The 144,179-nt window shown below is 35.5% G+C and overlaps 6 protein-coding genes, 3 long non-coding RNA genes and 2 pseudogenes across 13 annotated transcripts; 2 read left to right on the top strand and 9 right to left on the bottom strand.

Moving 5' to 3' along the window:
* Positions 1 to 2,429: 2,429 nt before the first annotated feature.
* LOC121250598 (multiprotein-bridging factor 1c) lies at positions 2,430 to 3,286 on the top strand. Its single transcript, XM_041149749.1, has one exon. The coding sequence runs from the start codon at positions 2,528 to 2,530 to the stop codon at positions 3,056 to 3,058; it is 531 nt and encodes a 176-aa protein (XP_041005683.1). The 5' UTR covers positions 2,430 to 2,527; the 3' UTR covers positions 3,059 to 3,286.
* An 8,627-nt stretch (positions 3,287 to 11,913) lies between these two features.
* Positions 11,914 to 16,738, bottom strand: LOC121248767 (annotated as a pseudogene).
* A 21,244-nt stretch (positions 16,739 to 37,982) lies between these two features.
* Positions 37,983 to 44,311, bottom strand: LOC121250729 (aldehyde dehydrogenase family 2 member C4-like). Its single transcript, XM_041149927.1, has 10 exons — positions 44,163 to 44,311; positions 42,893 to 43,035; positions 40,047 to 40,430; positions 39,823 to 39,912; positions 39,506 to 39,679; positions 39,225 to 39,362; positions 38,875 to 39,012; positions 38,685 to 38,746; positions 38,152 to 38,433; positions 37,983 to 38,104 (listed from the first exon to the last, which is right to left on the bottom strand). The coding sequence occupies exons 1-9, from the start codon at positions 44,263 to 44,265 to the stop codon at positions 38,160 to 38,162; spliced, it is 1,506 nt and encodes a 501-aa protein (XP_041005861.1). The 5' UTR covers positions 44,266 to 44,311; the 3' UTR covers positions 37,983 to 38,104; positions 38,152 to 38,159.
* Positions 44,312 to 56,660: 12,349 nt separating this feature from the next.
* Positions 56,661 to 64,727, bottom strand: LOC121250048 (FRIGIDA-like protein 4a). Its single transcript, XM_041148960.1, has 3 exons — positions 63,764 to 64,727; positions 57,540 to 57,715; positions 56,661 to 57,436 (listed from the first exon to the last, which is right to left on the bottom strand). Exons 1-3 carry the CDS (start codon positions 64,602 to 64,604, stop codon positions 56,861 to 56,863), a joined length of 1,593 nt encoding a protein of 530 aa, XP_041004894.1. The 5' UTR covers positions 64,605 to 64,727; the 3' UTR covers positions 56,661 to 56,860.
* Positions 64,728 to 73,568: 8,841 nt separating this feature from the next.
* On the bottom strand, positions 73,569 to 73,889 carry LOC121249490. Its single transcript, XM_041148195.1, has one exon. It carries the CDS (start codon positions 73,887 to 73,889, stop codon positions 73,569 to 73,571), a length of 321 nt encoding a protein of 106 aa, XP_041004129.1.
* A 1,418-nt stretch (positions 73,890 to 75,307) lies between these two features.
* Positions 75,308 to 86,687, bottom strand: LOC121250037 (casein kinase 1-like protein HD16). Of its 4 annotated transcripts, none has more exons than XM_041148948.1 (20): positions 86,471 to 86,683; positions 85,422 to 85,731; positions 84,589 to 84,767; positions 84,294 to 84,508; positions 82,999 to 83,124; positions 82,820 to 82,893; positions 82,673 to 82,742; positions 82,519 to 82,574; positions 82,342 to 82,413; positions 82,165 to 82,259; positions 81,984 to 82,050; positions 81,500 to 81,629; positions 80,954 to 81,172; positions 80,754 to 80,884; positions 79,923 to 80,097; positions 79,740 to 79,830; positions 78,765 to 78,922; positions 78,491 to 78,679; positions 76,980 to 77,081; positions 75,308 to 75,718 (listed from the first exon to the last, which is right to left on the bottom strand). In XM_041148948.1, the coding sequence occupies exons 3-19, from the start codon at positions 84,689 to 84,691 to the stop codon at positions 77,022 to 77,024; spliced, it is 2,031 nt and encodes a 676-aa protein (XP_041004882.1). In that variant the 5' UTR covers positions 84,692 to 84,767; positions 85,422 to 85,731; positions 86,471 to 86,683; the 3' UTR covers positions 75,308 to 75,718; positions 76,980 to 77,021. The 4 variants fall into 4 exon arrangements, with proteins under 4 accessions (XP_041004882.1, XP_041004883.1, XP_041004881.1 ...); XM_041148949.1 differs by having other exon boundaries at positions 76,976 to 77,081; positions 84,589 to 84,762; XM_041148947.1 differs by having other exon boundaries at positions 84,589 to 84,762.
* A 4,951-nt stretch (positions 86,688 to 91,638) lies between these two features.
* Positions 91,639 to 113,462, bottom strand: LOC121251242. The gene is made up of 4 exons (XR_005937935.1): positions 113,452 to 113,462; positions 95,159 to 95,171; positions 93,492 to 93,496; positions 91,639 to 91,749 (listed from the first exon to the last, which is right to left on the bottom strand). It is a non-coding gene; the product is annotated as an uncharacterized LOC121251242 (long non-coding RNA).
* On the bottom strand, positions 102,285 to 103,824 carry LOC121251241. Of its 2 annotated transcripts, XR_005937934.1 has the most exons (3): positions 103,394 to 103,630; positions 103,088 to 103,274; positions 102,285 to 102,303 (listed from the first exon to the last, which is right to left on the bottom strand). It is a non-coding gene; the product is annotated as an uncharacterized LOC121251241 (long non-coding RNA). The 2 variants fall into 2 exon arrangements; XR_005937933.1 differs by lacking the exon at positions 102,285 to 102,303 and having other exon boundaries at positions 103,037 to 103,274; positions 103,394 to 103,824.
* A 14,482-nt stretch (positions 113,463 to 127,944) lies between the features above and the next one.
* LOC121249489 (protein SIEVE ELEMENT OCCLUSION B-like) lies at positions 127,945 to 131,693 on the bottom strand. The gene is made up of 5 exons (XM_041148194.1): positions 131,491 to 131,693; positions 131,139 to 131,233; positions 130,040 to 130,212; positions 128,698 to 129,210; positions 127,945 to 128,349 (listed from the first exon to the last, which is right to left on the bottom strand). The coding sequence occupies exons 1-5, from the start codon at positions 131,691 to 131,693 to the stop codon at positions 127,945 to 127,947; spliced, it is 1,389 nt and encodes a 462-aa protein (XP_041004128.1).
* A 4,436-nt stretch (positions 131,694 to 136,129) lies between these two features.
* LOC121250427 lies at positions 136,130 to 139,037 on the top strand. The gene is made up of 3 exons (XR_005937781.1): positions 136,130 to 136,175; positions 138,316 to 138,425; positions 138,899 to 139,037. It is a non-coding gene; the product is annotated as an uncharacterized LOC121250427 (long non-coding RNA).
* A 2,663-nt stretch (positions 139,038 to 141,700) lies between these two features.
* Positions 141,701 to 144,179, bottom strand: part of LOC121249488 — a 3,577-nt pseudogene continuing 1,098 nt past the window's right edge.

Below are 144,179 nucleotides of genomic sequence, written 5' to 3'. Positions count from 1 at the left end.
CTGGAACCGTTTCATGTTCTTCCAGGTACCTGATATGAGCCACTCCTGGTTCATTAACTTTGATTCAAGATTCAAATGAACTTTTCCTTTTTGATTTCTCCAATGGTGGAATCAATTTGGTTTAATTCTCCAGAATTTCTCTACGCAACTTTCCCAAGCTTTCAAATACTATACAATGATTGTCGGCACCAAGCTAGACTAGCACTCAGCTATGTTCTCTTATGAACTCCATTTTTATAAGAACTACAAACTTCTGTGGATCTTCAAATGGAGTTATGAGAGAAATGCCAATATTATATCCCGTGCTTATTTCACAAAATGGTGGGATAAGTTTAGATATATTGAAAAAACAATCAACCGGATGATCAAGGACTTTCCACAATCTGCACCTAATTTGCAGGATAAAAAGGAATTCCAGTCATCAAGACCGGATCACCTGCTCCTGGATATCCATTAATCCATGCCCCTGTTTCACCAACAACATCTCAGCAAGGAAAAGCCACTAGCTCAATCTCCAAGAAATTCTCAAAGTCTAAAAAGAATAATAATATTTTGGACAGACTTGATAAAAAGGATTTAATAAAAATTTTAGAAAAACAACTGTCAAAGTCCTTGAGTAATGAATTTGAAGAAGATAAAAATTCAGACGCATCATCAGAGGCTTCGTATATCAATGTATTTGGTCACGATTCAGAAGACACCCCAAGGTTATCTGATGACTGACTAATACTTGAGTTCAAAGAAAACGATACAACGACTTATTTGAAGAATTGTTGCCTTATGCAGAGACAACTGGAAGACATACAGACGACTAACAGACTATTTTGTCATCTTATGCCGAAAGCAGTAGTCCACAGAGACAGCTGGAAGACATAATGAGAATACTACCTATGCCCATGCTTAAACAGTTCCCACTGTTCACTCACGGATTTACTTTTACTGTTTTACTTTAATCATTATAAACAAGAACTCCTTATACTATAAAAGAAGAACCTTACATTGTGCTAAGGCAGAACTCATCTTCCGGAGAAATCCCTTCTATCCTTTTCTTCCTATATTGAGAACTCCTTATTTTGGAAGTGCAAATCTGCACTACCTTGTGCCTGTACATTTTAAGCTTTGTAATTTTAATAAAGCTTACATGTTTATTAATTTCTCAAGTTATTTTAGCATTGCATACATGCATTTGGCTGGTTCAACCGCCTACTAATTTTATGCTGTATAATTTAATTATTGTGCAATTATCCTACTCTGTTTCCTTCATTCTCTTCTTCTTCAGTCATTCTTCTCTGTTTTCTGCTGTTTTGGAATCAGAGATTAAAGAAGTATTTTCTAATATATATATATATATATATTTTTACTTTTTAATTAAGAAAGTGATTTTAATGATATTCTAAATTTATTTTATTTTTAAAAATATTAAAAAAATCTATATGAAAAATGAGTTAAAAAAACACATGAAAACACTAGAACTCCAACGGAAGCTGTAGTATTGTCTTAAAAATAAGAATAATGCTAGAGCTCTTGGTGGGCTTCCACTGGATCTCCAACATGTATTTTTATGTATTTTTTAAAGTTATTTTTATATAGATTTTTTTAATAATTTTAAATATTTTTAAAAAATAAAAAAAATTTACAATATTATTAAAAAACACTTCTTTAATCACGAAGTTAAATAAAAAATCATTTTTTAAGATTTTTTATTTAACTTCATAATTAAGGAAGTATTTTTTAATGATTTTTTTTTTTTTACTTTCTAATTAAGAAAATGTTTTTAATGATATTCTAAATTTATTTTATTTTTAAAAAATATTACAAAAATCTATATAAAAAATAATTAAAAAAATTACATGAAAATATATAAAAACAAATGTTATAACTCCAGTAGAGCTCCAGCGAGAGCTGTAACATTGTCTTAAAAATAAGGAAAATGCTTTATTTCCAGCTCCCGCTGGGTTTAGTATTATATTTGTATGTGTTTTTTAAGTTTTTTTTTTATATAAATTTTTTTAACAATTTTAAATATTTTAAAAAAATAAAAAATAATCATAATATTATTAAAAAATAATTTCTTAATCATGAAGTAAAATAAAAAATCATAAAAAATATTTTTTTATTTTACTTCATAATTAAAAAAGTATTTTTTAATATTTTTTTTTTTTTACTTTCTGATTAAGAAATTATATTTTTAATGATATTTTTAATTTATTTTATTTTTTTAAAATATTTAAAAATATTAAAAAATTTATATAAAAAATAACTTAAAAAAAATACATGTAAAACAGTATTACACCCCGGAGGTCCCAGCGGGAGCCAGCGGAAGCTGTAGCATTGTCTTAAAAATAATTATACGCCTGTCATTTTTCGTCAAAGAAATGAAAGCTGACGAACAACTAGTTACCACGTCAGCAATGAGGGCCAGAGACAAGGAAACCATACTGCCCAATAACTTTCCAGGGATAAATTTGATCAAGAAGGCCTGAGAACTTTCCAGATCTTCATCTCCAGTATAAAATCCCCCATCTCTATGCCCTCCAGTCTAATTTCTACGCAACAATTAAGTTCTCTGTTGTATCTCTCTCTCTCTCTCTCTCTCTCTCTCACATCGCTTGTGTTTGTTAAGATGCCGAGCCGATATCCAGGATCCATTACCCAGGACTGGGAACCCGTGGTACTCAACAAGTCGAGGGCCAAGGCCCAGGACCTCCGCAACCCGAAGGCGGTGAACCAGGCCCTGCGTTCCGGGGCTCCGATACAGACAGTCAGGAAGGCCGACGCTGGTTCCAACAAGAAGGCTGCTCCGGTCGTCAACGCGAGAAAACTGGACGAGGCGGCCGAGCCGGCGGCCCTGGATCGAGTGTCAACCGAGGTGAGGCAGGCGATTCAGAAGGCGCGGCTGCAGAAGAAGATGAGCCAGGCAGACCTGGCGAAGCAGATAAACGAGCGGACGCAGGTGGTCCAGGAGTACGAGAACGGGAAGGCCGTGCCGAACCAGGCGGTGTTGGGGAAGATGGAGAAGGTTCTCGGCGTGAAGCTCAGAGGAAAGGCTGTAAAGTGATCACGTTGCATGGCTGTGGAAGGGACGGTGTGTTTGGTGGTGTTAGTTTTGGACATATATGTGTTGGTTCTTGGGTCATGGGGTTGTTTAGCCCTTTCTTGTTTGTAATAGAACGGTAGCTAGGGTTTCCATTTTGCCTACAGAGAGGCTGGTGAAGACTGATAGTGGAAGAAGCTACAACGCCTGTACAAATATATGAAAATGAAATATGGAACTTCAAATTATCAATTGTTGATCTTCTCTCTCGGCTTTTAGATCATTCTAATTTCTTGAAGATGTGTGAACTGCGATGAAATCTTTTAGCCTTTGTATTCTATAAAAATAAATTCACATGGCTTGATATCATGGTGCGTTGAATTTACTTTTGTTAAAAATTAGATGTTTTGTGTTTGGATTTAAATTTCGAAAACTAAAGAATATGAAGATGAATTCTTCTGAAAATTTGGGAAAATTGTAGTGTCAGAGTCAGACTATCCTTGTTAATTTGTTGGAAATTATTTTTGTAAATGATGTAAAAAGATATGAAGGATGAGACTTTTTAAAAGCAATTGAGTAACATCATCAATTTGGTTTTTTGTTTCTTTTTAAAAAAAAGACTGGGCAATCTCAAGCAGAGGTGGCATAAAGATCGAAGGAAGAACACAATAAAAGTGGAAAATGTGAATCCATTAAAAAGCATAAAACGATAAAACATGGGAATCGTTTTAGTAGTAATCGTTTTAGACTTTAGTAATGAATGGAAAATATTTTATTACGCTAATTAGATTCAGTCAAGTAAATCTTGATTTATTTATTTATTTTTATCTTTTATTTTTAAGAAGAAGACGATAGTGGAAGAAAATTATGGTTACAACAAAACAAGATATATTATATTAAAAAAAGCAAACCCAAGCATTAAAATTACTAAGGCATCCGATTATATAACGAAGGTTCAATGAAAAACATGATAGACCAAACTAGACAAAACAATTAAAACCAGAGAAGTGCTCGCTCCTAGAAACCAATGAGAACTTTGCGTGTGGGGTTTCTGTGTTGTATCTCTTGTCTTCTATGTTTGAATAGTGATAAGTGTTGAGAAGAGTTGTGAATAATAATAATAAAATAATGAATAGTAATGAATAATAATAAAAAGTAGTTAAAAAGTAATAATAAAGTAATGAATAGTAGTGGAGTATTCTTGGTATCTAAGGCTCTGGCTAAGCTTCGAGTCAACAAAACTCAGCACCTAGGTCCAGAATCATAATTAGCTTTCGAAATGTACTAGAAGACTTCAACAACATCTTCTAGTTTTTTGAATATAGGGAAATCCCCCTTTGTCCAATCGAATGCTACCTCTAATGCTAGAAGGCAACTTAGATAAAGAATACCATAAGCCAGTTCGACCTTTAGCGCCCATTTTAGCAAAACCATCAACAACCGAATTACTTTCTCTATAGCAATGGACTAAATAAACATTAAGCCCAGCTAGTCGACTTTGTATTTCATCCCAATAATCTTTCATATACCAAAGGCCACATCTCTGAGATCTCAACCAGTTAATTACTAACATTGAATCTAGTTCAATCTCCACAAATAATAGTCCCAACATACAAATATGCCAAGCCCATGAAGTAAACAACCCATCAATTCTGCATAATTGTTAGAATTATGCCCTGTAGTTGCTGCAAAACCGCATACTAGGTCACATTTTTCATCTCTAATAATACCTTTCGCATCCGAAGGACTTGGATTACCAAGAGAACAACCATCCACATTCAACTTTACCCAATCTTGTTTCGGATGCTTTCACTTGACTGGAGTTGCAACCTCTTTCATTGTAACTTTTAATGGCAGATTAAAACATTGGAAAATAACTTCATCATGCCGAGTAAGTATATTTATATCCTCAAGTTTTAAAACAAGTCAAGACACCCAATATTTAATGGAAGACCAAACCAGTTGAATCGACTCCATCAAGCCTTCCATCCTAGCCTTGCAACGAAGCTCCCATAAGCGGCAAGTTATGATAGCAGGAAGGAGACCCAACAATTGACTAGGACGATTTGAATTTCTTGCCCGCCTATGCCAACAATCAACCCTTGGTCTCCATGAGCAACCTTCCATCCAAGGTACTTCAAGAACCAACAAACAAATTCTCCATATTTTTTCAGCAAATTCCCCTCTTGCTAGTACATGATCAAGATCTTCATAACCATAATTTGAGCAACAATCACATCGGGAAACAATAGGAATACTGATTTTTCAGACTTTGTCATCCAACGAAAGACATTCATGTATGACCTTCCACATAGTGATTGAAATTTTTTTGGAAGAGCTGGATGCCAATCCCATTTCGCCCAAGGGAAATCTGAACCTCTTGTACTTATACAATTCCATACGCTTCTTGTTGAGAATTCCTATAAGCATTCGGGAGCCATATCAACACATCATGCCTAGTTTTTATCCTACCCAGTTGCAATATTATTTCCTCAGCTTTTCGATGTCCCACCAACCGAATAAATAGCTCTATATTCCAACCCAAACCAGTTTTATATTCATCCAATTTTAGATTCGACACCTCAGAGATATGAATATTGTCACATAATGGTGCATTATCAGCCCAGTGATCACACCAAAAATAGAGATGTCCCTCCCGAACTTTCCATTTAGAATGAGCTTGCACTAAGGGAATACTCTTCAAAATCATTTTCCAACAACTAGACCCTTTCTTTGGATCCACCAAATAAATGTCTATCACCAACATATTTAGCATGGAAAAAGTTGGACCAAAGAGAGGTACATTGCAACAAATTCCAAGCTAGCTTCATGTGGAGAGATGACTGCACTTCCTGTAGACCACGGATACCCTACCCACCTTCCGAAACTGACTTACAAAGATCCTCTCAAGAGCGCCATTTTTTCTTTGCTTTACCATCTTTCACTCCCAAGAACAAAGTGCTTATGATTTTTCGAATTTTCTCAAGAACATCTATAGCCGTCCTTAAGATTGAAAGGCTATGCACAAGTATACTTTGAAGCACATGTTTAATGAGAAGCAGTCGCACCCCACTAGATAACAGTCTAGCTTGCCATCCCTCCAATCTGGACCGAACTTTTGCAATCAAGTTATCAAAATGAGCAATCTTCAATCTTCTTGAAATAATTGGTACTCCCAAATATTTGAAAGGAAAAGAATCTTCCATAAAACCAGTGAATTGAAGAAGTTCACAACGTCTAGACACTAAAACCTGCGAAGAAAAAAATATAGAGGATTTCCTTTTGCTTACAACTTGTCCTGAGCATTGTTCATAAGTTTTCAACACATCAGTAATAGCTTTCAAATATGCCTTTCTCCCATTACAAATTAACACCATATCATCAACGTAAAACAAGCGAGAAATAATAAAGGTTCCCCTCGGATGATAAAACGGAATGATCTTGCCTAGTTCAACTTGTTTTTTTGTCATCCTCGAAAATATTTCCTCTACTAAAATGAACAAATAAGGTGAAATAAGATCATCTTGCCGCAATTCTTTGCCACATTAGAAAAAACCTTTTGGGATGTCATTCATGACCACAGAGAACTAAAGATTAGTAATGTGCTGTCTAATCAGCATGCAAAAAAATTTTGAGAACCCGAAAGCTTTTAGAACATGCAAAAGAAATGATCAATCCACATGATTATAGGCCTTCGCCATGTCAATTTCCAAAGCCACATTTCTACCATAAGAAGGTTTATTAATAGCATGAATAATCTCTCGAGTCATGCTAATATTCTCAAAAATGCTGCGACCTGGGAGAAAGACTCTTTGTTCAGGCGAAATAATTTTAGCAAGCAATGGAGAGAGATGATTAACCATAATCTTTGAGCATATTTTGTAGAACACAATACATAGGCTTATTGGCCTAAACTTATCAAAGCTTACCGTATTTTCCACTTTCGGAATTAATATCAAGAAAGTTGTATTAAAAAATCGCGGAAGAGTCATACCTCAAAAAAAAACTCTGCCACAGCATCAACCACATCAATACCCACTATGTGCCAACAAGATCGATAGAAACCCGACCCAAACCAGTTAGGTCCCTAGCTACTACTTTCGGAATAGAGCAAAGTGCATCATAAACTCCCTGTGAAGTAGGAACACGAGATATCAACACGAAATTACCTGTTGGACCAATTCGTCTAAAATCGGCTCTTCACGTCGATTGTCAGCCTCCAAGAACTGTGAAAAATAAGTGATAACCCCATTGTGAATTTGCTCAGGTGAGGAAAGAATAGTGCCATCCTCAAGCTTCATCTCTTTCACCTCTTTGTGATTTCAGCGACTGACAACACGAAAAAATGCTGAATTTGCTTCACCCTTTTGTATTCAACCTTGTTTAGCTTGTTGAGCTAAACTCTTCTCTCCCTTATGCAACCAAACTGAGAGCTCCAGCTGGGAGGCAACTAAATCATCCTCCACATCTTCTAAAAATTCAGATTTCAAATTGCCCTCCAATCCCTTTATACATTCCTCAAGTGCTGTTATGTTAGTTTCAGTCCTTCCAAAGATTTGCTTGTTCCATGATCTCAGAACAATCTTTAATCTTCTAAGTTTTGTCACAAACATATACAACCTTGAGCCCGCAACTACTTCTCCATTCCAAGAGTTAGAAACACAATCAAAAAATTGAGGATGAGAAACCCACATTTGCTAAAATTTGAAGGAAGGATAGCCATAGAGTACTAATTGTTTCTCTAGTGATACCTACATCAGTGCATGATCAGAAGAAGCTCTCGCTAAATATTCCATATGAGCATCAAGAAATACATCAAAAGCCACCGTATTTAGAAAGCAACGATCAAATTGTGCCCAGTGTCTAGATAGTCTAGAATGACCATTACACCAAGAAAAATAATTCCCACTAAATTGCATATCAAGCAATCCACACGAATCCATCCAACCATTAAATTCCTCCATAACCAAAGTCAATCTAGGTCTACCCTCTCTTCACGGAGTCATTACTAATAATATTAAAATCACTTATCACCATTCATGGTAAATTATGAATATTAGCATCTATCAAAGCATCCTAAAGCCTTCTATGCTCCAAGTAGGAGCATTTCGCATAAACAAAGGTAAAAAGGAATTCTTTCAGTTTTTCATTGATCTGAACTGTCAAAAATTGATCTCCCATACACTCAACGACAAGCTTTTGAGCATTTCTTCTTGTATTCACATAGTTGAAGTTACAAGCTTAATTAACTTATAACAAATTTAACTAACCACTTCCACAAGGGGAGTTTAAAAAAAATGAGTCTTACATATGTTTAGGGGTACTGTAACCGGTCCATTTGGGTTTAGTTTTATACATTTTTTAGAACTAAACCGGTATATACCAGTTTTGAAAATTTAAGAACCGATATCGGACTGATTCACTATCAAAACATGAACTTCCCCTTTTTTTGGTTTCCATTCGGTCCGATCTGGTTTTTCTGGTTTTACAGATTATCTATGTTTGTAATAATATGATATTTATATATATATATATATTAAACTATTAGTCTATTTATATTATAGTATAAGTACATTATTTTATAATAATGAACACATACTAGTATAGTATTGAATTTAACTATAGTCTATATAAGTTTTAAACTTTTTGTATGAGTATATTATATATATGATCAAATATGTAAAAATATATTTACAAAAATAATATATATATTATAATTTATTATGCCAAAAATATATTTATCATTGATATATATATATATAATAAGTTTATGTTAATAACTTAATATTAATGTTTATACTTAAAACTAAAATTTATATGTTATGTCAAATGTAATATTAAAAATTATAAGATTTATTTTATGTTATATCACATGTTATATTAATTTTATGTTATAAGATTAATAGACTTGAATTATGAGATTATAGTTTCATATTATATCAATTAACAATTTAACATATAATATATAATATAATATAAAAAATTATAAATATATATACTGATCCGGTTTGGTTTAATCTGATTTTCAAAATATGAAAACCGGTGCCGCACCGGACCGCTTAAAAATGGGACCGAATCTAATAAATTCAACCTGTTTTCCTTTTTTTTTTTGTTACACCCCTACATATGTTTATGTGTGACAAAAGTAAGTGAACATACAAGTAAAGATCTCTAATCTATTTCTACAATTTGTTAGAGCAATCATCTTAATTCCCTGATCTTCAAGTGCAGAATTATTTTGAAAAATTCTAGTAGCCTCATAAGTGATAGATGTAGAAGTGCAATTACAATAATTTAACATAGGCTGTAAGGTGAACAAAAATCCAAACTTATAAAGATTTGCTTAAGATAATTCAATTAATTTTATTTAACAACCTCAAAAAAACTCTCTCATCTCTCAGGTGATTGTCCCTCCAAAAGCATTTTCAGCATTCGAGCCTCCCATGCTATCACAATTTAGTTTGGACATTGAGGCATTCTTAAATATTCTCATATATTTTATTTTTAAATATCATTTAAATATAAAATATTTTTCAATTTCAAATTTATAATTTTTTTTATCTAATCATTATAACTTTCTTAAACTTCCAAAAAAAATATAACTTTTTAAATTTAAAACAAAAATTATATTCAAATAATTTTTTAATTTTATAATATTTTTATTCCAGTTTTAACTCTCATTTTTCAAAAACCAATAAAATTTTTTAACTCAAACTATTTCACTCTATTTACAAATTATTTCATTACTATTCATAGATATTATGAGATATTTGGACTTATTTGGAGAGTGAGATGATATGAGAAATTATGAACCACTCATTGAGAAAGAGTTTGGCCCTGAAGGAGAGTGTTAAGATATAAATTAAATAATAAAATCTATTTCTTCTTATAAATTTAAACTTTTGAAATAAATGATGATTCCACGAGATGAGATCACTCCAGCCATCTTCAAATATGACAATATAGACTTCGCAATCTTTCTACAACCTTATGGAATAAATAGCGCACACTTTCTTGCGGTAGTATCTTACTATAGTAGACAAATTAAAGTAGTCGACAATATTTCGGACTATTTGAATAAGAGAAGTGCTACACTCATGGGTTCAAAGAAGCATTCCAAACAAATGTCTCAAGAGTTATAAAATAATTACATAAAAGTAATCTTATAGATTGGCGTGGCTTTATATGAGTTTTTGAATATGAATTACATCAAGATATATTAATTTATAAAATTATTTTAATGTAATGTGAGAATATTTCTCTTTCAACAAAGTACCAAGAAAATAGGACCATAGCAAATTATTCCAACTAGCTAGCTAGCTATAAAGAAAGAATAAAGTTAGCTTTTTAGAAAGGAGGATAATAACAGCTGATTGACAAACTAGAACCAGTTAGATGTGCAATCGGGTCCATAAAGAAATGAGTAATGATATATAATATATTGTATAATATATTATATAACAATATTATAAAATGAAGATATTTTTATAAAATTATGTTATTTTTATAAAATATTTTATAAAAATATTTTTTATTTAAAATATAGTTGTGTAAAATATTATAAAAAATATTGTACAAAAATATCAACTCACGCTGGCATAATACCTCAGGCGGAACTGAAGTTTTTTTGAAAGCGCCAACTTTTCTACGGTATAATAAATTTACGCAAAATAAAAAAAGATTAAAAAATTATAAAACTATAATTATATATAAAATTAGATTTTAATAATTTATTATATATAAAAAAATAAAATTATAAAAACATAACTTAATACATGTTTTAGATTTCTAACGATAATGTTTTATAGATCAATAATAATCATCTATTATTATTTTTGTAATGAAATATTTATAATTTATTTTCTTCATAATATCAAATAATGTTTTAGAAAGTCATCTTTTATTCTTTTAAGTTAGTTTATTAAGTTTTATGTTAAATCTAGATATTTTCGTATTGCATTAATTAAACATATAATGTTATAATTGAGATTTTAAATAAATTTTTTCTTGTTTAATGAAGTCTAAATGATAAAACATCTTAATTATTTTTTATATAGATCATTAACCTTAAATTTTTTTTTTATTTATTTTTTTTATTTTCACTTTCATGGATTCCATATTAAGGAGGTTAATATTGTATAACAAAATTTTTAGATTCATATTAATAAATTTATTATTTCTCCTAAACTTAGCTTTAATTTAACTTTGGTGAGGCACATTCTTAAAAATAGATAATATGTAGAAATTATATAAATTTTGAGACTATAGGCCCACAAAAATTGGAGAGACATTTTTTGGTATATATTGAAATTTTAAAAAGATTTAGAGAGCATATAAGGATTATAAATTTTTTAGAAGGTCATTTTCCATATTAATCCTCATTTTCTATACGAGGATTATAAATTTCAGAGGGCGCAATTGAGAGCTGGAAAAACTGACGATTTATAAAATTATGAATAAAATTTAGGTTTTGTTTATTTTCTAAACTCATCTTAACTCATTATTATAATTTTTTTAAATTTTAATATAAAATATAATAAATAATTCAACTTTTTTAAATTTTAAAATAATAATAATATTAAAATATAATATTTTAATAATATTTTATCGTCTCAATTCAGTTTAACTTAATTCAGTTTAATATTTGATCTGAACCGAACATAAGGGTGGTTTGAGTTTTCAAAAAATTTGCCCGGTAAGAACGTCGTGGGCCTGCCACTGATACTCCTGTACGTCTGTCCACATGACATGTGTACGTAAAATGAACCAATATGGCAATGCACAAACACGATAAAAAAAAAAAAAAAAAAACAAAGCCAACGATTTAAACAGTACTAATTGGCTGCTATTTATGCAAACACGTATATAATTAATAGCTCAGAGTTTATAATGGGGTCGATTTATTAAAAGAATACAGACCTTAAATAAGATACCTAGCAAAACAAATACACGCAAACACTTAATTCAAGCCCCAAAAATAAGAATAAGTACTTATTTGGTAAAACGTATGATATAGTTTCCATATCATGCATGTTTCAGGTGCAATTAGAAGTGGATCATGATCTTGATGATCAATTCGATTCTTCAAAGCCAGGGAGTATTATAAAGGGGAGTAACAACCGATTTAACTTGAAGATACTTGTGAAGGGCTTCCAATCCAAGATCTCTTCCAAATCCACTCATCTTATACCCTCCAAAAGGGCAGTCATTGTCGAAAGCGAAATAACAATTGATCCAAATGGTGCCGGCACGGATTGATCTTGAGACAGTGTTAGCCACGTTTATGTCCTTGGTTAAGATGCCCGCTGCTAGGCCATATCTAGTGCTATTGGCCCTCTCTATCGCCTCCTCGATTGTTCTGTAGTACTCGTTATTAATGTTCATGAGATATATAATATTTAGTAAAAATAGTGAGCATTTCTATCTATCTGCAAGTAGTAATAGAATATTGCACGTACGTGCTGCTAAACATGATCATGAGGCAAACCCTCAAAACTATTATGACCAATTAACAAAACTGATGGACTAATTTTTTTCATAGAATGTACAAAAAAGTGGTATTAGAGCTTTTGTACTCACTTGAACTTCGCAAGAGCCATTACAGGCCCAAATATTTCATCTTTTGCTATAAGCATTTCTTCCTGTGCATGTCATGGACCGAAGATCGATCAATAATATAACAGATGAAGGGAAAACGAGTACTTTAGCCTTTAATTCCACATGACTAATTACATATATATACATATATACAGACATGACTTACCTTGACTTCAGAGAAAATTGTTGGCTCAATGAAATATCCCTTCCCACCCAATGGCTTGCCCCCTGTTAAAAGGGTGGCTCCTTCTCTCTTTCCATGCTCAATGTATGAAAGAATTTTTTCAAACTGCTTCTTGTCGACCTGCACATGCAGCATGATACCAAAACGAAAAACTCAATCAAGTTTATAAATAAACCGGTTCATGTACTTTACAATAAATAATGCCATGCAATCATGTCTTTTTGTTGTTGTTTTGGACCATACGCAGCTTTAATGGGATTATGGGCCCAATACACTTCCTTGTTCATGAGTACTTATTGGATCATTTCCTTGATTAATTATTCCTCTTCTCCCAGACTGTTCGTGGCTGTTAGTTGCTTGGTACCCCACGTCGATCGCAGAGAAAAAAACATAGGAAATGATATATACACAATTATTTTTCAATTCTTATATGTACAACTTCTTAATAAAATATTTTTAGTTTTGAATTCAAATCGGTGAAAGTTAAATAAAATTCAAATAAGTTTTAAAAAATAGTATTTTTTTGAAAAATATTGTAAAAGTTGTAAACTATAAGAAAATTACTTTTTTGTGACTAGCTATTTCCTGTGAAAATGATTATTTCCTACTAAAATAAGTCTGTTTTCGTCGTAAATAATCATTATCGCTACAAATAATTTGTTATAAATGCTCGTTTTTCTTGTAGTGTATATATATATATATATATATTTATATATATATATCACCTTAGAAAACATATGTATAGATCATGAAAGCTAGCCTCAATTCATACCTGCGGTCCTTGTTGAACTTTAGGATCAAAAGGATCCCCAACTACCCAAGCTTTTGCCTTCTCAACTAATTTCTTCACAAGTTCGTCATATATCCCTTCTTGAACATAAACACGAGAACTTGCCACACATATTTCTCCCTGATATATAAAAGTACCAAAGAAAATTGTCATTTTAAGGTACAATTTTTTAGCTAAATTAGTTTTCTAAAATGCAACTTTATTTAAAAGAAAAAAAAAAAAAGAAGCAGCAAAGAAAACATGAAATTTACGTACCTTGTTATGTAGGATGCCGAAAATGGCTAGCTCAGCAGCCATATCTACATCGACATCGTCAAAGATTATGAGGGTGACTTGCCACCTAATTCAAGTGAAACCACTTTCAAATTACTTGCTGCTGCGGCCTGCATTACCTTGCGTCCAATTTCGGGAGAGCCAGTAAAACTAACCTGAAATTAAAGACCATCACTCTAGATTCAAGAGCACAGTACCCCAAAGCAATGAACTTATTCATGACCAAGACATTTTTGCAAAAGAACATAAACAAGGGATCGAAACACTCAATTAAAAGTCAGAAATTACAGCATCAACATCCATGTGAGAGCTAATTGCAGCACCAGCAGTTGGTCCAAATCCGGTTACAACATTGAGCACTCCATCAGGGATACCGGCCTTGAACAAGAAAAGATATTAAATGGGACAAATATCAGGAGGAACTCATGAGTATATATGAAAGCTAGAAAAGGCAACTATTGTATTGAATATGGATAAGGATATATAATGTATGGATGGAAAATGACTTCACTACTAATTAAGGACTGGATTTGAGCCAGTTGAGGAGTCACTCAACAAACCAGAAGAAGATGCATATGATCAGATTTTCACTTACTAGCTTAGCCAGATGAGCATAGTAAAGAGCCGATAGAGGAGTTTGTTCCGCGGGCTTGACAACCATAGTGCACCCTGCGGCTAAAGCGGGGCTAATCTTCAGTAAGAACATCGTCGTAGGGAAGTTCCAGGGGATGATGTGTCCCACGACACCAATAGGTTCGAGCAATGTGTATCCATGAAACTCACGTGACATCTTCAATACCTTCCCATGAATTTTGTCAGCTGCACCTGCATAGTATCGGAGAGTACTTGATGCATGAGGAATGTCTACGGCCTTCCCATAGTGAACAATTTCCCAGCATCAATTGTATCCAAGGAAGCCAATTCTTCTACATTTTCATCAATCAAGTCAGCGAATTTCATCATTATCCTTGCTCTCTCCTGCAGCGTACGTACAATTTCCCATTAGCCGTTGCAAATTAAATCTTGGTCCTTTACAATGAACTGCGCGCTTGCACTTAAGGGGGTTAATTGAGAATTAAAGCAATAATCTGATCATCAAATGGCACTTGTCATCCAATTCTGATCGTTGAGTTGGATAAAAATATGTACATGCATTGATACAATCTCGATAAAAAAACAAAAAACTCGTTATAACTTTTTTGAGTTTTCATGATCATATCCTACATAGATCTTTCCAGAATATATATGCAATAAGACTCATGTTCGATTATGGGATTGATATCATTTAATCTTAAATACTATAAGAAAACAATTATATATCTCTCAGTATCATGTGTAATGTAATTATCTCTATCATTTTTTCCTTCAATGAAGCCTCATTGACATAAGCGAGGCGAAGAGGCTGCCGCCCAGCACTCTATTAATTTATCACTCATAAATATAAATTTTAAATGGATCGGACCGGAGTCGCGTGAAATTGACTAAAATGTTTTCAGATCAGTTGAAATCAATTTTTTGACCTAGTCGCGAATTTGGGACCACTATTAAGTTAATTTTCTTTAATTTGTGTGAAAATACATTATTTATTTATTTATATAATGGCTTAAGTTTTAAAAGAGAAATACATACAGAGCCAGGCAAGCGAGGCCATGGACCATGGTCGAAAGCCTGTCGGGCAGCTTTCACCGCCAAATCGACATCTTCTTTGTCTCCTTCTGCAATTCTCGCTATAGTTTCCGTTGTTCTTGGATCTATGGTCTCGAACGTCTTTCCTGATTATTACCAAAGAACAAAATTAATGATACGAAAATTACATACAGCAAATTAAAAACTTTATTGTTGGACTCGGCCTGTGGATCAATGCAATAAAGTTGATAAGTGGCTTTCATGCATGCATTACCTCAGACGTCTCAGGAACCACACATAATGGCCGATTGAAATGCAGTTATAGATCATACACCATGCACCTCGTGACAACATGCTCAATTCCATGTACGAAAACTTGATAATTATAAGGTATTGTACTAGTTTTTGTAAACTACTACGTCGTACTTGATTTTAATTTACGATGGGCCGACTGACTTATTTGATCATGAATTAAGAAGAGGTTAGTCACTGGAACTTACTTATACGTACAGTTCTTTCGGTGCTTAATATTTTCGTACGTAATTAACAGCCAGAACCCTCCGCTGTTCTATATATGTACCTTGTTGGTCGGCTGCAATATATATATATATATATATATATATATATGCTTTAACTAAATTAAATTCATGAAATAAACAATCGGAGTAGCTAGTGGCATGCGTATAATGTATTTGTATGTAAATATAGATCATGAACAAACGATGATTAATTCTTCTTTTCTCTCAGCTTGTAGTTTGTTTAGATCCTTTCGGGCCTTCGGCCTTTTGGCTTTAGCATAAACTGCTTGTCATAATATATATATATATATATATATATATATATATATATATATATATCTCTCTCTCTCTCTCTCTCTCAAGTGATAAACTAACTAAAAAGTTGGGAAAACAAAGGGGAAGTCCTGAATATATAATCCGGAAAATTTACAAACGTACGTAGTAATTAGTTTGATAGAGAGAGATCTAGATCATGGGTAGTAATGAAAACCTGAAATGGAATCAATGAATTCTCCATTGATGAACAGCTTGGTGAACTTGATGGTCGGGTTCTTGACAAAAGAGGCTGGGCTATCATCAGTATCGCAATGACCCCCCATCTCTCTGATCTCTCTCTTTCTCACTTAATTTTCTCTTTCACGTTTGTGAAGGTTGATCTCTTCCAGTACTGATCTGGTGATCTTTGTTAAATTGCGACACATACGTCCACACACAAACACACAGACATATATATATATATATATATATATATAGTCTCTCTCTCTCTCCCTATATATATATATATATATATATAGAAGCAGTACTGGCTCGTTCCCCTCTTCCCCTGGCCGGCACGACTGGGGTCTGGTGCCAGCTTAATGCGCCCAACTGGGTCACAATATGAAAGTCTCGTGCACTAGTCTGGCTTTATTTTCAAAAACATTTACGCAAGTCTCGTACAACCGAAACCGTATATCAATGTGTCGGCGTTGTAGCTGTCATCTGGGTTACTGTGGGCTCTTTGAATCCGAGCAGATAATATAATATCTCTTGTTTCTCTCTTTGGGGTAATCGTGATGGACTGTATCAAAGATCATCAGTTCACACGCGAGTAAAGAATATATAATGTATAATATATATATATATATATATATATATATATATATATATATATATATATGCAAGTTAATTAATGCTGTCGTCAAGGATGACGATTTTATTTAATTAAATAAAATACCAATTTGCTTATGTATTAGAGACCAATATCGGATTCCTATAACGATTTAGAAAGTCATGAGCGATAAGTCATAATTGTTAAAAAAAACGATCTACTCGAGATTCTTCATTTATTTATATATCTATTCAAATACAAAAAAGAAGGTTACTGGCCTCTGAAATTAACAACAACAAGAAAATGATTAGGGCAAAAAAAAAAAAAAAAAAAAAAAACGGATTCATTGATATTAATTTTTTGGATATATAGAAAGAGGAGTTATATTATCATAATTAAAAGATATATATCATTATAGACTAAAAAACAAGCTAGAAAAATAATGCAATTATATATATCATGTATATATCTTTTTTCCTGGCCGCCGCCATCATAAATATCGCAATGAAAAACTTACTTTGTTTTCCTTTGTTGACTACATTGATAATCGGTCGAACGTTGATTATATATAATCCTAGAGATCCACGAAAACGGAGTTATTGACTTAATTGTGTGAGATGAGGACATGCATGATGCATATATATATGAATATGTGGGAATTTGGGAGGATTATATTATATATATAGATCAGGCCGACCGGAAAAAGAAAATAAATAAGATAAGAAAAATATGGTACCCTGGCCGTCTCCGGTACTGGTGCCAAAATTGGTGAGGATTAGCTCTGGCGAATGAGCTTTGTTGATTGGCTGCTTCGCTATAAATTAATATTAATTATTCATATAATATATGTTTATTATGATAAAATAACATTTTGTTGACTGATTAGCTTTGAATTCTTCGTTAACTTGTCAATTACCACGAAATGTAGCCAATTAGATCGATGGGACTAGCTACTAATTAATTTTATCCATATATATATATATATATATGTATGTATATATATTTTGAGGGTTGTTTGGAATATTTCCCGGGCCGGCCTGTTACGTACGTAATCTTTGAATATGTGAGAGATATATAATTATATATATATGGACATTTTATATATATACATATATAGGATTAGCGAACTAGTCAAATTAACCGATTGATTTAGATGTTATAAAGGAGGAAAAGTTAACATTTGACTAAATATTAAAAATTACCGTGTAAATGTCGCGTACATATATAAATAACACGTGACATTTCTAAGAGATTGAATTGGAGGAATTATATATCTTGATCTATCTATCCGGCCTATACATTTTAGGCCAATTACTTGAATAAAGATAGCCGGTAAAGTTAAGGTCGATAATAACAATTAAGATGAAGAAAATTATAGTTTCTCATATATATATATATATATATATAGGTTTGTTCTGGAGGTATTTTTCCTCTTTGGCTCTAGGGTTGCGTAGAGTGTTGTTTTTTCACTGTTTCGGGCAGTTTTCGTACTTGAGGATGGATGATCAGCTGGAGGATCTGTATCAAGGGTTATCGTTGACGTCTCATAAGAAAGAGGAAGTGATTGTGGATGCTGGATTTCTGGAAGATATCTCTTTATATGTAGGGAAGGGTTTGATTGCAACCTTACTAACTGAGAAACACTATAACATAGAGGTTTTTAAGGTGACTATGCGTCATGCATGGCATCCACTGCAAGCTATTTGTTTCCGCGATCTGAATTCTACTCTAACTTTAGTTGAATTTGATAATATGTGCAATAAGGAACGTGTGGTAAGAGAGGTACCATGGGCTTTTGATAAGCAACTGGTGTTGGTTCAGGAAGTGGATGGTAGTAAACAAGTTAATCAGATTCACTTTCATGAAGCCACTTTTTGGGTCATAATTCATGATTTTCCTTTGAGGGCCAGGAATGAATTTGTGGGGAATCTAGTAGGGAGAAAAATTGGGAGAGTTGAAAAGGTGGATTTAGAGAAGGGGGAGTTGGCTTTGGGGGAGTTCTTGAGGGTTCGGGTTACGTTCAACATTGATACTCCTCTATTACGAGGTACAATGTTTTGTATGGGCGATGGCAATGCTGTGTGGGTAAGGTTTTCTTACGAGAAATTGCCCAGCTTCTATTACTAGTGTGGGTGTTTGGGTCATGGGGATAAGGAGTGTAAACTGAAGAAGTAATCTGATTGTGTATATGAGGCAGAGGTGCTTCTGTATGGTAGCTAGTTGCGAACTACTAGTTACGGCGATTGTTTCAGAGATGCTCGTTCATGGGAAAGGAAAGAACTAACTAGAATGGCAACACGAGTGCCAAGGGGAAGGATATAGATCTGATGGTTGCTATGGTGCCTGTGGATGAGATAACTGCTCCTGATGTCACGGTGTCATCCAAGCGGAAAGCCGTAATGGATCACGAGAATTTAGCATCACTTTCTGTCGATCCTATGGAGGAAAACTCAGTTCAGTTAGTTGAGGGGGGCAAGAAGTCAGTATCAGTTATTGAGGAAGTTTAAATGCATGGAGATGACAACGCTTACGCGGGAATTAGGGAAATTAATACGGAGTCGTTTGATGAGCATATGCATAATGGGCCGAAGGGGTTTTCTTGGCCAACATAGAAAGAGAAGACAAGTTTTGAAAATGGGCTCAAGTATGGTGAACTCTCAATGGGCCAATCTGCTATGGGTAGGCCTGATGGGGTTAGTAGCCGTAGGTGGAAACGACTATCATTTCTCTCTTCTTCTACAACTTCTAATTCCAAAGTCACCCAATGGCTTTCCATTTCTAAAAAGAGAAATGGATTGATTCGGTAGATGATGGAGCTAGCAGGGTTGTCAGACCAAGGGTTTCATAGGAGATTGAGGTGCTTGATGTGTCTGAAACAAACAATGTTGAATCGATGGTGGTTGTTGATCAGCACTACCGAAACCCATGAAGATCATATCTTGGAACGCCTGTGGGCTTGGATACCCATGAGGCGTTCGTGCCCTCTGCGATTTGGTGAAGAGGGAAGCTCTCGACTTGTCTTGTTTCTCTGGGAGACAAGGCTTAAAGCTCGAGAATTCGAGGTATGCAAATTTAAATTAGGTTTTGTCAATTTTTTAGTTATAGACTAATGTGGTAGAAAGGAAGGTTTGGCTTTATTATGGAGAAATGATTTGAATCTGCCAGTTCTTAATTACTCAGCGAGTCATATTGATTTTGTTGTGGAGGAAGTGGGAGGAGGATGTTGGTATGTAACTGGGATTTATGGTTCCCCTGATGCCAGTACCAGGTTCAGAACCTGGGATTTGATACACTTTGTGTAGAAGAAATGAGGAAGCATGGATGGTTATGGGGGATTTTAACGAAATTCTCCATCACAATGAGAAGTGTGTTGGGGGGGGGGGGGTGGGTAGGCCACGACATGAGGGGCAAATTGATGCTTTTTAGGAAGTGGTGGATGCTTGTTCTCTACGGGATTTGGGGTTTAGAGGAAACAAATATACTTGGAGGAATCGTAGGCAGGGTTCTCTTTGCGCTTGTGAAAGACTTGACAGGGTGTTAGTAAATTCTCAATGGTGGGGTCAGTTTCCTAGTGCATCTGTTACTCATGGGTTAGTAGCTTACTCTGACCATGTACCCATTTGGGTTAAAACTGAGGGTGACGGTGGTTCTGGTAGAGTTAAAAAACAGTTCAGGTTTGAAGAAATGTAGGTAGAAGAGCAGGCTTGTAAGAACATTATCAAGTCTACATGGAGGATGAGGGAAGATGGTGAGGTTATTCAGAATGTTATGGACTCAATTAAAGAATGTGGTATTTAGTTTGATTGATGGAATGGGTCGTCTTTTGGTAATGTTCAAAAACAATTAAACTGGCTAGAAAACATATAGAACTATTGCATGAACAAGATCCTATTGGGGAATGCAGTGCTGATCATAGCAAGGCTCGAGATGAGGTGCAAAAATGGTTAGAGAGAGATGAGGTAATGTGGAGGCAAAGATCTAAAGTCTTGTGGTTAAAAGATGGGGATAAAAACTCAAAATACTTTCACATGAAAGCCCCTATGAGAAGAAAGAAGAATTAGTTGGTAAAAATACAGAATTCTCAAGGGGATTGGCAGTATGGCAATCAGATAGACATGATTATCTTGAATTATTTTGCAGATCTGTTTACCAGTTCAAACCCAAGGGGTTCCACTGATTTTATGGCTTCTATGTTTGGTCGAGTAACAAGTGATATGAATGAATCTTTATGTCAGGCTTATATTGAAGCTGAAGTTGAGAATGCACTGTCACTTATGAGCCCTTCCAAAGCACTTGGCCTTGATAGAATGTCACCCACATTTTATAAAAAATATTGGCATGTCATTGGGAAGTCATTTTCTGAAGTTGTGTTGAAAGCATTAAATACATGCGTGTTTTCTTCCAATCTTAACCATACTTATCTTACTCTAATTCCCAAGAAGAATGATCATGCTGTAGTTGCTGATTATAGGCCCATTAGTTTATTTAATGTAGCCTATAAGCTTATTGCTTAGGTAATTACTCATAAATTAAAATTAGTGCTGCCTAGCATTATTGGTGATTCTCAAAGTGCATTTGTACTTGGTCGGTTAATAACTAATAATGTTCTCATTGCTTATGAACTAGTGCACTTTTTAAAGCATAAGAAAAAAGAGAAAAAAAAAAGATTTATGTCTATTAAGTTAGATATGAATAAGGCTTATGATCGTATTGAATGAAATTTTCTTAGAACTGTGATGAGAGTTTTGGGCTTTAAGCAGTCCTTCATTCAGTTGGTTATGTATTGTGTGCAATCAGTTTCCTCTTTCTATTTTGATTAATGAGGATCCGAAATGGCCTATTTATCCTTCTAGAGGTTTGAGACAAGGGGACCCTCTGTCCCCTTATCTGTTTTTACTGTGTACTAAAAGACTTTCAACTTTGTTAAAACAAGCAGGGGGTCGAGGTGAGATCTCTGGATTAAAAATTTATAGGGGTGCTCCAAATATCAACCATCTGCTTTTTGCAGATGACAGTGTCATCTTTTGTAAGGCTGATGTGGAGAAAAATAAAAGAGTCCAACTTGTTTTAAAAGCTTATGAGAATGTTTCTGGGCAAAAGATTAATAAGGATAAAATAACTATAGTTTTTAGTACTAATGTAGAAAGGAGGTTGAAAGAGGAGATTAAACTATTATGGAGTAATAGTGAGATTCAACAATATGAAAAAATCTCGGGTTACGTCCTTTAGTTGGTAGATCTAAGTACAGAGCTTTCCAGTCTAGTAAACAAAGAGTGGAAAAAACTTCAAGATTGGAAAGAAAAATTACTATCTCAGGGTGGAAATGAAGTGTTATTGCAAGCAGTGGCTTTGTCTATCCCATCCTTTTCTATGAGTTGTTTCCTTCTACCATTAGATTTATGTTCTGATTTGGAGAGTTTAATGGCAAAATATTGGTGGGGGCAAAGGCATGATGAGAAAAGAATCAATTGGGTTAGTTGGGCTAAAATGTGTGAATAAAAAATAATAGGGGGTATGGGATTTAAGGATCTTAGAAATTTCAACCTTGCCTTTCTTGCAAAGCAAGGTTGGAGGTTATTGTAGGATGATGACTCACTTCTTCACAAATTGCTTAAAGCTAGGTACTTCTCAAAATCTAGCTGCTTTTTTTTTTTTTAATGCAAATTTGGGTTATTGTCTATCCTATACTTGGAGAAGTATATGAGAGGCTAAGAAGTGGGTGAAGGAAGGTTGCGGATGGCGCATTGTTATCTGTCCAGGTAATGTAGCAGACAAACGGATTTGGAGCTATGAGAGGTCTGGGCAGTTTTCAGTAAAGAGCTGCTATCTTTGTATTTGCTCTTGGGGAAGGGGTTGTAATGTTGAATCTTCAAGCATGAACATGCAAAAGAGATTGTGGAAAGTATTATGGAAGATGCAGGTCCCTAACAAGATTAAAGTCTAATTTGCTTGGCAAGTGTGTAGAGAAGGTTTGCCAACTAAGGAAAATTTGCTAAAGAAAAAGGTTTGAACTTGTGGCTTGGGTAGCCTTTGCGTATTGTCACAAGAAGATATGCATCATGCTCTGCTTATGCCTAGCAACACTAGCTTAAAAGTTTTTGACATAGCTTTGAAGCTAGTAGAAGATAACAAAGCTGATAAACTAGATTTATTTTTCAGTTTAGCTTTGGCCTTCTGGTATAGAAGAAATAAGGTGGAATTTGAAGAAGTGTGGCTGAGTCCAAAATCTGTGATTAATCACGCTATAGGCCGTTTTGAAGCAGTTAAGGTTAAAACTAATGTGCAGTTGAGATCTCACTTCAGTTGGCATCCACCTCCTGTTTCAGTGTTAAAGTTAAACACAGATGGGACTATGTTTGAAGATATGCAGAGAGCAGGGATGAGAGCTATTCTTAGAGATGCAAATGGTAAAGTGCTTATGGCTGCTTTTAGGGCAGAAAATGAAGTACGTGGAGCATCCAGAAGTGATTGAGTTATTGCCAATACTCTGAGGATTGCAGCTATGTTCTACTATGGGCATCTCACATATTATTGTTGAAAGTGATTGTCACTTCTTATTCAATCTCTTCAAAATGATAATATGGGTGATTCTTTGCTAGGTGCACTGTTTACTGAAGCTCAAAGGCTTAAGTATTGTTTTGTTTCTTGTTCATTTAATCATGTTTATAGAAAAGGAAATAAGGCTCATGCTCATCTACGTGCCCATAATGCTTGGAGAGTTGAGAATATTCAAATGTAGTGATATTGTATTCCAGACTTTATTTCTCAAGCCATTTAGCTTGATTAATGTCTGTAATCGTTTTCTCTAATGAAATGAATGGATGATTTCTTATATATATATATATATATATATATGTAATGAGTCCACGTTAAAAAACACTTTGCTCATCAACAAGATCAATAAGTTCCTAATTAAGATTAATTGAAGTTGTAAAGTGAGAACTCTGCATCATGTATACCTTGACTTCCATCACCTTTCCGATGAGAAGGGCATGTGTCGACGGAAGGTCGTCATGAGATTTTTGTTGGTAAAGCAAGCTAGCTAGCTAGGGTTAATTACCAAATATATGGATGGAGATTATTATTTTATAAAATTAAAACAATATTTAATCTAAATGTTTAATAAACTATTGATCGATCATCTAATTTCTATCTCAAGATGATCAGTTTGAGGCATCCATGCATGTGAATTCATTTAAATTACTCTTGATCTAAATTAATTTACAACATCACGAATATCTTTTTTTTCATTAATATGGTTTTGCCTACATGCGATCAATTGTACCACGACGTTATATATATATAAAAGCTAGTTTGATCCACATGCAAGTGTACTATTCTTGATCAGTGAGATGCAACTTTTTGGTCATCAGTACGTGCGTATAAGATGATCTAGGCATATATATAGTTTTGTCCAAATCATAAAAAGTATTATTAATGTATTTTATCATATGATCATGATGTCTGTTATAATTTTATCTTGTATTTGTTAAAAGAGAAATTATTTGTACAAGTCTTAAATAGATAAATCTCATACAATTTTTTGTAAAAAAGTGAACCCCATTTAAAAAAAGTATAAAAAAAATTATTTTTTATTAATAGAACCCACGTTTAAAAAATGTTTGTATAAAAATAGATAAGTATCATATAAATCATTGTAAAAAAGTGAACCTCATTTAAAAAAAATATATAAAAAAATTATTCTTTATTAGTAGAACTCACGTTTTTACAAAATATTTATATAAGACTTGTATATTTAAGACTTATACCTATCATTACTCCGTGAATATATAAATTCCGTCTGTTCTGTTCAAACAAATAAAGTTGAAGCCGTCTGATGCTAATTCCGTCTGATGCTAAATTCCGACCAAATGATTCCATTAAGTCAAACAAAATATGCCATTATAACAACAAATAATAATAATAATAATAATAATAATAACTAATTGATCAACAAGTAGCTGTTCTCCGATTAGGAAATAAAATGTAGTACTGCGTACCTCTTTATATATGTATCCATGATCGATCATGTGATCTTGATTGGAATAGCGTACGTGTCGTATGCGAAATGGAAATGTTCTCTTAAGAATTGTACTCATTAATATAATTATATATTTATTTATTTATTTGGTAATAACTCATGATATCTGGATTCTAATTTTTTTTTTTTAATCAAACCATATCTTTGTATTCATCAAGAATTAATCAATAAACAATTTGTCCTGTAAAACAGAACTAAAACAACCCCAGGGCCATCATCTATTAACACCAGTTCTTCATTGAAACTCCAAGGGGTTGACCAAGTGGACAAGGCCTTAGTTTTGGGGTATCATTTTCTTCAAGGTCCAAGGTTCAACACCTCATAAGTGTAAACAATCATATGGAGAAAGTCAGCAATTTAACTAGTTCCGTATAAGGGGAACTTTCTAGAATGCGGTGCACGAGACCGGGGTTTACTCTACAGGAGTGGGTCCGAAGGGTCCTACCTTAGAGAGGTTCCCCGACATATAAATAAAAAAAAGTTCTATATTATAAGCAAATTTTGATAGAAAATGAGCTACCCTATTCACTTGATCCCTCACTACAGCATAACTGGTTTTTTGGGATGAAAATATCAATTTTGTCCCAAAAAATATTTTTTAGAACAAAATTGAGTAAAACCATTCGATCACGTTTGAATGGAATTTTTTTTGGGATGCTTGAATTTCATTCTAGAATCACGTTTGAACAGTACAAAATTAACGTTCAAATGTATTGTAAGTTCGAACGCGTCCTTCATGAGTGGTTGATTGATGCCAGCCCATTTGACTAAATAGGCATGAGGAAGCGATCGAACAAACAATTTGATGGTTGAACAATAAAATATGTTTGAACGGATTGAGTAAGACGTTCGAACTGACCATGATAGGATCGATCGATTTCATATTAGTAGACGTTCGAACGTTTAATTCACATTTGATAATTCGTTCGAATGGTTTCATGTACTGTTCGAACGTTTAATTTGGATTACATTAGAATGTTCTGTATCAATGTCCAAATGATTTTACTCATCTTGTTCGAACGGTTTTTGCTTGTTTGAATGGTAACTATTTTATTTTACCCAATAATTAAAAACCAAATAGATATACAGAATATTTAAAAAAATACATTACAATTTGTTCAATACCCATAAAAACTAGTATAATAAGTGCAAACCAAATAAATAAAACAGTAGTAGTACTAGTGTTCTTTGTACAAAAATAGATTCCAAAATTTGTACACATAATGTAAATATGTTGCTTGGAGGCCTGAACTGTTGCATAAGCATATGCATTTGGAGTTGCACATCTCTCCTGAACTCTTGTTGTTGTTGTTCTTGTCGTTTCATGCGTATCTCCATATCTGCTTGTTTCGCCAATTGAGCCTCTAACTCATGTTGCCTTACAGTCAATTCGTCGATCTTGGAATTCGCTTTGTCTAACACTATAGAAGTATTATAGGCAAACCTGGACGATGAGGAAGAGCTAGAAGGTTTTATATAGCGACCCAAACCCCTCAAATATCCTAAACATTGACCTAGAACTTGTGTAAAATTTCAACATCACTTGTCGAAGAATTTTGATCTGACGCAAATTCAGCACGTAAGGCAACCATTTTATCCTACACACAAGAGAAATAATTAATATTGTCACAAATATTCAAATATGTTTAATAAAAACAGATTATAATACTTACATAATTTTCACGAACATAGGGATGAGTCCACTCTCCATTACGATCAGTATGTGATGCATCATATAATTTAGCAAATCAGAATTTGTATTTGACTTTTGCTACAAGAGACATTTGTTGAAATATAAAGTAATTAAAATACATCCAAATAACAAACTATATACAATAAGAAAAAATAAAATAACATTACCAATTTCTTAGAGAGGCGATGGAAAGATCTTGAGCCTATATGATGATGAATTTTCAATTTCAATCTATTTGTTTTATTTATAGAACTTCGCTCCTGCATAGAAGTTGTAAATATTAAGAAGCAAAAATTATAAATAGGACACGTAAAGAAATTCATGTAAATTATCTTATATGATAGAGCCTCAAACATGTCATAAAGTTTTTCCCAATCGGAAGGTCGGACATCTTGAAAATGATGCTGGCGTGCATCTTCCTTGTTCTCAAACTTATTGTAATGCTTATAACACTTCGCCTTATATTTGCATAATGTATTACACATAAGCTCATCAACAGTCTTACGCTCGGTCTCTCTTCAACCAAGATTTAGTTCGAAATCATCATTGAAAAATATATACACAAAGATATTATCACCCAGGATATTCTAAATTTTGCATATATATTAAATAATATTAATACAAATCAATTATTTAAACATTACCAAACAACGTTTTTTGATAAGCTCTTTCATATGTTTGGAAACTTTCTGCCATGAACTCGTAGCCAAAGGTATATAAGCTCATGTAAGAGCACCAATATGTGATACAAGCCAAACTGCTTGTTTTCCTTCGCATTCGGTATATTCGCCAGGAATGTTAAACCTTAATCTTACCCACTTTACGATATTTTTCTAACTTCATGCCTCTAGTAGTGCCTCGACCTTGACGAGATTATATTGTTAACTCTATAAAATATTTAGTTCGATGTAGAGACAAAGAAAATGATGGTTAGGAACAATATAATATGTATGAATGATCTTAATAGATACAAAATGACTATTAGATTTTTACATTGTTCTGTAGAGTCAATCTTTAATGGTGAGTCAGACGGAGAGCAATGAATAGGTGGAGATGAGATGCGAACTTCCTTCATCTTCGGTGACATAATTTTGAAATACTGATATATTTATTACATAAAAGATTTGTAATAATGTGTAATGTGAACACAAAACCGGTCAATCATCTGCATCAGTTTCATTTGTAGATTCGCTCTCATCATCTGTAGATACTTCAGATGACTCAACATTTTTCTCAACTGTCACATTAACAATTTCAGCCTCAATATCTTCCCTTTGTAATAGAATCATCTCATTCTTCCTCAAATCCACAAACAAGTTAAAGATGGGTTGACTTTCTTGATATGCTTCTTGAGTAGAAGGATCATATTCTTCTTCATTTCGTTCCTTCGCCTTAAGGATAACATCATATATATTTCTTGAAAAAAACTTTTGTATTACTCGCTATTGATTTTCTAACTCAGGATCATCTAAGTAGAATATTTAAGATGCTTGGGAGACCAAAATAAAATGATCATATTTATACCATTTTTTTGATGTATTAATACTCAAAAAATATTCATTATCGTGTTTTTCCCTTCGAGGATTGCTTAAATCCCACCAATCACACTTAAACAAATACACCACAAGCTCTCCTAAATATCTCATTCCAATTATATCGCCAATAACTCCATAGAAATCAGTATTTTCTCCGTCATGACTTTCTTTGACTAGGACACCACTATTTTGTGTTTTCTTCTAGCATTCTCGATCCATTGTGTGATACATACTTCCTCGAGAAATACATGCAGAATATCGAGCAGCACGTCTTGAGGGGCCACGTGCCAATGCATACAGTTCATCCGATATATCCTTTGGATTATTCGCATGCATTGGTATAACCTACATATTGAATAAAGGATAAACATACAAAAGTAAATAATCAATGTATTTTTTGGTAATTTAGACTCACATCTGTAATATCATTACTCGTTGTTCAAACCATTTCGGGGACTCATCTTCATGTTTCTAGTCTATATCATTTACTTTTGGTTCTTTGAGCATGTTCGTATGATCACTAAAATTAGATATTACAAATAGTTTATATTCTTATAATTTTTTAAGTAAATTACAATATTAATTAACAAATAATGACAACTTACTTCAAATGGCTCTCTATCTTAGAGCAATGTTTAGCATGTACCACTGAACTTTCTCGAACTCTGTTTTATACAAATCATAACCACGTGCTGCACCAAGTGGATATACTTGTTGGGAAAACACAGAAAACTCATTCCTTTGTCTTGCTTGGTTAACATCAAAGTTTCTTTCCGGCCGATCAAACCTCTTGTCAACTTCTTGGAAGTATTTGGAACATAATATATGCCATTCATTGTAAATTAATCCTTTTGGGCGGGCCTTGTTACCCACTGTGCATTTCAACTTTTCAAGAAATCGCTCAATGGGATACATCCATCTATATTGGATTGGTCTTGCAAGTCGAGCCTCACGTGGCAAATGAACAACTAGGTGAACCATGACGTCGAAACTAACAACTACTAGTTAAAAAGTCACAAGTTAAGAGTTGTGGTATTGCACAAGAGAAATTATACTTACAACCGTCTGAGAGAACCGTCGCGTAATCGGCATGCACGTGAAAAATGAAGCTGTGTGTTTCATATATACCAAACAACTGCGTTCCATCATTTTTGCCCTTCCTCTTGAAGAATTGCTCCCTTCGTCTTCCCATAGAAAAACACGAAGCCTTCCTCCCAAATAGACGAAGACATGGTCGCAGCTTCCTTGTTTGCAGGTTCTTCTTCTCATCTACTTCCTCAAGCTCCTAACAAGAATTATGTGTGTGTGATCTTGAATACCCAACACAAATTCTGTACCCAACATAGATGCAACCCGCCAGTTGGTTCACTAGATCACTACTATAGATCTGGTTCTCCTACCTACAACACACGACGTCACTCTCTCTCCTCCTCTCTCTCTCTCAGACGCTTTTTCTCCTATTTTGAACCAAAAGCTTTTGTGGCCGATGGATAATGATTTAGAGTAGATGTTCATGGTATAAACGGTTTTTCTCCTATTTCTTTTTCTTATTTTGTCTTTTTTTTTTTTTTTTTTTTTTTTTGTTCAATGTCTTCTTGCTTTCTCCGAAAGCAAAATAAACAAAGCTTTTAGAAGTTGCGTCGTGTGAGGGACATTAAAAAAAAAAAAAGAAACTTATTTCTAAACATCATTATAACCTTTTTGAACCTACTGCCAATCGATCTGGGTTCGAGAAAATCATATATTGTTTATTTGATGGAGAGAATTTCACCGGTGGGGATAAGTTGGTTATTAATTGGAGTGATATGTGACCCAAAAAGCAGGAGATTGTGGGAGAAGATGTCCCCACTTTTGTGGCCCCCAAATTCCAATAAGATGGCTTCAAAGTGGATTGTATCATTCTTGTACTCCTTTACTGAATCGTATCCAAGAACGACATCATCTAGTTTCCCATTTTTATCAGGGAGAATGACAGAGATCACAATTGCATCGTAGTTGGTAAGCTTCATAGAAAAATCTCCCATCTTCAAATCGTACACTCCAACTTCTTCATTCAACTTGGAATCATTAATAGTCTTAGCAAACAAAAAGAATAGCAGAAAGAAGACATGTGACAAGGATACAAGAGAATTGTACACTCCAACTTCGTCTGTTTGTTGTTTGTTTTTTTTTATTATTATTAAATGTCAACTGACGTAAGCAGATTACCCGGCAATTCCCCACCGCCAGTTGTACGTAGCAAAACTGATTTCACAAAGTGCCACTTCATGAATATAACCCACGAATATGATTAATTCTATTCTCTCATATTTTCAATTTATCTCATACACAATTTTGTAGAGAAACTTTGAAGGACAAACTTCATAATTGTTATTTGCAATTGGTGAATTTATTGTATCCTAGAAGTGAATTGCTTGTAACCCAGTAGCAAACTCTTTCAAGTGTAGACAATTATTACTTTAAAAATAGTATTCTACACGTCTCAAAGTAGCATTTATTTTTTCACTTGTCATCTTTATTCAACATTCTAGCCACCTCTGTTGCCATTAGAAGGTGGCCTAGGCCACCCCAAAAAACCAAAGGAATAATTGCACCACCTAGAAAGATTATACGGGATTGGTGCGGCCACTCCCTTGACTTTTAAAGGCAGTCTAGCCATTCATATAAACGGACGTGGAGCTGGTCTTATAAGTTTTTTTTTTTTTTTTTTTCCCGTAAGAAGTCTACTATTTTATAGATGAAACCAGAAAACTAATACATCATAAGTTGTTTGACCGAAACTTAATTATACAGAGGTGGATCTTTTTCACTATGAAAGGATAGCAGAGAAGGGGGAATTTGGATTAAAGGGATATTGCCATAGGCTTGCGTCGTCGCTGCCCATTGCGCCAAGTTATGCGCGCATCGATTCAATGAACGATGTATTTTCCTAACTTTCCATTCTTTGAAAGAAGTGAGATGATGTTTGATGTCGCCCGTGATTGGAATCATAGTCCAGTCTTGTACAATAACAGGGTTGGATATTGCCTTTATGGTGGTGCTTGAATCCCCTTCCAATATTATTTTTTGTAGACCCAATTTTTTTGCTTCAGTAACTGCCATCAAGGCTGCCTTGGCTTCTCCTAAATTTGGACTCACACTACATATGAAATCAGTAATTACAAAGATAGCTTCTCTTGAATCATTCCAACAAATAGCTGCTATGATAGAGCCTTGGCTCGAACTGCAACATCAAATCTGATAAGGAAATAGCCTACTGGATGATGCCTTAGGTCCATTTCTGGTGATTTATCTTTAATAATGACCCAAGCAGCTAAGTGCTGATTGAAAATGGAGGAAACAGACTCCATGAAGGAAAAAGGTGTTGGAGAGGAGGGAACTTGATTATGGATTTTTTTTATTTCTAAGAAATCAGATACTATTCATAGCTATCAGAGCAAAAAGTTGAAAAGAGTGACATTCTTCATCAAGAATTTTAAGGGCGACTGAAGGATTGAGAATATTTTTTAGCCAAGTCTGAATGGGCTATCTCTAGAAGGAAGAAATGTCAATTGGCCATTTGGAATGCCTCCACAAAATTTTTGAGTAAATGCAATTTAGGAAGAGGTGGGAGGTATCTTCTGGTTCAATGTTGCATAACGGACAGAGAATTTGATCTTCGGTGAGGTGCAAGACATTGTTGATCCTAACTTTGGTAGGAAGAATATCATGACTTGTTTTCCAGAAAAATAATTTCAATCTATCTTGCACTTTCATTTTCCATAAAATCTTCCAATTGAGGCTCTGATTGTTGGGATTAGGAGCGTTATTTTTCTTGGCAAGGGCAGCATAAGCTGATTTAACAGAGAATTTCCTTGAAGAGTGATGAGTCCAAATGATCTTATCTTGAACGTTCTGATAATTATGATTGGCCAGGAGGACTTTTTGGATTTCTCTAGAGGAATGTCTTGAGAAGAGAGTATTGAGAAGAAGAACATTCCAACGTCTTGGTTCATCTAGTATGAGTTCTGAAACATGCATATTAAGATCAGGCTCAAGATTGTTATCAGGATTTGGATCAGGGATAGAGTTATGAATGGTAGGGATCCAGAGGTCAGTCCAAACCTTGGTAGAACTCCCATTATTAATTTGATAGCAGATGCTAGATCTCAAGAAAACTCTCATTTTAAGCAAACTTTTCTAGAATCGGGAGTCAGAAGATTTAGGAGAAACTTCCAAGAAAGTTTTTAAACCAAGGTATTTTATTGAAATGACCTCTTTCCAAAGACTATTTGGTCCATTAAGAAGAGACCAAACATTTTTTGAAACCAGGGCGGAATTAAAAGATGACATAGGTCTGATTCCAAGACCTCCCATTGATTTAGGAATGCATATAGAACTCCAGGATTTTGGGATGAATTTATTTTTCTTTCTATCTTCAAGTCCCCACCAGAATCTTCGGAAAAAGGAATCAAGATTCTTTGTTATTGCTTTGGGGACCAAAGTGTAAGACATCACATACGAAGGAATGGAGCTTGCAACTGCTCTTATGAGAATAGTTTTTGCTGTTTGAGAAAGAATCTTAGATTTTCAACCCTGGAGCCTGTTTTGAACTTTCTCCATTAAATCCTCAAAAAAATTTTTCCTATCGGCTCCATTAGAGAGGTATAGCCCAAGATATCTAGAATTAGGAGGGGGATTCTAAAATTGAAGGATGATTTGACCTCATTAATGGATGCAAGGGAGACATTTTTGCTAAAATGGAGAGATGATTTGGTTACATTGATGCTTTGACCAGACCATTGTTCATAAGTCTTCAGACAATCAAAGAATTTTTTAGCATTATTAGCAGATGCTGACCCAAACAGAAACAAATCATCAGCAAAAAGAAGATGCGTGATGCTAGGACCGCTAGTTGAGAGCTTAATACCCTTGAGGCCACTAGAATGTTCTTTTTGTGCAATGAGTCTAGACAGGACCTTAGTACCAAGAATTAAGAGAAATGACGATAGTGGATCCCCTTGTCGAAGACTTCTGGAAGGATGAAAGAAACCTTGCGGGGAGCCATTGATGATGATTGAATATGTCACTGTGGTGATACATTCTTTAATCTAATTGATCAATTGTTGTCTAAAACCTGTCTGTTTTAGGATATTAAGGAGAAATGACCATTCCATGGAATCAAAAGCCTTAGCCATATCGATTTTAATGGCCATCTGACCAATTCTTCCCCCTTTTTTTTTCATATAGTGGAATATCTCTTGGGCCAAAATAGTATTATCTTGGATAAGACGCTTACGTAAGAAGGCAGATTGGCATGGAGAGATGATAATGGGGAGTATGGATTTAAGCCTATTTGCAAGACTTTTTGCTATAATTTTATAGCAAACATTGGATAGACTTATGGGTCTGAATTGATTGATATCATTTGGATTGCCAACTTTTGGGATTAAAACTAAGTTGGTATGATTGAGTTCCTTTAACAATTTCCCATGGACAAAAAAACTCCTAACGGCGGCAATTAGATCAAATTTAATGACTTCCCAAAAAGTTTTGTAAAAGAGACCCGTGAAACCATCCGAACCGGGAGCCTTGGTAGAAGGAAGATTGTTAACGTTGGAAGCAATTTCATCCTCAGTTCGAATTTTGCAAAGCAGATCATTTTCTTGATCAAAAATTTTTCTTGGGAAAGGAGAATCCATGTCTACTGGGGATGTAGGATATGTGGAAGAAAAAATAGCTTGGAAATGTTCTTGAAGTTTGGATGAGATAATGTTATGATCCGCCGTCCAATTGTTTCTTCCTAACTTGATAAAATCAATATTGTTCCTTCTTTGTCTGATAGAAGTGGAAGCATGGAAGAATTTTGTATTCAGATTAGTGGTTGTCAGCCAAGTTATTCTAGATTTTTGTATCCAGAGAGATTCCTTCCTGAGAAGTAACTCATTAATTTTTTTCTTTAATTTCAGCTTCTGAAGAGCTAGAAAATGGATGAGCATTTTGATCTTGCAGGGATGAGAGATTAGACATTAAGGTTTTAAGATTAGTCTGGATATGACCAAAAGTTGTTTGATTCTAATCTTTGAGGGCTTTCTTGGTGTTTTTTAATTTCCTAGATAAAATGAAAGAGGGGGTTCCCCTAAAGTGAGAATTTCAGGCTTTTTTAATAATTTTGAAAATGGAAGGATCATGAAGCCAGAATTCTTCAAATTTAAAGGATTTTGGAAATGTATTTCTCTTTGTAGTGTCCAAAAGAATGGGAGCATGATCTGATGTGACTTTGGCAAGGATAGTAAGGATGGCATGGGGAAACATATCAATCCAAGAGATATTAGCAATACCTCTATCTAGTCTCTCCTTAATCAGATGAGGGCCAGATCTATTATTGGTCCATGTGAATTTAGGACCCGGAAAGCCTAAATCAACAAAACCAAAATTTTCCATGAAGAGTTTGAGATCCTTGGGTTTTGAGGATTGAGCAAAAGGAAAACCACCAGATTTTTCATTTTGACAGATAATTGAATTAAAATCACCTAAGATCAATGTAGGACTAGGAAATGAAGAGCTAACTCCCGAGAGAAGGTTCCAAAAATTATCCTTTCTATTGTGGGATGCTGGACTGTACACCAAATTAATAAGCCATGGAAAATGACAAGGGTCCGAATACACCAAAGCAGAAATAATATTACTAGAGTTATGTACAATTTTTAAGATCAACACCAGGTCGATTCATGAGCAAAAGACCTCCCCATTTACCTGTAGGAGGAGAGTACACAAAAGAGACATACCCCAACATATTCACAATACGAACACAATCAGTAGACGATATTAAACATTCTGAAAGGAAAATAATATCAGGGTTGTGGACTCTAATATCTGCCCTAAGGGATCTGATTGCACGAGGCCGGGCAATGCCTCGGCAATTCCAAGCAAGAATTCTCATGGAATTTTTGGTGGTAGTGAAGACCCTGCCACTTCAGCAATTAGATTCATAGGGAATAAATTCATGGTTTGAGATTGAACCTTGTTGCCTGTTGCCTTCAGATTCTAAGTTTGGTATGGAGCATATCTCATGATTGTTGAACTCTTCTTCAGCTGCTTTCTTGAGGACTGATTTTTCTTCGGTTGTTTGGCTGCTTTGTTCTGATTCATCTTCTCACCTCCTTGTTCTTGATCTACTACATTCGCTTCAGTGGGTACTGGTATGTCAATGCTGAGTGAACATTTTTTGAGTGGATTAAATTGCTCCATCTCAAAGAATGAAATTTTCCTCTTCCTCTTAGTGTCGTTGTGGGTGAAAATTGGGTATTGAGATTTGGCATCTGATGGGATATTCATTTTTGGTAGGGTTTGATTCAAAGGTGGATGTTCGAATTGGGGGAGAATGGCATGGGGATCAGAATAGAATGGGTTGGATTGATGAGTTGTGGAGAAAATATTTGTTGGGCTAAGCTGAATGGTGTTAATTGCAAAACAGGCCTTGCCAGATGGGCTTACTAGAAGGGAAATATTATGGCTTGGATTCTGAAACTCAGATAGGCTTTCTTTATCTTTAAGTTGAGAGATGAATTGTTTGATGAATGATGGGCTGGGTTTGGGTTCAATTGAGAGAGACCCGATAGGAATTTTTCCAGAATTAATCAATTCGGGCAATTTTGAACTTAGGGGTAAGGATGGGGGGACATGGAGTTGACTTTTGGTGCATTGGTTTAATGAAGTGCAGGACACGTGGAGGGTCAGGGGGTCCTTAGCAGACAAGTGTGTCGGTGACGTAGGGTCCAAATTATTGGGACTGAGTGTTTGGCTGCTCACCTTAATGGGATCTGAAAACTTTGTCTGGTGAATTGAGACATTTCCACGCGGCATTGAAACTGGATCCTGGTGCAGTAAATTGGGATGAATAATATTGTCCCTTAGGGCTTCACCATCATTTCCTGGTAGTGCAGAGAAGAGCTTTTTTATGCAAAATTCCTTCCTTTGGCCTTCTTCTGTATTGACGATAATGGCTTTGCCTTTCCCCAAATGCTCAACTCTGTCATTCTTTTTTGATAGCTCACTTGTTCCCGAACCTTCCAAGAAAATTGGGTTGACTGGTTCTTTAATGCAGATCGGTGAAAGGGTAGGTGGAATAAACTTCATTTGATCTGAGAAGTGAAGAGTCTGGGCACTGAATTGGTCTCTTTGGTGTTCTTCAAAATGCATCTGTCTTTTTGGTTCTTGGGACTCAACTCACATCCACGGACCAAAAGGAAGTTCTTCCGCTGGATTAAAAAAAATATGAGAAGTGAAGCGTAGGTGGAATAAACTTCATTTGATCTGAGAAGTGAAGGGTCTGGGCACTGAATTGGTCTCTTTGGTGTTCTTCAAAACGCATCTGTCTTTTTGGTTCTTGGGACTCAACTCACATCCACGGACCAAAAGGAAGTTCTTCCGCTGGATTAAAAAAAATATGACATGACTGTAGAAGATGGCCAATTCTTCCACAACTGTAACAAAACTCCGAAAGCCTTTCATATTTAAAACTGATTTTAGCTGGGTTTCGATTAGGACGAGGAAGGATGAACCCTTCGTAAAGGGGCTTTTCTGTGTTAATCTCCACTCGAATCCTTAGACATTGTTTGACCCTATTAGCAGGAATGAAAGCTTGATCGATTTCGAGTAAATTACCCAGCACTCTTCCAATTTTTGCAGCATTATCTTCCGTCATCATTTCTAATAGTAACCCATATATTTGGATCCAAAAGGCGGAATGGATAAGGTCTATTTCTTGGAGATTTAATCATGGGGGCCATTCTTTAAGCACCATGTGATAACCCTTGAAATTTTACGGTCTTTGTGAGAAGACTCGAAATTTCTCCTTCGGTGATGGAAATGTGAAAAGAAAAATGTTGGGCCCTAGATCTTCAATGGTGAGACCTTTTGTGAAACTCCAAACCGTACGGATTGTGGAATGAAAGAGATACTTGTTCAGATTTTTAGAGGAGACCAACTTACCAATCAATGCATGATTCGAAATATTTGTAGCTATATCTACTTCCGGAACCAGAATAATGTCATCCCAAGTTAAGGCCTTTTGTGCGTTCAATGAGTGATTCCAGACTTTCTTTTTCCTTTTCTGTTGACATTGTTGGGAAAAAGTTTGGTTGATTGTGATTTTTGTGGGAATGGTTGGTGAGGAGATTGATGACAAAGGAGTTTAGTTGATGGGGTACAGGTGGTTGGTGGAAGGAGTGAGTGGGGTATTGATGGCGATGGTTTTCAAGTCAGTAATGGAGAATAGAAAGGTAGGTATGTAAAGGGAAGACTACAAAGAGGGGAGGAAAAAACTCATCTTCAGAGAGAGAGAGAGAGCGGAATGGGTCTGGAAGAGTTGTGGCTTGATTCCTTATAAGCTTAATTTTGAATGGAGGCTAGCCACCCAAAACTATTTTTTAAATATTTTGTTTTTAATAATTTTCATTTGTTATTTTTGAAAAAAATATTCTAAGACTTGTAAAAATTGATTCAAATGGTGGCAGCACAAATTGATGTTAACACCGCGTTTGCCTCATTCAAATTCCCTAGTGCAAACAAACCCTAGCTGTTAATTCTATGAGCAATTTTCTTTAAAACTAACAATTAATTAAGGGTACTGCAAGTTGAGTAGTACTTTTCTAATCCATAAAGCACCGCAATTTATTTCACATTGTTTGCATTATTTCAGAGATATAATACAATATCCTACCCATGCATCAAGTTTCACAAGAAACTGAAATTACGTACCCTATCGCGAATTAGCCACGTCATGAGTACTGATGATTCAAAGCCAAGGAGAGTTGTAAATGGGTGTCACAACTGATTTAACTTGAAGATACTTGTGAAGGGCTTCTAAACCATTATCTCTCCCAAACCCACTCATCTTGTACCCTCCATAAGGGCAATCCCTGTCGAAAGCAAAATAGCAATTGATCCAAATGATCCCGGCACGGATTGATCTTGACACTGTGTTAGCCACGTCTAAGTTATTGGTCAAGATACCTGCTGCAAGTCCATATTTTGTGTTGTTCGCCATTTTAATCGCCTCATCAATTGTTCTGCATGTATACTTAAGACATGAGACTAGTCATATATAGTTGTTCTAGTCAGTTTCTCGAAAATTAAGCATTATAAGTAAATGCTTAATTAATAGATATTTTAAAACTCCTTTAATTCGTACGTAGTACTGTACGTATGATCGATCTCTCTCATAGTATATATATATATATAGAAAATATGTCAATGTGTTAATGTTTTACACAGTAGAAATATAGAAAAGGAAGACTGAAATGCTATTAATAATACTCACTTGAACTTCATGAGCGCCATCACAGGTCCAAATATTTCATCTTTCACTATTAGCATGTCTTCCTGAGCAAAGTTTCAAAGGATATAATTAAAGAAATAAATCTAACGTCCTCGTGATTCCTTTTAATTATTTTTTGGCACGTACGACCAGAAATGAAAGAGATTTTGAAGTCGAATACACGTGCACGCACCTTAACATCGGCGAAAATTGTTGGCTCAATATAGTAGCCCTTGTCCCCCACAGGCTTACCACCGGTTAACAAGGTTGCTCCTTCTCTCTTTCCATGATCTATGTAGAAAAGGATCTTTTCAAACTGCTTCTTGTCAACCTGCATATAGAGAGATGCGCGCATGACCTGGTTTGTTTTTTTAATATTATTTTTATTTTGAAATTTAAAAAAATTGAATTGTTTATTTTATTTTGTATGAAAATTTCAAAAAACTATAATAATTAGATCAGATGAGATGAGAATAGTTGTAAAAACAAACGAGACGGTCCGCACGCCCGCGCATGCAATGCCTTTAAACGATTCTTAATTACCTGTGGTCCTTGATTTACTTTAGGATCAAAAGGATCCCCAACTACCCAATCTTTTGCCTTTTCCACCAACTTCTTCACAAATTCATCATAAATTCCTTCTTGAACAAAAACGCGAGAACTTGCCACACATATTTCTCCCTGAAAAAAACATATAATATAGGAGAACGAAAAAAGAATCATGCAAGCCACATTTTTCTAGCCTTGTTAGTTTTCTAATTAAAAATGCAATAAATCTAAAATGAAGATAAAATTATAAAAAGATTAAAGGAAATCCATTTCACCTTGTTAAATAGAATGCCCAACAGAGCAAGTTGAACAGCTTTATCTACATCAGCATCGTCAAAAATTACAAGGGGTGACTTGCCTCCTAATTCAAGTGAAACCACTTTCAAATTGCTTTTTGCTGCAGCCTGCATTATTTCACGTCCTATGTTCGTGGAACCAGTGAAACTGACCTAAATAATGACAACGACAAGTACTAGCTAGATTAATATTGAAGATGCAACTGATCAAGTAATATTATAGAAGTGGCCCAAGACTTTTCCAAAATATTTAATAATTAAAACAGATATCAAAGTAATTAAATACTAAAAATTACCCCATCAATGCCCATATGAGAGCTAATGGCAGCACCAGCAGTAGGTCCAAATCCCGTGACAACATTTAGAACTCCATTTGGGATACCAGCCTTAACCAAGAAAGTTATTACAAAATGTAAAAGGAGAAAAATGAAGAAGAAATTATAAGGAATATATAATGGCATATTAATTAGTTACAACCACGCATGCATGCATCGATTGATTCTTCTAAATGGGAACATACCAGCTTAGCAAGATGAGCATAGTAAAGAGCTGAAAGGGGTGTTTGCTCGGCAGGTTTGACGACCATAGTGCAGCCGGCTGCTAAGGCAGGGCTAACCTTGCTAAATAACAGGGTGGTTGGGAAATTCCAGGGAATGATGAGTCCTACGACACCAATTGGCTCACGCAATGTATAAGCATGAAACTCTCGAGACATTTTCAACACCTCCCCATGAATTTTATCGGCTGCACCCGCATAGTATCGTAGGGTATTTGCTCCCAAAGGAATGTCATGTAACTTAGCTAGACCAAACAATTTCCCAGCATCAATAGCCTCCAAGGTAGCTATTTCTTCTACATGTTCATCAATCAAATCTGCAAATTTCATCATAATCCTTCCTCTCTCCTAAAATTCATTAAAATAAAAAAAGCCCCAATTATTAGTTTTCTTTTCTTTGAACAAATGAAAACAAAAAAGAAAGGTATCGTGACATTCTTACATGTTATGAGCCCATTATGAGCCAGTAGTGATGTACTAACATATATACATATATAACATGTGTATATATATACACACATATATATACTACTTATAAGTACGTATATTAGATATACCGCATCAGCGTTTATAAAGAGAGTTATGCTATATATATAAAATGAAAACGAGGCACCCACATGATGATCATCATCATGTATATTTCCAAAATAATCTTCATATATATAGAATCATAGAATATTACAATGACTAATGGTTTACGATATCTAAACCGGACGGCCTATATAATATGATAGTACTAATTAAGATCATGTTCAAGAACAGGTGACGAGGAATAAATAAATAAATAAATGACCATTTAAGTTTAGGAGGGCATGCAGTAGTCTGGCGGTAGACGACAGACGACTAGCTCAAAACATCTTTATATTATCCGGTATGACAGGAAATTAGTTTTTTCGTCACATGCATTCACGTGGAATGTTTTGATATTTTCCTTAATATATGGTTTCTACTGCGACAAATTAATGCACCAAGTCTCACTAATTACACTGTACTTAAAAAATGCTTATAAACTATATATATCCGAAGCGAACTCAATCATGTATACCAGATTAACTCTTCTAATTACTTAATGTGGATGGACACCAATTTACTTCTTATCTATCATGGGCATCACCTCTCCATAAATATATTAAATATATCATACGAGTAATATTTGCAAGTATTTTTATAAACTTTTCATTGTATTTTAATGCAGTATTAAATAATTAAAAAATAAATAAAATGATAATAAAATATTTTCAATTGTTTAAATGTTTTCACAAAAACTGATTAAAGGATATGATAATCAAATAGCTAGCTTATAAATAAAATTCTTGAGTATATAAATAGTCATCCAGTCATAAGCTACTTAGAGAAAATCATAACATCTCTACATGGCAGTGGAATCAGTTCAGATATTCTGCATGAGCCGTCTAAAAACGAAGGATTCGTTTGTTTCCATAACTTCTCTCAATTCATCTTCTCATCTCATCTAATCATTATAACTTTTTCAATTTCTTACATAAAATAAAATAAACAAACTATTTCAAATCTAAAAAAAAAATAATATTAAAAAAATATATTTTAAAAATATTTTATTTAACTTTTAATTTTAATTTGAACTAATATCATCTCATCTCATCTACGAAAACAAACGAGACCTTAAATCCTGATACGAACACAGATAGATTGCTAGGGTACTTTGAACACAGATAGAGAACAAAAAAGATACTACTTATATAAATAATATTTTTTTTTTCAAAATTTTATTGTTTGTGATATTCTATTACGATTGATAAGTAATAAAGGTAGGTGATATATAAGATTATCTCATATTATTAAAAGAACGAGAAATTTTTGTCCTCTATAATAGTTCTAATGAGACTCTAATTGTATCATTAATTATATTACTTTTTAAATGTAGACTCAGATATAACTTGAGTTTCTCTCGAGACGTTACATATAATATTAGAGTATTCTAATAAAATAAAATAAGACTTAAACTATGCCAACTACCTCGAATTAGTCCAACAAGGATATAAGAATTCAAGGAGACCAATCTGTGGGAAAATTAAGGAGGGGAGATTTTGATAAATTCCCTCCTTGCGTTACACCGTCCCTATGTCCTAAGTTTATACGCAACAATTGCATGCTAGAAAGGAAATGCCGCCTCTGTTCAGTACTGTTCTTTATCTCTTTAAACGTCAAGTTGACTGCAGATGCGTCAATCGGTGGGCTGAGGAAAATGCAATTGTGGAAAATAAATGTCAAAGTAAACCCCCCATGTAGGGTTAAGTTGGACGACGACTTTACGCAATAGACTGAGGACTACATAATTAAGCCACCGGCCCGCTAATATTTAGGTGCGGTTTGAGGTGATTGTAAGATGGTTATAAAATTGAAAATTAAATTAAATATTAATAGAATATTATTTTTTAATATTATTATCATTTTAAAATTTGAAAAAATAGAATTATTTATTATGTATTATGTGAGAATTTAAAAAAATTATAATGATAAGATGAGATAAAACAGTTTCACTATCTATAATTTAACCGTTTGACTATATATAATCTATATATATATATATATATATAACACACATATGACATACCTCTTTGCATGTGGGGTTGGGTACCAATATCTACGCCCGTGACACCTTAAGACAACTATCCGAAAAATTAATCAATATCAACCAAATTATATATGTAAAGAAAATCGACAGGCATAATAGAACTCCAAACGTTAAACGAGTAATCCAAACAGAAAAGTCTACAGTAAAGTACTAAACGACAAATATTGATCCATCAAAGAAGCTGAGATAAACGTACAGAGCCGGGCAAGCGGGGCCATGGACCATGATCGAAAGCTTGACGCGCAGCCTCCACGGCCAAATTGACATCCTCCTTGTCCCCTTCCGCCACCCTCGCAATTACCTCCTCAGTTCTTGGATCTATAGTCTCGAACGTCTTTCCTGTTTGTTTTGTTTTTGGTTGGAAAAGTTTCCCACAGATAAATTCAGTTACTATAGTACTCTAGGCTCTAGCTAACATGTTCCTCCATGAAAACACAACTAAATGAAGTAAGTTTCATGCCCTAGTACTGTGTAATATTGTAAAGTGAAATGAAATGACAATGAAACATGCGGTACTCTGGTAATTTTGCTGCCAACTGGTTTTTCAATCGGTTGGGTTGGGTGGTTTGTAATATTATATCGAACACCATATTAATCCTTCAAAAAGAAAGGGGCTCCTAGGTACAGTCCAGAAAATTAATGGATCATCTTCTTTTCTTTTTAAGTCAAGATCGGCTGAGATTATCTTAACAAGAAACCAAACTTCTCAGATCTCAGCATTATAACAACTCCTTTTAGCATACACACACAAGGTTATGCATTCTGACCCAATTTTTTTTCAATCCGGTTGAGAACTCGAAAATTCAAGTGAATCTAGACAGTTATCTAAATAGTACTAGAGTTGAAAAAAAAAGAAGAAGATATTTGCAATAATGAATCATATAACTACCGTGTAATCACTTTGAAAAAAGTGAATAAAATATAAAATTTACATAAAAAAATTAATTTTTTAATAGTACACCCTGCTCTTTTTCCAAGCAATTAGGCGTCGTTTACGTATTTCTTAGTTATATATAGATTTACTCAAAAAAATTAGAGTTAAAAAAAATAGATTTAAAATCGAAACCAGTTACAATCCAAGTATCCGATTCTAAAACCGGATATCCGTTTGGGTTGTAATCAGTTTTACTGGATATACGTTCGGTTTTAAAAATTTGGATACGAATCTGGATATTTTTGGATAGATCCATATCCGGATGGACAGCCCTATACACACGTAAATACTGAGGAATAGTTCAGTTCAAGACTTATTTATCCAAGACTAACTAAGATCGATGCTAAAAAAGTAGAGGAAAAGAGATGAAACGAAATGCGAATATGGTTTGCCCGGTGCAGAGGAGTACTCACAAAAAATAAAGTTGGGAAATCTGCGAATACGATCGAAGTAAATACAAGACCAGAGTATATGAATTAGAGAAACTGAGTTCGCTGGAACTCGCTAGCTAGGAGATAGAGAACTGAGAAACCTGAAATGGAGTCAACAAATTCTCCGTTGATGAACAGCTTCGTGAACTTTATGGTTGGCATCTTGACAAAAGAGTCCGAGCTGCCATTGCTGGGAGTTGCCATCTCTCTCCTTCTCTCTCGGTCAGGCTGCGTCTTTGTTGTTTGCACCGCTTATCTAAAACTGACCCACACACACATTATATATATACACACACACTAGTAAAGGGCAAACACGTGCAATGCACGTGTGCCCAATTGAAAAAATATGAAAAATTGGTTACTTGTCCATTCACAATTCACAATAAAATGATAATTTAAATTCACACAATTTCTTAATCTTAAATATTAATGATAAAATTTCATCTATATTTTAGGATTTTATTTCTGATTATAAAAAAATCACATATATTATGTACAAAAGATTGATAATCATAACATAGAAATTTTAACTATAAATAGATAGATTTATGTCTATATTTCTAGAATTTTTTTCTTGTTTACAATACATATTATACACACGATCTACATAATATTTATAATTATAATACGACTTATAAGAAGCAAGTCACAACTTTGAAATGTATGCGACCAACTTTTATAATCATCAAGCATCCCAACCTAGGTATCAAAATAACTGAATGTGTTTTGTTTTTTATCTTCGTTGTCCTTATTCACACCAGAGTTCAATAAGTTTTGCTCTGCTCTTGGAATAGACGAAATGAAGTAAGGTGTGAATAACGATTTAGTTATAGTGATGAATGTAGAATTAAGATTTTATTTTAATCAAAACGGCACCGTTCTTTAAATGGGATGAGAAGCATTAGACTTTATGATGAAATTGGCGCCGTTTTATATTTTGGGTGGTTGGGCTTTATGACTGACTTCAAGCTTGGGTAAATTGGGCTAAGTTCTCTTTTTTCTCTTTGGGCTTCAGACACGATTTTGTAAAATACAGTAAAAAATATAGTTATGAAATGTAATAGATGGTAATATTCGACAAATTTACATATATGATAATAAATTAATTTTTACTTGGCTACTTGTCAATTCACAATGAACAAAAAAAATGAGAGTTTAAATATATACAAATTTCTAAATTTAACTATGTATAGGCAGTTCCATTTATATTTTAACATTTTTTCTCTGATCATAAAAAAGATCACATATGTTATCTGGAAAATATTCGTACTATAACATAAAAATTTTCACAAATACATTTATAACTACATAGAAATACTTTGTGCTTTTATATTACAATGATTTAAACTTTTGGAAAGAAGTTTCAAAATAGTTATTCTATTCTTTCAGGTACATTAGGATGCAGATTTGTCTTGTTGTTTTCTTATACAAAAAAATAATAATAATAAAATAATTGAGAATGACGTATCAAATAGATGCAAAAAAAAAAAAATGCAAGAAGTTGATAATTTGTAGTTTACCTGAGGTTCCGAACGGAATTCTGACGTCTTCTCATAACTAAATCCCTCTTCATATAGATAATTAACCTATAGAAGAAATTTTTTTTTGTATTTATTGGTAAAAATGGAAACAAAATGAAGTAAATATTTTTTAATAAGAGATAGTTATGAATACACATGATCGCTCAATATTGGGGTAGATGCAATTATGTTGTCAGAACATAAATCTCTTTCACGAAGCGTTGAAGTTTCAGAAGAATTAACATTCGAAGACGAATCAATCTCTCTTATACAAATGACTTCATTGTCATTTGAACGACAAGAGAGTATGCTGAGACTGTATTTGCGTTTGAATTTGAATTTTATTATTTCGAATTTTTTTCAACTCGGCATATCTTTTTTTTTTTTTTGCGGACCTCTTCTTTTTTCTTCTCTGATTGGGCAGCATACCAACTTTTTCTTACTGAAGCTTTTGCACGTTCTTCAAAATTTATTTATAGAAGTAGTTAGCTAAAAATGAAAATAAATGGTGTTAATAATGTTTAAATGTATTTTTGCATTTAACAATATCATCTTACCAATCGACATAAAGTTGTAGAAGATTCTAAATCCTGCGTCAATTTCAGAATGTAATCTAAAAAACATTTGACAACATATCAAATACATGAGTACATATGCATATACAAAATAGAGATAAAAATTTCTATTTTTTAAAACATTCATCTATATTTAAAACATAAAAAAAATATGATTCAATCAGCAAGATATGTAAAATATTCAAATCAAATAAACTAATATAATAATAAACTATTTACAATTAAAAATCTAAAGAGATATACAACAAATATTGAGTAATTTTATTTAATAATCACAATTTCTTATATTTGTAAATTGTCTAACACCAATAAATGCATAAAATATTATAAAATAAAAACAATAACATCTATTTCTATGGGTCTGAAATCAAAAAAACCATAAATGTTTAACAATTCTCTTAACTTACAATTTTATTTGGATTTGCACTCTAAATTTTTTGTAACATGTATGTGTATGTACTATTTGATGAATGCATAGAAAATTTCATATTTAACTGAACACAAAAGGAAACAGAAGCATACCTAATTTATTCTAATATTAAGAAACGAAGTAGTAGATTTCACAAACAATTTAAAACTTAGAACCGAGGAAATAGATTCAGGAAAATCAAAACAACAATTTTATCAGATAGCAAATAGTAGAAAATAAATAATATGACAATTGCTTTTATACTAAATCGCAGGCAATGAAAGCGGTGGGCAAAAAATTAAAAATAACATCTGATAAGATTTGTGTAAACGGTAGAAAACTTTAAAATAATAAGAATCTAATAATTGCAAAATAAAATTACTTACTAAAAATGTCATTAATAACCATATTAATACTATTATCAATATCAAGTTTCGTATTAATATAAAATTTAATATCCAAAAAGCAATATTAAATCTTCAAAATATCAAACCTGTTATCAATATAAGATTTTTTATTAAAGGAAAATTTGACCCAGGATGGAAAAAAAAAAAAAAATTTCTGGAAAGTATAAATCGAAACAAATCATTAGACGAGAATGATTAATAAAATAAAGATATAATTTGGGAAACTATAGAATGAAATCGATAATAATTTGTAAAACATGAAAACATACAAAACACAGAAACGAGATTCTAAAAACAAACAACAATATAAATATCTATATCTAAAGCATAAAGAAATATAATCTAATCAATAATATATGCTTAATATTTAAATTAAATCAACTAATATAATATCACACTATTTATAATTAAAAATTTAAATAAACATACAGCAAATATTTACTAATTTTGATTAATAATCACAATTTCATATACTTGCAAAATGCATTAAACAAATAAGTGCATAAAATATTATACAATACAGATAATAACATCTATTTATATGAATAATAATAAAACATACCTAGAGATAGGAATGAATAAAAGATCAGCGAAAATAGAGCAGAGCAGCAACCAGGAGATTGAGGAACAACAAGATAAGCACAGAGTCAGCAATTTTGTTGCAAAAAAATATATTATAAAAAATAACATAATCATGTTAACAATATAATATTGTTTCTTAAATAAAGCTATACTAACATATTAAAATATAACTTGGTAATAATTTTTTATTCAAATTTTAATAACAAATGTTATATTATGTAAACAAAATTGACTATATTTTTACAATAAATTTTTTCCGATTGGAAATAAAATTTGTAGAATATTGAAACTGGTTTTTTTACAAATTTATTTTTATTAATAATTTTAATATAATTTATTACCAATTTAAAGTTAAACCCTAATTCAATTTAACTATAGACAAATAAATTAAAACCTAAAATGGCATCGTTCTGAACAAAAATAAAACCCTAATTCTACACGCACCCGTATAAATGCGTCGTTATTGAATTTCCACTTCATTAGTTCATTTCACCTCTCTGCTTCGACGGCTTCTCATCCCTCTCTCAAAAACTTCTCTCTCCCCACTCTTCTTCTTCGTCCCTGTCTCTTACGCCTTCTCTCCGCTCGACATCTCCAACCGTCCCTCGCCATCCCAAGAACCGAAGATCCTCCCCTCCTCTCCCCAAAATACAAGTCTCTCCACACGGCTATGGAAGTTATTTCTATCATCTCTTTCTCCCTCTCTCTCTCTCTCTCTATTACCAAAGATTGTTCTTTTTTTTTTTTCTTTTTTACGTTTTGGTTGCTTTATTGTGGATTTTTTTACATGTTCTTATTTCTTTTTTTCTTTTTTTTTTTTTTTGTTTTTGTTTTCTTTCTATTTTCTACATACAGATCCGAATACCTTTTTTTTTTTGAAGTTGCCTCGTCTAAATTTTTTTATCTCTGTATAAATCTGAACAGATCCTTGTACATCTTAAGACATCCTGTTTAAATACAAATGTTGTTATTTATTTATTTTTTTATTTCCCCGTACATTTACAGATCTTCAGATCCAAACCAACCTTCAACTTTTTCTCATAATTTTTTTTGCTATTAATTTCTTTGTTCCTACAGATCCGAGTCAATCTTTAATTTTTTTTGAAGTTGGGGTTTTTTTATTTTTTATTTATTTTTTTCTTGTATAGATCTGGACATATATTCATATATTTCAAGAGATCGTGTTCATATCTCATAGTGTTCCTTTTTTTTTTTTTTTTTTACTTTTCCCGTTCTGTGTAAATATTTTTCGCTTTTGTTTTCTTTGTTGTTTTGTATTTTTATTGTTTATTTTCTTTTCTTCCATCGTGCATTTATAAGTAAATGAACACATGTTTTTCATTTCCTACAGATTTGAGTAATTTTTCAAGAGATCGTGTTCATATCTCATGGTATTGATTATCTCTATGTGCTCGTTTCTAAATATTTCTTGACAATAGATACAGATCTTCATTTATTATTTCTTTTTTTCTTCTATTTTTGTGTGTTGGTTTGTGATGATTTTTTTGGTTGATTTTTTTTTCGAGTGCTTAGATCTCTAAAAAGCACCACCTCTTTTTTCCTTCTTGTTTTTTGATTTTTTATAAAGAAATTTTTAAATCTTACGAATCTAAAGCCTCATGTTTCAAGTTTGATTTTTTTTTTCTTGCCTCCTCTATCTTGATTTGCTCTTACTGATCTGTTTCCTCCCTATCTCTATGCTTGTTACTAAATTTTTTTGTCAACACATACAAATCTGAGATTATATTTATGGCATGTTCATTTATTTTTCCTTTTCATTTTATTTTATGCGTTCAAGTGTTGTGATGATTATTTTGGTTGGAGTTTTTTCTCAAATGCTTACAACTCATGTCTCTGGGCTGTTGTGATGATTATTTTGGTTGCAGGTTTTTGGTTTTTGGATGCTTATAAATCTTTACTTTTCTTATCTTCTGATTTATTTTTTGTATATGCTTTTATGTTTTTTAGCATACTTTGCTATGTTTGATATTTGTTTAGATGTGATCTGAACATGTGTAGTTCGTCGGTTGTTGAGATTTTTTTCGTCCTATATTGATATTTTTTTCTTAGTATCAGTTTTTTTGAGTTTAATGAGTACATGTAAATGTGCAAATCTACATGTTTTGAAGTGATTAATTTTATTTCTTACTTGTATTTTTTTTCCAGATACTGTATACATGAATAGAGAATGGAAGGGAAACTAGTAAAACAATAGCACAATAAGAAATGAAGATTCACTCCTCTTTCTCAACCAAATTTAGTTTTCCAAATCCAAATAGTCATGTAACCATTTTATTTCTTAACTATTGCATATATGTAAATAACGGAAGAAGATAGTTAGGAAATGAACATAAAAGAACTGACCTGTGAAAGTGGAGAGGTGCGAGGCAAGCTTAGAACCCAGATTTGAAAGAAGCAGATTTTGATAGTTAAAACAATAGATAGGAAACAATAGAAAATAAAGATGGAAATCTACTCTTATATGAAGTGGTCAGCAGTATAAGCGGTATAAAAGACAAACAAAATCAGATTCTGATAAATGTAAAAAAAAAAAAAAAAAAAAGGAAGATAATTCTTATACAAAGAAGGAAGCGGTGGAAGAAATGTAAAAAAAAAAATGAGAATCTGGTAAGAGAAAAACAGTTGAGACGGTGGGAAACGCTTAAGATGAAAAAAAATGGAATCGAGAAGGCTGTAGAAAACCGTAGAAGAAAAATTTACAAATTTGATCAAATAATAACACAAGAATTCGAGAAGAACAAAAAAAAGATAAAAAAGACAAAATTGTAAATTGACTAAGAATGGCAATGACAGAAATGACAAATAAATACCAATTCAAGGGCAGAAATGGAAAAAAAAAGTATTCATGGACAGAAATGGAAGAGAAATACCAATTGCAGGGCAAAAATGGAAAAAAAAATTATTCAGCAGCCTGCTTCTTGTACAAAATCAAGGACAAAGACGGAAAAAAAGATGGACAAAATTTTTTCTACATTGACGCTTATTATATATATATCTAGAAAATGCTAGTGAAACGATAAAAATATTGATTGAATTTTTAATTTTTTTATTTAATAATTAAGGAAGTGAATAATGAATATTAGTGAATTGATTTTCTTTTTTTAAAAAATAATTAAAACTGTGTAAAAAATAATTAAAAAAAAAGAGAAAAAAATAAAAAACAAAACAAAAAAAGTGCATTTGCACTTATCGGTCCACTTCTTTAGTTAAATCATTAGTCACAGTAGTACGGTCCATATATAATATATATATATATATATGTATGTATGTATGTATGTATGCATGCACGCACGCGGTACTGCATTTATTTGAGATTAATCAAAGCAGCAGACGGTCATGTAAGAACGGCAATCTTTCATGAAGTGGTCCTCTGATTCCTTGGCTCTGATTAGAACACATGCATAATCAATTTAATGTGGTAATTAATGGCTTTTTATTGTTTGTTCCTAATCAATATAATATTTAAAACCAAAGCGTCTGATACGGCTTGTAGCATGCATGCTTCTAGTTATTTCCTTGATGAGAAACAATTTAGATCTATTAATATTGGCTTGATCTCATTCAAGCATCATTGTAATATATTGGTATCTATCTATCTATCTATTTATTTATTTAATATGATAAGATCAATTTAATATTTTTTATTATAAAATAAATATGAGGCATCACATTTAATTAAATTTATTTATAAAATAATTTACTTAATTTGCTTACGCACAAGAACGGTTGCATCAAAGAAGAGTCCTTTTTAATGCCAAAGCAAATTGTGTACAGCCAATGAATATAACAACCAAATGAGAAGCCCGTTGTTTTTCACATTTGGTAAATGACAATATAAATAAATAAATAAATAAAGAATAATTGCCAACCAACCAACCCGGCAACTCCTGGGAGTCATATCCCTTTCAGAACTTTATAATGTTAAACAAGTCCCAGGCACTGTACCTAAAAAGGACACTTTTTGTGTCATAAGCAGATAGATACTTAGAGTTACGTTTGGGTAGTGAAAATATTTGAGAAGTGTTGAGAATGTTTATGAATAATAGTAAAAAAGTAGTGAAAAAGTAATAATAGAATAATAAATAGTAGGTAAAAAAGTAATGAATAGTAAAAAAGTAGGTGAAAAGTAATAATAAAATAAAGAATAGTAGTGAGAGTATTTGAGGTACTCTTAGTACCCAAACGTAACCAGAGGTGAGGGAGGGTATTTCGATGATGGAGCTCTTTCTTTTGGGGTATTTATTTTGAATGGGAAGTATATTTTATCTTTCAGAGGGTCTTTCAATTGATGGGCAGGTTTCTAGTAGAAGAAATGCCATTCTGATGAACCAAGGCTGCATAGGTTGATTTTACAGAAAATTTTCCAGAAACATGATGAAGCCATTTGATTTTTTCAGGTATATGTTGGAAGTTATGGTTGGTTAAGGAAATTTTTTGGATTTCTTTGATAGTATTTTCTGAGAAGTGAATATTCAAGAGAATGTTGTTCCAACGTCTTGGCTCTTCTAGGATGAGCTCTGAAACAGTCGTGGAGTGATCAACAAAAGTATTAGTGGGATGCAGTTGAGGTATACTAGTTGGCAAAGTGGGAATCTAGGGATCAATCCAAACTCTTGTGGTGGCTCCATTATTGATCTGATAACAAATACTAGATCGTAAGAAATCTCTTTGTTTTAAAAGACTTTTCCAACATCTGGAGTCCGATGACTTCGGGGATACCTCTAGAAAGGAATTTGATTTTAGGTATTTCTTAGAAAGAACTTCTTTCCAAAGGATGGTAGATCCATTGATGAAAGCTCATGCTAGTTTGGAAATGAGGGCTGAATTGAAGATGGAAGTTTGTTTCAAGCCAAGGCCACCCATGGATTTAGGCAAACAAATCGAATTCTAAGATTCTAGGGTAAACTTCTTTTTTTGGTGGTCTTCATACACCCACCAGAACCTCCTTAACAAAGTATCAATTTTTTTTTCCATTTCCTTTGGGAAGAGAAAGGTGGACATGGCATAAGAGGGCAAAGAACTTGCCACCGATATGATAAGGACAGTTTTTGATGCCTGAGAAAGAATCTTTGTCTTCCAACCTTGAAGTTTGACCTAACTTTTCAATGAAGTCAGATAGGAATTTCTTCTTTTCAACACCATTAGTGAGGGGCAGGCCCAAATATTTAGAGTTTGGAGAAGAAGTTCTGAAGTCAAAGAAATTTTTAATTACATTAATGGAATCAGGATTGATGTTTGCATTGAAGTGAATAGAGGATTTCCTATGATTGATATTTTGCCCTGACCAGGAGTTGTAAGTGGCAATACAATCAGCAAAGGCTTGGGCAGTTTGAGAATTTGCCGTACCGAAAAGGAACAGGTCTTCAGCAAAGAGCAAATGGGAGACTCTTGACAATTTTATGCCTCTAAGACAGCCAAGGTTTTCTTTATGGATGGTGAGTGTAGAAAGCACTTCGGTGCCAAGAATGAAAAGAAAGGGAGATAAAGGATCTCTCTGTCTTAATCCTCTCGAGGGTTGAAAGAAACCATGTGGGGACCCATTGATAATGATTGAATAGGAAACAGTAGAAATGCATTCTTTAATCCAATAAATCCATTTATGATTGAAACCAATGTGATGAAGAATATCTAGGATGAATGTCCATTCCATAGAGTCAAAAGCTTTCGCCATATCAATTTTAATAGCCATAGTACAAGTTCTGGTTCTTCTTTTTTTCATAAGGTGAAAAATCTCTTGAGCCAAGATCGTGTTTTTTTGAATGAGTCTACTTGGCAAGAAAGCAGATTGATATGAGGAGATGATATTTGGCAAGATAGCTTTAAACCTGTTGGCAAGAATTTTTGCTATAATTTTATAGCAAACATTTGAAAGGCTAATAGGTCTAAATTGATTGATGTCATTTGGATTTTCCACCTTGGGAATCAAAACCAAATCGGTATGACTAAGCTCTTTTAGAAGTTTCCCGTGAATGAAGAAACTTTTAACGGTGGCCAGAATATCAGATTTGATGATTTCTCAAAATTTTTTGAAGAAAAGGCCCGTAAACCCATCGGGACCTGGTGCTTTTGAGGAGGGAAGTGCTTTAACAACAAGGGAAATTTCCTCATCAGAAGGAATATGGCAAAGGAAATCATTTTCAACATCAGTGACTTTGCTCGGAAAGAGATGATCCAGATCTACAGATGGTGTAGGATTGGAAGATTTGAAAATGTTTTGAAAATGGTCCAGAATGGCTGCAGAGATAATGGATGGATCAAAGGACCATTGATTTCTTCCCATTTTAATGCATTCAATATTATTACTTCTACGTCTGATCACAGTAGAAGCATGAAAAAATTTAGTATTTAAATCTGTAGTAGTGAGCCAAGTCACTCTAGATTTTTGACGCCAGAAAGGTTTTTCCCTAAGAAGGAGTTCACGAAGATTTGCTTGTAGGTCCGATTCCAAAGAGATGGAAGAGGGTATTTGTTCTTGACTCTGAATTGAGGAAAGAATCTCAGAAAGATTTTTTGTTTGAGATTGAATATGGCCAAAGTTTTTGATTTTCCACTCTCGAAGGGCTTTTTTTTTTTTTTTTTTTTGGGAGGATAAAAGAGGGGGTTCCTGTGAAATTGCAATTCCATGCTTTTTTAATAATTATGAAAATAGAGGGGTCCCTCAACCAAAACTCCTCAAATCTAAAAGCTTTAGGAAAAGGCTTTCTATTGGATGAGTCCAGTAAGATTGGAGCATGATCAGATGAGTCACGGGTGAGAGAGTAGTGATAGATGCATGTGGGAACAGATCAAGCCAAGCTAAATTGGCGATTCCTCTATCTAGTCTTTCTTTGATGAGATTGTGACCATCTCTCTTGTTTGACCAAGTATATTTTGGACCATTAAAACCGATATCAACAAACCCAAATCTATTCATGAAAAGAGGAAGCCCTTTCAGTTTAGAGGATTGAACAAAAAATTTTCCCCCTAATTTTTCTGATTGAGAGAGGATCGAGTTAAAATCCCTAATTGCAAGAGAAGGCTTAGAAAAGGACTCAATAGTCAAGCTAAGAAGATCCCAAAATTGATGTTTTTTACTGAATGGGACTGGACAATAAACAAGATTCAGAAGCCATGGCATATGAGTGGGATCAGAGTAAACTAACACGGATATCATATTGCTAGAAATATTCACAAGTTCTGTATCGAATCCAGGACGATTATTAACAAAAGGCCTCTCCATTTTCTAGTAGGTGGGGAGTGGACAAAAAATGAAAAGCCCAGCATATTTACAATACGTTCATTATCACTAGGAGATAATAAGATTTCTGAAAGAAAAATAACTTCAGGATTATAGATCCTGATATTTGCCCTGAGGGATCTAATTGCACGAGGTCGGGCAATACCTCGGCAGTTCCAAGCAAGGAGCCTCATGGATTTTTTGGTGGCAGTGAGGACCCTGCCACTCTAGTCATTGGATTAATGGGAAAAAAACTCACGGTTTGAGTCTGGACTTTATTATCCGAAACTGTCAAGGCTTGCCTCTGGTACGGAGCATAATGGGCGGCTGAGCTGTTCCTTTTGCTCCTACGCTGTCGGCGTTCCAATTTTGCTTTACAGGTTGGAGGGCATTCTGTGGAGATGTGCAGCACAACCTTGAATTCTTGAGGGTTATCTGTAGAAATATGTGGCCCAACTGCAAAAGGGATTCCTTCATGCTCCTTGTTGACCATCTCAGATTCGGCCAATGTGACAGTGGAAGATAGAATGACTTTTTTGTGCGGGTATTGAGAGACTGGCTTTACCGGATTGATGATTTTCCTCTTTCTAGTTGACTCATTGGACGAGGCTGGGGAAGATGTAGGAACTGTGAATGCCGAAGCCATGTTCCCCTGTTTTAGGGTTTGGTTATTGCTCTGATGGATGGGTCGAAGAGGAAAGAGTTAGGAATTAGGGAGGGATGGGGCTGGATTGAGTTGAAAGGTATTGAAGGCAATGCATGCACGTCCGGATGGGCTAACCAAAAGGGAGAGATTTTGGTTTGGTTTGGTTTGGACAGGTCAGTGAGGATTGGGCCTCTGTTGGTTTGGAGTTAGGCTACTTGGTTAAGGAAGAAAGGGTTGGTCTCAGGCCGGATTGGGGTTGGGCTTGTAAGCTCTAGGGGAGGAGTTTGAGATATTGGGTTGACTTCAGATGGAAGGATGGAGATTTCCTTTTGGGGACAAGGGTTGACAATTTCAGCTAGGAGGCGGGTTTGAATTAAAGAGAGGCTAACATCATCTGACAGGTGTGAGGGGATATTGGGAACCGGATGATTATGTTCATTAAAAGAAGCTGATAGTTTTGTTTGCTGAAGGCTTTGGAGGATGCCACGTGGTGGTACGAAGTCCACAACTGGGTCCATTCTTTCTGAGCGAAGGAGTTGATTTACAGGAAATTAAACATTGTCGTCATCTTGCCTGATCGAGAGCTCGGTAGAACTGACTGAAAAGATTTTTTTATACAACACTCCTTTTTGTTCCCACTTTTAGTGCTGATAGTAACTGCCTTGCCTTTGCCCAAATGTTTTGTAAGAGTATTTTTCATAGCCGAGGTCAAAATTTCATTTGTCTCTTTGAATGCTACTGGAGGAAGTATTGGCTTTTCGAGGAAGAGAGTGGTCTGTAGTTGATCTTTGAGCAAGTCTTCAGCCCTTATCATGCCAGTACTCATACGGCGGTTCTCTAAAGTTTCCGCACACATCCAGTGACCATAGCAATGGATCTCTAAAGTACTCCACGTTTGTTCAATGATTATCTAGGCTCTCCTTCGTTTTGTTGAAAATAGCATGAACAGATTGAGAATTGTTGTTTGATGGTTAGATTGAGGATTAATGGTGACATTGTTCAAGAAAAGATGCATGCAGCATATCTCCGGTAAACGGGAACAATCATTTGGGTAAAATCCCCACAGCTCGATCTCAGCCAAAACCACCGACCAGTATTCGCCATTCAGCACCTACCTTTCAACCAAACTGGAAATGTTAAATTTCACCGGGAAAAGTATTGCAAACAAATAACCTCCGAGGAAAAAAAAAAAAAAAAATCCACAAAAATCTGTGGATTCATGATAATCAAATCCACCTTTACTTCATTTAAGGTATATAATCCATGGGGAGCCTTGAGTTATTCCCGGTCAAACCACCAAGGAGGGCAGCCAAAAACAAAGGAAACAAAAGAAGATAAAACAGCATTCTCAAACGAGGAGCCCCTCTGCAACTAACAAACAAAAAAAAACAATCTCTAACATCTAGCTATTCCTGCTTCTGAATTATTGTGTATATGATGAAGGTTGGTAAGAGGGTGGGGCAGCATTACTGTAATCATAACCACCATAGCTAGTCTGGGCTCCATAAGAACCACCAGCCCGATACCCAGCAGCGCTTATGCTGTCAACAGGAAGTGAGTAGTGTTGTTGTCTGGGAATTGCAGGACTTTGACTGTGGGGCACACCGTAGCTGGAAGCATAAGGGGTTGCACTGGGACCCTCGTACACACTATGGCTAGGATAGTTATATGGTCCAGTATATCTTGCAGTTGGGCTTTGTGCAGGAGGAGCTTGGTTCCTCCGGCTGAAGGAGGAAGGGTAGGTATTACTAAATTTGGCTGCTTTGGATGGACGGAAAGAAGGTGGTCCGCTGCCCCGGCCACCACTGGCACCATAAGCTCGCTTATTTTGTGGCTTACCAGCTGCTGACGAACTCTTCTTCCGTTCTGCCTTGGCTTTCTCCAGATGAGTAACCCGCTTCCTCAAGCTATCGAGGGAAAACTCTGATTCAAGCTTGTGGTCTTCAACACATTTGATGATTGCTCTAATGGAATTCAACTCCAGAGTGCTCGACTCCTCCTAAAAGGTTGATTTATAGTAAGGAATCATGTAACAAGTACATAAACTCTAATGTGACAACATAAATTATTGGCAAACTTAAATTTGCAGGTGTTACACATACTGTTGCAGCCATGCTATTATTGCCATTCTTCAATATGGTGCTAGCATTCTTTTTGGAGTTCTTGAGGTGCAACTTGATCAGAGAAACCGGAGGAAATCTTTCAGTCAAACCAGCCTCATAAGCAAAATACACAGCCTCTATCTCTTTACCACTCTTCACCAGTTCATCAATAATCTCTGTAGTTAGAAGAAATTTCTTTAACAAAGAGGATGCAACAGAAATAATTAATGAAAGTTGGGCATCCAAAAAAATTAGCAATGAAGCAATTCGTATTTAATTTGGATACATAGATTATCTCAGGAGTCACTATGATTATCTACGGAGTCACTATAAAGGAGATATAGTCAAATGAAAAGAAGCACATGGAAAAGGAAACATTACGGCCTATCACAAACAAGTAAAAAATAAAGGTCCAATCAAACCTACTCTTATATATTCATTTTTTATTTATTTGAAGCCTTTTTCAACATTGTAACTTCACTAAATATAATTTTATATTTTAGAAGATAACTAGGGACTTATCACACCACAAGATTTACAACAATGTACAATGATAGTATATTTCTTCCAGACTCCATGGAGGATTACATTTTGTTTTCACCTAAAAATTTTAAAAGAGAGCTCATCTGAAACCATACCAGCCAAATTATTTCCACAGTCAGTGATTCTCATATCAACTTGATATTTCAATGTATAATGAAATCTATTAGAATTGACATGACAATACTCATTTGTAACAATATAATTCTCCCAGTAACTTCATAATGGTTAGATGATTATCTTTATCGTAATGAGAATAAGACATTGAGAGCTATTTCATTTAACTATTCAAGTACAGTAAAGCACACGTTGGTCAACTCACAAATATATAGTTGGATTGCATCTTACATTTTTTTTTATAAGTAAGAAATTTATTGAAATCACGTAATTAGGCAGAGCCCAAGTATACAGGAAGTATACAAGAGAAAACACCAAATTACAAGCTAAAGCTGAAAAACAGCACGAAAGTCATTGGGATTGAACCCATCCATTACAATAACCGAAGCCCAAAGCAACAAAGTACGAAAAAAGAAAGCTCTAATCCCATCCACTAAGTGTTCTCTATTGTCAAAACAGCGACTATTCCTCTCATTCCAATTACACCACATGAGACAGAGGAACCATCTTTCAAACAGCCGCTATTTGATGATTTCCTTGAATCCCTCTCCAACAGGCCAAAAGATTCACCACACTCTTGGGCATCACCCAAGCAATGCCAAGCTTGGCAAAAACCTCATCCCACGAAGCCTTCGACACATTACAATGAAGAAGAAGGTGATCCGCTGATTCTCCACATTGAGAAGCCCGAGATAAAGCCCTTATCCTCCGCCGCCTTCAACATTCTACTCAGCATATCCATAACTAAAACAAAGAGAAAAGAGGATAAAGGATCCCCCTGAGAGCTGTTAAAAAAACCAGCTGGGGTGCACTTAACAATTACTCAAAATCTAGCTGAAGATATGCAATGCTTCATCCACTTACACCATTTATTCCCAAAACTAGACCTAACGAGGATATATATCAAAAAATCCCAATTGATGTGGTCAAAAATCTTCTCCATATCCAATTTGCAAAGGATGCCTGGAACACTGCCTTTAATTCCACTCTTCAAGCATTCATTAGCAATGAGAACAGAGTCAAGTATTTATCTTCCCTTGACAAATGCATTTTGGGACTTTGTGATGATCTTCCCCATAACCACACTCAAACGTTTAGCGAGCTCCTGTGAGATAATCTTGTACACACCACTAACAAGACTGATGGGTCGAAAATCCTTCACCTCCTCATACCCAACCTTTTTAGGGATAAGCGCAATGAATTTAGCATTAAGGCTTTTCTCAAATTTCATAAATGAGTGAAATTCAATAAAAACCTTCATGATGTCCTCCCTAACTATGTCCCAACATGCCTGAAAAAATGTCATGGAAAAGCCGTTTGGACCCAGTGCTTTATCTTTGTCCATTCCTCTTAACACATTGCATCTTACATAGCATTTGTCAAGCAAGATTGTGGGACATTAGTCATCTTGCATTGTCGCCATAACTACCATAACCCAAAATAGGTTTTCCAGGAAGGAAATGAAGCCATCCACATAAAACAATGGTTATAGTGATTCAAGATTTCACTAATTAATTATGAAGCAAAAAAGGGGAGTGGCGGAAGGGATAGATTGAAAGGGAGGGGTGCTCTTTTTGTTAATGAAACCTAAGATCCTTTCTTGGAACATGCGGGGGCTTAATGATCGCAACAAGCGCCTTTGCATAAAATCATTATTGCGGACGTGGAAGATTGATGCTTTGTGTTTTCAAGAAACAAAATTGCATGTTATTAATAGAAGAATCATTCATAGTTTGTGGGGGTGTTCTTTTGTAGGTTGGTCTTATTTGGCTTTTCAGTGGGCTTCAGGCAGTGTTCTTTTAACGTGGGATAAAAGAGTGGTGGAGACAGTTGAGGAATGTATTGGGAATTTCTTGGTCGCTAGTTTATTTAAAAATGTTGAAGATGGATGGGAGTGGGCTTTTGTAGGCACCTATGGGCCAAACATGGATAGAGATAGGAGAAGGCTATGGAAGGAGTTTGCGGGTTTATACTATTTATGGGATGTGCCGTGGTGTATGGGTGAGGACTTCAATATTACCATTCTCCTAGTGAGCGATCGGGGATTTATCGCAACTCCTTGGCCATGGAAGAGTTTTCAGCGTTCATATTTGATTTGGATCTCATGGATCTGCTTCTTGTCGGGGGGTAAGTTCACATGGTCCAATAGTCAGGTTTGGTCAAGGCTGATAAGTTTCTCGTTTCTCCTTCATGGGAGGCCCACTTTTTGGATCACTTTCCTATTCTATTATATTGTGGAGGCATTCATGGGGGACACCGATATTTTAAGTTTGAAAATATGTGGCTAGCTGCTAATGGCTTTACAAAGAAGGTGAGATCTTGGTGGTCTTCTTATCAGTTCACAGGCACTCCTAGTTTCATTCTTGCAGGAAAACTTAAAGCTTTGAAGCAAGACTTAAAGAAGTGGAATCTAGACGTTTTTGGAAATGTTGACAATCAGAAGACTTCCCTTATAAAGGAGCTGCAGGCTTTAGAGGGGAGGGAGTTGATGGGAGAAACCTCGAAGGAGGTATTGTTGAGGAAGAGCGTGGTTATGACTAAATTGGAAAGGGTGTTGTTAATGGAGGAGACTTCGTGGCGACAAAAATCCATGGCCCTTTGGCTAAAAGAAGACGACAAAAGTACGAAGTTTTTCTATAAAATGGCTAATTCACATCAACGCAACAGCTACTGAGTTACTTCATTCAGGTAATCAAGTGCTCTCTACCACCTCAGAGATCGAGAACCATATAGTGCATCAATATGAGAACATCCTCACGGAACCGGCTAATTGGAGGCCAAACGTTCATGGTTTGTTGTTTGAGTCTATTGATCCGCAGAGTGCACGCTGGTTGGAAAGACCCTTTGAAGAAGATGAGATTTATAAAGTCATTGGTGGTATGGCCAAAGACAGCACCGGGTCCTAGTGGCTTCTCGATGGGATTTTTCACGCTTGTTGGGAGATTGTGAAATGTGATGTTATGTGGGTGTTCCTTGAATTCCACTCCTTTAAGAAGTTTGAGAAATACCTCAATGTGACTTCATTGCTCTCATATCGAAGAAACATGGGGCAAGGGAAATTGAGGATTTTTGTCCTATAAGTCTCGTGAGTGGGGTATACAAGATTATTTCGAAGGTTCTTGCTAATCGATTAAGCTTGGTCATGGAACAAATTATTTCTAAGCCTCAAAATGCATTTGTTTGGGGGAGGCAAATTCTTGATTCGGTTCTCATAGCCAATGAGTACTTGGATATTAGGTTGAGGGAAGGAGTTCTAGGTTTTGTGCAAGCTTGACATGGAAAAGCCATATGAACATGTGAACTGTGAATTTCTTTTCTACTTGCTCGGGAGGTGTGGATTTGGAGATAGGTAGATCTCATGGATTCGGCATTGTGTTACTACCGCTCACTTCTCAGTGCTAGTTAATGCCACCCCTATTGTTTTTTTTAACAATTCCCATGGTTTGAGGCAAGGGGATCCATTGCCTCATTTTCTCTTTGTTATTGTCAGAGGCACTTGGTCGGATGGCAAAGGCTGTTGTTGGGGGAGGTTTCTTATCTGGATTCTCGGTGAGAAAAGGTACCAACGACTCTATTATAATTTCACATCTCCTTTTCGCAGATGATACTCTTCTCTTTTGTGATGTCGATCGTGGCCAGATTCAAGCCTTACGGGCAATCTTATTATGCTTTGAAGCCGTGTCAGGTCTTAAAGTGAACCTTGGTAAGTCCGAGATGGTTTCCATGGGGCCCGTGCCTAGCATCACTAACTTGGCGAGTCTCCTAGGTTGTAAAGTGTCTTCTTTGCCTATGAAATATTTGGGACTCCCATTGGGGGCGGCTACAGATATTTGGGATAGGGTTATAGAGAAAGTTAATAAAAAGTTGGCAGGCTGGAAATGGATATTTATCAAAATGGGGTAGACTCACATTAATTACGAGTACTTTATCTAATCTCCCCACCTATTTTTTTATCTCTATTTCTTTTACCTACAGGGGTGGCTAATAGGATTGAGAAGCTATTCAGGGCTTTTTTGTGGGGTGGAGTGGGGGAAGAAGCAAAATTTCGTTTTGTTAATTGGACTAAAATTTGCTCTCCTATCTGGTGTGCAATTTGAGGACATTCAATAAAGCTCTATTAGGGAAATGGTTGTGGAGATATCACTTGGAGGGGGATGCGCTTTGGAAGGAAGGCTCAAATCTGTTTTGTTGTTGGGGGGGGGGGGGGGGGGGGGGGGGGGGAAGGGGATGTGGCACAGCCTTATGGAAATTTATTAGGAGGGGCTGGCAGAGTTTTGAAACTCAAATCTGTTTTGTGGCAGCGAGGGTTCCATAATCAAGTTTTGGCATGATGTTTGGTGTGGTGATAGAACTCTTGATAGGGTTTTTCCAGCTCTCTATCGCAGCAGTTAAGAAGGATGCTTTTGTGGCAGATCTGATTGCATTTTCTCACGGTTCTCACCAGTGAAATGTCCTCTTTAATAGGGATATTCATGATTGGGAATTGAATATTGTTTCAAAATTCTTCAGCTTGATATCTCGGCACAGGGGGACAGGATGCAGTGGAGGCCTAATGGTAGCAAGAAATTTATAGTGAGGTCGTATACAAATTATTGGCACCACAAGATAATTTTCCTTTTTCCATGGAAGAGTATTTGGAGGTCACGTGTGCCTTCCAATGTAGCTTTTTTTGTATGGATTGCTTCTCTTGGGCATATTTTGACCACGGATAATTTGAGTAACAGGGGGCTCATTGTGATGGATTGATGCCATTTGTGTAAAAAGCATGGTGAATCAGTGGATCATTTATTATTGCATTGTGAAGTGACAAGAGTGCTATGGGATGAGATACTTAAAAGAGTTGGTTTAGCTTGGGTAATGCCATTGAGGGTAGTGGATTTACTAGCTTGTTGGACAGGGATTTAAGGATGTCCCCAAGGGCGGCTGTGTCGAAGATGATTCCGTTGTGCATTATGTGGTGTACTTGGTTGGAAAGGAATGCACGGTGCTTCGAAGATAAGGAACGTACAACAGCGGAGCTTCAGAAATTTTTCCTACACACTTTATTGCTTTGATTTTCAGCTATTGTGCTTAATAAAAACAATGTCCATGACTTTCTGGTTTTAATTTCTGGCTCTTAGAATGTATTTATGTGTTCTCTTGTATGCTTCCTGTGTACACGGACTTTGCCTATTTCATTCATATCAGTAAAATTTATCTCTTGCTTATCAAAAAAAGATTTCGCTACATTGCTGGTTCTAATTTTCATCGTTTGTTATATCACCCAGTGCAACAATGTTTGTAACAGCTCCATTTAGGTCATATATGACATAGAAAATGAAACACAAAAAAGCAATAAAATGTTCAAATGCACTATAATGCCATCACGTTATAAGATGCAAACACCCATTCTAAAGCAATGGCTTCTGAATTAAAGGTTCACCTTATGCACGAATTAGTCTTCACCCAATAAGGACTTTGAAATACAAAGTGGAAGTAAATGGTAAATCACGAATAAAGTAAGATATCATGTAGTTCTAACTTCTAATATAAAACAAACAATTAGCCATAAGCAAGTCAATACCAACCTCCCAATTTCTCTCCAAATCCTAACGCAGCCGCGAGCTTTGCCATATCCCTCCTGGCGGCAAACTCCACCACCAGCTTTTTCAAATACTCCTCATCGAAAGTCGACCTCAACCCGAAACCAACAATCATTTGCAAAAGCATGACAGCCTCGGCCGCGCCCAATGCCCCACCTTCTTCGTCCATTTGTCCCTTCCACAGCTCCAAAATCCCCGCCACCCTCTCCACCACACTGCTCGAAAACTCCGGGCCGTTATTCTTTTTCCCCTTCCAAAAACTGTCCGGAAACAGCGCCTGAACCAGCATTCCACAAGCCCATCGCCTATCCGCCGATTTCTTACCCAGAAACTCTTCCATGGCATCCAAAACCAGCGTCGGTGGGTCCACTGCCTCAGCTATCGCCTTCGAAATCTCCGCCCGCAACGACACCGACTCTTTCCTCTTCGACACAATGAACCTCAACAGCCCCGAGGAATCCATTTTCCGGGAAAGGGATTTCAGGGTTTCGGACAACTCAGCGGTCCCGGAAACGGTTTTATCGAATTCTGCCAGGGCGGCCTCCCGCTGCTCCTCAACGCGGGCGGCTGCCGAGGACTCGCGCTCGAGAATTGAATCCTCGCGGTGGGAGAGGGATTCGAGCGTTTCCCGAGAAGTGGATTCCAGGGCTTGGATTTTGGATTCCAAGGACTGGGATTTCAGGGATAGGGAATCTTTGAGGGAGGTGAAGCGATTGGACAGGGTTGTGAATAGCTGGGTGCAGGAGGACAGAATAGTCTTTTGGGCTTCTAGGTCATCGAAGAACTTCCGGACTCCGTCTGTGCTGATAACTAGCTCCGTCGCCATTGAAGAGAAATTTAGGTAAAACTGTGACTTCGTGGAGGGTATAGATATTAGATTTGGGAAAATCTAGAGGGCACGAACCCTAAAGTCCTAGTTGGTAGGAAGAAGAGAGTGTCAGTGTGTGTTTTTGAGGAAGAAGGTTACTAGTTTTGGCTGATTTGCATAATCGCCCTTTAACTAATGAGTGCAACTTCAAACCGGTCGGGTGACCAGTGTCAATTTACACCAAACAAATCATAATTTACCACGTAATAAGTGTAGTAAATTATAACATTGACTCATGCAGATAATTATTTTTTTTTTACAGTTCTGATTTATCCCCCACCCTCCGTCGCTCTCGCTCTCTCCCCCTCCCTGCCCTCCCCCTCCCTCCCCCTAACCTGTTCTCCTTCGTCAAATCTCTTATTGTTGCTCCCCTCAAACTCGATCGAGAGAGCTGTGGGCATTGACGAGAGGTGAGGGTATTTTCATTTGAAGTCGAATCTTCCATCAAAATCCATGGGGGTTAGAGTTGGGGCTTTTAGGTACCTAACAATATACGATCTCTCAAGTTGTGTATAATACTAGATTGAGTAGATTACTGAGTTATGCAGTTACTTCTTTTGATCAATTAAATTTATGTCATATTTTGAAGCCAAATTGTTTTTGTTTATTAAGGTTGGTGGATGAAATATGGTTTGAATTTTCTAGTTTCGTATAAAAGTAATTGTCACTTGTTTGTTTCTTGATTTAAGCTTTCAAAGTTCAGGCTATCAGTATTTCATAGAAATGGATATTGAGCAATATTGGTTTTAGGTATTTAAAAAAAAAAAAAAGGGCAAAAATAGCAGTTGCTTTGAGTGCTTTGAGGAGAGAGAGGGACAAAAATTACAAAGGAGAAAAAGGAAAGGAGAAAGGGAGAAAATTATTGATGATGAATCTATTGTTGCATCTGCTGCTCCTCTGCCAAATGCTCTGTTGCTTATGCACTATAGATCTGCTCCAGCAAAAGGCTGGTTGGTTGAGAAAGAAAACGAGGAAGATGAAAATGAAGATGAAGAAGGTACTGGAAAGAGAGAAGGAATAGGGGAAAAGGGAGAGGGGGTTTAACTGGATGTGCATCCACTATAAATATGATAAGGCTACCATATGTTGGATTTTTACTAGTTGGTGTAAATGAGAAATACACATCCAACCGTTTTGAAGGTTTTCTCTTAACTAATATATATTATAACTTTACCTCAAAACTTATTCTTTTCCTCCCTTTTATCGAAGGCTTCTGCGCAAGTGTTGCTCAATTTTTTAAAAAAAATTAGTAAATACGAATCCATATAAAATTAAATAAATAAATAATAATTTTTTAATAATATATCTCATTCTTTTTTAAAGAATTATACGGTATTTAGACACTCCACGACTATATGTAACATTAATCGTACTTACGTACGTATGTATTGAGAGAATCAAATCCCAAGATTATAATTAAAGCTTTGTATCCTTAACAATTCGTCTATTACTGAGCTATACTTGTTAAAATTAAATAAAATTTTTAAATTTAATATTTCCTTAGTTATTAGTTAAATGAGTAATGTTAGATATTAGGTTTGTCTATTTTTTTCTTAAATTAATGTGCATGTTAGAAATATTAGATCAGAATATATAGCGGAAGTGATATTACCTCGTTGGTAAATCATAGATCTAGTGTGATTGTTCCACGAATTCTCTAGTGTCGTTGTTCGTCCACGATCTTCATATCGATGGTGGAGTGTGTTACGTAGTAATACCAGAATAACACTCATAAATTCTACAGTCTTGATGCCGGGACTAGAGAAAACCATTTGAAAGAGATCGTTTTTTTATACAAGTGTATCATCCAAATGGGGAGGGGCTTCGTAAATAGCCTCTCTAAGTGTAACCTCCAACTAGCCATTAAGGGTCAGCCATCAAGAATCATGAAGTGGTTTAAAAGCCACTTATAATGTCCAAGAGAAGTTGAAGGGGTGCTCACTATGAGTGCCCCTTTTTTACATCTTTCACTCGCACAAAGTGGGCAAAATCTCAAGTTTGCATCTCTCAATCTTGTTCATACTGGCAAATAAGTTGTGCGACCATTGAACACAACTGTAATAGAAAAAGGGAAGCATTATACCAAATCTCTCCAAGAGAATACCAGCATAACAAACATTCCTAAAAGTGTCTCGTTATGCCCCGAATCATTTGGTCACATCAAACTAAGCATCCATAATCCCTCTCGAATCTGAATGACTCAAAGCAATCCTCAATTTCCATAAAGTATGATGTACTTACAACTATGTCGCAACTTCCAAGTAGTAACATAACTTGCCGGTAGTGAGTACACACCAATATCGATGGGTTGCCAAATAGTCTTCCATTTGCCCTCATGTCATTTAGTTCCAGTCCAGTCGCTTTCCCAGCAATGTCTCTTTAAACCGTATAATTCGTGGTCATAGATAACATGTTAAAGTAGCAGTTACTAAAATATTAATCTCGTGACATAGTCAAAGGTCTCATAGCATAAATAAATTAAGATCATTAATTATGACCTACAGAACTCACACGGCGAGAAATTAGGAATTTATTCACTCACCTCTACAGTTTGTCGCAAAAGCACATGTACTATGAAATACATGCTATGGTGGAGTTCTCTTTTAAAAAAAAAGAGCATATATCTAATCTCAATTCACCGTACAGATCTTAGTCTAGTCTCTATCTCAACGCCTAACTTGAGTTCTTCCATTTGCTCGCTATCTAAAGCGCGAAAGAGGATCTCGCATCTGGTTAAACCACAGGCTACATGGATTGTGGGTAACCATGCATCAATCATTTTAAATATGATGGACCTCATCTTAGCTTATACTAAGACAACATATATTTTATGGCTTACAACTTATTCCTCTCTGGACAAGTATCGAGTGACACATTGTCTCATCTTTACTCGCTACCACTTTGTAGCACTAAAGGCGATCGCTCATGTAAGTGAGCTGATCTAAGCCTGTCGATATATCTTTTTCACCATAACTCTTAAATTTATGGCGAATATGTGTGTTTACATAAAAAAAAGCTTCCAGCTATGCCACATGATCATAGAGCACATCAGTATCATGTGCACAACGAGCAATACCATGACGAAGAGAAATCACATAGTCAACTAAAAATAATCTAACCACGACTCTCAAGTGAAGTTTTAGGACCATTTTTCTCCGTGGGCATTCTCATGAGTAGTAACTTTTCAAAACATGCGCCTTCCAAGAGACTTTATGTTTATATATAAACGTCCTTTGCACAACTATGAAATTAACGATGACTCATTGCGAATCTCATTTAAGGCCAAACGCAAAATATAAACCTTAGATTTTAGTCAGTAAATCCTACTGTAAGTTTTAAGAATCTATAAAGTGACCACAAATGTCATTCAGCAAACTTAATTTGTGACTTTAAGGTTTCATACAGATCTCTTGTATTCAACAAAAGCATGTGAGATAACTATAATTTATTTTTCATTAAGAGTAAAGTGATTAGAGCCTTTGCCCCCATAGATAATCATAATAGTCTAGTCATTACTTTTAACGACAATCGCATCACAAACTCACTTAATCAAGTAAGTCATATTTATCCTCAAACAAAATCTCTATCTCTCATGAGCAAACTATAATGGAAATACTAAATAGTATAGGTAAAACTAGATTCTTTGGTATTTTCTATCTCATTAATTGTCTATAAATTTTGGACAAGATATCCTAGAAACTGTTACTCAAATCTCAAAACCACAATTCCCCACCCTCGCTGAAAATACGAGTAATTTTCTTGACTCAACCAAAAAATGATCTAATTTAGATCCTCTAGATTTTTAATAGAATTCATGTTTGCACAAAATAGTCACTCAGCCTTTCTCAAAGGCAAATGAACTCGATCTAAGGACGACAAATCAGAATTAAGGTCGCAACTCCTTATTACATCAACCTAAATATGATGTAACAACTGCTTTGCGCCATAATTCATTTATAATTCCATTCTCATCAAGTCATTAAACTACAAGATAATTGCTCTCATCATATAACTCATACAATTGCGATTTATAAAAAAAAATTATTTTAACTGAAAATATATTTTCCTAAAAAAAAAAAAAAATTGGATCGCATTTATATGATGAAATAATATTTTCATTATCTCATGTCCCTAGTGTGCACCTATAAGAACTTTCATATAGAAAATGTTCATATTGTCATTTCTCTTTGACTCTTCTAAATAAAGGAGAGAGATCTTATTAGCGAGAAAAGTTTCAATTTCTCAAGCTTCACACCCATTATTCTATGCCTCCACGGCACATTTTAATATATTATCTCTCCACCCGAGAAATAATATCACAGAGTTAAGGAGTGACCATCCAACTTCAAAACCTCTTGGAACTCTCACTAACACTACTATTTTCAATGAGTTTTAAATCAAATTAGTTATAGACTTCACTAATGTCGCATTTAAAAGCGCTAATTAAAAATATCGCTTTGTGCAACAAATGCAGTATGTGACGTTTTAGCTGCTAACAAGCGATATATCACAATTTCTTACTTCCAATATTTTTCATATTATTCAATCCACTATAGGAGAGAGAAGAAAAAATTTTGCAAGAAATTATCTTAGCCTAAAACCTATCTTACATCAGTGCAATCATGAGCAAGATTTTTAGCTATAATTAAATCGTACCTAAGTATTCAGATTTTTACTACAGTTACCATGCAAACCTCTAAGGTGTTTGGTATTATATTACTCTCAATTAGTGCTCCTAAGTTTATATATCTACAAGAACATATTTGTTCTCACTAGAGAGAAATAAAACTTGAGCAAGATTACCAATACTAATACCACATAGAGGTGCATTGATAAAACCTTTAAAATGAATGTGTCAATCAAGAATATCTCCAACACTCCTGCACACTCATGTTTAATGTCTTACTTGCTAGACATACTAGCAAGTTTCAAAGATTATGTATTTATCCGTGAGTTAATCTAAGTTGCTTCAAGATTATAATGCTCAACTTCAAATATAAAAGCAATTAATTTTTGCATTACAAAAACAACGCGCAACTTTCGTTATTATCCACAAGATTCTCTGTGGTAAAATAATGGTTTAACTTTATTTGACAGTTGATTATATCAGCTTCTATGAAAAATTGTAGTGCATGCGTCTCATGCGCGCTTCTAATTTTATTCTAGAGTTTTCAGAGATTTTTATAATAATGATGGTCTAAGACTATCTGACACTCATAATGATCTTAATTCATTTACAACTATTGCTCATGGAGGAGATTAATGCGATGATTAAGTTGCATAAATAATCTCTAGGCTTTCTTCTCGATTATCTCAAAGTTACTAATATATACGCATCTAATTGCACACACATCTAAGAAATTTGCTGCGTTAATCTAAGTCAGAATAAAAATAATTAATACATGTCGCAAGATTAAAAATTTGCTATGCTTCCTAATTATCTCTTGTGCCACAATGTGTAATTATTAATTCATTTTCGTGCAAATTAATATTGTATAGGAGATTAATTCTAAATTAATCTTGACTATACTCTCACTAGGATAAGTAATCTATCAAGTCAATCACATGCAAAAAATAATTTTTTCCTAAATCGAAGAAATTAATTTAAGTCAATTATAAGTATGGACTAATCAAACTCGGGCTACTTAATCCTATAGTTTATCACATTCTAAAAAATTGAAGACTAATTCCTAAAATTAGCCTAACAAATATTAGTGATAAAATAAGCTCATACTTTGGCATATAAACATAGTACATGTACAAAAAATTCATCACATTTCGCCCAAACAATTATTATTCGCCAAAAAATAATAATTTAGGCAATTTAATAACCATAATCACATGTAAAAAATATTTTAAACAACAATCCATCTATTTAAAATATATATGTGTGTGTGTGTTGTTTTTAAACAACTGGGCTAAGAAAGGCTTGCAAGGGATGGGCGCCTAGGAGGCTAATGTTAGAAATACTAGATAGAATACGTAACGAAAACGATATTACCTCGTTGGTAAATTGTAGATCTAGTGTGGTTGTTCTACGGATTCTCCAACATCGTTGTTCGTCACGATCTTCGCATCGATGGTAGAGTGTGCTACGTGGTAATACCAGAGTAACACTCACAAATTTCACAGCTTAGATGCCGTGATTAAAGAGAACCATTTGAGAGAGATATCGTTTTTTTTATATATGTATCATCCAAAGGGGAAAGGGCCCTCTAAGTGTAACCCCCGACAGGCCATGCCCCCCACCCCGCGGGCACCTTGAGGGGGGTTGGAGTTTTTCCCCCGCCCCCCATACAATATATTTATTTATATATATATAAATAAATAAAAATTATATATGTAGAGCGGGGGCGGGCCCTCGCTGGAGTCATCCTGCCCCCCTACTAGGCCCTCTCCATGCGGGGCGGGAGTGGGGCCCTGCTGCCCACTCCTAGGCCAACCATCAAGGCTCATGAAGTGGTTTACAAACCACTTGATAATCTCCAAGAGAAGGTGAAGGGGTGCCTACTATGGACGCTCTTTTCTTATAGTGCAGAATTCGCATATTTTAAAAATGTACAAATCATTTATGTGGCCGAAGTGTATGTGAAAGGATTCTAAAAACCTAATAAATTTATCAAACTTCAAAATAATGATGATGGTAGAGACGTGAGAGAAGTTTATTTGAGTTTTGTAATACAGTTGGGTAATCTAACCATGAAGACTCATCTACCAATCAACAGAAAAATGACATACTGCAAAGGAGCTCATCTTCTTTTTAATAGAATTAGCTTGAACTCATGACATAAACTTCACCTTTTTTTAATTGCCGGGACCGATAACGATGTATTTGGCTTTGACTCACGACGTTAATTAATAGAGATATCTCTTTGATAATGTGATCGAAGAGAATGGTTTTAGTCAAAAATTAATAAATTATATATCTAGGGGTGGCATATATAGCCTAAAATATATAAGATTCTATGCATGTATCAAGCTGATACAGAAGTACTACATATTAATTAAGGTTGTCATTTCTCATGCAGGATAGCTAGCTTGCTCCCTTTGCCCTCATCATCAAGCTACCTCAATTATTCGATCTGTTGTTAGGTGCCTTGCATTTATGGTTGGACCTAACTAACATGGTTACCTTGCTCGAGATCCATCGACTTGCTGTCGTGCTGATCAAGGAATTAAGCAAATAAGCTAATTAATAGATGTAGGGTTTGTTTCTTAGGTTAGGTTTGGATAGCGAGTTGAGATAAAATATTTGAGATGAAAGTTAAAAATTGAATAAAATATTATTAAAATATTATTTTTTAATATTATTATTATTTTGATATTTAAAAAAGTTGAGTTGTTTATTATATTTTATGTGAAAATTTATAAAAATTATAATGATAAGATGAGATTAACTCTCAATCCAAACCATGCCTTTTCATGCATGTTGCAATTGGTTATTGATGCGGAACCATTCAGCATATTCTTTCTAAGTATCCTCAAAGATGTGAACTTTATTTATAACTATGGAACCTCTTTAAATTTATACGGATGTGGGCTAGTCCTTTAATTTTGTATGGATTAAGTACTGTCTGCAAATTCATTAGGTGGGCTAGCAGCCCTTTGCGGAGTTTGCGCCTGTCATCAGTTGCTATGTTTGTCAAACGCTCGTTTCTAATTTTCTGGATCAATATGTCAGAAGATAAGGATGCTGCTTTCTATACAGCTGGTTAAGTCTTGGAGCTTTTTTCAAAGATGAAGAAGATTCAACGAGAATGACTTCAATTTCTAGGAGTTTCGGCAGCAGATAGAGCATCCAGCTATAAGCCACCATGATTAAAAAAGCATTGGGTCAAATTAAATGATTATGAATTGATATATTATTCATCCCAGTTAATAAAACCTAAGCAGAAGCAATTTCCAGATGCCTATGAATTGAAAATAATTTTCTCATGTTTTTGCCGATTTTGAAGGCCTTAAGTGACAGAGAAATGAATGGATTCTATATTTATTACTTCCCATGTTGATTTTTTGGATCGCATTAAATACTCAATTAAGTGTTGTTGTAAGATCTACTTCATATTTCATGAGTTATCATGAAATCCGCTGCCATCTCCACCCTACAATTTGAGATGTATGTTTGAAAATTCTATGTTACCTATGCTCGTGATCCAATTAATAGAAGGGGAATCCTCTTATTTTTCTTATCATTTTCTTTTTGAGAAATCAGTACCAAACCAGCTCTCAACTTCATGGCAAAAATGCTTGAAGATTCCTTCTGATCAATGAATAGTCTACCACAGAACATGAGAAGTTCATCTGAACAAAGTTCTCCTAAAGAATCTCAACTTGGTGCAGAATAAAGTAAAAGGAACTAACCGATGGCCGTTTCTATCCTATATTCTATTTGAGTAGTTGCAAATGAAAGATGTTCCATGGTAACATTTCTGTCTCTCCAACAGGTTTAGCATTTGCTAATGTATTTTATTTCTGTAGTTATCAATCAAAACCTTCAGCCTGTTCAACCATTAATAAACATGCTTAGATCCTACTAATGGGGGAAGGAGGGTGGCCTCTCTCCTCTACAAGCTCCTCAAGATAGGGGTAGATGGAAAAGAAGCAAAGCTTGGCAATAAACTGATCATGATAGAGGCAAAGACTAGCATGTTCAAGAACAATATCCCACAAATGCCTAAGAAACACATAAATACAGGCAGCCATACATATACAGAGAGAGTAAAAGTTTGCCAAAGATTTTTCTCACCATTTCAGTTCAGCCAAGAAGTTACTATGTGGATATCAAATGGAGATTGAGCGCACAAACGCACAGATAGAGAGGTTCATACTCAAGGCTATTTAATAGTATGCTGCATTCCAGGATTAAATACAGAGGAGTCATATAATATTGCCATACCAAGTTCCTTCTAACTTTGCTAATGCTTACACAACCCTTTCCCTTCGAAAGATACTGGAAGGATCGGAAAACCGAACGGAGAAAGACCGGGAGAGGGTATCGGGTTCATCATCCCATGAAGATCCTTGGTCAAAATTCTGCGAGTAAGTGTATGGATCATAGGGCATATGAACTGGAGCTGGAGATTTAAAAATCCTACTCTTTTGTTTCTTGAACTTCATCCACAGCACTTTCCACCTCAACTTGTTTGATCTGGTAGAAGGTAGGCTTGAATATTCAACCTCTTCGTAGTACTTCCCCAATTGGATAGCTCTGCTGCCTGAACAGGACCAGCTTCTGATGTCCATTTCGGCACCAAGGTTTCTGCCCAATGAAGCTTTGAAACCCAGAGCTTAATTTATTCCCAGAGAGTCAAAAATGCATGTTAAAGAAGTGTAGATATATATAAGCACATGTTGTAAGTCGGTAAGATTAGAAATAGAATGGTCCAAGTTGGCTAGCTTGTTGCAAAGCTATAGAGTTTCTAGTCGGCTCAGCTCAATCGGATAAAGAGAAGTACGCACATGTTGTTGAAAAGTGCAGGACGAAGTGTGGTATTAAAAAGGAAAATAACGTTCTTAATTTTGATTTTCATCATTCCTGTTAACATCAATTGGTACGTCGTATTTTTAATTTTTTTTTAATTTTATTATTATTATTATTATTATTATTATTTTATTGAAGTAGTTGACTAATAAAATCATTTAAAATGTACCACATTAATTAGTAAGATAAAAAATAACAAAATTTAAGATGAAGAGTGCATTACTTTAATATAAAAAAGGAATAATGTTAAAATACCCTCTTATTTTGCCCCTCATTTTGACTGCTCATGTATTTAATTTCTTTTACTTATTGATTAAGGAAATGATTATTAGTGTATTGATTTTTTTTATTTTAAAAAAATTTTTAAAGATGTTAAGAAAATATGAAAAGGAAAAATAAAAAAAATAAAAAAGTTCAGTTCTGCTTAAGCAACACGCCTGGACTGCTTGGCGACAACCTAACATTACTCATAAAAAAGTGATGTTACATACAAATTTAGAGTGTAAATTTTGTTCATTTTCTTTAGAAAAAAGTGGGCTCTATGGTGAAAAAATAAATTTTAGGCCAAAAGTAAATTTCTCATGATATAATCTACTATTTTCAAAGAAATTGCACGAAACTTACATAAAGCACAGTTCTTTTTCCATTAAAAAACCACACAAAAACATGGATTGATCCAAAGATTTTCCGGGTTACGTGGATCCCATTCAATATTCTGCTACAACAGGCACGTGAAAGGCTCAAGGGCTCTGATATCTGGCTAAAGCATCTCTCTAAGTTATCTTAATAGCCTCTCGTGCCACTTTTCTCTTTCTCCAAAACTTGTAAAACGCCTTTCGGCTACTTTTTGCAGGGCATCAAGAATGCCAAGCTATTTCGATATTAATATATATACACACACATCAATTATGTATGCTATCGAAATCTATCTCCCTTTATGGCCTCGCACCTGAATTGAGATTCTCAAGCAAATTAGATTGTACAGCAAGCAATGATAAGGACCACAAGAGAATACGAATACAATATGTTTCAAGAACAAAAGAATTCACGAGAACCATAGAAAATAGTTGTGAAAGATACGTACAAGTACCGTGATTCATGCTGGGTTTGCAAAGATAGAGAGGCTGGATTATTCTCCTGAAGATAGATGGCCATACTTTACTGACTGAAACATTAACGATGGCTCAATTGGTTTTTTATCCCCATTTTTGTAATAATATGGTAGATAGGTACAACAATTGATAAACATACATGCCTTTATGAACACAACAATGATATGAAATAATTTGAGGTTCAACTCCTTTGCAACACCTGCAGAGCTTTAGGACTTTTACTGATCCTTTTCAAACTCTTGTCTACAAGGTTTAACTGATTGTATTCAACTATCATACCAAAACGGAGGATACACACATTTATAAGGGGCTGAACAAAATTAAACAGCTCTGCCAGACATGACCAAAAAGACTGATACTGGCACAGTTCAAGCTTTTATCCCTCTGTTTCTGTTTGCAGCGATTCTACATGAAGGAAAGCCACCTCCATGCGTATTCAAAACATTCTGAATCCTTCAAAAGCCCTATCAACCGCAGGCCTGTGTAAAAGTGATAATATAAAGTCTAAAATCCACTTTCAGTCCAGGCAATTACAACAGATTACTAATAAAGTACTGAACTCACTCTAACAAATAAACTCAAGTCAGATCTGTAGAGAAAAAGGAGTCAGGAGACAAAACTTAAACTTAAGTCATGCTCGCCTTTTATTCTGAAGTAATGGGAAAAATCCTCTACGGAAATAAAGTCAGCTTTCATTCGGGTGCTCCACAACTTGTGTATATTTTCCAATTTTTTGGAATTTAGGGCTCGTTTGGACACTTATAATATCTCAAAATATATGTGAATAGTAGCGAAATGATTTGTTAATAGTAGTGAAATTGCTTGAGTTTAAAATGTTTTATTGGATTTTGAAAAATGAGAGAAAAAAACTTGAATAAAAATCTTATAAAGTTAAAATATTGTTTTAATATAATTTTTTAATATTATTTCTTGAAAATTTGAAAACGTATTGTTTTTTGTGTTTTGTTTAGAAGTTTGAAAAGATTGTAATAATTAGCTAATGATTAGATGTAAACGTTGAAGATTTGAATTGAAAAGTGTTTTTTGTTTTGAGTAATATTTGGGAAGGAAATATCTGAGAATATTTGAGAATACCTGTATATACAAACAAGGCCTTAATACTCCTGATTTAGAAACCAAAACATTAATCTCATTGGACGTGGGCAAACTCTTATCTCACCTTCCAAAAGTTTGAGAGCGGTAAAACTCTCTTAAGGTTACAAAAAGTTGATCGGATAGACAGTGAGCAATGTCCATACAGGTTACAAACGTGATCTTATGATAGTTCTATATCTACACAAATATGTACAGGGAAAATCTGTATCATTAGACTCTGGCTAAGGAAAAAAGAAAATATGAACTCCCGTAATGTAATTGCTTTTTTGGCACTTTCTTCCGATAAAACTCCAGGACTTATAAGTTATAACATGAATGAAACTATAATTTTAAACAGGGTTTTATTTAACTAAATATGGACACTAGACTTCAAGGAGTGCAGCAGTAAGTAAATTTTCAGGGGATATACTCTCTGCTTGAATACAGGCCAATTGGAAAAATAACTAGAGACAAGTTTTAAAGGAAGCCTATAAAAGTACAAATCATGCTGACAAGCATAGAATGAGAATCAAGCAGATATTAAATAATGGAAACTCCTTATTTACTACAAAATTCACGCCTTGCAATCATAATAGATAAAAACTAAAAGACATCATGTGGGATAGGCTGGGATATTTTACCTACTAACAATGTGCAGGTGCACTTTCTTCTTCCAAGCCCCATATGTCAGGACACTGTTCTTCCATAGCAGATGGATGCAATATATTGATTCTTTGACCATTTCTCCTGCCATATAGACAAAAGCATCCATTCATATAACAATATGCAAATCCTTGAGAGAGAATCTACCAAACCCATTTGAAATTGTGAAAATGAACATCCACAAGTACAAATAATCAAAGTAACATTGGAAATAAAATAAAGGGTGTCACATAAAATCCAATGCAAAAGTTTCTGGAAGCAACTTGTTTTATTTCAGGTGTGGGTAATATTAGAGAATATAAGCCTTCTTACGATATGTGGGAAGGGTACGCTGTGGACTATCAAAGAGGAAAACCTATGGTTGGGATGCCTGTTGAAGAAAAATTAGGGATTGGATGCCTGTTCCTGGGCTGCTAACAGTAATCGGAAAATGGATAATTTGGTACTTTTGGTTGTTGGGAAGCCATATGATAGATCGGTGGTTTGAGGGCTTTTTCAAGATTGGTCTTGTCATTAAATCAATCTAGAATCAGATAAAATATTGCCTGGAATTTGGTATAAAATAGAGAAAAAAAGAGATAAACCTAGGCATCACATAATTTTCAAGAGCAATAGTTGCTGAAAATCTTCAAAGTCATCTTCTTTATTGAATAATTTAATTATAAATTTTCTTTTAAAAAATTACTTCCATCTATAGGCATCTAATACCTAACAAAATAACTAATGAAACCCACAAATAGAACCCAATAACAAAATAAAAGAAAAACATATCGCAATGCACTAAAATTGTAGCCCATATATGGAAATCTAAAAATTACAAAAAAAAAGAAAAAAAAAAAACCCTCGACTCCAAAAATTGAATAAAACTAGAACAATAAAAAAACGGATATTCACCCTTTACATTATTCTCCGATGATTCAAGAAAACTCATTCTCAAGTTTTTAAGGGCTTTAGAATTCAACTTGTGAATTTGTTAGATTGCAACTCTAGAGAGAAGAATGTTGGACTTAATGCTAATTCATCTTCTTTCCTAAGGAAACAATGATGACAATGTAGCATCCTTACAAGGGAAGCATTAATTTTTTGGAGAAAGAGAAAATCAATATTTTACCAAGTTGGGAAAAACATTAGGGCTACTCTTGATGTGCAACATAAATCAGGGAATGAACCTATTCCTTTCTATTTTTCAGACCTTCTCCCATCAAAATCCTAGTCCTTGCTTACCCAAAACTCAAACTGAGAGAGAGGAGGGAGAAGTTGGTAGTGGGGGCAAAGAGTAATTAAAAAATTTGTCAACTTCCAAAGATTAAAATGAGGTTATGTATAACACAAAACAAGCTCTTTCTTTCCAAACTTTAAGACAACTTAGATATAATCTCTTAATATTACGTCGATCTCTTCCAATCTAATTAAACAATGTAGATCTCTCCCTAAATAATGGGATGGAATATTATATATATATATATATATAATTATATAGAGGTCATATGTACCTTCACATGATTACAAGGAAAAGCAGATGTCCGCAAAGTTTCTTGTGCCACATCTGCTGATCTTTTCTTGGGTGCACTAAGTATAAATGCAGCTTGATCTGCTGTAGCAGCGGTAGAGGTGATCCTATATCCAGTCTCCCATCTTCTATGAATCCCTTCACTTGGATAAAGGAAATCAAGTTCAACGACCTGATGATACACAGCAGAGGACACTTAGTTCTTTTTGCAGTATTCCATCTGAAGCAGAACATGACAAGGGGGGAGACTGAATTACCTGATTAGCATAACCTGTATTTCTGGACATGACAATGCCCCATTTCACACCAGCAGTGGTCATAGAAGTAACTGAGAAGCCTTCTTTCCACTTTTTATTGATCCATTTGAAAGGAAATACATCACTAACTTTGTAGGACTGCTGAGTGTAAGGCACCCCTTTAATGCCAAAAAAAAGAAAGGCAGTATTGGCAATATATCAGATAACTGCACCAAAAACTTGCTGGGTAAAGATAATGAAGACCTGTCCATTGATTATGAAGCCTAATACTGAATGATTACCAAGAAAAAAAAGTTAGTAATCTATGAGGTATTTTGTTCGTAATCTATAAGGCATATCATCACCAGCTTTCATTGGAACCTGAGGTTTGTGTAGTTTGGCTTAGTTAGTTTCAAAAGGACTTTTCAGCCTAACCAAAATGTGTCGCTGGAAGAAATTTCCACCGAAACCATCTGAGCAATCTGGATATGGTGGAGAGCATTGAGAAATAAAAATACCATACTTTAGATCCTAAGGTGGACTATCCATTAGACAAGGTAATCCAGCCAATTAAAGTTATGATAAGAGAGGAAAGCATGAATAGTGAAGAACATTAAGTTAGATCCTTCAGCATCCTACAGTGTCCTAATTTATACTCTTTCCTGGGTAGTAGCACACCATGGATATGCTAATCAGAAAAGAATCAAAATTTGACAGGAGCCTAAACCAAGGAAATTCAGTTACTGTGACTATAATGAACCAAATGTTGCTCTTTGAGAAATTGATATAAACTGAGGAGTGGTTTGGATTTAGAGATGAGTTGAGATGGGTTGAGATGGTTTGTGAATAGTAGAATAAAAGTTGAATTATTTATTATATTTTGTGTGGGAATTTGGGAAAGTTGTAATGATGAAATGAGTTGAGGTGGGTTTTGAATACAAACGAGGCCTAAGTGAAGGGACAAAAATAAAGGAAAAATATGTGTGTGCCACTCACCTTGGGACATTACCACCAAGGCACTGCCATTGCTTGCGCCAGCCACTGAAGTGATGTAGTAATTCTTGTCCCACTGTTCCATTATCCACTCCTGATGAAACAATTAGAAGAAAAAGTTGCTAAATTGATACATAATTAAACATGAAAATTCCAAAATTGATGACAAATTACACTAATGCATACCTTATTCAAGAACACGGTCGAGAGTTCATAAACCTGGGATGTAAAACCTGTCCCTGCATCCATAATAATGGCCCACAGATTCACCGATGAAGCTACACAGCTAATGTACAAACCATCATCTCTTCCTTTCTCCACATGCTGGTGTAGTCTTGAATCCATAACATTGTAGTGATACCTATCGTATAGGAATCCCATCACACGATAAGATAAAGAATCTAAAATCAACAACTGGGAAGGATAATCCTATGATAGGTTATGACTGGCCTCGTCATCAAGAATATTTGTGTATGATCATGGGTTCAATTAAAAGTCTCTTTTGCTTTGTAATGCTGACAACCTATATAGCAATCTAGAATGGGCTATGCACAAGCAGAATTACTCCTGATCCCTATGTGATATCTACAACTTTGAATATACATTCTCCTTTAAGAAATTGATTGAGTAGCCAGGCTACACACCAAAAGTTATAATATGATGTAGATATCCAGAACTAGTGACTATTTCCCACCAAAACATTTCGAAACATTTTGAATTTGAGACAATGAGCCAGGGAAAGTAATTTAAAAATCTACTGCAGAGGGAGACATAATGAGACAAAAAAAATATCTTCCCATGGTGACCCTCAATCTTGGTGCTTCAAATGTTCTAACTAGAATGCAATGCAAAATTTTATGCCTATACAAGACCAAGAAGATAAACTGTCAAATCTACATTCAACCAAAAATTGCCAGGCAAAGAAACAACATATATAGTTAGAAAATTCTAGATACTACGACTCACATAGAAAAGAGAGCAAGTGTCCATATCACACAATATTTAAACATCACTTACCTTTGCTTCATTGCTGATCTGGAATTATAGACTGAGATCCACTGGGTGGCTGGAGTACCTAGTCGAACTCTCTTTTTAAGCTGCCCAACATCTTCTAACTCAACAAGTGATCTCCCCCTTTTTTGACCCACCTATATCCACAATAAGCAGTTAAAAGATGGTTCATGAAAGAAGATCAAAAAGTCAAATTACCAAACCACCTTTATAGCTCCATCAGTTCTGATTGGTCGCAGTGTTGGAATGGTACCAATGCTGTCATCAAAAAGGGAAATTAGCTTCGAGTAATTTGGTTCTTCATCAAATCTCATATTGGTCACCATCTCAAGAAATTGTTGAAAAGGAGGAGGGCACAAGCAACATAGCATCTCAGGAGGAGTTGCCATCTTCTTCTTACAAACAAGAAATCCTTTGTTCTCTCCCTGCAGCCCAAGAGACATTTAGGTATCGTTTGGATTCAAAGATGAGTTGAGATGAGTTGAGATGGGTTGTGAATAGTAGTGAAATTTATGAGTTAAAGTTGATGAATAATAATGAATAGTAGTGAGATGACTTGAGATGACTTGAGATGACTTGCGAATACAAACCGGGCCTTAGACATTGGGAGAGAGAGAGAGAGAGAGAGAGAGAGAGAGAGAGAGAGAGAGAGAAGGAAAAGATATGGCAACCCTACAAAGTCTAAGCCACAAAGTTGTAGTTGTCAATGCATGGTTGAATGGAATCAGGAATTAGAATTGAAGTGAACTTACAACATAACCTTGCCAGGGAAGTTTGCCTCTAAGGAGAAATACGAGGGTATATGCTAAGGATTCAAGGTCATCCCTTCGGCTCCCTGTCCTACCCAAATGAGTATGGACACTTGCATAACGAACAGTTCCCCTGTCACAAGCATAAGATGAATTGGGCTATCACAACTTATAGCCTTATACATGCAGCAGCTCTAAAGGAAGTTAAGTGTAAGAAAAGGCATAAATATAAAATATACTTTTAAATAAAAAGAAAAACAAAAGCTTCATATAAGAAAAATCACATATAAACTTGGTTAAGCCAACCTATCCTCTGAAATAAGGATTTTTTTTAAGCACTTTCCTTTATTCTGGAATATTAAAGAATGATTCTCAAGAATTTTTTTTCCTTGAGGCATTTGAAAACAGGATTGAGTTTTTTGAAACCACCTTCACACTCTGATCTTCCACTGAACTAAAGAAAGTTTTTTTTGAGGCATATAGTCACCTGAAAATGTCAGGCTTTTGGTCATAATCGACGTGACGACCAGAGGATGCATCCTTCCATCTTGAAGCTGAAGAAGAAAATATAATTGCAAGTCACATCTTTCTATTGACGAATAAGTATAGATGCATCTCCAGATGTCTATCAAAGGTTGTTATGACTTATCTAACCAAGAAAAACATACCCAAACCAAGATCAACAAGATACAACTTCTTTTCATTAGGTGTTCCAGGCTGACCAAGCAAAAAATTCTCTGGCTTAACATCTCCATGCACAAAACTGGCATGAAACCAAGCAATTATGAATAATATTACCCCAAAAAAAAATTGGAGAAAAGAAACGACAAAATTTTGCAAGGTACCCTTTATAATGAAGTTGCTCTAGAATTGATATAGCCTCCACTGCTATACAAGCAACCATCTCCTCAGACAGCCTGTCAAAGGAACAAAAAAACTTAAGAGGCAAGAACAATAAATTCAAAACAAGAATTCCATAAATGGACAGAAATACTTTTTTAGAAGCATTCATTTTTTCTTACATCTGGTTGTAAGAGTTCCAAACATCCCATAAGCTTGGGCCTAGCATGTCCATCACCTACATTCACAATTAGGAATGATCAGATATTTGTGGCAGTTACTAGATTCAACGCACATAAGACACACGAGTAAAAAAGGTGCTAGAAGAAAACTCACTAGGATATAGTAGTCTCCTTGTTTCCCTTTATAATGGACCAAGGGAAGTCCATAACAACCATTAAGATTGCTTCATTTTAATTGAAATCAAAAGATTAGTTACATCATAAATATTAGAATTCAATTAATAGTAAGAACTAAACTTACCTGTATACTTGCCACTCAAAAGGAGGACCACAATGACCTCCTTTACTTTTTCGAGGCTCAAATTTCAAAGCAACCTACAAAAAAAGTACAGGAGAATTCCATTAAGAAAAGAACAAACTTCCTAGGTAAATTTAGACAGGTAGATCGTATATCAGAAATGCACGAGAGAAAAAACCTACCTCAGAGGCATCAGACCCAGTTCGCCCGGTACCACCAGTCACTCTTCTTCCAACAAATACTTGCCCAAAACCCCCTTTACCCAGCTTTCTGTCTAACTTGTACACAGGGGAGTTGCCAACCTGAACCTGAAAATGATAATTAGGGGGGAAATTACCTCAAGACATGTTTCAATACAATAAATGCATGGGGAAAAATCATTATGGGTAAAGCTGTGTTGTTTCTTTCTTAATCAGAACATATCACCAATATTTATGTCTATCATCTCTTCATTGGATTTCAAAATACATTACATGATAAGCAAAAAACATTTACACTTCAACCGCTTGGAAGTTTTTAAGTAGTATATTCAAGTTTATTCCACAAAACTACCACACCATTTTTTAAATTCAAGTAAAAGAGTTAAAAGAATGCATATATAATTTCAACCCACCCCCCCCCCCCCCCCCCCCTCCTTCCCAAAAAAAAAAAAGTGCAAGAAGCTCTCTGTGAACTTCAGAACCTAACTCTTCACACTAAGCAAGCCTACCTTTCATCTTCTTTAACTTAAAGCCACAAAAGAAACCACATCAGAATGTTGATTACTTTCTAGAAACCATGAACCCCCAATTATATGTGGTCAATATATTACAGCAGACTGCAGATTTAAGAAGCACACAAGTTATGTACAAGTCAATTGACCAGTGTCTCAAAGGAAGAAGGCCTCTTTCATACTATTGAATCACCAATTGTCCAAAAAACCTTATGCCCATAAGAAGAGGTGAATTTAATCATTTAACTTGATAAGTACACTCAACAGTAGGAAAATATAATGGAAATAGGGATAATATAGAGTCGACTCAGTTCCAATCAGGACAATTGATCTGATACCAAATTAAATGACCAATTTTCCCAAAAAAGGATCATGGAAGTATATGAATTTAATCATTTAATTTGTCTATCGGTTACAAAGATACCACATATGGAACTCACGCAAGCCTCCAATCACAGTTAGTGAGCCTTGAAAAACTGTTACTATGAAAATCCCATAAGAATTTTGAAAATCATCCATTTGAAGCTGACTTTCCACATAAAAATGGAGAGTTTTGTTAATTATTCAGGTTATTTATTTTGACCGTACTAATGTTAATCCAGGTAAACATACATATTAGACATGATCAGAGAAAAGAGAAAAGAGAGAACAAATATGAGGGGTATAATAGATTTATACAGAAACAATCACTGACAGGTATAAGGAATCCATAGCAAGAGAGCAATAGCAATTTAAAGACTGCAGCTCGAAAGCAGAAAGAATAACCCTTTCAGGAAGTGGACTTGAGCTGGGCTCCTCTTCAGCAGCTAATTTTTCTGCACTTTTATGAACCACCAACTCATCCTGAATGGCAACTACCTGTCTCCCAGGCAAGTCTAAACCCCCGCGTCCCCGTCCACCAACTCCAGCACCAAGAGGCTTGGAGATCTTACCTTGATTCATAGCTCTAAGTCCTCTTCCTCTTCCGTTACCAACTGGTCCTGGATTGAGAAAAAAAGAAATGCTGGGGTGATTGGATTTTACATAATTGGGTTAAAGAACTGAGGCTTTGGAGCCTTACCTTTTCCCACTCCAGGCCACGCAGTTGGAACTACAACTGGAGGATTCTCGTGGACATTATTCACCCTCTTTGAGCGCCGAACTCCACTTCTCAAATCCGGCATTCTTTCCCATAAAAAAGAAAATCTCCTTCTATCTTCCACTCCAAACCCAAAGAACTTTGAACTATTGAAATCTAACCTAACAAAGAAAGAAAGATTATGAGAACATTTAAGAAGAAACAATCCTCTAGTAACCATTTAATTGAGAAAATGATCACTTTGGGAGTCAATTTCAGATATGTAATAAAAATACTTGTCTTTATGATCCTTCGATTTTCCCTCTTTTAATAACCTTTGAACAAACAATGTCCACAAGCATTAATGTTATTTAACTTGTATCACACTTTAGTCCTTGCATTTGTTAGTCAATGCGCTTGGGCTCAAATAAGACCTCCTTTCCACCTATATATAAAGGGGAAGAACAGAAATTATCCAGAACCTCATAGTAAGCCAAACTTAAGAGCTAGTTTCAGAAAGCAGTCCCATAGCATTGTTAAAAATGATGGTGAACAGCCAAGGAGCACTATTTCATTCAAGAAAGTCGAATGGGCTATTTTCTAAATGGTGTCAACTAAAGTTTAATTGCATAAAAGTATGATCCTTGAAATTGAGATTTTAAACTGAAATATAACACTTGTGTAAGATGCAATGGTGTGCAGTTAAAAATAATTGGTCTTAAGCTATTCTCTCTCTTTTTTCTTTGCAAGGGGGTGGGTCGGGAGAGATATGTAATTAGGACCCTTCAAACCCAAATTTGAAATGCAAAACCAGCTATGCTGAAATATTCTTTTACCCTCATAGGCTCATAGTTATGCAGAATTCCATCACCAAGTGGCTTTGTGGCTGACATGTCAGATTTGCAAGCAATGGCAGGCAGGAATGAAAAACTGCTGCATTGTTCTTAATTCCGAGTTTCTTGATAATCAGATCTTATGGGGACGAAACATTCGAAACTTAAGCTTATAGCTACAACTTTATGCACTCCATTCATGTGGACAGTTGGCTAGATTTGAGTTCTCCATCTCGGTTTTCCTAGTCAATTTTGTTGCTCTTGGCATTTGTAATTGTAATTGCTTCCTTCATCTCTTCCTCTTTCCTTTATACTGATCAAAAAATGTTTACAAAGAATCAAGTTCACAAGAGTTACATTGCAGGCTTATATCTATCAAGGCTTATATCTATCAGATAAATACAGTTTAAGTAATACGCATATATCACATACTAAATATAAAAATTCATCCAACTTAATTGGATTCAAGCTAAAAATTTATACTTTTCTATTTTTAGTCCAGAAGTGCCTTTATTCCTTACAAGCTAAAACATCTTTGATCTTCTTCAGTTGGCAAGTAAACCTGTCACGGAGGAACGGGAGTTTTAACCCATCGGTTACAAATGCACATCCAGAAGAAAAAGAGATACAGAACTGAATTCTGAAAATCTATCCATAAAGCATAAGCCAAGCTAAAAGCTCAAACTTTCCCAGGCAAACAACCTCTAACCAAAATTTTACGCCAACAAAATCAAACCCACCACAATCGGCCAACTACCGATTATATTATCTTCCAGAAAATCCCGTGTAAACACGTTACAGGCGTAATCACAAACCCAATCATACACATAAACACACAAGACCTACAAAAACATGAACACCCGCACAGGCTCATAACTACCAATGCACCTTCAACACTAAAAATTAAATTTATATAATCATCAGTACAATACGGAATAATGGGCAGGTATTGATGTGATAGAACTTCTTATTCAGAATTAATAAAGCCCATTTGCAGAAATGAAAGATGAGAGTTAAGAAACAAAACCTCATCAACTACAACAAACACGTACCTTACGAGATGAATCTAAATTTGAAGTTGGTTGGGACCGATGATCATAAAGATGGCGCAAGAAGATTGAAAAAGATTGAATGTTTGAGAAAATGGAGGCTGCTCATGAAAGAGAGGCGATAAATGAATTGACGATCGGTGACTTGGGTGGGTATGTGTGTTAGCAAGAGAGAAGGTGTGAGCGTGGGGGAGAAGGTGCACGCGAACCTAATGCACACGATAGGGTAGTGGGTTACGTGTAGTGTGTGATGTTGGGCGTGCAGTTTCACTCCGTGGGCATCTGCGTATTGCATCTTTAGCTTCATTGTTTGAGATTAATGTCACAGCGAGTGACAAATTTGCTGTCACAGTCCCCAGACAAGTTCTCACCGACCAAGTGGCTGTCAATTAAAAAAGAGAGAAAATTCTTTATCAAATAAACGATTAAATTGAAAATCAATAACATCAATTAGCATAAAAAATTAGTAATATTTCAAAAATATTCAACTGTTTTAAAAAAAATCTATTTGCAAGCTTATTTTTTCACACGTTAACATATTATTTAAGTGAGTTTTACATAACAAAAATTATTAATATTTTATTTTTTATTTTTTATTAATATTTTTTTTATTTTTTTATTTTTTTATTTTACCCCAATCCACCCATCCACAAATGAATGCGTTAACATACCAAAGTGGCAAATGGAGAAACTTGTGTTTTAAATCTCATCATTACTGGTGTGTTTAGATCTCACATGGGCTCCAACTCGAGTATAATCTATGGAAAATGATAGTATCCAACGTCGTTTCCTCCCTCATTTTGACTGTTTATATTTTATATTTTTATATTTTATATTTAATGATTAAATAAATAATTATTAATATATTGATATTTTTTTAAAACATTAAAAAAATATTTGAAAGAAAAAAAAATAAATTTGCAGTAGAGAACACGCACAGCGTTCAAAACTTGGCAGCTTAATAGCATCACCCTAAATCTTTTGCAATTTGCATAATGTTAGTTATTAAGAACTAAGTAGTCTTATGGCTGAGTTTGGATATTGAGGTGATTTTAGATGATTTGAATTGATATGTGAATAGTAATACTTTGTGGGTCTCATTAGATGTATTTGAATGTATAAAATAAGTTAAGATGTGTTTATCTTTTTTATAGAGAGTTGAAAAAATAGTGATCTCATCAAGGATTAGTTTGAAATAAGTTGAGTTGGTTTCAACATCCAAACACACTATTAGGAGAGGTATGAATAGTGACTTAAGTTGAGATAAGATAAGAGTTGAAAGTTGAATAAAATATTATTAAAATATAAATTTTTAATATTATTTTTATTTTGATATTTGAAAAAGTTGAATTATTTATTATATTTTATTTAAAAGTTTGGAAAATTTATAATGAGATTAACTCAATGTCCAAACAAGGCCTTTGCTAGTAGTCCTGGTCTATCATATAAGATTGCATGACTAAAATTATTAATATAATTATTAGCTATGAATGATATGATATTATGTAAGAGGATATCTAATATGTGTTAAGTTCAGCTCTTATCATGCCATCTCTCCCAAACAACCTCTCAAGCGAAACCCCCCAACCGGCTTCTTTTTTCTTCTTTTCTCATTGATTTTCTGTCCTTATATCTTCCTCGAGTTCCAATCTTCGTATCCAACTCCTTAAAACCTCCCCACCATTTCCGATCATCATTGCTTAAGATCGATTGTCGCCAACACACCACACCGCACACACATTGACTACCACTAGAACCCACTATTGCCTAGAGCCTTTTTATTCATCATCCTATATCTCACACCATACTTATCCTTTTTTCTTGCTAAATTAAATAAATTATTCTACTCATCATCTATATATCATACATTTGATAAGAAAAAAAATAATATATGATGTATGATGTAAAAATGATGAATAGAATTTTTCCTACTACATATTTGCACGAAACCAAAGCAAGAATTCCCATTACTAACTGTGCCTAAGGCTCGAGTGCCTTTTTGTGAAGTGTGTGTGATAGAGGGGTGCTACCCACCCCCTAGGGGGTGGGGCCACCCTTTCCCCGCACCCCGCGCAGCATGGGGCGGGGTGTGAGGATTTCACCCCCGTCCCCCCCACCCCTGGATGCGGGGGTGGGGTGCGGGACGGATTCCCAATCCGTCTCGCCTCCGTCTACTTAAAAAAAAATATTACATTTTACTTGGTTTAAAAACTATTTCCATGTCCAAAAGTAATTAAAAATATGTCTTTAGACTCAAATTATAAATTTAAATTTTTTAAATATGACTATTATTTAAAAACTATGTAATTTTTAAATTTGTTAGTGCATATTTTGTGTAAATTATAGTGTATTAGTTTTAAAATTATGTAGTTTTTAAATTTTTCATTACATATTTTGTGAACAAGTCTAACAAATTGTAATATATATTTATATACACACAATTTGTAAAATATAAATATATATTTATGTATATATATATATATAAATGTAAGCGGGGGCAAGGCGGGGTTGGGCCCTCCCCGCCACCCGCCCTCGCTAGAGTCCCTAGATGAGGGGAGCGGGGCCCCGCCCCCACATGGCTGAAGCGGGTTTACCTGTCCCGCCATGTAGGGGCGGGGTGCGGGGTCCCGTTGCCCACACCTAGTGTGTGAGCCCCACGCGTCACTATTCTCGATGATTTTTTGGTTTTCTTTTTCTCTCTATGGCCTTATCTTTCCTCTCACTTCTCATATATCTATCAATTTCTATATATTTTTGTCTATATATGTACTCTAATTCTTGCTTTCTGTTTCATGAACTTTAGAGCTTAGATTTGTACCATTCGACTACCAACTAAAGTTCGAAAAAAAGATTCAATTCATGTCAATTCAAACTGAATCGGCAAAAAATAAAACCTATTTTAGTGAATATTTTGAACTATTCACTGAACCGCTTCAATCGATCGATTTTAGATTAATTTGATCTGATTCAAAACTGTATTTATTTTTAAGTTGTCTAACAATTGAATTTTTTTTCTTTTAATTTTTTTTTTACAAAAATATGATAGAACTAAACATATATTAACTTTTTCATCATTGTATTCTATAAGAATTGCAGAAAAATCAAAAGATAAAACGTAGTTCTTTATTTTTTTCGTCGAACAAAAAACTAAAGAAATGATTGAGTATTTTATATTAAATTTATGATTGTGCATAAAATACTGCATGTGTCATGTGTTTATAACTTAATAGTCTTTATATTTTTCGCCTATAAAGAAAACAAATGTTGACTATTGAGGTTAAATGTATAAATTACATATATATAGAAATTATTTAGATTCGTATTATATTTTTATTAAAATTAGTGAATAAATTTATATTTTATACTCTTTTATACATAATATAAAATACCTGAATTGCATTAAATATAACTTTTAATACATTTTATTAACATTAAAATATTGATTCATAATCGTCATGAATCATCCAATTCAATTATTGAATTGCCGAGTCAAACTAGATTCCAATTTTTGAAGGCTTGCTACCAAGTTACCAGCGGTCCAACGCCACACGGCCCACACCACGCGTAGCCGGACATATGAAGTTCCGTTCCACCTTTCCATTTGGTCATGTTCATTCACCTTTTGACCAGCGCGTGGTCCCATGCACCGCGAAGCTCCTCCGCATCTCTGCATCCATTCCTAACAACACGAGTTTCAAATTCTACAGCAGCTGCCTCCACTGAGATTTTACAAAGTATAATCCACAGCAATCCTTCATTGATTTGCAGTAGAAATTTCTTAGATACGTGCTAAAAAACATGAGACCAGTTTTTTTTTTTTTTAGCTATTTCCCACTTTAATTTTCATCTTTTGTTTGTATTATCTTATTTGATATATTTGCTGGGGTTCACATCCTCGTTATATGTACTACCGTTTATTTTTAATATAATATTTATCTAATAATGCTAGATATTATTGTGGAGTGTATAATCGACACGTAATTCATTTGAAAAAAATTAGTGTTTTATTACGTGGGTCTCATATTTATTTACTTTTTAAAAAATAATTACACGACGTTTACACATGTCATGACTGCAAATATTATTTCTCTCAATTTTATGTGTTGATTGAATTTGAATGATAAAATAGCATAAAAATTAAAATAATATTTAAAAACAATATCTTTATGGAACCCATCCTTGTATCGTTTTTAAATATATTGTTTAATACATGAATGGGTTCGCCAGGCTTTGGATGCGTTTTCTTTTTTCAAAAGAAAAGAACCTATATGTTTACATTTTTTGTTTGTTTGATAAGTACCTATATGTTTACCAATTTTACCAAATAGATTATGGAGATTTAAATCGCTACTGACTAAGTAATTTCGTTTATATTGTCACTTTTTTAACATGATGTTCGTGAAATCTCAGTTATCTTTGTTCTATTTAAATGCTGAGAAAACACTATAATATACACATAGACATACATACATATATACATACATACATACATATATATATATATATATATATTGTTAAAGCAATTTTCTAACTCAATGGTTAACTGTTATTCTTATGATATAGAGCCGAAGATTGTAGAATAACTACTTCTCTCAAAAGTTTAAATGAGTAGAAAGAAATAGATATAATTATTTATATTATACTTTTAATAAAAATAGATGACATGAAAAAATTGTAAATAAAATATAATAAAGAAAATGAGGGATACCATGCTCACAAGAACGATTCAATCCACTATGAAAGTATGAGTTATTATATTTTCAAATCGCTATGTAGAGCACATCATTTACATTATTTGATAATATTTAATTTATAAGATTTAAATTTTAAATTTATTTTTTAAATTAAATTATATCATATAAATACCTTACTAAATATGCTCTACACCCCTGTTCCAGAATAGCACTATTCTTCAAAAAAAATATACTTACTACAAAGCTCTTAAAATTCTTCATTTTTGTTACAAGGTGGAAAGAAGGCAAAAAATATCCCTTTTCTATGCGTCTATGCTCCTTTTTATACAACCATATTGTAATGGTACATGTTTTATCTAGTTTTGTAAAAGAGATCTACGGTTAGATCATGTCGCACACATACAAATTCGTGTATATGTATCATGTGTGTGTATGTATTGTTAAGATATAAAAGAAAGTCTACCTCTTCTCATTAATTTAAATTTTTAAGATAAATGGTGATTTCACATAGCATCAAAGTAGAGATCTTTAGTTCGAACCCTGACTTTACACTCTATCCCATTTAATTAAATATTCAACGTGTTGGGTCTAGTCATCAGCTTAATTTTTTAAGATAAGTGATGATTTCACACATACTCCCCCACACACACATGTACACACTAGATGAGAAAAAAACTTTAGACCTTATTTATTCTATATATACAAATCACAAACTCATTGAGGCCCAAGTTGAATTGTCAAAATCAATGTTTTGAATACCGTACCGGATAGCGTACCGGTCAAGGTACTGGAACGAAATATTTCGGTACCGGTACCGTTTCGGGATAGCATTTCGGGATAACGTTTCGGGATAGTCGATCTATAAATAAATTATATATATAAATATATATAAAAATTATATTTTAAAATAATAGTCTATATATAAATAAATTATATACAAATACATATATATATAAATTATAAATAGTCTAGTCTGAATTGAGGGTTAAAAAATAAATTTGTAGTTTGAAAAAATGAAAAAACGAAAAAAAAAAAAAAAAAAAAACACAGGCCGAAATATCGGCCGCTACCGGCCGAAATATAGGCCGGTACAGGCCGAAATTGAGGCCGATATGACCAGTACCGGCCGGTATGGCCGGTATTTTGGCCGGTACGAAACAAGTATAGTACCTGTAACGGCCGGACGGCCGAAACGAAAAATTTCGGCCGTACCGGCCGGTACGGTACGAAATTTAAAACTTTGGTCAAAATACCTTTGGAATTTTTAAATGAATTGAATTTTTAGGTTTGGACGGTGAGATGAGAATTTTTAATTTTAGATAAAATTTTAAAATATTATTTTTTAATATTATTATTGTTTTAGATTTGAAAAAATTGAATTGAAATTTTAAAAAGTTAAATTGTTTATTATATTTTATGTGAGAATTTGAAAAATTTGTAATGATGAGTTCAGATGATATGAGAATTTTTTTTTTTTTTTGAATCAAATAAGTATATCTTCATTGAATATTAATCAATACAATACTTCTCACTAAGTATAGTATTAGAAATCTGTATCGGGCCATCTTCAATCCAGACCCTTTCTTTTGTAAAAGATAAAGCTAACTTTGTAAGTAAATGGACAACATTATTAGCCTCTCTAAAAATAAAATTTACACTCCAGTTTCTCATATCTAGAAGTATTCTTGTTGTATCCTCTATCAACACACCATAATCTGTCAACACATCATCTTCACTGGACAAAGCCTTCACTGCAACCTATGAATCTCCCTCCAGCACTACCCTTTCCAAACTCAATTCCAGACAAAACACAACAGCTCTGAGAGCCCACACTTCAGCCATGCATGCCCCTTCCAGGTTCTCCACTACAGAACACAAGCATGCCAAAACTTCCCCCTGCTCAACCCTTGCAAAAACTCATATCCCAACTTTTTTCTGTTTTTCAATTACCGCAACACCTCTCATTTGGATAGCAGCTCTGAATACTTTCCTTGGAGAATCAAATTTATTCTAAAAAATCAGAGAGTTTCTCCTCAGCCTAAGTTTCCTCATAAGGTATGCAACCAATTCCACCTCCTCCATTTCCAGTCTTTGTTGTACGGTTTGCCACAGGTCAGTAAAATCCCTCATATCACTGCTCTATTTCTTCACTGGGCTACCATCTTCTGCCCACACATCCGCAGTAGCTAGGCAATTCCATAGTACATGGATGACTGTCTCATCCTCTCTTTCACAAATGGGACACAATCTTGAGTTAGACACATGCTTTTTGTATAGATTTCTTTAGTAGGAAGAAGTTCATGAACAACTCTCCATAGAAAATGCTTCACCACCCCTTGAATCCTAAAATCCCAAATCTGTCTCCATACATCAGCCGGCTTATCGCTCTTAGATGACTCACCTCCCATTTGCTTCACTTTCTCTTTTCCCAGGTAGTATGCTGCTTTTACAGAAAATCTACCATTCTTAGCTGGGGCCCCAAACCTTTTTATCCTTCACCCGCCATCTACTCAATGGCATACTACAAATTTTCTCAGCTTCAAAAGAATCATAAATTAGTTTTCTATTCTAGGAGACAAAACCAACATCAATGAGTTTATCTACACAAGCATTTAGAGGCAGATTTATACAAGGGGATTGAACTTTGAAAGAGTTAGGAACAGGAAGCCACCTATCCTGCCATATTTTTATGGTTTTGCCATCTCCCACTCTCTAGAAAATACCTTCTTTAAGAAGGTCAATGGCTCACCACAAACTCCTCCTAATGAAGAAAGGACCAAACCCTAAATTTTGCTTCAGTAATACTTTCCATTCAAAAATATTTTTCCTTCATAATTATTGCCACCAAAAGAGAAGGGGAATTAAGCATCCTCCAACATTGTTTTGCTAACTTTGCCAAATTGAAAACTTCAATATCTCTAAACCCCAAACCCCCATCCCTCTTTGAATCCCTCAATTTCTTCCAGCTTCTCTAGTGAATCTTATTACTCTGCTCTTGAATAAACCTATAAGAATTATATATATTGTGTCGCTCAAAAATACCACGTTTATCCAAATAACTACAAATCATACTAGTAGAGAGAGCTCACCCGGATTCTAAAATGAATCTTTTAATCCATCCACCTCTATTAGCTTTTATGGATGGAGTATATAAGTTCTGTTTAGATTTTGATTCATATTGGCACATATGGTGGGCGGCTAGGGATTCTTCCATCTATTTATAATGAGATGGGCTAGGGATTCTTCAATCTATTTATAATGAGAATTTGTCATAGAGTACGCAAGTGCCCTGTACTCATTTTAAAAAAGGTAAGTAAATATGATATCTACATTAAAAAAAATTAATTTTTTAATAGTAGATCCCATTTTTTTTTTCAAAAAAATGTGTTACATTTGTATAACTCATGACTGTATCTAGCATTACTCATATATAATAGTGTAGGCACCCTTTTATCAAGGGATGCAATACTTAATGTATGATCAAGTATACATCATTTTTAGGGCTGGGCTCCGACTCTAATGGAGTCAAAATGCCTAACTTCGACCTCCGACTCTGATATTAGTTGGAGGCCAAGTTGAGTTCCAACTCTGACTCCAAATTGAAGTAGATTCTGACTCAGACTGGAGTTGCCGAAATCGGAGTGGGAGTCAAAACGTCGGAGCCACAAAGGAAGAGAGAGAGAGAGAGCGAGAGAGAGGAAGCTCAGAGAAAGAAAATCCACCAAATATTCATCCAAAATCCCAAACAAAGCAACCAAACCCACCAAATGTTTACTAATCAGCAACCAAACCCACAATCTTAAAAAAAAAAAAAAAAATAGGGAAAAAAATCATAATAACAGAGCACGAGATCGAAAATTGTGGTGCTTACTTTGGTGCTACAGAGCACAAGATAAGAGATTGTGATGCTTCGTCCTCGAGGGAATGGTCAAAAAGAGTAGCCATGGCAGCAGAGACAAACGCTTTAATATTGGGGGCAAAGAAAAAAGGGTTTTACATAGAGGGGGAGTCTGGTTGGGGGTTGAGAACTTGAGACTGTGATACGGAGCCATGGAGAAGTGAGTGGCAAAGGAAGTGGAGAGAGAGGAAAGTTGCAGTTGAAGTGGAGAGAGAGGCCAGCCATGGAGGTTAGGGTTTTGAAATTGGTTTTCGTTGAATGAAGGGAAAAATATGAATATATGTAAGGGGTAGAAAACGACGTTGTTTTATAAAAATAAAAAATTTAATGAAATCAGTCTGTTTAAGGGCTCAAACATGGGACTAAGTATTTGCAAAACACTTTGTCAACTGTTAGGCCACTCAAATGGCTTACACTTATATTACAATTTTTAATATATTTACTTTATATATTGGAGTTAGAGTTTGGAGCTCGGAGCCAGCGTTGGCTCCGACCCCGACTCCGATTCCGACTCTAATATTGAAATTTTTTTCTGGAGTTATTTCGACTCTGACTCCAAATTCTAATTTTTTTTTTTACTTTGTCAGAGTCGGAGCGAATGTCGGCTAGAGTTGGAGCTGGCGGAGGTTTTGCACACCCCTAATCATTTTATTAATAATATCACAAATAAATTTTTATTAAATAATTATATTAGAGTATGTGGGACACATTAGTTTCTAAATATAAGAGATATTTTTTTTTTCTTTTTTTCGGATTGTCATAATCCATTTAGGCCTAATTTGGATAAAGAGATGATTACATATCATCTCAATGCCCAAACACCACAAATATAAACGCTTTTTAATTTCAGATTTTTAATTTTTTCATCTAATCATTACCTAATTATTATAATTTTCTCAAACTTATAAACAAAATACAAAAAATAATTCAACATTTTCAAATGCCAAAATAAAAATAATATTAAAAAATAATATTCTAACAATATTTTAATTTTATAATATTTTTCTTCAACTTTTTCTCACTCAATTTCCAAAATCGCATAAAACATTTTAACTCAAACTATTTCTAACTCATTTCATCTTAACCCAAATATCTTGCTACTATTCACAAACCATATCAACTCACCATACAAACTAGGACTTAACTCCTTGTATTTCAACCCATGTTTATCTCTTTTCACAGTTGAACTCTCTCTCTCTCTATCTTCTCTCTCTCTCTCTATTTTTTTTTCAGAATTTAAACCTACCTTATGTGACCCAACATACCGCAATTTAAGAAGCCGCGACAATAGGGGCATGTTCTATGGGATTGTGTAGCAGCAGGGGATGTGTGAGGGGATTTCTCTCTCACTCATAAGCCCACTAGGCACTCGATCGAGAGTAATAGGTTTCACCCCGATACCCAGTTCCAGGGTCCAAACTTGCCCACGAAGCAATTCATCGGTAAGGGAAAGTAAGTAATGATAGCTAATGGGACGAACAAGATTGATGCCACTTGACCACATCCTGCTCCTTGGGACTCGTACAAAGCAGAATGGGAAAGACGGAAAACTTTTGATTTTCTAACAATGGAACATCGATGGAAGGCCATCATGGCCTGTAAAATAAGGCAAATCAGGGAACTACGTCGCATTAATGTCACCACTACTCGAGCAACACGCCATATTAATGACGCAGTCGTAGAGGCACGCCACATTAAAAGACCCTAACAATGGGAACAGTAGTGAAGACGTAAGTCCCATGAGGGTAGGCATGATCTTCTCCCTCATATTCCAGGTATAAATAATAATTTTCAAGTACGAAAAACGTCTTTACACTCTCTGGTCTCTCTCTGGGCTTTAGACTCTTTCATTATTTACAAACTTCCAAAAATACTCTACTGAATTTGGCATTGGAGACTCATCTGTCCCAAGGCCGCCCTCTTCCAGTTTCTTTCTTCTTCATTTTCGTAAGCCCAACTTTGAAGACCAGAGTTGCTGGAACCTGGCCCAAAGGCGTATGAAACACGACATTAACAGTGGCATCGTTTGTGGGATCCTTGTAGATCTTGCGTGTATTTCATATGCTTACGATAACCGTTCCAAACAACTTAGGAGGGTCACAGAGGAAGTTTTCATGAAGGCGAGACTAAAAGCTATGGAGGACTGGGTAACAAAGTTGACCGACGAAGTACAAAAACATCGTAAGGAGAATGAGGAGCTCAAGAAACCTCAACAAGGACAAAATGAAGAGGCGGAGCCCAATAATAGTTAGCATATAAAGTCCTGAAACATGGGAGCTAGAGCAAACATGAAGGAGGAGAGGAAGAACATGCAAGATGAGCTCTGCAGTTTCAAATGGAAATACAAAGAGATTGCAAAGAAAGTTGGCACATCATCGTCAGTAGACCAACTGCTCACAAGCACTTGTCTACCTTACACTGAAGAAGTGATGGCTATGCGCTTGCTACCAAAGTTCAGGGTCCCTACCATGGAGATGTACGATGTGGGAGAGATCCCATTGAACACCTAGAAACTTTTAGAGTTCACATGGCGTTGCATTGCTTCTTGGGAGGGGTGGCATGCACGACATTCCTACTGACCTTAAAAGGGCCAACATGAGTATGGTTCGAATCTCTGGTGCCCAGTTCCATAGGTAGTTTTGGCATGTTGGCTCGACTATTTTTTACCTAGTTCATGTCAAGTCAAAGAAGGGGATGCCAAGCAATGTACCTCTTCACCATTAAGCAAGGAAAGGAGGAAAGTCTAAAGGTGTACCTGTCTCGGTTTAATAAGGAGAGCATGACCATCGATGACCAAGACGAAAAGATAACCCTAGCGGCACTTCTAGGAGGGGTCTGGCCATGATCCCAGTTCGTGGCCAACTTGGGGAGAATGACTCATGTAATGCTGCAAGAGTTTATGGACTAGGTTGACAATTTCATTAACGTCAAAATCACTCTTCAGGCCTCAACGGAGCCATGGAAGAAGTCATAATGGAGCCAAAAGTAAGAACTGTTGCCAACAAAAGGAGGGCCGAGTGATATTTCAACAAACAAGTGCATCTGAGAGCATTCAAAGTCGGAGACCTCATACTTAAAGAAACAGGAACAACAATGCGAGATGAGGGAAAGTTGGGCCTCCAATGGTAAGGCCCTTACGTGGTCACCACCACCAATCACCTAGGCTCCTAAAGACTCCGAGACTCCCAAGGAAAGGAGTTGCTGCACTTTTGGAATGTTGAACACCTACATAAATTTTATTGCTAAAGTTAGCTTTATTATTGTAAATTTATGTTTTCATGTATACACTACAAATCCTAATGGAAGAGGTGTTGTGTTTTAATGTCGAGTTTCAGGAACATAACAGAATCTCTATCAATGTAATTTTCATCAACAAAATCTCCGTCAATGTAATCTTCATCAACAAAATTTTCATCAACTATTTACCTCATCGTGGGACACCAAAAGGACAAGTCACGCCAGAGGTTACTCTGTCCCTCATGCAGAGGAGTGCGGGTTGGCCCTCGGCCACTCGAAGATAAAAACTTACATTCCTCGTGGGCATCAATAGGAGGGAATAGGTCCAGTTACAGATTGCTTGAACAACATACTTGTCGTAAGGCCAAAAGGGAGGGTTGAGCCAAAGGCCGCCTTGTCCCTCCCGCGATGGAGAGTGAGTCCAGCCCTGAGGCTACCTGAAAAACTTACCCTGACCTCTATCACAATGAAGTGTGGAATCAATGCCATCTTGACCCAAACTTACCCTTTCCTATGATGTCAACGAGAGGGAACAACTTCAGTCCCAAACTGCCAGAACAAATTACGTCTCCACGAAAGATGATAGGTGAGTAGGAGGCTCAACTTCCTCATCTGGAAGAGTGGGACTAGCCCCCCCGATGGCCCAAAAAACTTACACCGACCCTCACCATTGTGAAGGAGCGGACCGGCCACATCATTGTCTGAATTACCTCCCTCGCAGGATACTAGAATGAAATGTAGGCCAAAAGGTTGCCTTATCTCTCATGCAGGTCAATCCTCAACTATCTGAAGGCAAAGACTTACCTTTCTCATAAGCATCAACATGTGGGAACGGGTCTAGTAGTAGATTGTCTGAACAACTTACCTCCTCAAGAACCAAGGAGATGGGTCGAGCTAGAGGCTGTCTTGTCTCCCCGCGACCGAGAGCGGAACCAGCCCCATGATTATTCGAATAACTTACCCCTTCCTCCACTACGATAAAGAGTGGGTTCAGCATCAGCTTGACCAAAAACTTACCCTTCCCTGCAGTGTCAACAGGCGGGAGCGGGTCCATTAGTATACTGCTCGAACCACCTACCTCCCGCAGGGAACAAAGGGATGGGTTGAGCCAGAGGCCACCTTGTCCCTCTTGCGACAGAGAGCGGGTCCAACCCTGAGGCTACCGAAAACTTATTTTGAATAGCGAAGGAGCAGACCAACCACATCGCTGTCCGAATTACCTCTTCGAGGGGCAAATGAGCAGTTTGACATGAGGCATTTCGATCTCTCCCTGATGGAGTGCAAGTAGTCCTCAACTACTTGAAGATGAAGACTTACATTCCTCGTAAACATCAACAGGCGAGAGCAGGTCCAGTTACAGACAGCCCGAACAATCTACCTTCCCAGGGACAAAGGGGACAGATTAAGCCAGAGGTCGCCTTGTCTCCCCATGGCAGAGAGCGGGACCAGCCTCAAGGCTACCCGAATAACATACCCCGAACTCTGCTATAACAAAGTGTGGGATCAGCGCCAGCCTGACCCAAACTTTTCCTTCCCTGCAGTGTCAATGGGCGAGAGTGAGTCCAGTTATAGACTACCCGAACAACCTACCTCCTGCAGGGAACAAAGGGACAAGTTGAGCCAAAGGCCACCTTGTTCCTCTAGTGACGGAGAGCGTGTTTAGCGCCGAGGCTGCCCGAAAACTTACCGCAACCCCCATCATAGCAAAGGAGTGGACCAGCTATATCCCTGTTCGAATTACCTCATCGGAGGGCAAATAGATAGTTTGGCTTGAGGCATTCCGACCTCTCCCCGACAAAGTGCGAGCTTGCTCCTTCGACTGCCCGAATGCTACACCAAGAAATGCGAACATCAACAACATGATAAAAGGTGGCAAGCATGTTGCGTCATAGGCCAAAGGGCCCAGGTTTGCAAAATCTAACTCTTACCAAGCTAATGATAAATGTATGATAACCTGTTTATTTTTTCAGGAATTAAATATGCAATGTCAATGGGCGGGAGCGGGTCCAGTCCAAAACTGTCTGGAACAACCTACCTCCTGCGGGGACAAAAGGGACTAGTCGAACCAGAGGCCACCTTGTCTCTCCAACGATTGAGAGGGGGTCTGGCCTTCCGGTCATACTTACCCCGGCCCCCATTGCAGCAAAGAGCAGCTTAGATCATTTAATTCGACTCCATGACCACGGAGCTACTCGGAAGGACATAGTGGCAGATTAGCAAAATGCTTCCTGGCCTCTCCCCCCGAGGAGGCAATCAGAGTCTCCTTAACGTAACTTAACTCTTAAGGGGGATTTCCATCCCCTTCGAGCCGATGGCAGTGGACGATGGTCGACATAAAGCACATCAACACAAAAAGGAAGAACTAAATGACTAGGCAAGGTAAAGCGCATCCGAAAGATTGACGGTAAAAAAGAAGGAAATTGGCTCAAAGAAAAAGTGGAGAGACGTCGGCCTAGTCAACGATATCGCTAAAGGCACTGAGAGGATAACTGACTAAGAAAGACAAATGAGGACAGTATAAGCTAGGAGCCGTCGGTCAGTGGGGTCGTTAGGGATGGGTTTGGCACTACGGGGTGAACCGTACAGCTCTAAATGAAAGCAATCCCCTCGCCCAACGTGGACCCATAATTCCCTGCATCAAAACCTCCAGGACGGCAGTAAAAAAAAAAAAGAGAGAAAAAAGAAAGGGGAGACCCTGAAAGTGAATAACTACAGAAGATAAACATAAAGTAAAAAAGATAACGTTATTGACAACATAATGCCGCAAGCTTATAATAGACAAGTTATAATGTGAAGCAACAATTACAACATGAAGCTGTAGGCTTACAATGGATAAGTTACAACATGAAACGACAAGTTACAACATGGAGCCGTAAGCTTACAATGAACGAATTATAATGTGAAGCGGCAAGTTACCACATAAGGCCGCATAGCCACATAGACGAAGAGGCCACTTAGATATGGCTAGAAAGCAAAGTGCGACACATGAACACCGAGAAACCCATAATTCCTTGTCTCGGGTAAGAAAAGGTCGCATAGTCGTAGTTACAAAAATTGATTAATCAAGGAAGGAAAGGAAGAATCCGATAGGAATTGACGGAGTAACTGTAAAGGGATTTCCCCCTCACTCATAAGCCCACTAGGCGCTCGATCGAGAGTAATGGGTTTTGCCCTGATACCCGGCCCCATGGCCCAAACTTGCCGACGAAGCAACTCGCCTGCAAGCGAAAGTAAGTAATGATGGCTGATGGGACGAACAAGACTGACGCCACTCGGCCACATCTCACTCATTGGGACTCGTACATGGTAGAACGAGGAAGACGAATAACCTTTTATCTTCTAATAAAGGAACATTGACGGACAACTAACAACGCTTGCAGAATAAGAAAAATCGGGGAACCATGCCGCATTAATGGCATCACTATCGAATAATACGCTACATTAATGACGTCATCGCAGAAGCATGCCACATTAAAGGATCTTGACAAAGGGAACAATAGTGAGAACGTAGGTCCCACGGGGGTAGGCACAATCTTTCCCCCCAGACTCTCGGTATAAATAATAATTTTCAGGTACGAAAAATGTCTCTACGCTCTTTGCTCTCTCTCTCTCTCTCTCTCTCTCTCTCTTTCTCTGGGCTCTAGACTCTCTCATTATTTACAAATTTCTAAAAATACTCTACTGATTTTGGTATTAGATACTCTGGCCCTAAGACCGTCCTCTCCCAATTTCTGTCTTTTTCATTTCCCATGCCTAACTTTGAAGACCTAAATTGCTGGAACCTGGTCCAAAAGCATATGAAACACAATGTTAATAGAATTTATGGAGTGCTTGTTGCTGTAAGCAAAAACATAGCAGTAAGGTTGATGATTTTTGGGCTCTGGTTAAAGTTGTATTCTTTACTTGATCGTGGAGGACATGGTCGAGAAGAAACTTGGTCATTGATGGAGGCCGTTTAATGGAATCGGATGCTCTGGTCAGTAAGGCTGAAGAGGCATTACAAGAATCTCAGAATGCAGTGAAGGATGGGCAGGGGCGTCAAATATATCAAGACTTAAAGAATACGTAGAAATGGGAACAAAACTGAAGGAAGCAAATCGGTATAGGGATTGTGGTAAGGGACTGTGAAAGGCCAGGAAACGGGATTGCCACGCTGAGATCGTCACAAATTTATTGTATTAATCCCAGTGGTAGCAGAAGCTAAGGCAACTCTTAACTGCTGCAATTTTCTGCAAGGAACTGGGACTTACAACGGATTGTCATTCACTTGAGGAAAGTGAATCTCAGTAGCTATGGTCGACTGATAGAAGAAACGTAGGCCATTCTTTTGTGTATATTTGCAGAGTTGGGCTGTAAAACTCATGGGCGCAGGGAAGCAAAAATGGTGGCTCATGTATTAGCTAAGAATGCATTGTCTTGAGGAAGATGTTACTAATGTTGAGGAGACATCTGAATGTTTCCAATCCATTTTAATGGCTGAAACTGAAAGTTCGTTTGGTTAATGGAAAATGCATTTTGATTCCAATCAAATTGAATGTGTTCCTAATCTATAGTAAATTTGTAATGGCTGAAAGTTTGTTTGCGATCAATGGATGGTAACGACATAAAAGCATCACATTTTCAGCATTCACTTTGCTGTACAATTTCCACAGACGTTCATTCTTCGAATACTCTCTATCTCCGAATTTAGATCAACTGAAGTATTAGCACAAATGAAACCTATGATCTGGCTGTTAAATATGTGAAAATGATCAAACACTTTATTGCAATCGATCTCCTTATATTAGAAACCAAAAAGGCCAATAAAAATTGCTGCAAGTTCTCCTTATTAATCAGAGGAGAAAATACATAAAGAATTTATATGAAATAGATCAGCAAGTTGAAGCACCAAGAGATAAGGGAAATCAATGGACTAGGTATGTGACTGCAAGGGCCACAAGTAGAAGAACGTAGGCAATCCCTTGATCTATCGCCGAGCCTGAATTAACAAACAAGAACAGCAAGAAATAAGTACCAATAATTATTAATTAAACTCAGATTGGTTTACCCAAAAATGGAATACTAGGAAAACAAACAAAGATTCATAGGATTATTTACCATCGCTGAATGGACCCTCGGGTGCCGGAGAAGGAGCCAAGGTCTGAGCTTGTGATAGCAGCAAAAGCGCAGAGAACATAAAGCCAATGACTGAGAAAGCGTAAGATCTCATGGAATTCATCTTCAAGTTATCGGTATGAAACTGCAGAAGAAGAAGGAATGAAAAAGATGAATTTGGATTCAAACTACGAGCTGTGTGAGGAAAAGGGTTGAGGAGATGGGAGGGGATGGGAGGGAATTGTGCGGTCTTTATAGGTGGGCGTGCGGTTTAGGTGCTTTTTGAGCAACATGTGCAGCTTCCGAGAAGGGGAAGGGGATAGTACGAGTGGGTTGGAAGGAACGCGCGGAGGACGCGAAGGAGGTCTTTTTACTCGGTTGGCGGCTTTTTTGACCGAGTAGCAAACGACAGGGACACGAAAGTGGCTTGGAAGGGTCGTAGGGTTGGACTAGGATACTGCCCTCGTGTCGTTCCATGTTTTGTTTCTCGGAGGAATTTCCAGAAGGCAATAATAAATGCTTTGCTGGTGATGGCATTTAGCGTTGGATTATTCCTTTTCCACATGTTGAATTCATGGGAAAGGCGTGAAAGATGGGGCGCTTGGGGTTGAGAGTTCAATAATTAGCCGGTTTGGATTGACAACTTGAACGAGAAAAAGAAGAGGGACTGTTATAGAAGATTCTCCACAATTGCAGCCATTGGCAATTTGAAAATCCCGTGTGAAATTATGACAAGAACTTGAAAAAATACATATATATTCACACCAAATATGTGGGAATGATCCTAATAAACTTTTCTAAAAATTAACAACAAAAAAAAAAAATAATAACAAAACACAAACTGAAAAAAAATCTTACAGTCACAAAAAGGTTATATAAAAGTAATTTCATAAACTGATATAGATTCACAAGATCTGTTAGATCTAATTTATAATAAAAAAAAATTTACAATATATTAAATTATATCAAATCAAATCAATTTAAAAAATTATTTTTATATAATTTTTTTATAACTAGATTATTTTTCATATTTTATATTTCCTAACAGGAAAATATAAGAAAATTGAGAAGAAACTTCTAAAAGATTGACTTATGTGAGATTGGCGAGAACATTAATCGTAATGATCTTACTGGAACCTTTTTGCAGGGGCATCTGGAAGGCTCTCCCAAAACAAATGGACAAAAGGGCTTCGAACTATTGAATGGGATGTCCATGTTTCTTAGCCACCAGAAGAATGTACACTTAGCGGATGTGAACGTGAGCTTTGGGTCATTGTCAAATCAGGTATCCCCGTACAAGTCAAATTGAAAGGTCATAAATATTGGACAATTTTAATACGCCATGTTTTTAGAATAGTCTAACAAAAATGTGATCATATAAAGAAACTTCGTTCCAGTTTCAACAGCACCAACAAGTTTTTGGCCCGACTCCATTTCATTCACGAGTTTACAACAAGAGTCTTTCTTTTTATAACTTGATGCAGATAATATGATACGATATAATTTGATTTGCTAACCGATATAAATAACACACCATCTATATTTTTTACATGATAAAATTTAATTTATAAGATTCATAATTTTAAATTTTTTTTAAATTAAATTATATCATATATATTATTTATACCGACTTACAACAATTGTATTAAGATAGACAAATAAAAAGACATGGTGTGTCATTACGTACAATGACTCTAAAGAATCTTCTTTTAAAGAACATTGTCTTAACTTTCTAAAACTTAAATTTTTTCATTGTATTATGAGATATGTGAGGTTATGAGAGATTGTAAAATCATTAATTATAGTAGATTTCTCTCTCAAGAAACCCTTAGATGTAGATATTATGCCAAACCATATAAATTTCTATATATCTAATTATTTATTTTTATTTATTATTTACTATTTATTTCACGGCTAAACGTAAAGAACACTTTATTGAAGCCCGAATTACCATTATGGGTTAGAAATAATTCTTTCCTACTTACTTTGCGATTTTTGACATTAACACTTATAATATTTAATTAGTATTAAAGATTCACACGGAATTATAATAAATATTGAAAAAACAAACATGAATCTTGATGTAATTTCATTGGAAGTTCCATTCGAAATTACCAAACAAAGAAAGGGATGGATCAAAATATTCATAATGCACCGCCATCTAAAATATTTTGCCAAATATTCTTAACTTTGGGATGACCAAATATTTTGCCAAATTTTACTCAAAAACCATCTTTCCCTATTTTAACTACTCATCTTTCCAAAACCTCACTTTTAAATCCTTTTTTTCCTATTACAATTATCATTTTCGATTATTATTTTTTATTATTTTGATTCATTTCTTTTTACAATATTAACTACTCACGTTTTTTTGTCTTTTTTCCTTCTATTTTGAACTATTGATCTCTAACAAATAATTTAAACAAAAATTAACATTTTTTTTCTTGGGTACGATAGTATTTTCAAATATATTATTTTTTTTTTTGATAGAAAAGAGATCTTCATTGCAAATAGGCACAAAAGGCCTTACGAGTGTTTACAAGAAATGGCATTTATGTAAACAATATTATCAATAAAGTGGGGAGCTGCATGCCACCACAATTCCACATCAGTAATAGACCAAGCATGCCTTACTAGGTGATGAGCTGATGCATTAGCCATACGGGATTCATGTTGTATCTGATAGTTCATAAATCTGAGCATGAATCTTCTAATTTCAGTGATAACAATTCTTCTAGAAAAGTAAAGTGAATCAACACTGTTTATTTCATCTACTAGGTGTAAACAATCACTCTCAATAAGAAGATTAGGAAGACCAATCTGAAAACAGAATTGGAGTCCCCTCAAAACAACCATAACCTCCACATTTTTTGGTTCTAAGAATTCCTCTTCAACTTTGCTAAGCGCCATAATCACCACACCTCAATCATTGTGCAGAATAACTCCAATCCCATCGACATTTAGTTTAAACCAGCCTGGTGGAGGAGGAGTCCATCTATAATTCAAGTTCTTAACCATAACTTTCTGCTGAGAACATGTGGACTGAAAGCGTTTCAAAGAGAGAGCATGGCTGATAACTTGTTGTGGGTGTAGCCTCACACTTTCATAAATCATTTTATTCCTTCGATACCAAAAGCCCCATGCCATAAGAATAAAATCTGTGAAACAATCAATAGACTCTGTAGAAAAGATTTCCATAGCAGTATGCAAAAAAGATTTGAAGCAGTCCACTTTCTGTAAGATAGCAGATTTGGTTACCCAATATGCATGTATATCTGGATAGAAAAATAATGCATGAGCAATATCTTCCATTGAGTTAACATAGAAACAATATGAACCATCCATCATCACCCTTTTCATGACCAGATTTGATTTAGTGGGAATAATCTCTTTACATGCCCTCCATGCAAACATTCTGACTTTATGGGGAATTTTCAGTTTCCACAAAACTTTCCAAAACTTCTTACTAGAGGCCTCAGCTGATGTCTCCCCTGTGTCAATAGTAGCTAACCCCTTAAAAAATCTGTATGCACTTCGAACAGAAAAAACTCCACTCCTTTCATGTTCCCAAATCCACTTATCAGGTTCATTTGTAAAGCTGGGATGAATCCTCAACACTGCCTCAGCTATTTTTGGATTGAAGAGAGTTCTGATCTTAGGTATATTCCACCAATGTGTATTACACTCAATTAAAGAAGAGACTTGGTCATCCAATTCTGCCTATGCACTACTTTGTTGGTTAGAAAGAACATAAACTTCATTACTCAGTTCTCTAAAACCAGGGATCCAATAGTCATTGAGGATATGTATACTGCTGCCATTACCCACACTCCATCTCCCTCATTTGATCAACAACTTCTTAGCCTCCTATATCCCTCTCCATGCAAAAGAGGGTGAATTACTAAGAGTGGCCTCAAATAGATTAGAAGTAGGGAAGTATCTTGATCTATAAATCTTATAGAACAAACTGTCTGTGCACTGCAGCAGCCTCCAACTCTGTTTCATAGCCATATTAAATGTTTCCAAATTTATGAAGCCTAAACCTCCTACACTTTTAGGCTTACACATACTATGCCAGCTAACCCAATAGATCTTTTTTTCTTCATTCTTCTGTCCCCACCAGTAGCTTACCATCATTCCTTCGAGATCAACACATAACTTATGAGGGAGTTTAAAACAAGACATGGAATAGCTAGAGCCACTGCTCTGAGCAAGACCTCCCTTCCCCCTTGAGAAAAAATATTTCTTTTCCAACCTTGTAATTTCAACCAAACTTTATGCCTAATCTCAGCAAAAGCTGTCAACTTAGACTTACCAACTAAAGGTGGTAAACCTAAGTATTTGTCATAATGCTGAATCTGAGAATTTCCACATAGATCCATGATAGCTTTCTTCTTAGTAGCCTCAGTATTCTGACTAAATACCATGGCAGTCTTGTCTTGATTAATCAATTGTCCAGAAGCATCCCCATAACATTTTAAAAGCTCAAGCAATCTGCCATTAGTTTCAACACTAACAGTACAAAAAATGAAGCTGTCATCTGCAAACAACAAATCATTCAAGCTTGGGGCTCCTCTACAGACTTTGATACCTGTGATGGAATTAGAAACTGCTCCTCTCCTCAGTAAACCAATTAAACCTTCAGTACACAGTAGGAAGAGATAAGGAGCGATGGGGTCTCCTTGTCTCAATCCTCTAGAATGAATAATATGTCAAGTAGGAGCTCCATCAATAAGAACGGAAAACGAGGCACTTTGAACACATTTCATAACAAGTTTGGTTAATTTCTCATGGAATCCAAGCTTTAGCAACACAGCTTCAAGAAAGGGTCATTCTACCCTATCATAAGCTCTACTCGTGTCTAACTTTAAAGACATATAACCTTTCTTACCCTTCCTTTTACTTTTTAAAAAATGAAGAACCTCATGAGCAACAAGGACATTATTCGAGATTAATCTACCAGGTAAGAAGGCAGATTGTGTTTCTGAAACAACAGTAGGTAAGACATTTTTAATCCTATTAGCAATAACTTTAGATATCAGTTTGTATATTACATTACACAAATTGATGGGTCTAAAGTCATTGACTCTAACATGATTCTTCTTCTTGGGGACCATGGTAATAAAAGTATGGTTGACCACTTGTGGAAAATCACCAGAATTTAAAGCATGGAGGACAGCAGCAAATAAAGAATTACTAATCTGAGGCCAGAACTATTGAAAGAATAAATGGGGCATTCCATCAGGACTTGGTGCCTTCGAGGGGTGCATTTCTTTCAGAGCTCTATTGACTTCATCCCCAGAATATGGTTTTATCAGATCTGCATTCATCTCCTCTGTGACTTTACTATCTATGTTATCCAGCACATAAGACATATTATGTGTACCTGCAGAGGAAAACAAAAAAGTAAAGTGGTTAATGATGAGGTTGTCACAGCCTTCTCCTTCATGCCAATTTCCTCCATCATCCATGAGTTTTAAGATTTTGTTCTTCTTTTGTCTTTGGGATGCTTTAGCATGGAAGAACCTAGTGTTTTGATCACCTTCAGCTAACCACAAGGCTCGAGATCTTTGCTTCCACATCACTTCTTCCCTACTCAGCCATTTATTAACTTTAGCATATGCAGCATTAACATCCTCAGAGTTTAGTTCAAGGGGGTCTCTTTGTTGCACCAGCTTCAGTTGTTGTCTCGCTTTCTACAGATTAGACTGCACTCTACCAAATTGGCCTTTATTCCATAACCATAATTTAGTAGCACAACCAGAGATACTAGACATAACATCTTCTAAGGATGACTGGTTACCAAGCAAGTTCCAAGAGTCAGTCACAATCTGTTTACACCCATCTTCCCCCGACCATATAGCCTCAAATCTAAAAGGCTTAGGCATTCTTCTTCTAGGTTGGATACCCCATATATCAATCCACAAAGGTAAATGGTCTGAGGAACTAGAAATCCCATGAAATGCAGCAGCCCTTTCAAACATATTACACCAAGCTAGATTCCCCAAGAATCTGTCCAATCTTTCAGAAACCAGTGCCGAATCTTCCCTCTTGTTACACCATGTGTATCTTGGACCACTAAACCCAAGATCCTTCAAGTTGCAATCAAATAATAACTAACATAAATCCAACATTTGTTGAGCAGGTCTATTCCTCCCTCCCCACTTTTCTTCCTGAGTTAGGATCTCATTAAAGTCACCAAAGACAAGCCAAGGATCATATTGTCCTCTAGGTAATCCTCTTATAAGATTCCAAGTTTCCATTCTTCTTGAGGCTTCTAGTTAACCATAAATACCAGTTAGGAACCATTGGTTTGCATCTTCATCAACCCGAGCATCAATATGAGAAGAAGAGTAGCTGAGATCACTTCTACCTTTATATCATTTTTCCATAAAAGAGCCAATCCACCGCTACGACCTGAAACTTCAACAGTTAAGCAATTTGCATACTTAATTTCACTTTACATAGTTCCATTTTAGCAGCTCTAAGTTTTGTTTCTTGAAGAATCAAGAAACAAAACTTCGAGATCTTCTCTCCTAATTAGCAAGAGTTCGAATACCACAAGGGTTCCCAAACCCTCGGGTATTCCAGTTTAGGATCCTCATGGGGCTCGGTGGGGCTGAACAACAGCCACCACCGAATCAACATGATTAATACCCAATATTTCCTCATCCAAAATCCCCTTATTTTTCAATCTTTTAGAAACTCTAATAGCCTCTACACCAAGATTTGAAGCAGAAGCCCTTTTAGCACCAATCTGCAAACCAGTCTTTATGTTATCAAGCATACAAGGATGCTTGGTTCTTTTCCATTTACGTGACACAATGACTTGAGACTTGAATTCATCTAAAGCCTCGTCAGTTCTGCCAACTTTAGTACCAAAACCAGCTTCCTCAGTAATTGGAAACAAGCCACTATTTGCAACAAGATCCTTAGAGACCCCCATCAAATATGTATCATCCAAAATTCTCTTTATTAGCATCAAATATCCTATAGAGACCAGACCCCGCATTTTTTCATCATCATAAATTGAAAATAACTGTTGCTTGGAACTTACTTGATTAGGATTGGCCGCATAGTTTAACTTCTTCTTTGACCCTACAGGATTTGGATTGGACCCCTCATGTAACTGCTCCGAAACATACTCATAACTTGAATGACCCCCTGTAACTTCCATCTAACAGTTACTTGTAGATTCACCAGAGACCTGTTTCGCAGGATGCACTGATGGACTTCGCTGATCAAACTGTTAGTGGAAGCGACTCAGAGTAGAGCCATTATCACCCCCTGCACGGAGCCAAGGACCGTAGGGAAAATCAGACACTTTCAAAGCAGTCATGGACTCCTCCTAAACTTCACAGTCGCGATGGCTGGGCCCAATTAATCCATAGAGATAACATAGATTAGAAAGACGTTCATACGTGAACTTCACCCAGATAGGTTGAGATGATCCCACACAGATCTTCTTTCCACGTAAAATAGGCTCTGATACATCCATGCAAACCCTTATACGTAGAAACTCACCACGAGACATTTAATCAAGCTCTAAATCAATTGCCACCACCTTGCCTATAGCCTTCCCAACTATATTTCCCATAATAGCATTCCGTGCCATAACTGGTAGATCATGTATATAGACCCAAAACAATGCATCCATAAGATGAATTTGGTGAGTTTGTTTCAATCCGTCCACATCACTTGTTAAAACAAGTTGCTTATCAAAGCTCCAAGGGCCATCACGTTTAACATGATCTTTATCTTTCATATCATCGAACTCAGCAATAAACAATGTTGGTTGTAAATCACGAATGGTTAAAGCATGGACAGGGCGCCAAACCTTCTTCATGGTAGACTTCAACACTTCCTTGTTGAAATGTTTGGAAGTAACAACTTGAATAATAAACATCTTTCACTCCTAACAAGAACATCCCCCAACGAATGCTCCTCAACCTTCAGAACCTCTTCCTCTTGTTCAGTTAACGACAAGCGCGCACACAATGAATCAAGACTCGGATCCATACTATGACAAGTATGCACCGAGAGCAATCAAAGTAACGTTGAAGCAAGATGAGTTTATGAAAAACCTGCACTCAACAAGAGAGAAACCTTTACCCTAGAGAGGATTTATTATGTTTTTAAGAATAAGGTTTTTTTCAAAATTCAAGTTTCTACATGATCATATTTTCAAATGGTAATATTTTAAAATATAACTAAGAGCACTTGCTCTTTTATTGATATCAACATCAACCTAAGTTTCATTTGAGATTAAGAGAAAATTTCATTCTTTACTTCGCTCTTTCTATAACCTTTTTTTTTTTCACAAATTGCTGCTTCACTTAGACCTAAAGATAAGTTGGAGATAGTTCTTAACGAAGATGAAGGATTAACATCTACTCGTGGTGATACTCGCCAGCAATGTAAGTACATTAAACATGATCAGATACAAGGACATGAACGACGTTTTCATGGCTATTTTATAGAATCACTAGTATATCTCTCCAATATATTTTAAAGGAGATTTCACACGGATTGCTTTATTTTTTTTCTTTTGTATTCAGCATGAGGTAGTGTAGCACCCCTTCCCAAAGGTTAGGAGTGTCACCTACTTTTCATAAAAATAAATCCGGCAAGAGATCTCAAATTTCATAAATGAAATTATCAAATTTATTTTGTAGAAAAGGTCTACTAAAATGTCTTCCAAAAATTTAAATGAAATAAATTGAACAAAATTCATGTCATAAAAACATGTTTTTTTTTAGAAAGTCTGAACTAAAATTTAATGCTCATTCTATTCCTGGCCTGCCTGCTCGTATTCATCATCCTTACCTGGGTGGTTAAAAACATGAAAACAAACAAATATGAGTCGAAGACTCAGCAAGAAATCCATCACAACGTAAACATAATAAATATAAGGTTTTTATAAAAACTTTCATGCTGAGAATTTAAATTCATGATTATTCATATTGATGCTTATGTTATGCATGACTATTTTAACTGAATTAACTGACTGATCGACTGATTTATTTTATTTAACTAATTTATCTGATTGGCCAACACACTTAACCTTGTGTGCGAGGTTGTGCATCGGCCCCACGTCCCGCGGCCGCATGGGGAGCCGCTGATAGTGTTCTGACATACTATGGTGGACCACGACTGAGTTTGTGGCTTGCACATCCACCCTGAAACTGAATTGGATTGGTACCATGCATCTGAATGACCATCTTATTAACTGATTTGATCTTATCTTTCACTTGAAATTAAGATGACTTACGTGTCTCATACACATGAGATGCATGACATATTACATACATAATCATAATTTCTGAATTTAAACATGATGCGGAATGACAAAATTGTATGCTATGCTGGATGACATGTTTGCATATGACATGAGTGGTGCATAAATAATTGGCTGGAAATGAACTGACTTAAATAATAATTATCTATAAACTAAACTGTGATGATCCTAGTTTGTGATCAAATTACTTACCTCACTGCGTTTCTTCTTGAATAACACTTCGTAACTTGAGACCTATATGAAATAATAACTATTACTAAATTTGTTTGGAAACACATAAGTACTAATATCTTACTTAATTAAATCCACAATCTAAAAGATAGTGTTAAACAATTTAATAAATCCTAGTATCTAATTTACTTAAAATACTAATTTATAATTTAGTAGAATACTCCAACTATTTTAAAATAATTCATAAAACTTAAATTCTTAAACTAAGTTTTATTTCTTAAAATAATTATTAAATCTTATAAGAAACCTAATAAATTCTATTAAATATTCTTAACATCATAATTTCATTAAATTCTTAACATAATAATTTTATTAAATTCTACTAAATAGACAAAGGAATATTAACAAAATATTTGCAAACATCCTTATAAAAATAGTCTTTGACTAATATATTTATTTAAGAAAACCGACTTTTAAAATGTTAAGCCCAATAAAATTAGTAAACTGTTGTTGAAATAAAATAAAATCAAATACAAATTAAAATACAAGTTCATTTAAAATAATTAGAATAGTTTCTGTAAAATAATACAACCTGGCCCAAACATAATATTATTTTCTACATGAGCCCAACAAGATGAGCTCAAACACACGCGCATTAGGGCCTAGGGCCCAAGGGCCCATCAAAACCCACGGTTTCTACTAAAACCGAAATACACGGGCTAAAACAAAAAAGGAAAACAGAGTTTGAGAGAGAGGGGTTATGTGATAGGGAGAGCTCAACGAGAAAGGGCTGAGTCGTCGATTCTGGGTAGCCGGAAGTGGTCGAGGGCTTACCGAAAGGGAGTGGGTGCGTTGGGGCTGAGCTGGTCAGGAGTTTCTGGCTCCACGATTGGTGCTCCGATGTCCTATGGTGGCTACCGTGCAAGAGAAGCAGAGGCTTCGTGGCTGCTGCGGCATGCCTTGGCAGCTGAGGGTGGTCCGATGTATTCCATGGTGGCCGGTGGTGGCGTCGACGTGTTCTGGGCAGCGTGGAGTCGCCGCAGAAGAAAGCGGGTGATGGCAGTTTGCGGCGTGATAGGTTGGAGACGTTTCGGGTTGCTCTGTGTGCGTGAGTTTTCATTCTCTGCCGATTTGCGTTGTGTTTATTACTAGAGGGATAAAATAAGTTAGAGACGTGCATGACTGAAATTCATAAAAGAAATTTTCAGTAGTTAGGAGTTTTATCTAGAATGCCAAAAGTGTTTGGAGTCTAAGATGAGTTTGATGCTAAGATTATAAAATCAAGAGATGAGATTCGGTGGAGATTGGAAAAAAAATTAAGATTTAAATTCAAACTAAAACTCTAGTAAAATATGATAAAATAATAATAATAATAATATTTATAGTTATAAGAAAAATACATAAAACTTATTTTATGGCCTAATCTTAGTATTGGGTTGTTACAGGTAGAGACATTCGAGCCTTACTTCATCCAAAGGGACTCGTAATGGAGAAAGTACCACAGTTGAGAGTTTGAAAAAATTTGTGGAAGTGGTCATTTATGTTTTTTCTAATGAATATTTGAGATCTCCAAATGGCAATGATTGCTTGATCGCTCTCTATTGGTCAACAATTTGAACTCCCAAGGATGATAGGGAGCATTGATCGCATGTACTGAAAGTGAAAAAATTATCCATATGTGTGGAAAGGTATGTACTCTTGTCATAGTCATAAACCAATTATTATCTTAAAATTAGTGACATCATATGATCTTTGAATGCGACATGCATTTTTTAGATTACCAGGTTCTTATAATGATATCAATGTGCTAAACAGATCTTTTATATTCACTGAGCCCACCCAAGGGCTTGCTCCTCTAGTCAATTACTCAATTAATAGTAATGACTACACTGTGGGGTATTATTTTGCTGATAGTATATATCCAAATTATTCAACATTTGTGAAGACGATCTCATCTCCACAAGAGAGCAAGAAGAAATATTTTGAAGTAGTACATGAATCAACAAGAAAGGATGTGGAGAGTGCATTTGGGGTTCTTAAAAAATGTCGTTCGTGGACCAGCCTGAATGTTCAAATCTAGAGGTGTAAGGAGTTTGATCTGGACCAAAAATATCGATTAGACAAAATGGTTCGGTCCATACCAGACCAAACTAAAGTTGAGACTGGTTGATCTCGATCCCACAAATTGTGGATCAAAAAAATTCGGTCTGGTCCTGGGATCTACAAATTTTGGACCGAACTGGGCATAACTCTTATATATAGGGCTGTACAAAAAAGGGCCAACTGATCGGGACCAACTCAGACCGGCCACCGGAGCTTAGAACCGGTCGAAACTGGTAGAGAACCATTTGGTGGTAAATTAACAAAACCGAAGTCGGCCGGGTCGGTCTTGGTTTGAACCAGCCAAAAACCGATAAACCAACCGACGTCAGCAACCTCTTTTTTTTTTTTTTTTTAATATATATACCATCATTAAACGACGTCATTCTGCTTCTTTAATTTAGAAAAATAAAATAAAGGGAACGGTGTCGCTTGGCATAAGCCAAACGACGCCATTTCTACTAGGGCTTATTTTCATTTCCCCTCCCTCTCATTCTCTTCTCATTCGAGCCCTCACCCTCAACACTACTTCTGTGCTTCGCATTTCACAAACACTCCAGTTGTCCAACGTCCATGCCTTCTAGCCTCTCACCAGCTTCAGCCTTCCGCAGCTCTCCAACTGCAGCGGCAACGGCGCAGCCTCCACCGCTCCAAGCCTCCACCTTTTTATTTAGGTATGATTTTAAAATTTGAAAGATAGAAATTCTAAGATTTTGTTTTTATTTTAGTGATGACTGCTGACTAATGAGTCTAGTTTTGTTGAAATTTATTTTTTGATCAGAGGTTGTGTCGTTGTGGTATTTGGGTCTAGGGTTAGGGATAGGGTTTTCTGGTTTGGGATGGTGAATCAGTCATGAACCATTGAACATTGAACACCATATTGATAAGAATTTGCACAAATGATTTTGTAGAATTAGGTTTTGAATTTATAATTTGATAAATGTTCATAAGACTCAGTCAGTGCAGTCACGAGTTTTCTGATTTTGATAGATTTTGATAATTCGTAATTTTGTACAATTAGGTTTTGAATTTATAAGACTTAGTCACTCAACAAAGGGGAATGTGATACAAATCTAATTAACAGAAATTTCAAATTATTAACTTGTGTTGATTGACAGTTTTGTTATATATTTATTTTGATTCTTAAAATAATTTATGAGGTTTATGAGCAATTTAAAATGTAAATTAGAATCTTAGATTTGTGATATTTGCCACGTTGCAAATTAGCTGCTGTATAATTGAAAATTGTGTTGATTTTTTTGTTCTTTCTTTGTTTTACATGTTAGATGGATTCTTCGTCAAGTCCAATTGATTTTGATTTGAACTCCCAAATACCAAAACCCCTTGCCTAAAGTGCCCCTAATAGTAGTAATTGTCCACTTCCTAAGAAAAGGAAGGGGAATGATCCGTCAATTGTTTGGGATCATTTTATAAAAGTTGAGAGTTGTTCCGTAGATGATCCTTAGGTCAAATGTAATTATTGTGACAAGATATACGCTTGCCTTAGGCCAAGTGTAATTATTGTGGCAAGATATACGCTTGCCACTCAAAGAGGAATGAAACTTCAACCATGTAAAACCATCTATTTTCATGTCTCAAAAATCCTCATAAACGTATACCTTTAGATAAATACCAAACAACATTGGCAGGTGAGGCATCCTCGGAGGGGTTTAATAATTTAATATATTATTTTTATATAATAATTATATAAGTTAATGGTGTGATTTTCATCTAATTTATTATCATTGACCATATAAAATATAAAATAATATATACTATCAATTAATAATAAATTATAAATCATGTGATAATTTATATCATTATATGTAAATAGCTAATACATCATACATTTATACATACTCTATTATTTACACTTAATTAAAATAATTAGGTATTTTTTATATAATTCTCATTAATAATTCACTTAATCTTAATTTAGTAATTTAAATAATTTTTTTCTTAATTTATTTGAAAATAAAAATAACAAAATAATTAGGTTGGACCGAATGAACTGATAGCTATCGACCCGGTCCGATCCCTACTGATTTAAACCCCTATTCAAATTAGTGATATAGAAAATATTATGAAAGCATGTGTAACTCTAAATAACATGATTATCGAAGAAAAGTGAGTACTTAATTGAGTTTTCAACTATGATTACAAACAAGTTAACGATAGTCCTCCTGAATTGTTGTGCAATTATACAAGTGAACTTATGGAGTTCATTCAATGTCATCATAAAATTAGAAACACTTCAGCTCATGCTCAACTCCAACTGAATCTAATTGAGCATCAATGACAATTTTAAAGTCAGTTGTAGAAAATTATAAGTTTAGTGTAATAAATGTTATCAATTTGGTTTTCTCATTCCTATGTACGATTTCATTTTATGATTAAATAATCAAGTATGATTTGGGCTAATTTTTAGATCTCATCTGCATTCTCTAACCTTAAAAAAAATCATTCTATACAAAAATTGTCCTCAAGTCTAAACATCCAACATCACGTTTAATGTCCAACATCACAAAAGTGGATGTTGTTGATATTTGTAAAAAATTAACTAGTGTAATAAATGTTATCAATTTGGTTTTCTCATTCCAATTTGTTTTCTCATTCCTATGTACGATTTCATTTTATGATTAAATAATCGAGTATGATTTGGGCTAATTTTTAGATCTCATCTACATTCTCCAACCTTAAAAAACAATCATTCTATACAAAAATTGTCCTCAAGTCCAAACATCCAACATCACGTTTAATGTCCAACATTACAATAGTGGATAACATCACAAACAATGTCCTCAAGTCCAACAAATAAAAAGTTAATTTTTTACAAATATCAACAACATCCCATCAATATAATTGTCAGAAAAATTAAAAAATCTACATTTCAATTGTCACCCTCATTTCACTGCCTATGTGCATTACGTTTTGCCATAATATCCATTTGACATTGATGGAATATGCTTATTGTAAGGGAGTGACATCCATCAACATAATTCACTTCTCCTTTTCTAACCACTCCTTCTCGACTTTTTCCTTGACTTTAAATCGAAAAAATTGAAGCTTATCCATTTCCAACCCGATTCTCTTGTCCTCTTGGTATATTCTATGCTCCTCCATTTCTAGATCGAAAGGTATTTTTTGCTCCTTAAGGTGAAAATATTCTTTCTCTTGAAGGCATGACTCCTCAATAAGAATATATTTTATCCTTGAGATCTTGACAATGTCCTTAGCTAGCCTATTTGGGGTATTTTGTTTTGCTTTCTCCACTTTCCTTCTCAATGGGTTCTATAAGTCAACAACACCATTCTCTACGACATTGTCCCCTAGGATTAGTGAATCCAGAGCAACATATGTAGATTTGGGGTCTTTTCTTTGGTTGGTCCTTGGAGCAACGTTCAACCCATTTTGGTTGGTCTTTTGATAGATACTAACAATACCTGAATGGAAATTGATTGTTCTCCAGTAATTGGTACATAATCTTAGTTTTGTCAAACTTGCAAAATACAAACAGATAGCATAAGAATTAATGTGTATTTAAGCAAGTACAGAAAAACACATTATGGACAAATAGAAACAAAAAGTTAGTGGATGGATATACATTGTCTTGCTCGGTCAAGCTACTTCAATCTAACCATTTCACTTGGGCTAGTTTTGTACTGAATTTATTGGTCGATTTTTTAATCGTCGACCAACGATGCATTAAGGATCCAATTGTCTACTCCATTGTACTTTGATTATAATCATTGAAGTATAATAGAATTTTCTCCCAACGTTGGGTATGTTTTTTATTGGTCCATTATATTGCATCTAAACTTGTATTTAACCAGTTGACACACATAGTTTGTCTTTTTTTTAGGTGAAGTTGACTCAGAAACCTCAAGCTAGTCTCAAGAACCATGCTGACTCCCTTGTGATTTGTTAGTCGTAAGAACCACAAGTTGAGTTGGGGTAAAGAGTCTTCTACTAACAATGGACTGTGTTGAGTTTGACTCAATAATAAATGGTCAATTCTAGGGTTCTGATTTAAGAGGTTTGTGAAGAATATATTGTCATGTTCATGTGAGTCAATATCTATAAAATTGTAGACATTGAAGTAATCCAACATAAAAAATTGTGCTCAAGTCCAAAATTAGTTCTCAACATAGAGGAATCTACACAATCAGGACTGCAAGAGAGGCTTAGAATGGGCAGTGGTAACATAGAGGAAGGGACACAAACCTATGACTACAACAATTGGTTGCCACTTAGCATGGGTCTTGACATTGATATTGGCCATCCTAGTTGCTCTGCTATGGATTTTGTGCCCATTTCCCTCATCTCCAATGAAGTTTGATTTCATCACAACCTCATATAATCCCAGCATAGACATTCATCGCAGCAACAAAAAACACATAGAAAATTGTAGCACAATGATTCTAAATACCACAACAATAAAATAATTACCCAACAGAGTGTAAATTTTCGAGCACAATGGGCTACCAACTCATCCCAACAACAACTTAAGTTAATGGAATAACTCAAAGACGTCAAATCTAGTAATTATAGCACAACAATGCCAAATAACACAACAACAAAATAATTACACAACATAGTTTCAATTTTCAAGCAAAAGGGCTGCCAACCCACCCTAACAATAACTTGAATTAATGGCATAACTTAAGAACATCAAATCTAAAAATTATAGAACAACAAAACCAAATAACAAAGCAGCATAATAATTATCAAACAAAGTGTAAGTTTTTTAGCATTAAAGGCTGCCAACCCATCCCACCAACAACTTAATGGCATAACTCAAGAACATCAAGTCTGGAAATTATAGCACGACAATGCCAAATAACACATCAATAGAATAATTATCCAATAGAGCATAAATTTTCGAGCTTAAGGGGTTCACAACCCACTCCAACAACTTGCATGAGTTAATGGCATAACTCAAAGAACATTAAATCTGAAAATTATAGCACAACAAATCCAAATAACATAGAAGCATAATAATTATCCAACAAAGTGTAAATTTTCTAGCACAAGGAGCTGCCAACTCACCCTACCAACAGTTTGAATTAATGACATAATTCAAGAACATCAAATTTGAAAATTATAGTACAAATTTGCCAAATAACACAACAATAGAATAATTACCCAATAGAGTGTAAATTTTCGAGCACAATGGGCTGCCAACCCACCCTGACAACAACTTGATTTAATGGCATAACTCAAGAACATCAAATCCAGAAATTATAGTACAACAAAGCCAACTAACACAGAATAATTACCCAACATATATTTGTTGAGCACAAGGGTTACAAACTTACCCCAACAACAATTTGAGTTAATTGCATAACCAGAGAACATCAAACCCACAACAAAGCTAAATAACATAGCAACAAAATAATTGCCTAATAGACTATAAATTTTCGAGCACAAGGGGTTTCCAAATCATCCCCAACAACTTGAGTTAATGGCAAAACAAGAGTAAAGTATAATAAATTTATAACATTTGTCATTTTTAGGAGATGTTAACTCACCCCAATGGAGAAAACAAGAGAAAAGTATAATAAACTTATAATATGGGGGCTCAAAATGGTCAAAGGCTAGGCAGAGGAAATGAGTACAAGCTTGAATGGCTGCAAATCCCGATTGGCTTTGTGAAACTTTCATAATAAAAATGGTCATCTGGGTTACCTTACCATAGTGATAGAGTACCTTTCACAATACTTGTTAATTTTACGCTCCCAAAATTCAATTCAACCATCATTACAACCTCATTATATTAGAAATACAATCCTAATGATAGCTCGTGCATATCAATGCCCAAAGCTGCAAAATATTTGTTCCAACAATAAATTCAAGATCTTTAGCAATAGAGTGATCAAATTACCCTAGATAAGCAAAAAAAGAGACCCAAAATTATGTATTTGAGATTTCATCATATGAGAAGTACAATGGTCGATTATAAATTTGGTGAAATCAAATGGAACTTGTTCTGTGCGAGAGTGAGAGCAAGCGAGGTTCCCAATGATTTCTTAGGCATATATCGAACATGAGAGAGAGAGAGAGAGAGAGAGAGAGAGAGAGAGAGAGAGAGAGAGAGAGTGTGTGTGTGTGTGTCTTGGACAAGCTGAGAAACTTACTGGAGAAGACAATCAGAAGGTCTGCTGTCAATAGATGTGAAGGGGACTCGGGAGCAAGTAAGGAGCAAGAGAGAGTTGAACGCGAGAGAGTAAACAACACAACAGAGGAAAAGAATATTAAACTCGATATGGGATCTACAGTAACTCTCCAAATATGGGGATCTACTATAGCACCCCCAAAACCAAATCCTAAAATGCTCAGCTGGATGTGATGAGAGTCGAAAGAGCAACTTCCCCAAAGTCTGGACTATATTTTGGGGAGAAAGAGCAAATATTTAGCCGGATGGGAATGCTCTAAATGTGCCCACCATGCTTGGATCGCTTAGGTTACGTGGTTTCACAAAAATAAAGAGGACAAAGTACTAGTTGAATTAATTTAATAAATATTTTTTTTTCTAATTTCTCACACCCATAACTTTTATTTTTGCCCTAGCTTGTTCTATCACTCCTACACTTGACAGGGTTAGTATAGCCCCTTTCACACCTCCCTCAACGATGTGTTTTATAAGCCATTATATATATTGCATTAGTTTTAGTTCTATCGAATGTATAATCACGTCTCATTGATGCAATTAGGTGACGTTCTCACATTAGATTAATTACACTTTATATATCCAAACTATTCTTATTTTTGTGATGTAATTTTCAAATCATGAAAATAAAAATTTGACATTTAAATTCAAAGAATAAATTATTAAGTATAATGGTCATGTTATAAATAAATGATGTATTATGGGAGCACGAAATTTAAAAAAGAGTTATTCTATTTCAAGCCTGTGTGTAGAGCATACTGTTAATATTGTAAGGAATCAAACTTTTTCTTTACTGCCATACCATTTTACATTGAAAGAGATTACAATTAAATAGATACATTGACTATGCTATGTATGGTAACTATTGTGTATATGGTAACTATGTATATTCTTAATTCCTAAAATCATGTCGTTGCTGATCATTTGGTGCTGATTTAGTTGATCCTGTCATTACTCCCCCTCAAGTTGGCGCATGGAGGTCCATAATGCCCAACTTACATGAAAAATGATAAAAAACTTACTCGTGGGAAGAGGTATGGACGGTTGTAAGGAGGCCTGAACGAATCTTATCACAGATAATGTGACAATGAATCTCAATGTGCTTGGTGCGCTCATGAAAGATGGGATTGTGAGCGATGTAGAGAGCAGATTGATTGTCACAATCTAAGGTGATGGGCTTAGGATGAGGAACACCAAGATCAGTGAGAAGTTGCTTCAACCATATGAGTTCACATTTGGTGATAGGGGTTGGCAGCCATGGTGCGATATTTGGCTTTGGCAGAAGAGCGAGCCACTATAATCTTTTTTTTTTGTATGCTAGGAGATAGGACTCGTGCCTAACTGAATGAAGTATCCTATGGTGACATGTACCTTGCTAGATGATGAGATGAAAATCCCTTGCCCTGGATTTCTTTTGATGTAACAGAGAACACAAGTGACAACGATCATGTGAGGAACTCTAGGAGCATGCATGCATAAACTGACTGAGGATATTCATTGCATAGACAATATCAAGGCGTGTGATGTCAGGTAGATGAGTCGTCCAACAAGCCCTCGATAGACACAAGGGTCAGTTAGGAGATCGCCGTTGTGAATGGTGAGCTTCAAGTGTTATTCCAAAGCAAAATGAGCGGTCTGTGCACAAAGTTGGCCACTATCAGAAAGGATATCAAGGGCATACTTTTGTTGATTCAGGAAGATGCCTTTTGGTGAGCGAGCAACTTCAAGCCCAATGAAGTATTTCAGAGAACCGAGATCTTTGGTTTTGAAGCGTGTGGATAGACCACTTGAAAACCTTGATATAAAAGATGTCATTACCAGCAACCAGGATATCGTCAACATAGACGAGGAAAAGAGTGATATTGGTTGGAGCGACCAAAGTGAATAAAAAATGATCCACTTGAGATTGATGAAAACCTGTAGCAAGAAGCAAAATGGTTAGTTTAAAAAACCAATTTTAGGAGGCTTGTTTGAAGCCATAGAGGGATTTTCAAAGGCGGTAGACAAGGGTCTCCCCTTGATGCAATACCCGAGTGGTGGGGTCATGTAGACTTCTTCATCAAGATCACCATGTAAGAAAGTATTGTTGACGTCAAGTTGACGGATGATCCTTTGTTTTGTAGTAGCAACAACCAACAAGCACTAAACAATAGTCACTTTGGCAACAAGGGCAAATGTCTCATGGTAATTGAGGCCTTCAACCTGAGTGTAGCCCTTGGCTACTAGCCGAGCCTTATATCTTTCAATATAACCGTCCACCTTGAGCTTAGTTTTGAATACCTTTTGTAATCAATGAGATTCTTACAAGGAAGAAGTGGCTCAAGTGTCCAAGTCGAATTGTCCTCAAGATTACAAATTATAGCAAACATGGCCTCACGACAATGGAATGGTGGAGAGCTTCATAATAGCATGATGGTTCAACAGAAGCAGTGAGAGGAGTCAAAAAAGTAAGATGGGAAGGTGAGAAACGAGAATAGGAAAGAAAATCAGATTAAGGGTGAGCAGTACTTGAGGTTCGTGCAACAGGTAAGGATTTTGTGGGCTTCGTGGAGAAAGTTGGACAGACGTAGTCTTAAAGATACACAGGTTGAGTAGTTGTGCGGTGAGGACAAAGAGAAGGAGATGGAAGAGGTGAAGGTGATGAGTTGGGAGTACTAAAGGAAGAAGGACAAGAAGGTGGTAGCGGCAATATAGGTTCAGGAACAGGGAGAGGGTGGACGGGGGGGAGGAAGAGGAGAGTTAGAAATGTGCTGGAAGGAAAATTGTTGTTCAGGAAAAGTGATGTCGTGGGAATAGAAAATAGCTTGGGTGTCAATATTGTAGAGTTTGTAAGCTTTGTGGGTGCTAAGGTAGCCTAGGAAAACACATTTGGAGGCATGGGAGGAGAATTTATCACGATGAGCATGGAGAGTTTGGGCATAACAAAGACAACTGAACACACGAAGATAATCATAGATAGGTGTTTTAGTGAAGAGGAGTTCAAAATGAGATTTATTTTGAAGGATACGACTTGGTGTACGGTTTGATGAAATATGTGGCGGTGAGAACACATTCACCCCAGAATTTTAAAGGTAAGTGGGCCTGAAAGCGAAGACTGCGAGCAACATTCAAAAGGTGCCGGTGTTTACGTTCCACAACGCCATTTTGTTGTGGAGTTTCAACATAGGTACGTTCATGAATGATGCCATGGTCATAAATGTGGTTTGAAATTTGTGGGAGAGAAACTCTTGTCCATTATCAGTCTTAATGATTTTAATAGTGGTATTGAGCTGATTTTGGAAAATGAAAAAAAAAAATGCATGAGATGGGTATAGGTCTCAGATTTATAACGCATAAGATATATCCAAGTAGTGCATAAAAAATCATCGACTATCGTGAGAATATAATGAGCCCCACATATGGAAGATGTATGATAACTACCTTAAATATCACAAAAAATACGATTAAAAGGAAAATAACTTTTATTAGTATCAGAAGGAAAATAACTGGTGTGCTTAGAACAAGCACAAATATCAAAATAAAAAATAACACAGGGATTATTAAAAATGCTGGGAATAGTGAAGGTAGAAGGGTAACCTAGGCGCTGGTGCTACAGGGTTTTATTAGCAGTAGGTTGTGCGGAGAGGGCCAAAATGGGATTGGGTCGGTACATGTAAAGCTCATTGCAAAACTCACCCGCTCCAATCAGCCTCGTTGAGTGTGGGTCCTGAAAGGGACAAGTGGTAGAAGAAAAAGAAACAACACAGGAAATCTTAGTGGTGAGTTGAGGGATAGATAAGAGATTAAAGGAGAATTGAAGGACATAAAAGACATTTTATAAAGGGAGATTGGGAGAAAGAACACAGGTGCCAATGCATTCAATAGAAATGGTCTAGCCTGTGGGTAGCCAAACCATTTTCTTTGAAGTAGGGCTCCTGAGATCAGAGAAGGGGCACGACAGTGGCACATGTGGTCACTTGCGCCACTGTCCACGACCCAATCTCGGTGGCTATCGAAAGAAATAGTGGTGGAGCTGTTACCAAAGAAATGGGCGAAGGAGAGGACAGTGTGAGCATGTCCATCAGCTTTTGGTAGAGTTCCAGCGACAAACCAAGGACTGGGCTCAAGGCAGAGAGTGAGGTGGAGGCTTGATTTGCGACCAACGGTGGTTTGCCGAGAAGAGAGGGTCGAAGCTTGTTGTGGGGTTCTTGGCTAGGAGGGTAGCCAACAATCTTCCAGCAGCGATCTCAGAGGTGGCCATCCTTGCCAAACTTCGTGCCCTTTAGGGATGGTTTTATGGACTAGTAGATCAGGCTGCCAAGGCAAGAGTATTGCATGGTGGTGGCCATAGATGCAAGAGCTGCTGTTATTCTTCTTGAAGAAGGATGGAGAAAACTTTGGGGATGGAGAGGAGGGGTTCCATGGCTAGGATCTAGGTTTGGGGATGGGCATGTCCATCGACTTGTTGTTGAAAAACACATTCATCTTTAGCTTGTTGCAATTCCTTAAAATCATGGTTGTTCTATAAATGGCCAAGTTCATCCCAAATTTGATTGTAGTACTCATGGACATAATTTGTGGTTTATTGTAGGGAGGAGAGTTCATGTTTGAGGTGATAGATGCAGGCATTGTTGCAGTGGTAAAAGAGAGATGTGAGGTCAAGCCAGACCTCACGAGGATCAATATGGTATTCAAGGGAATTGGCAATCGAGGGACTGATAGAATTGAGGATCTAGGAGAGGACCGTGTCTTTTGTTTGATTCCATTGGGCATAATCAGGGGAGGTGGGATCTGGTGATTTGAGTGTACAATCAACAAAACTCAATTTGGTTTTGGTATTGAGGGTTCAGGTCATGGCTTTTTGCTATTTTGTGAAATTATCTCCACTGAGGAGACCAGGAGCAAGGATGAGGCATGAGGAATCAGAGGGATGAAGAAGATAAGGGGAAGAGATAGAAAGGGTAGAGGAGGAGGAAGAGGGATGAGTAGCTATTGTGGTGGAAGAGGTTGGATCATGGGTTAGGCTGATACCATTTAAAATTGCAAAGAATCAAACTTTTTCTTTATTACCATACCATTTTACATTGAAAGAGATTACAATTAAAAGATACCTTGACTATGCTATGTATGGTAATTATTGTGTATATGATAATTATGTATATTCCTAATTCCTAAAATCTTGATATTGCTGATTTGGTGCTGATTTGGTTGATCCTGTCAATACATACCAACTACATCAATAACATAATAATATTAATTTGTAAGATTCAAATTTGATTTTTTTATTTTTTGAAATTAAATTATACCATGTAAGCTTTACTAGATGTGTTATCCACACCGGCTTATAAAATAGAATTTTTTTTAAACAGTTTCCTAGTTCTAACTAAAGATAATCGTCAAAATATGACCTATAAATCTCATTGTTTTTAGCTCAGAATTAGAAGCACTTGTTAAACTACTTTCAATGTTTCATCGATAATCGTCCAAGTCGATCGATTGAGATCAGTTACAATTCAAGACTGCGTAAGAACCAAGACTTGCATGTCAATTAAATGAGCTAATGAATTTTGATACATTTTGACCACATTCGTGCATGCCGTAAAAAGAAAAAAAAAATGCTTGTAAAATTGTTAGAAAATATATAAATTCCTTTATTGTCTAAAAAGAGAACCGTCTGCGCAATATTATTATGCGTATCATACATAAATATCTGATCATGATAATTCTAGTTATATATTAAGAAGAGAAAGAATGTTGAAAGACTTGATAATTATTTGGTAGAAATTATCAAAACACTCTGGCATTTCGTATGCTATAAGATCTTTCCAACTACGATGGCGCCATGCAAGGGGATGTCAAGACGGCGGCAGGGGGGGGGGGGGGGGGGGTGAGTTTTTCATGATCAATGCTTGAGGATCTAGGAGTCTGAAATTTTATTGATCTAGAGTCGATTCTGCCCTTCGGCCCAATAGAAAGTCCGTCCCATGAAGCCCATGTAGGGTTGGACCCATCAAATCAATCCATGAAAGTCTTGGCCGAAATCCACTACAAGGGACAGTCCAATTCACATGCAAACTAATCCAGTCCTATCTAAACCCAAAGTCTTAAAGCTGTCCAAACACCCCTATATATATACGTGTTAAATTCTTCCCCAAAGCAATATTCTATGCACTAAACTATCATAGTTCAAGCCCCCAAGACCCATCGCCCTACACGATCGGCCACTTCCTCCCCTTAGGTCTCGTTTGAAATGAAATGAGATAAATAAAATATTATTAAAATATTATTTTTTAATATTATTAATACTATTTTGAGATTTGAAAAAGTTGAATTATTTATTATATTTTGTATGAAAATTTAGAAAAATTATAATGATGAGATAAGATAAAGTAAGATAATTTCTTATCCAAACAAACTCCAAATCTTATCCTAAGAAACCCTAGCCCACATCCCCATGACAAGCCAAATTACAATTCAAAATTTCCGAATTCAAATATCAAAGTTCATAAAATCTTCACAATCATTAATTTTAGCTGAAAATTAGGACTTATTTGAACTTTCAACACGAACATTTGTCAAGTCTGACTATGTGAAAGAGTTCATGTTATGATTCAAGAGATCAATGCGTAATTATATAGTGAAAAAGGGCCCAATTATTTTTAGCATATATATATAAATATCTGATCATCATTATTGAGGTCATTAAGTGGAGCCAAAATGACCATATATACGAGCATTATTTGATAGGGATCACAAGAACAGCCAGGCATGCATTTCATATGCCTTAGGGTCTTTCCAACTGCGATGGGGCCATGGGGAATGTCCAGGATGCCCAGTTTAAAGAAGCTTGTCATGGTACTCTTTGAAACATGCATCGAAATCATTCTCGAGCTGCACACTGTTCTTCCAATTGTCTAACTCGTCAAAGACCTTCAGGATTTTCGCGCCCTGATTAGAAGTGAATATTAGTACCGTACTCCCTTCGGTTAGCACAAGCCATCCATCCTTATTCTTGAGCAAATGAAACTCGCTTTTGATTAGCAGCTTAAAGTTCTTTTCTTCATCCGACTCGAATTTCTTGTCCTGATTGATTATGAGCCGGCCTTTTCCTACGAAACAAAAATCTATGCAGACTTTTGCATTCCTTATGACTGGATCGTTAACTAGAATATTCTTTTTGCTGGTAAATTGTTGGATCCACACTTTCTCCTTACCTCCATAGTAGAACTTGTATATTTTCAGCTGAGTGAACAAAAGATGTATGCGTCAAACCTCAAATTTAATTATTTGAATGCACATTAATATGATTTTGGGCATAAAACTGCATGCATGCAATATGTTCATAATTAATAATGCAGTGCATGATGAGTATGTGCATCGATCTTGCCCAAAGATCCCTCACCAAAATCTTGCGATATATAAGTGTATATAATGAATAATGATATATATAAGTTTCAAATGTATATTATAAAAAAAATGAACTCTATCGTAAAAAAAGTATGAAAAACTCACTTTTTTATAAAAGGATTGTGTAAGCTCAATCTTTAAAATTTGTATATAATAAGCAGTTAGGGTTAGTGAAACCTTTACCTTGTACGGTCCAGTCATATCACTCATGTTCACAAGAAGTACATGCGACTTTTCTATTTTTGGATGCCCAAGTACAGGTATATTGGGCACAGGTACAAGTGACTTTTCCTTTGCCATGGTGAACGGAAATGCATCCATACCCGCTAGCCGAATCACGCGGAATGCATTTGGGTTTTCCAACTCCCCTTGTGGGTTGATCACCACCACCATAGGCTCCTTGAACTGCCACTCCTCTGCATAATTACTCAAGTACTCATCTAATTCTATGCCTTCTAGTGAAGAGTAGCGCAGGATATACCAGCTTTTCATCTTGCAACATTGTGACTCAAACTTATTTTGCGTATCATGATCAGTCCATTGCTCCGCAATTGGGATCCATTCAATTTTATACTGGCCTTTCTTCCTTATTTCATCATCAATTGCTAATTTCACAATCGAGATCTCATCATCAGAGATGTCTAGGCTCGAAATAAGCAATAAAATATTCTTCTTTTTCAGCACGTTGATGCTAACCTGTTTGGTGCAATATTAGTAACACAGTTATTAAAATTAAGTTAACAATCATATATGTAATAGTTTGATGAGTCCTTTTGTATAAATTCCGGACAAAATACCTGTCGATTGGGTTGAGCTGCCAAAAAAATACCAATAATAATCAATTGTAGCATGTGTAAAACGTGTTCCTGATCTGACTTAAATCATGGAGAGCATACATTCGAGAGGGGAACTTACGTACTGCTGAACGGCCCCTTCGGTTTAGCCACTTCGAAATCTTTTGAACATTGGTTAGAAATATCAAACCTTACGGCCTGATTCGCCCATATTCATCATGTGTTTGACCAATGCGATTTTGGGTCGTGCTTGGTCTTGATTGTATTCGGCCCACAAATTAAAGAGTACCTTGCTCATGAGCATTTGCATGGTTCTTTAAACATACGCATTCGTGCGTGCGTTATCATGTACATTCTATATAAAATCTTATCATTTCAATTGGTGATAAAAAAATAAAAAATAAAAAAAAAGAGAAAAAAAATTAGGAAAATAAGAATGCAACTTTATCAATATCCATTCTAAAATTGTGTACGCAACTATATATTTAAGGATTAAAATCTCCTAAAGTTTCTGCTTGAGCTATAAGACGCAAATTTTGAAAGAAAGGGTAAATTATATATAGTTGATCCAAAATATATATTTTCTATCCTAATCACTAAATATTAAATACTGTGCATGAGATAATTCATGATTCTATGTCTATTTTTCGATCTCTCACAGTTCATGAAACAAGAAAACTTATTTTGAATGCATATATTATCTAGAGTGAAAATCATGTTATGCGGCAGACAAGAGCTAACCCTTTTTTTTGTGTATTGGCCGTAGAGCCGTCAATAACATCAATCTGCAACTTATCGTTGGTGACAATCAACGCATCCATGAAAGCCCCTGCGATTTCTTCAGGTATTTCTAAATGGTCATCCATTTTGCAATATTCAAAATCATTTTCCCAACATGCATCCCCTGCAAGGAATTAGAATCATTGGTCAGCATCGTCATGATCCAGTACGTACTTAACGTTTAAATGGATAATCTTTTAGGTTAATTTCATGAAAATTTAATAAAAATAGCTTTTTTGGATGCAATTAATTGAAGACGTCGATGTTCATATTCTCAAGAACATGATAATGCTTCGGAATCTAGATTAATCTTATTAATGTTATGAAATCACATTTTAAAATGATTAGGCCGGGAATCTGGTAAGACGTTGGAAAATATGAGATTCTCATGTGTAAGAACTATTTAATTATCCTTATGTTTTTCTTGTAAAGTATATATATATATATATATATATATATATATATATATATATATATATATATAAAAGACTGTACAAAATCTTTTAATTTTAAAGGGAATACTATAAGAAGGTCCCTCTAAAGGACTAGAGGTTTGGATTGAAGAAATGCACCATTTCCTTTTTTTTTTTTTTAATATTTTTTCAAAAAAATAGAGATCGGTGCATTTCTTCAATCCAAACCATCGCTCCCCTTAACATTTTCCTTATAAGAAAGTTAGAAACTGTGATTTTTCTTTCATTTTTCGAAATATAAATGTAAATAGTATTTGAAATATTTTTTTACTTTTTATTCCGGTAAAATAAATGATTAAATAAAAAGAATCCGCAAATAAATTTAATTAAGTTTTTAACCAAATATGAGAATCCAAAACAAAGATCCTTTAAAAAAGAAATAGTTACTTCGATCATATAGTTACTTCGATCATATGAGGATATATTAATGAAATTGGGTATCATCCTCTTCTATAAAGAAAAAGGATAAAACTTTCTAACCAAACTTCGTATATATTATGATCATGAAGACAACGTACGTGCATGCATGTTTCCTTATGAAATGAATGAATTCGAACCATGCGAGCTACGTACTAACCTTTCTGTCGATGGCCAAGTTTAATCTTCTCCTTAAGTGAGTCGTAGGTGGTCTCGATTTTCTTGGCCAAGGGCGATAGATCCTGTGTGTTGTCCCTGAGATCGGGCAACCATGGTCAATTGTGTATAAGCTTTAAAGGGCGATATATATGAAATGCTATGCATCAGTCACTATTCACTCTCATACCCCATACCAAAAGCTATAAGTGTGGAATGCTGAATAGTGATTTCATCATCTAAGATGCATGTTCTTAAGTAACTCCCCATTTGGGAACCCATGAAATGGCCAATGAACAAAATTGTGATACAAATTCAATTTAATTTACACAAATCTGGCTTCTGCAATATCTTACTCCTCGCTGGCCAGACGATACATCTGAATCATGCAAGCTACAAGACTGTTGATACTCCAGTATACAACCACTGGAACAAGTTCCTTGGCAGTCGAGAATCCTGCAAGTACACCATATATATAATTTTGGCGAAGTAGTTCGTGCAACTTGCATATGCCCTTGATTAGTTCCAACGTGTTCTTGACCCGATTCTTAAGCTTCATAATTGTGTCCCGGTATTTTTCGAGGTCTGGATGCTTTAACTTGGCAATTTTATTTTTTCGGATCCCCACTAATCTGGAAATGAATTGGTCCAAGGAGTGAAGCTGGCCGGTGAGGCCCCAGAAATCTCATAGTCCAAAGCAAAGCCACGAGTGTCAACACTGCCTTTGCCTCCTATGAATTGGTAGGGACTGCTTCCAGCTTAAGTATTGATATCGTGGTTTTGTGGGTTTCCCGATCACCTGAAGCCTTCCTTGCCAGCTGACATTATACAAGATGTCACCATGAAAATACTTTAAGACAACAAGCTGGCTAATCCCAACGTGCCACAAAAATTGAATAAAAGGAAAAAAAAAACAAACGAAAAAAGGCTCTTGTGCACAGTACTTTCTTGAATTCTAATTACCTGGGAGTGAACGGTGGGTTGCATCATATGCTGCTTGCATTATAAATGGCAAAAGGTTCCATACGAAACAACGTGAACTTCGGCGGCATACACAAAATTCAGGGGTGTTGGTAACTGGTGACGAAAATACTAATAATGTTGACTTTTATGGTGTTATTAATGATATCATGGAGTTACACTACATGGGGAGGCGTCGGGTGTACTTGTTCATGTGTGATTGGTTTGACGTGGGGATCCAAGACGAGGGTTACGAGTTGATAACCATATGACCAGTATCAACATGGACAGGACTTGGTATAAGAATGAACCATTTGTGTTAGCATGCTAGGATTCCCAGTGTTTTTACATTAGAGATATAAGGGCGAAAGGGAGATGGTTTGTGATGCAGAAGTACACGAATAGGAATGTATACGACATTCCACTATGCCGAGGGTGTTAGAAGATATTGATAGCGAATTAAGTGATGATGATGCCTATCAAGAAGATGAGTCATCATATGACTATGCACCATTTTCGTGTGATGCATGTCCAGTGTCAACTCTACTAAATAGGAATGATATAGAACCTATCCACATTGATGCACGAGAAGTCACTGGTCTGGCTTGCGAAAACATAAATTCATCCAACTTCATTGATGATTGCATGATTGCTTCTGATTCAGGAGATGCTTATACCGATGGGGAATATTCAGATGAGGAGGACTTAGACACAGACGATGAATCTGTGTCTGAATAGACAACCAGCCAAGTATTATATGCACTGAAGACACTTAGTTTACCTTTTTGTAATGGGTAAGGATCCAATATAAAGTACGAAGAATTACATATATGTTCCTTTCAACTAAGTAACCACAACATGTTATTAATGTACATTCAGGTCAAGTAATGTATTGCATGTTTTCATAAATATTGTTTTGAAGCTTAGATCCTGAATGCGCACTCAACTAATTGAGTATAGATGTAATGATAGCTACTTCGAGTCTGACATTGGGCTATGTATTTATAAGTATAGACTCAAGTAGTGGTTGGAAACATTTATAAAGAAGCCTTCTAATGTTTTGTTATCAAGTGAGTTTCACATGTGAGAAATATAGTCTAAATTACCATTATGCAATAACTAATAAGTATGTGCTGCAAATACTTCAACGTTGCATGGATATTATCTATACTTGGCAAAGTGTAAAACAATTAAATAATATATATATATATATATATATATATATATGCAATATTGGCATTGATTTATTTCTTATTAACTATGAAGTGTATGATCTTGATGAGGGGAAGTCATTAATAATTAAGTCAATATTGTGTGTTTCACAGTTTATCTTATAACATCATATATTCTTTGGGATCTGTAAGTTAACTGTAACTGATAAATTGATATTACTGCATCTCAGGTGGGGGCAAAAAGGACACGAGTGTTGCATTCAAGTGGGGTAAAAAAGTTTGACCATTCCCATCTTCAGTCTACAAGAAATGAGGAGCATCAACATTCGAGGTAGATATTTTGACTCACTTTCTTATAGTTGGTTTCTTGCACTTTTTCCTGCATGCTAGTGCACTGCATCCTTTGTGCAACAGACGAAGACCCTACCAAGTAAGCATCATATCTCAATCAAGAGGAGAACATTGAAGAGATTGCTATATAGGTGTATTAACACAAAATAAATTATCCAGCATTATAGGGTTTGTAGATATTAGTCATATAAGAAATGGGTATTAGAGTCATGTTTTCCTTAATAGCGATCATATGATTTATTAAAGATATTGGAAAAAAATTAATTCAAATGGAATGTCGTACAAATGCAGGTGATGCAAGGGGAGAAAGTTACTGAGGAAAAGGTGCTGGACGAGGTCCACGTGCCAAATGATTTGTCTCATACTCATGTAGAGCCCGTCGACCACAAGGCTGTCGTATCAATTCATACCATAACCCTTCAGACGCGGATCAGTCAGGCTCGGATGACTCAATGTAGCCTCCTAGTCATCCATGGGAGCCTCCATGTCCCATTCCTCAGCCCCCACCCGAGGCCAATAGAAAATCCTCACCCGTAAGAGAACCAAAACTTAATAGAGAAGATATCGGTACGGTCATCATTTTCGTGTTATTTCAATAATTATTGTTGTTGAACCATATATGTGTAAACACCAAAGATTAAATATGACCTATGCTAATAGTCAAATTTTGTTATGTTGAAATACAGATGCAGCCACCCTCACGGTGCCTACAGCTACCCAGGAACAGCCCAAACGTAGGCGTGGGCCTGCTAAGTGTACCGAGTTCGAGAAGTTGAGAAAGCACGAAAAAGTGCTTTTGAAGATTAATGACGGTGAGACGGCACCGTGTTGTTAGAACGCATCCATGTTCACGACACGGGTAACACAAATAGTTAAACAGCACTGCGACATGAGTTATACGAGATGGACCGATGTGCTGCAGGCTCAAAAGGATGAGTTGATTGAACGTGTTCTGGTAAGACAGTTGTTATTTCATTTTGAGGGTAAGGAAGTGGGCGTAGAATAATCGCTGATGTTAATGTGATGTTCATTCCTGTAGGGTGACTTTGTGTTGGATTGAGATCTGGCGAATCATAGATTGACAGTCTTAAACCAACTGTGTAAGCGGTTCAATGCATTCCATCATGAATTACACAAAAAATATTTATCATACGAAAGTCACGCAGAAGTACTAGGTTTTGGAGGTAGCATGGTTGACCCCATTGTCTGGGATAAGCTGTGTGCGAGGTGGGAAAGCAAAGACTTCAAGGTATATATATTGGTTATTCAAAATAAAAAATAGGCAGAATTTAATTAGTTAGGATTTTCCTATCTTATTATGCAGTTCCTGCAAAAGCTAACATTGGGTTTTAATGACAGAAAATCTCAAGACAAAATAAGGAGAATAGAAAGAAGCTAACCAATAACCACACTGCAACAGGCCACAAATCTTTTGTTAGGATACTGGAGGAGAATGTATAATCTTTCAACTGATTTATGTCGTAACTTGTATGGTCATAACCCATTTTCTATAGAATCATGTTTTTGATTGATCATAGCTAACTATACAAATTCCACACACTTGTGGCGGGCGACGAATGCAACTTTGGTGGAGTTTTATAAGGAGACTCATTGGTCGAAGAAGAATAATAAATTTGTCACCTCAGCCACTGAAGACACCTATGTGAGTACGATCTTTATGTTAAGCTATTTGCTGATCAAAAGGATGGTCCAATTACTTTATATTAAACAATGATAAATTCATGAGGCATTGCAGGACTTAACAATAACCGTGTAAATTTTTCACGTGCAGAAGGAGATGGTTGGCAAACGGGATGATCTAGAGCCTGAACGACGCACCGATGAGGCAGCAGCGAGTGTGTTTAGGGAGGTACTTGGGCATAGACCAAGATATGCCCGGGGGCGGGGGGAAATGGTCATCCTGGAGTTGACAAGACAACGAGACCGTGAACGAGAAAAAGAGTACCTTGCCTTAATTGAAAAACACAAGAAAGATGCCGACCAGTACAAGAAAGATGCCAACAACTACAAGACACAGCTTGATGAAATGAGGGATGAACTGCACATACTTCGTGAGAGGCAAAATGAAACTGATAAGATGTTGAGGGAGTTCTTCCAACATATCCCGTCTTACACTAAATCTCGTGAGAGACTCAATGAGCTATCTTCAAAAATCATGGGAAGGGCTTTTTTGTGTATTTTGGACACTTTTTGGTGGTGGGAGTTGGTGGGTGGAAAATATATAAATATAAACACACACACACACACACACATAAATATATATATATATATATATATATATATATATATATATATATATATATATATAATGAAGAGGAAGGTTGTCTACTTTTGCATCGTGGGAGTCATTGGGCAATTGAGGGAAATTTTGGGCTTTACTGTGTGGAAGTTTGGTTATTGCCATTTGAGTTGTTTCAATTATCTAGAGGGTGTTGGTTAAGGATCTGAAATATTGTGGGCTTAGAAGAATTGCAGCACGATGAACTTGCCATCAGTGAAGGATTATTGTCAGCGAAAGATATGAAGGTTCTAAAGAAGTGAAGTGGATCTTTTATTTACCCAGGCAATGCATGATATTCTTTATCATAGACATCACTTGGATAACGTAAGTTTTACTTGTCTTGTATCTTCAATATCTTTTACATATTCTATTAAGGAGGCACATACCTTTGATAACATTGTTTAGTTTGGATCCTTGTTTCCATAATCAGTATGATCATCTGGAGTTCCCTGGAGTGGTTCCTCCCACTTTTATTGGTAATATACAATTCTTCTATGGTTAGGGTTAGTGCTTATTCATTCTATTAGGGCCAGCATACTACAGTTTGGGCAGTTTTTTCTAACTACATGAAATAGTCGAATGAAGAGTATAAATATATTCTTTTCTATAAATATCAAGTGCTCAACGATTATTAAATTAACTCCTTGCAACACATTTTCATTCTCGTAGGAGCCTTGCTTGTATCAATTTTGACATCTACAAAGTATATTGGCATTGAAATTGCTGCACTTACCGCTTGATTTATGGTTAGTTTGCAGGTGAGTTATTTGAATACTTAGGCACAATCATATGATTTTAAATACTCTTAGATTGGAGTGAAAGTTCGTTCTGTTGAGTGTTGCACCATCTGTGAAATGAAATTCAAGGATTAACTTTTTTTTTTTTTTTTTAATCCTTGAATTTCAGCACTTCCTTTAAGTTTCTTTTTTATTTTATTGTGTGATGCAAATGGTTTACTGTAGTTACAAGTGGTTTTGACTCCAAAATATAAACTGTGATGAAGAATTGATCTGTTGTAAACTGAATATATTGGTCCAATATAGAAGGTTTTACTAAAAATCTCTTAAATCATCTATTTTATAGCAAATATTAGAAGGCTTATTATTAGTTGTGATGTGCACGTACAACTCCAGAATAGGTAATACAATTTTTTTTTTGTTATGCCTAGAAGGCTTGGTAGTTATGGGACTCGAGCACAAGCACTGATACTCTTAGTTAAGAACCAAACTCATTTGTCTCCATAATGGCTTGGTATTTATTGACTTTGGTCTAATAAATGTATGGACTAGTTATTGTAAGTAGTTTGCAAGGAAAATGTGACTGTTTTTTAGCAGGTTGAAAAGCTAGCTAGGCATATATCATGGAGTGGTTGATGGGCCACTTAGGGATTTGATGGACAATGTTGATGCTGGTATGTTGTGTATTGTATTTCTTCTATTATATGATAGACCACATCTAAATTCCATTAAACGCTCTGCTTGCCTTTTTTTTTTTTTTATATATATATGTGGCGCATCCTTGCATTTCTAGCAAATGTGTTTATTCTAACATCCTCACATTGGCATGCTGCAACGATCTTCATGATTTTGATCATTATATTCCTTTAATGCACCAATGTTAAAGAACATAAGTTTTCTCTATCTTTAATTGAAAATGTTTCTCTGATTCCATTACTTTAAAATGGGGGACACAAGTCTAAGAGCGGGTAATACAAAGTCAGCCTAATTAAAAGGTTCAAAACAAAAACTGGAGATCATACATGATAGTCATATCAATATGCATGCATGTCATGTGAAAAAATCACATGCTTAGATTAAGCAAGGCACCTGGCTTACATATATGGAAGTTTGGATTTTTCATAATTAGAAATATTTATTTTGATTTTTAAAATTTCCAATTGGACTGCATTAGCTCCTTTTAAAAGGTATGTAGAGGGTAGCCCTTATTTTGTATGTAAAGTTGCTCATATACATCTTATTAAATGATAATTTTACAATATTTTGAATGAGTTTGGTTTGAATAATTGATTTTTTGGGATACATAATTCTAAATCGGACTTGAGTAATAGGTATGGTTTCCACCTCATGAGACCTTACCTCTATTCTTCCCTACATTTTCTACATAAGCCAGTATGGCAGTTTTCTGAAGTTCCATTACTATCTTGAACTTCATAGCAACTTTCATGATACATCAACACAAAAATGAGTAAGCTACAAATAATTTTCCAATATTCACACTTTAAATTGTTTTAGTCATCCCAAAAATTTGAGGATTTTCTTGAAAGTTAAGTAATATAAGATTATTTTGCTAGATTTTGTCTTTGGAGGTATATATCAGGTTTTTGCTTTATAATAGTTATATGGAGTGTAAAAGGAAAATTTATTGCATTTCCTCAGAAAAAAAGTCATGTGCATTCAGTCTTCAAGATTCAAGGAGCGATCGTGCATGCAACTATCATTATAGAAAATTGTGAATGGTGATTCTGAAGTAAACTGCAGCATAGCAGGTTTGTACCTGCTTTTATTAAAATTCGTCTCTATATAGCTTGCTTCATTTGTTTATGGTTCCCTTATAATTGTTTTTTTCTTATTCGAGGATAGATTTAGTCTTTTGTCTTGTTTGAGTAATTCAATGACAAGAATTTTCCTGTAGTTTATGCCTTTTTCTTTAAAGTTTGTGTATAAAAGAGTCTTCTTGGTGCCTTTTTTTTTTTTGGCTCATCAATGACGATATTTTCCTGTAGGGCTGGTGGGTGGTTTAGCATGAGATCATACTTGGTTATTGTTTTTTCATAACCCCCAACATGTAAATCTGGGTGTTGGATATTGGAAGTGATTGATGGATTACTCATATTGAGGTTTGCTTACATGCTTTCATCACTGACATTTTATTTCCCCCAATTGTCAACGCAGTGAATGCACTGCTCCTTTATAACTGCTCTAATGGTGTGTACTGATGCATTTTATCCATAACTGTCAGATTGGTGTTTGTCGAGATGGAAATATCAAATATCCCACAAGTATAAGGGCATTGATGCAATCTTGTAAGGAGATGTTCTGCCCACCCCTCATGCCCAGGTGCATATTGTTATATCTAACTAGATATAATTTTTAAAGATAGAGGAATAGCACAGTTGACATATTTGAATGATGTTTTGGGGTCCGATTGGTCCACCCTAGTGTATATACCCCATAACTACATTAATGTGAATTCTCCACCTCAATGAATGAATTGAATGTCATTAATTTATTAAATTAGATGGAAATGGTTTTCAAATAGTTGAAAATGGGAAACCTACGTGTTCTCAAGGCATGTATCAAAAAGTTCAATATTTTTCCTTTATGTTTCCTATTTCTAAGTATTTAATATCATAAGGCATGGGTACTTTTGGATAAACTATAAGTGTTATATAGCAATGAAACAATATTATTTTACATGACAACATTAAGTGCAGTATATCTTATTAACACTATATTTATCTTCTTATTATGGGTGGTCATTCACTCAAACAATATTACTTGAAACTGATGTTTTAAGTAATATTGTTTAGTGATTGACATGAAATAAGATGAATATTGTGTTAATAAGATAAACATTTATACATTAGATAAAGTGTGAAAATGAAGCCCAGCAACGTCTCTGGGCGAATGGGAAAAAGAAAAAAAAAAAAAAAAAAAAGAACCATGCGGCGAAATTAAAACTCGTTGGAATTATCAATGATCACATTTACAGGTTATTAGTGGCGCATATTGATCGACGCAAATAGTGTTACATAGTTAGCAACGATATAAATAATCGATGTAAAAACTCAACTCCGGCGATTTTTATGTGCCGGAAAACTGATCTTACGTCCAGATATTTAAATTGACGATAAACAAAATTGTCACGATAAAGTTTTTGCGGCGGCACGATTATTTTTGCGGCCATTTTTCTCCGTTGAAAATAACTTCATTTGCGACGAAAATGAGGATCGTTGAAAATAAAAGAAGATATTTGCGGCGAACAATTGTACATTTGCGGCGATAATTATTCGTGGGAAAGAAATAATAGCGACGAAAATAAGATATCACTGGTAAAAATATAGATTATTTGTGGTGATTAATTGTACATTTGTGACGATATTTTTCGTTGCTTTTAATGTTTTTCAACAATTGAGGAGGATGCTGAGACCACCATTTCCAGTGCCTTTTTAGTGGTGTTGCGGTGGCATTTAATCGCCGCAAAAATGTATTTTTCTCAAAGTTTTTTTAATCGCCAAAATTGATCAAATGTAGCAATTTTGTAGGATATTTGCAACGATTTTGAACGCTGAAAAATGTCTGATTTCTTGTTGTGGATTGAGAAACTATCTCAACTCATTTCATTTCATTTTATCTTATCATTACAACTTTCTTAATTTCCACATAAAATATAATAAATAATTTAATTTTTTCAAATCTCAAATAATAATAATATTAAAAAAATAATATTCTAACAATATTTTATTTAACTTTTATCTAAAATCATCTTAAATCATCTCACTATCCAAGCAAGGCTTGCCTAAATCTCAAACGTGATACTACTGATCTGCATGAGATACTCTTTATCATCTTTGAAACAAAAGACACAAGTGGATTAGAGATTAACAACTCACCAATATAATCGTACCACTTCATTAAAAATAATTTTAATTTTACATAACTATCCTTCATTTCAAATAGAGATTAAATAATTGTAAAAGAGTTGCAAGTTTCTTGTTTTCCTTCTATTATTCATTAAGAATTATTGAACCAACTCTCAATCTAATTTATGATGATCTAGAGACCCGTTCGCCACATTTACTTACTCCATTAAAGGTGATGATGCCATTGGTCGAGACCTTGAGTAGTCTCGTTCAACACATTTGCGTGATAGTTCAAAATGCTGATGCCTGTTACAGCTACTGAAAATGTTTAGATTGCTTATGTCAAACCATATTCCATACCTAAAATGAGACTCAATGCATACGTTAGCAAGATCAACGCCAATCACGGCAATGGAGATGCAAGATATGAGTGAATACTGTAGAGTGGAAGAGTTATGGGTAGTGGCTCGGAGGCTGAGTCGTCCCACTAACAAAATAAGAACCAATACACGTACAGTAGGTTTATCTTTGTCAGTCGATCTGTAATTTTTTGAGTTAAAGGGACCATTCTACTTCGTTGTTAATGGGCATCTGATATCTACAAGAACATATTCGACTACAAGAATGAAAAATATCATCATGTATGTCACATACCATTAGGAATCCTAATTTTGGCAGCCTCCCACTAGAAGTGACAAAAAGATCCCCATTTCCTAAAATTAGAATGTCATATTAACACCTAGAGTAGTGCCAACCACCACATACACAATTTTGGGTTATAGTTACATTAATCCACGGGTCTATTCCAAATATTTATTCACTTCATGTTCGGCTACAACTTGCCAATTGCCATCGAGAATTTCTGCCACATCCTATTTATATCCACCCCATCACTGCAAAAAATAAAAAACCACTTCATGGATTAGCATAGAAAACCTTAATGCTTCAGTTTATTTGTGAGACAAAAAGGGAATACATACTTATCCCCCTCCTCCGCTGCCCCCGGGAAAAAAAAAAAAAACAGAAGGAGAGAAGGGGGAAAATTATATCCATACATATATCTATACATTTTTTTATGGTATATTATCCATATATATATATATATATATATATATCTACACATATCATCAACTCAATCAACAGCACTGCATTAGTACATGAGTTGGACCACCCTTCATATCCATCTTATTGCTTGCTTGGTTTTCACAAACGGTACACAAAGCATTTCACAAAAGGGACAGCATTTAAGTAATTCAGTACCCTTTTTTGAGAGAAGGAGTGTGCCCTCAGTAGAGAACTAAACTAGATTATATTTAATATTAGAGCTGTAGCTTACCCAACTTCCTCTGAACAAGGAACTGGACTTATTCTCTTAGCAGTTAGCATAAACCAATAAACCATACTTTCAGCTAGATTTAGTAAGTGTTCAGGGAACCGGCAGAAAGGCTCTTAAAGGCAGGGCATAGCATAGGCAGACTCATACGATAAGGCTCAACAAGCACCAATTTCAATCCCAAACAAATGACCAGGCTTGGTATGACAACGGTTATCTCATATGAGCAAGTGTAAGAGCCATTAAGTAGTCGAAAGCAAGGAAAAGCTCACCTCGGGGTAGCAATCTTGGTGGACAATCGTCTGGTCGTTCGTATTTACACGCACCTCACAAGATACTCTTGCCTGATGGACAAGTTAGGGACACAGTTTAAATCTAATGGGAAAGAATATTCATCATGCAACATGCCAAACCAAATATGGAACATAATCTTATTAAATCATCCAAACAAAACTAAATATTTTCTCATATACAACAAGTTGTTGATGAGTTAGTGACAGCATTGATGTTTTCACAACCACATAACTAGGCATAGCAATATTTATGCAGTCATAGACAAATATTTCCGAAGAACCAAAACTAACACAAGCTCCCTAAATCTTCTTCTTAGAGATGTCTCTTTAATTATGTGAACCGGTGATCAGTCCATGTTAGAAGAAAAGGAAAATACATAAGCAGGTAAAAGAATAAAGCTATCAACTTATTCAGAAAACATCTAAAGCAACCCACGTATCAGCATGCTTTACCAATTTGAACCTCAGCATGAGCAAATATGCAACATAATAGCTTCGGAAAAACTACATCCCATTGAAACATTAATACTGGACAACAAATCCAACTTTTTTGATTTTGACTTCAGCAGACCCCATCACACCACCTGCCGCACACATTCACTTCCAAATTGAACTACCTATTCTCCATTCCTTTCAACACTCTCCAATGCAGCCACTCCTCTCTAAGTCCATGCACATTAACAGTGATCTTCCCATCTTTGTGGATTGACCAAACCAACTAGAAGATAGAATTAGGCTTTCTAAGGTGTCATACGCCTATTAATTAATCATAGAAAATAGACAGCCTCGATTGGCTAGAACAACCAATTTCTTCTACACTCACTTAGTCCCACCCTAAACCACAATCTTTCTTCTACAAAACTAAATATTTTCACATATACAACAAGTTGTTGATGAGGTAGTGATAGCATTGATGTTTTCACAACCACGTAACTAGGCATAGCAATATTTACGTAGTCATAGACAAATACCCCTTCAACAACCTTCAATCCTCATATGTTAACATTTGCCCACCAAACTAACCCCAAAATCTAAACGCCCTCTTTTAGGGCAGTGCAAAGGGGCCATATAAGTTGGCCCACCGGGCGAAATCTGCCCACCCACAAGGGTTACAGGCGGATTTTCCACGCATTACCAAGGCAGGCAGGTAGATTCTAGAAAAACCAAACCTGGGGCAGGCAAGGAGCAGATTCAATCAAAATCTTCTTGATATATACCCGCCCACCATATATTATAAACATATATAATACTATATTTGTATTAAATAAAAATTGTAAAAATGATAAAAATGCACGATTTAAAACCAAAGACGTCCATTTTGGTATGCGATTGAATCCAATTACCAGAAAATTTTTAATTCTTTTTCAAGGTTTCAGACTTTTGATATCTCTGCAGCTCTTCACACACCAGCCACAATGGCAACACAAGTATATCTCTCTCTCTTTGGCTCTCTCACTCTCTCCCTCCAAAAATGGGACCAGGCGCCACACCAGAGCTCAAAAGTTAGCCCATGGCACAATGAGGACCAAGGACCACACTAGAGCTCTATCGCAGCGCAGTTTAGAGTTTTGATTTTCATCTTTCTGCGTAACCTTATATTTTGGTTATGATTTATGTTCCTTTTTGCTTAATTTTGGTTTACCAAAATTGTTTGCAAATCAGTTGTGGAGATTTGGTTATGAATTCTGATTTGAAGATTTGGGTTTCTTTTAGGCTTAACAGGATCCGGATGATTTGTGTTGCCATCCCCGCATGGCCATGGGGTGGGTACAGAAGAAATGCACTGGGGTTGCTGGCAGTACAGAGCAATCTCAGTGTGGTAGGGGCGGGTAGCAGCCCTATGCCTACGGCCTATCTGCTCTTCCAGTCAGTTGATTTCTTTTAGTTAATCCCCATTTATATGGAAAATTCTATTCCCAAGCCACTGCATAGAGCACACTTAGTAAAATACTTACGTGGTATAATTTGATTTGGAAAATAAATTTTAAAATTTAACTCTTACAAATCAAATCTTTATTAAATAATGTAGAT

This window comes from Juglans microcarpa x Juglans regia, chromosome 2D, assembly GCF_004785595.1.
Source record: "Juglans microcarpa x Juglans regia isolate MS1-56 chromosome 2D, Jm3101_v1.0, whole genome shotgun sequence".
NCBI lineage: Eukaryota > Viridiplantae > Streptophyta > Magnoliopsida > Fagales > Juglandaceae > Juglans > Juglans microcarpa x Juglans regia.
Note: the sequence above shows the minus strand (reverse complement) of the source record. Positions and strands in the feature narration are given on the sequence as shown.

Excerpts from the sequence above, each read along its gene's own strand:
- LOC121250598 (XM_041149749.1), top strand. The coding sequence starts at position 2,528 with ATGCCCTCCAGTCTAATTTCTACGCAACAATTAAGTTCTCTGTTGTAT.
- LOC121250729 (XM_041149927.1), bottom strand. The coding sequence starts at position 44,265 with ATGGCAACTCCCAGCAATGGCAGCTCGGACTCTTTTGTCAAGATGCCA. Across the intron at positions 40,431-42,892 it reads GGCCCCGCTTGCCCGGCTCT|GAGAGAGGAAGGATTATGAT; the intron begins GTACGTTTATCT and ends AATGAATTTTAG. Across the intron at positions 39,680-39,822 it reads CTCATATGGGCATTGATGGG|GTCAGTTTCACTGGTTCCAC; the intron begins GTAATTTTTAGT and ends GTCATTATTTAG.
- LOC121250048 (XM_041148960.1), bottom strand. The coding sequence starts at position 64,604 with ATGGCGACGGAGCTAGTTATCAGCACAGACGGAGTCCGGAAGTTCTTC. Across the intron at positions 57,716-63,763 it reads ATTTGGAGAGAAATTGGGAG|AGATTATTGATGAACTGGTG; the intron begins GTTGGTATTGAC and ends TTCTAACTACAG. Across the intron at positions 57,437-57,539 it reads ATAATAGCATGGCTGCAACA|GAGGAGTCGAGCACTCTGGA; the intron begins GTATGTGTAACA and ends TCAACCTTTTAG.
- LOC121249490 (XM_041148195.1), bottom strand. The coding sequence starts at position 73,889 with ATGGACATCAGAAGCTGGTCCTGTTCAGGCAGCAGAGCTATCCAATTG.
- LOC121250037 (XM_041148948.1), bottom strand. The coding sequence starts at position 84,691 with ATGCCGGATTTGAGAAGTGGAGTTCGGCGCTCAAAGAGGGTGAATAAT. Across the intron at positions 82,051-82,164 it reads TCTTGTTGATCTTGGTTTGG|CTTCAAGATGGAAGGATGCA; the intron begins GTATGTTTTTCT and ends TTTCTTCTTCAG. Across the intron at positions 80,098-80,753 it reads AGATCAGCAATGAAGCAAAG|GTATCACTACAATGTTATGG; the intron begins GTAAGTGATGTT and ends CCTATACGATAG.
- LOC121249489 (XM_041148194.1), bottom strand. The coding sequence starts at position 131,693 with ATGAAGCTTAAGAATCGGGTCAAGAACACGTTGGAACTAATCAAGGGC. Across the intron at positions 130,213-131,138 it reads ACTTGGCCATCGACAGAAAG|GGGATGCATGTTGGGAAAAT; the intron begins GTTAGTACGTAG and ends AATTCCTTGCAG. Across the intron at positions 129,211-130,039 it reads AAAAAAAAGGGTTAGCTCTT|GTTAGCATCAACGTGCTGAA; the intron begins GTCTGCCGCATA and ends TGCACCAAACAG.